The 142,388-nt window shown below is 50.8% G+C and overlaps 1 protein-coding gene across 2 annotated transcripts; it reads left to right on the top strand.

Moving 5' to 3' along the window:
* Positions 1-26,119: 26,119 nt before the first annotated feature.
* On the top strand, positions 26,120-106,723 carry FBLN1 (fibulin 1). Of its 2 annotated transcripts, XM_061204250.1 has the most exons (17): positions 26,120-26,344; positions 41,510-41,612; positions 47,933-48,068; positions 50,172-50,343; positions 55,091-55,150; positions 56,715-56,816; positions 57,429-57,566; positions 58,689-58,826; positions 63,405-63,548; positions 64,401-64,529; positions 65,315-65,440; positions 67,908-68,027; positions 68,910-69,041; positions 70,825-70,948; positions 85,414-85,556; positions 87,591-87,722; positions 105,918-106,723. In XM_061204250.1, the coding sequence occupies exons 1-17, from the start codon at positions 26,266-26,268 to the stop codon at positions 106,055-106,057; spliced, it is 2,118 nt and encodes a 705-aa protein (XP_061060233.1). In that variant the 5' UTR covers positions 26,120-26,265; the 3' UTR covers positions 106,058-106,723. The 2 variants fall into 2 exon arrangements, with proteins under 2 accessions (XP_061060233.1, XP_061060234.1); XM_061204251.1 differs by lacking the exons at positions 85,414-85,556; positions 87,591-87,722; positions 105,918-106,723 and adding an exon at positions 77,877-78,327 and having other exon boundaries at positions 26,142-26,344.
* The last annotated feature ends 35,665 nt before the right edge of the window (positions 106,724-142,388 follow it).

Genomic DNA, 142,388 nt, shown 5'->3' with positions numbered 1-142,388 from the left:
CAGGGGCTTAGTTTTGCTTTTATCCAAGGCCACTCCCACCCTCGACTCACCCCAGGGCCTGGTTCAGGAATAGAATAAAAATTGAAGTATGGAAATATTCATTTCCAGTTTTCCTTAGGCAGGTGTGAGTTTCTGTTTTCGTGAAATCAGTCTACTCCTGGGAGTTAAAGGTGGATAAACGTGTCCTCTAGTGGCAATAGGCTCGTGTACCCCCCCCAAGGCAATCTCGTGGCAGCAAATGACCGTGAGCTAAAATGAAACACCCAGATGTGCTCTTCGACTTGGAAGGGGGGAAAAAAACCCCGGCTGTGCTCACTGTGGCTTTGTTTGGTCTTTAAACATTGATTGGTCAAAGTGAATGATGTTTTCCAGATGCTCCAGTTTCCCCCAGCCAGGAGTCCGGCTGGCCAGCTGGGCCCCGCTGCGGGCCTCTCCTTCAGCCCAGCCTCCCGTGCAGCCAGACAGCCTTCCTCAGGCCCGGCTTCCACCCGCCTGGCTAGAGCTGTGGGGCTGTGGCCTCGCTTCCTGCTGCGGGGAGGGGGGGGGGGGCGGGGTCTGGGCAGATGGTCCCCAAGGACCCTTCCAGCTCTAACAGGCAACAGCTGTGTGCCTTCCGGGCCGGCAACTGCCTCGGAATCAAAGTCAGGCATCCGAGGACCCCCGCAGGGTGAGCGGTAATGAGGCCCTTTATTTGCAAAGGGCTTCGTGATCTTCTGAGACGCCACCCCACACGTCCGCCCGGAGCTGCCCGCCCAGCCCCAGCGCTCTGGGCACGGCTGCCTGGGCAACCCACTCCCGGTGACGTCAGCCCCGCGCCTGCCCCGCCTCTGAGCTGCTGTCCTTTGGAGTTTATCACACTTTGACGTGCATCCATGAACAGGCTTCTTCTCCTAGTGTAACTATTTGCCTCGGATTCTAATACTTGAACAAGCTGGTGAGACGCCTATGTTAGAATTTCTTTTAAACTTTTCATTTCAAAATAAATATAGATTCACAGGAAGTTGCAAAAGTAACACAGAGAGACATTTCTGCTTCTGGAGTAGATGTACTTTTCCCTATTCCTCCCACTAAGTACAACTAAAAACTCTGAATGTTTTATATAAAACAAATAGAACGGGCTTCCCTGGTGGCGCAGTGGTTGAGAATCTGCCTGCCAATGCAGGGGACACGGGTTCGAGCCCTGGTCCGGGAAGATCCCACATGCCGCGGAGCAACTAGGCCCATGAGCCACAGCTACTGAGCCTGCGCGTCTGGAGCCTGTGCTCCGCAACAAGAGAGGCCGCGACAGTGAGAGGCCTGCGCACTGCGATGAAGAGTGGCCCCCGCTCGCCGCAACTAGAGAAAGCCCTCGCACAGAAATGAAGACCCAACACAGCCAAAAAGAAATAAAGAAAGAAAGAAGCTTTCATTAAAAAAAAAACAAATAGAAGAAGATTCTGAAAGGTGGAGAGAAACAGGTGGGCTGACTAGGGACCTTAGGACCCAAGGAATTGCACAGTGGCAAGTTCCCTGGGTTTTCTTTTGCCTCGTACATCCTAGACTTGGAGGAGGAGAAGCTGGCATTTAAAAATGCCAAGAGGCACAGACAAACAAAAGCCTTCTCTCTCTGGCCAAAAGACCAGGAAAGGGAAGCCCAGCAAGACAGAAAACTTTTAGACGATAACTGCCCTACTTTAGCTAAACACACAGAAGAAAACACGGCCCCGCCCACACCCACACCGCACTGTAATGAGGTGTCCCAACATCCCCACTGGGCTGGTGTCAGAGGAGGCTGAGTGGGAAGCCAGGACTTTCATCCCTACCAGCTGGAAACGAGGCCCCACTCCCGTGGTGCCCGTAGAGACACATGGGGAGTCCAGACCTCTACCCCAGCCTGGCGGTAACAAGGCATCTCTCCTCCTCCCCACAGGGTTTTGTCAGAGGAGGACTGGTAGAGAGTCAGGTCTTTCACCTTGGCCCGATAACAAGGTCACCCCTCCCCCAACCCCATGTCTACAGGTGAGGAGAAGAAACAGCCCTTCTGTCCCTCCCAGCCAGGGAGTTTTCAGGGCAGGCTTAGTGGGGAGCCAGAACTCCCACTTCCACCCAGTGGTAATAGGGGCACCTCTACCATGGGTGCCAGTGAAGGCCAACTGGGAAACCAGGACTTCTATCTCCACCTGGCAAGAATGAGGCCCAGCCCACGCCACCCCTTCCAGAGCAGAGTGAGAGGAAACCAGCTGAAACAGAAGGTTTAAATAAGATCCCGAATCTCATCTGCAATATGAGAATGTCCAGGTTTCAAATGAAAATCACTCAGCATACCAAGAACCAGAGAGATCTAAAACTGAATGAAAAGAGATGATAAATAGAGACCAACCCTGAGATGACAGAGATGTTAGATTATCCGACAAAGATTTCAAAGCACCCATGATAAAAATGCTTCAACAAGCAATTATGAATATGCTGAAAACAAATGAAAAAATAGAAAGTCTCAGCAAAGAAATAGAAGCTATAAAAAGGAAAGCATCTGTGAGCTGGAAGACGACAATAAAAAGTACTCAGTATGAATAACTGAGAGACAACAGACAGGAAAAAAATGAACAGAGCCTTGGGGACCCGTGGGACTATAACAAAAGATCTAGTATTCGTTACGTCAAGTCCTGGGAAGAGAAGAGAGAGAGGGTGGAGCTGAAATAATAACTGAAAACTTCCCTAATTTGACAAGAGATGTCAACTTATACATTCAGGAAGCTGAGCAAATTCCAAATATGATAAACCCAAAGAAATCCACACCAAGACGCATCGTAGTCAAAACTCCGAAAACTAAAGACAAAGAAAAAAATCTTGAAAGCAACAAGAGAGAAATGACACTTTACCAATAGGAGAAACAATTCAAATTATAGCAGATTTCTCATCAGAAATCATGGAGGTCATTAGGAAGTAGCACGACTTTAACAAGGGCTGGAAGAAAAAATTCAGAATTCTATACTCAGAGAAAATATTCTTTAGAAATTAAAGGAAAACCAAGACATCGTCAGTTGAAGGAAAAGAGAACTTTTTGTCAGTAGACCTATCTTAAAAGAATTGCTAAAGAAATTTTTGTAAACAGAAAGGAAACAATAAAACGAGGAACCTTGGAACATCAGGAAAGCGAGCAAAAGTATAGGAAAATACAATAGGTTTTCATTCTCCTCTTGAGTTTTCTAAATTATGTTTGACATTGAAGAAAAGTTGTAACACTGTCTGATGTGGTTCTAAGTATATGTAGAGGAAATATTTAAGACAACCATAAACAGAAAGAGTAAAGGAACCTAAAGGGAGATGAGATTTCTATACTTCACTCCAAGTGGTAAAATAACACCAATAGATGGATAAGTTATGTATACATAATGCAATACCTAGAACAACTACTAAAATAGTTATATAAAGAAACACTATACATAAGTAAAAATGGAATTCTAAAAAAGTTCAGCTAACCCACAAAATGACAGGAAAAAGAAAACAGAAAAACAAAAAATAGAACAAATATAAAATAAAAAACAAATTGGCAGACTTAAGCCCTAACATATCGATAATCACATTAAATGTAAATGGTCATTTACCATTTAAGGACAATTAAAAGACAGAAATTGGCAATTAAAAAAGGGAAATAGGCAGAGTGAATTTTAAAGATGACCCAACTATGTGCCATCTACAAGAAACCCATGTACAATAGCACAGGCAGCTTAAAAACAAAAGGGTAGGAAAGATATATCATGCAAATATTAATTTAAAAAATCACATGGTTATATGAATATCAGATGAAGTAGACTTCAGAGCAAGGCAAATTGCTAGAGATAGAGATTATATAATGATAAAAGGGCAAATCCACTAACAAGACAGATACCAATCCTAAATGTGTATGCATCAAAGAACAGAGTTGCAAAATATGTGAAACAAAAACTGATAGAATTGAGAGGAAAAATAGATAACTCTACAGTTACATCTGGAGACTTCAACATTCCTCTCTCAACAATTGATAGAACAACTGGACAGAATGTCAACAAAGATATAGAAGAACTCAACAATACCATCAACTAACACGGTCTAAACAACATTTAGAGAACACCCCAGCCAGCAATAGCATAACACACATTTTTTTAACAGTCAGAGAACATATACCAAGATAGACCATATCCTATCTCAAACCTATCCTATCCTATCTCATAACACAACCTATCCTATCCTATCTCATAACACAAACCTCAAAAAAAATTAAAGAACTGAAATTATACAATGTGTTCTCTAATCACAGTGGAAGCCAACCAGAAATTCATAACAAAAAGATAACAGGAAAATCTCCAAACACTTGGAGACTAAACAACACACTTCTAAATAACCCATGGGTCAAAGAGGAAGTCTCAAGGGAAGTTAAAAAATTATATTGAGCTGAATTAAAATGAAAATACAATGTATCAAAATTTGTGAGAACAGCTAAAGCAGTGCTGAGAGGAAAGTTTATGGCACTAAGTTCGTACATTAGAAAAGAGGGGGGACTTCCCTGGTGGCGCAGTGGTTAAGAATCTGCCTGCCAGTGCAGGGGACACGGGTTCGAGCCCTGGTCCGGGAAGATCCCACATGCCGCAGAGCAACTAAGCCCGTGTGCCACAACTACTGAGCCTGTGCTCTAGAGCCCATGAGCCACAACTGCTGAGCCCGCGTGCCACAACTACTGAAGCGCACACGCCTGGAGCCCGTACTCCGCAACAAGAGAAGCCACCGCAATGAGAAGCCCAAGCACCGCAATGAAGAGTAGCTCCGGCTCACTGCAACTAGAGAAAGCCGCGCGCAGCAACGAAGACCCTAAGTAGCCAAAAATAAATAGATAAAATAAGTGAAAGAAAGAAAGAAAGAAAAGAGGGAAAGTGTTAAATCAATAATCTAAGAGTCCACCTGAAGATTCTATAAGAGGAAGAGCAAAAAAAAAAAAAAAAACCCAAAGCAAGTAGAATGAAGGAAATAATAAAGAGCAAAAATCAATGAAATTGAAAATAGAAGAAAGTAGAGAAACTCTACAAAACAAAGAGCTGGTTGTTTGAAAAGATAAAACTGACAAACCTAGCAAGACTGACAAATTAAAAAAAGGGAACCTACACAAGTTACCAAAATCTGGAATGAAATAGGGAATATCACTACAGACTCTGCAGACATCTAAAGGATAATAAGGGAATCTAGGAGCAACTCTACACACATAAACTTGGCACATTAGATGAAATGGGTCATCTTCTCAAAAAACTCATGCTATCACAACTCCCCCAATATGAAATAGATAATTTGAAGAGCCCTATAACTATTTAGGAAATTGCATTCATGAGTTTAAAACTCCTTAAAAAAGAAGCCTCCAGGCCCAGATGGTTTTACTGAAAAATTCTACCAAATATTTAAAGAAGAATTAATATTAATTCTACATAATCTTGTCCAGAAAATAGAAGGAGGAACACTTCCCAATTCATTTTATGAAGTTAATATTATTTTGATATCAAAACAAGATAAAAACAGTACAATAAAAAATGAAACAAAAAACTACAGACCAAAATCCCTCATGCAAAAATCCTTAACAAAATACTAGTAAGTAGAGTTTAACAACATATAAAAAGAATTATACCCCATATCCTGAGTCTCACACCTATGAAAAATTAATTCAAAATGAATAACAAACTTAAATGTAAAACATGAAACTTTTAGAAAAAAGCATAGGAGAAAATCTTTGGGATCTAGGACTAGGCAAAGAGTTCTCAGAGTTGACACCAAAAGCATCATTTAGAAAAGGAAAAATTCGTAAATTTGACTCAACAGAATTTAAAAATTTTCCTCTGTGAAAAACCCTGTTAAAAAGCTGAAAAGACAAGTTACAGACTGGAAGAAAAATTTGCACACCACATATCCAACAAAGGACTAGTATCTAGAATGTATCAAGAATTCTCAAAACTCAACAGTAAAAAAACCCAAACAATTCAATTAGAAAATGGAAAAAAGGGACTTCCCTGATGCCATAGTGGTTAAGAATCCGCCTGCCAGTTCAGGGACACAGGTTCAATCCCTGGTCCAGGAAGATCCCACATGCCGCTGAGCAACTAAGCCCGTGAGCCACAACTACTGAGCCCGTGTGCCGCAACTACTGAAGCCTGCTCACCTAGAGCCCATGCTCTGCAACGAGAAGCCACTGCAAATGAGAAGCCCGTGCAGTGCAACGAAGAGTAGCCCCCACTCGCCACAACTAGAGAAAGCCCCTGCACAGCCAAAAATAAAATAAAATAAAATAAATAAATTTATTTTAAAAAATGGAAAAACAACATGAGGAGACATTTCACAAGAAAATATACAGAAGACAAATAAGCACATGAAAAGATGTTCGACATCATTAGCCACTAGGAAAATGCAAATTAAAACCATAGTGGGATGGTTCACTACATACCTATAAAAATGGTTAAAATAAAAAAGAGCGACAACACCAAATGTTGGTGAGGATGAGGAGAAACTGGATCACTCACATATTGCTGATGGGAATGTAAAATGGTACAGCCACTCTGGAAAACAATTTGGCCGTTTTCTAAAAAATTAAATATTCAAATACCATATGCCCCAACAGTTGTCTTCCTGGATATTTATTCCAGAGAAATGAAGATTTCTGTTCACAGAAAAACCTGTACACCAATGTTTATTACACCTTTATTCTTAATGGCCAGAACCTAGAAACAGCCCAGATGTTCTTCAACCTTCTCTGAGCATGTTCACTGTCAGTCTATGTGGATGATCTTTATCAGGTTGAGAAGTTCCTTTTCCTTCCTGTTTAGATTGCTGGGATTTTTATCATAAGTGGATGCTGAATTTGTCAAATGCTTTTATATATATATATGTGTATATATATATACATATATATAAAAATGATTATATGGCTTATGTCAATGTAGTGAATTATATTGATTAATTTTTAAATGTTAAACATATCTTGTATTTCTGTGATAATTCCAACTTGGTCATGATGCATTATACTTTTTATATATTACTGGATTTGATTTGATAGTATATTGTTAAGAATTTTTGTGTCTATATACATGAGGGATATTGAGCTGCAATTTCCTTTTCTTGTAGTATCCTTGTCTGGTTTGGTAAGAGAGTAATGGGTTGAGAAGTATTCATTCCTTTTCTATTTCCTGAAAGAGTTTGTATAAAACTGATATTATTGTTTCCTTAAATGTTTGATATAATTCACTTATTAATCTTTGAATCTTCCCTCTAACCCTCAATCCCTCTGTCAATATGGTAGGTACTTAGTACATGTGGAATGAATAAATTTGTGCTTCTAGACCAAGGGTTGCAAGTTCAGATGGCTTCAAGACTGGGCCAGTAACAGAAATAGGTGAAACAGCTGAGTACTATAGGGAGTGGTGGGGTCTGTGGCTAAAAAGCAAAACATTCAAATTCAAACTTTATCTACAAATAACAAATGCTGGAAAAGTGTGTGGAGAAAAGGGAAGCCTCCTACACTGTTGGTGGGAATGTAAATTGGTGCAGCCACTATGGAAAACTGTATGGAGGTTCCTCAAAAAACTAAAAATAAAGTTGCCATATGATCCTGCAATCCCACTCCTGGGCATATATCTGGAGAAAACCATAATTAGAAAAGATACATGCACCCCAATGTTCATTGCAGCACTATTTACAACAGCCAGGTCATGGAAGCAACCTAAATGCCCATCAACAGACGAATGGATAAAGAAGATGTGGTACATATATACAATGGAATGCTACTTAGCCATAAAAAGAATGGAATAATGCCATTTGCAGTAACATGGATGGACCTAGAGATTATCATACTAAGTGAAGTAAGTTAGACAAAGGTAAGTATCATATGACATCACTTATATGTGGAATCTAAAATATGACACAAATGAACTTATCTATGAAACAGAAAGAGAGTCACAGACGTAGAGAGCAAACTTGTGGTTGCCAAGGGGGAGGGGGTTGGGAGAGGGACAGACTGGGAGTTTGGGATTAGCAGATGCAAACTATTATATATAGGATGGATAAACAACAAGGTCCTACTGTATAGCACAGGGAACTCTATTCAATATCCTGGATAAACCATCATGGAAAAGAATATGAAAAAGAATATATATATGTATAACAATCACTTTGCTGTCCAGCAGAAATGAACACAACATTGTAAATCAACTATACTTCAAAAATATAAATTTTTTAGAAAACAAATTCAAACTTTAAAAAACTTATCTGTGGATCTTGCCTGTAGACCTTTGGTTTGCAACCCGTATAAACACTTCTAATTCCATATTTCCTTAAGACATGGAGACGATGGTAGAGGACAGAGTATGAGCTGAATCATACTGAGAAATTTAAAATGTATAGATGTGGCTCTGTTTGGTGCTCTCCTCACATTGACTCACCCTCTTATCTTGCCTCATTTCTCGTCTCGCTCACTCTTACTACCCTGGGATTGCAGGCTTCCAATAAAGCATGAGCATGTTTAGAAAGAAAGTGGGGGAGGGGAGAGTTATGACACCATGCAGCCATTGCCCAGCAAAGTGTTAGGGACTTATCTAAAGGGATAGAGAGATTAGAAATGCCTGGTGATGTTCTTATCAATCCAGGCCCAGCTAGGATTCTTGCTGGCAGTGTAAAGTGTTGGGGCAGCATTTCCTGGCTAGCCAGCCACAAGTGCGCATGAGCTGGAATTCTCTCCCTTGGTGCCTTTGCTCACACACCCCCAGGGTTTGGGGGGCAGATTCATTGAGAAGAGGTCACAGTACTTGTAGTCATTCATTCCTAGGCTGCTGGAGCGACTCTCCCCTGTCTCTTCATCTTCTGAGTCTCACTCATAGAAAGGGTCAATCCACAAACTTTGGCTGCATGTCTGTCTCGGGCGGGGCCGTGTGCTGGGTGCTCAGAACGGAGCCAGACACAGCCCTGCCCAGGACAACTCAGGACTGGGCATCATCAACATAAAGACTAGAAACCATCAAAGAAAAACATGATGAAATAAACTCATGCTCTGTTTCTAAAGGGAAGGAAATGTGTTCTACATTTTGGAAATCTTTCCATTCAACACTGTCAAAATAAAGAAGCAAAGGCTTGTTGCTGGAAGGGATAAGCTTCAAAACTGGGGAAAAATAACTCATGTGGGGACTGGCTTTGTTCCAAACACACTTGATCAATGAGTGGTTACTGCGTGGTGTTTTTAAAGGGAGTTAAAATGTTGTCCTACTAGAGCACAGAGGGTCATAGGGCACCATGGCCCCTAGTTTTAAGTCTTGGTGGTGACTTCAGTGTTTCAAACAAAAATTTTTTTTTGGTGGGGCCGACCAGATCTAAAGTCTTACTAATTCTGTATAACTCTGAACAAATCCTTACCTGTCTCTCTAAAGTACATCTCCTATCTTTATGGGTTGTTTCATTTCTCCATCGCAGTTTAAAAATATATTTTGAATTTTCCCTGGCTTCAGAATGAAGTCATAAGACCTCAGAATTGCCAACAGATGCTCTCTTTCTAGAACGTGAGTGTGCGGGGAAGTTTTATTAAAGTGATTTTTGTGTGCAGAAAAAGATTAGACATGTATAAAACCTGCTGTAAAAAGTACACACATACTCCGGGGAATGTCTCAGATTTGATTTCAGGGTTCACTCTTGCACAGATAATGATACTCTTTAATTTATACACTTTTTTTTTTTTTTTTTTGGTTTGGGCTTGTTTTTTGTGTGTTTGGCCTATGTCCCCACTGTGATTCTAAATTGCCAAAACTTAAACATGGAAAACTGGTATTTGAGGTTAGGCATAAAATTATGAGATCATATACCTCCAAAGTTTTTCATGCATTTTGGATAGTCTCAGTTCCAGCGTTCTTTAACACCAGTAATGAACATGGGCTGGGAGCAGTGTAGGTTGTTAAAAGTACTTGCCAAACATACTTCTAAAGCTTAACCCCATTAAGGGGAAAAGGAAAAAAAGAAATAGCATGACAGCACATTGGCTTGAAAGCAATCTGCCCAATGACTGGCCTCTAAATGTTTCTCATTAAGTACCTTCCCCAAGGGCAGGACTAGGACTCATTCATTTCTTTTTCTTTTTTTTTTTTTAACTTTATTTTTAGATTTTTAAAAAAATTTATTTATTTATTTATTTATTTATTTTTGGCTGTGTTGGGTCTTCGTTTCTGTGTGAGGGCTTTCTCTAGTTGCGGCGAGCGGGGGCCACTCTTCATCGCCGTGCACGGGCCTCTCACTATCGTGGCCTCTCGTTGCGGAGCACAGGCTCCAGACGTGCAGGCTCAGTAGTTGTGGCTCACGGGCCTAGTTGCTCCGCGGCACGTGGGATCTTCCCAGACCAGGGCTCGAACCCGTGTCCCCTGCATTGGCAGGCAGATGCTCAACCACTGCGCCACCAGGGAAGCCCTCATTTCTTAATTTGAAGTCCCTAGCTCAGTATCAGACAACGTTAGATGCTCAGTAGATATCAGCTGAATGGATTATTTGAAAGCGTGTGACATTAAGACGCGTGTTAAAAGGATGGGTCCCCAAGAGTAGGATCCATACCCCAGGGCAAAGGATGCTACGCTGTCTTTCACTTCCAAGATGGACTTTTGGAACTCTGAGCAGAGGTGGTGCCTTGAAATCTAAGAAGCTGCCTTGCCTGGAGGAAGGCACTCCAGAAAAGCAAGAAGAGAGTCTGGTGCTACTGAGTTCCTGGGTGGGGCCTGGGCGCCACTCCCCGTTCCTCCCTCAGAACACGCTGGGGGCAGTGGAATCCCAAGAGAAGTTCTGGGGAATCCTGAAGTGGAGGGACCTTACCCTCTAGGAGGCCCTTCGCGGTGGGGTGGGGATTACTGCCTGGAGGTTGGTGCAGAGAGGACTTGCTGGTGGCTTCCGTCTGGAACAGGCTTCTCTCTTCCCCAGGTGGTTCTCACCTGTTCTTCAGGACTCCAGTCAGATGCTCCCTCTCTGGGAAGCAGTCTGGGTTACCTGTCTCCTCTCCTCTGGGTCTCCTGGTTCCCCATGTGTCCATCTACCATAAACAAATCACATGATATTGCAATCCTGTTGCATTCATAGCCTGTGAGCCCCTTTGGGAGGGACCATGTCTCCAGGCATCACTGTGTCTCTGTGATCAGAACAGGGTGTTCCTGGGTCCCCACTGCCCCTCCCTCTGCCCACCCCAATTTATCAAGGTTCTATTGAAGATAATGTATTTTCCCCCATCCCCACTCATACCCCCAGCTGCTTTAAATATTTTTCTTTGTGTTTGTTTTTCAACAGTTTGACTAGTCGGTATTTAGAATGTGGTTTTCTTTGTGTTTACCCTGTTTTGGATAAATTGAGCTCCCTGAATCTGTGGGTTGGCATCTTTCATTGCTTTGGGGAAATTCTTGACCATAATCTGAGTATTGTTTTTGCTGCCCACACCCACCCCTGTTTTTCTGGGGCTACAATTACATGTATGTTGGACCTTTTGACTATGTCCCATGGGTCTTCTATCCTCTTTTAAAATCCATTCTTCTATTTTTTTCTATGTTTCAATTTACGTATTTTTATTGATTTATATTTGATTTCATTTTTCTTGTGTTCTACTATGTCTAATCTGTTGTTGAACCTTTCCCTTGAGTTCTTTTTTTTTTTTTTCTTTTTTTTTTGGCTGTGTTGGGTCTTCGTTGCTGCGCACGGGCTTTTCTCTAGTTGCGGTGAGTGGGGGCTACTCTTTGTTGTGGTCCACTGGCTTCTCATTGCGGTGGCTTCTCTTGTAGCGGAGCACGGGCTCTAGGCACGCAGGCTTCAGTAGTTGTGGTGCACGGACTTAGTTGCTCCTTGGCATGTGGGATCGCCCCGACCAGGGATTGAACCCGTGTCCCCTGCATCGGCAGGCAGATTCTTAACCACTGCGCCACCAGGGAAGTCTCTCCCTTGAGTTCTTAATTTTCCAGTTCTAGAATGTCAGTTTGGTAATTTGGTTCTTTTTTCTCTAAAGAGTCCAATTTCCTATTGAAAATCTACCTTTCATTATTTTGCCTATGTTTTCCTTTAGTTTCCTTGACATATGCATAATTATTATTTTAAAGTTCTTGTCAGCTAACTTCCATATCTGGATCAACGGTGGTTATGTATCCTTTGCTTGTCTTTTCTGTTCATTCCTTGTCATATTTTCTTCACTCTTTTCAGGTATAGTAATTTTAATTGAAAGCTGAACATTGTGTATGGAAAACAAGGAGGCTCCAGGTGACTTTATTCTCCTCTAGGGATGGTTTCTCCTCACCTCTTAAAAATATTCCTGCTTATGTGATAAAAAGCTAAATACAAAACTGTCCCTGGGCTTCCCTGGTGACGCAGTGTTTAAGAATCCACCTGCCAATGCAGGGGACACGGGTTCAAGCCCTGGTCCGGGAAGATCCCACAAGCCTCGGAGCAACTAAGCCCGTGTGCCACAACTACTGAGCCTGCGCTCTAGAGCCCGCGAGCCACAACTACTGAGCCTGCGTGCCTAGAGCCCGTGCTCTGCAACAAGAGAAGCCACCACAATGAGAAGCCCACGCACCGCAACGAAGAGTAGCCCTCGCTCAACACGACTAAAAGAAAGCCCGTGCGCAGCAACGAAGACCCAACGCAGCCATAAATAAATAAATAAATAAATTTATTAAGAAAAGAAAAAACCAAAAAACTCTCCCTATTGGATAAATGGTATGAGAGCCTTTTCACCTCAATCCGACCAGCAACTGAGCAGGGAAGGGGCTGAGTTGCAGTTTGAGTCATACTCAGTTTGTCTCTGGGGCGTCCCTGTTCCTAGATCATGCCCTCCTGAACTTTCAACTGGCCACCTGCTGGGCTTTGTCTCCCAGCCCCGAGAGACTACTGGACAGTCAGCTCTCCTACATCCTGCCCAAGTAGCTTCAACATCCACTACTACATGGTACGTGGAGGCTGGCTGCATTTTGGACGTAGGTCTCCTCCCAGGCTGGGCTTTTGTGTCCTAAGCCTCACTCTGCCTGTCCAATTTCCTCCTGGTTCCCTGGACCCCTGCACAGCCTCAGAACTGAGCAAATGCGCCCCCCAGGAAAAATGGGCTGTGCATCCAAACCCCCTCAAGTTTCCTTGCCCCACTCTCCCGTGTGACCACCGGATACTAATGGGCTTCCCCTTCCTCTGGCCAAGCCTCCCAGCCAAGAGCAGCCCCATCCTCAGTCCTCAGAAAGAACAATGGTTAGAGATTGTCAGCTCCTCTCAGGGTCTCCCGGCGCTAGATTTTAATCTAATCTAAGCCTCATTGCTTCCATGACTCTCTGGTGCCTTTAAAAATATGATTGTTGCAATTTATCCAGCTTTTCGAATTGAGGCGATGGGAACATTGGCCTGTTACTCCAGTTTAAAAAGTAGAAAAAGAATGTCTCCTACATAGTTTATCCACATACTTGCTTTTTTAAAAAATACAAGTCATGCTTAAGTGAAAAAACTAAATACGCAATTGTATCGACACTGTGATTACAGCTGTAAAACTCCTTCGTGCAAGTGAACAAGAACTAGAGAGGAATGTAGAAAAATGAGCCTAATGGGATGGGGCAGTGGGGCTGTCCGTTTTTCTTGGCCTTCTGATTTCTGTTAATATGATTAAAATGTGGTTTATAGAATTTTCAAAAATATTATTTTGGAAATCCACGCTTGGCTGTGTAGCTCCGCCTGAGGTCTGCTTCCAAGATGGTGTCCCAGGTTCTTGGAAATGGGCCCCTTCCGGCACCTCCCATCCATTCCCTGCTCTTTCGGACACCTGTCTGGCCCCTTCTTCCTCCTCACTGAGACTCTTAAAGAAGTTGGGGAGAAGTCATCTCGTTGACCCAGTGGGTCTCCTGCCCATTCTCTGGTGCTTTAGTAGACGGAGCTCTAGGCTTGGAGCCAGGAAGAGCTGGGAGAGGGGAGCACGAGGCGCGGCTCTCAGGGGCTGCACAATGCCTGGCGAGCCCCTGGCCTTCCTGAGCCCCAGTTTCTCCATCTGTAAAGTGGCACAGTATCCCTATCTCACAGTGTTGGTGAGGACTCAGGGCCACGCTGTGTGCGGCTGGCCAGAGCTTGGCTGAGTCTGCATTCGAGCCCTGGGATCCACGGACGTCAGCAGATGGCAGCTGCGGAGGCTCAGGCCGCTGGTGGAGGGACGCACAGGTGGTCCGGGCCGTGCTGGGCTGATCTGATCAGATACATTCACAAGTCAGGCCCGTCTGTTCATGCCCCACGCTTGCGCGGGACACTACGTCTGGGTGATCGCAGGACAAACGTGCACTTTCTCCTGAGCTGGGGTCCCTGGGAGGAGCAGAGGGGGGCCCCACCCAGTGGTGAGAGAGATGGGCAAAGGGTCAGCGCCAGGACAGGCTGGCCAGTGGAGAGCCAGGGCAGAGGACCCGGGGACATCCCGAGGAGGGCCGGGGGAGAGGAGGCCTGCATCCCACCAGGCCCACAGACCACCCAACTTCGACCAATGTCAAACCCCCAAATCCCAGAGGGAGTGAGAGGTGTTTGGCGTCTGAAACACGAGAGCGTGTAAAGTGTGTTCATAAATGAAGTCAGCCTCGTAAATTGTGAAATCCAAGACACAGGCTGACTTTTTCCCATGTTGGGGTAAACACTGCGCTTTTCATGTTAAGACTGAAACTAAAACCCAAGATAAAGTCGGAGCCCCCTGCGGCGGTCACTTGGTGCCTTGTCAGATGTGTCTCTCAGATCCCGAAGCTTCTGTCTGTGGCCAGGGCGGGGGGGCCAGGAGGGGTGGTGCTGAGGTGGCCCACCCCCTCATTACACTGTTCCTGAGACAGGCGGGACACCTGGGATAGCTTTTGAAGGGTGAGAATGGGCTTGCCAGGAGGAGGAGGGCCTGCAGGGGAGGGAATGTCAGCTCAGGCAAAGGAGGGACATTTCATGTCTGAATGGAAACTCCCTCCCCCATAGCAGCCGCTTCACGAAGGCAGGATTTTGTCTGTTTGGTTCATGTCTGCATCTAGGACAGTGCCTGGCATGTAGTAGGTGCTCAATAAAATACTTGGCGAGTGAATGGATGAGTGAGCTGGGTGTGCAGAGAGAAGAGGCTGGAGAGGAAACTGAAGGAAACAGGGCAGGTTGTCCAGGGGCCTCATCTGGCAGTCTGAGGTCCTGGACGTGGTCCTGCAGACAGTGAGGAGCTAGCTGAGATGCAGCAAGGTCTCTTTGCTATTGCCCACTGCCCTGACACTGTGGGGGGGGGAGCAATTGCCCACTGTCCCGACACTGTGGCGGGGAGCAGCGGGCGTGGGGCTGACTGGACCCTGGGCAGTGCCATGGCCACAGCCGCAAACATCGCAGCCCTCCAGGACAGCCCAGGGGCCTGGCCTGGTTTCTTGCTGTAAAGTTTGTGGTACATGCAAGGCTTCTCCTGGCTACCCCTACCACATGGCCACACGGCAAGAGGAAGCGGGAAGCCATCCTGAGCAAAGCCAGGCTGCCCGAAGGAAGGTGAGGGGCCAGGCCCAGCAGCCAAGGTGGAGACATCGGAGGAGGCCACCTTGTGCCCTGAGCACGGCGTGCGCCTGGATGCCGGCGGTCATCCAACCCCCAGGGCCTCCCTCTGTAATAAAACGGCAGCTCCGCAGCGCACCGGCTTCTAGCAGGACCTGAGCTGATGATGTGCCAACACGCGGCACAGGACGTGGCCCTTGGTCAGGGCTCCATAAAGACACACCAGGATGTAGACATACAGAGACGCCAGGCCCACGTGCAGAGGCCAAGGCCTCTCTCCAAACCTTTGCTGTTCTTTCTGCCTTGGGCGTCTCTCCCCTCCCATCTCTGTCCATGGAATTCTTCATCCTCTCCCCAGCTCAAGTTTCCATGAAGTCTTCCAAGACCAGCTCTCCCTGCTACATCCTCCTCCCCCACCCCCTTCGTCTCCTCCTCCATCAGAGCTAACACTTATCAGATGGTTCCATGTGCAAAGCGCAGGTCTAGAAGCTTCACAATGGTATCCAAGTTAATCCTCCCAGCACCGGTATGAGGGTGATGTCAATATCCTTTTTTTATAAAGAAGCCTCTGCAGCTCAGAGCAGGTAAGTGACTTGCCTAAGGGCATCCAGCCAGTGAGGAGTGGAGGCAGTGGTTTTTTTTTGTTTTTTTTTTTTATTTATGGCTGCGTTGTGTCTTCGTTGCTGCGTGTGGGCTTTCTCTAGTTGCGGCGAGCGGGGGGCTACTCTTCGTTGCGGTGCGCGGGCTTCTCATTGCAGTGGCTTCTCTTGTTGCGGAGCACGGGCTCTAGGCACGCGGGTTCAGTAGTTGTGGCACGTGGGCTCAGTAGTTGTGGCTCGCGGGCTCTAGAGCGCAGGCTCAGTAGTTGTGGCGCACGGGCTTAGTTGCTCCGCGGCATGTGGGATCTTCCCGGACCAGGGCTCGAACCTGTGTCCCCTGCATTGGCAGGCGGGTTCATAACCACTGCGCCACCAGGGAAGTCCCAGAGGCAGTGTTTTAACAGAGGTCTGTGAGGTCAAAGCTTGCTCTTAGTCATCAGGAGACGCTGCCAGGAGTGAGACGGGGCTAGACAGGGCTGCGGTGTCCTCTAACCTTGTCCCTTGGCGCTCTATGTGTACAGGGGAATCCTGACCATCTTCCTTTAGCGTTTGCTTCACACACTGTCTCCATCCGGGAGACGTGGAGCTGAGTTTCTTGAAAGCCAGGCCCAGGGCCCACTTGCCCAAATGCACCACCCACTCTCCACCTTCTTTCCTTGCCCACCCGGCAAACTTCTGCTGGGCATGCCTGAGAGCCCTCCTGCTCCCTGCATCCTGCGTCTTCTCAGGGCACCTGTGGCCTCCCCCAGACCGTGAGCTCCTGGGAGCCGGGCCGGACACCTCCAGGCCTGGCACAGATTTGTGCTCAGTCTTTGTGAATGAACAAATCCAGTCCCACGTGGATTGATTCTGAAGTGGCCCTGGAGCTGGAGGGACGAGATTGAGCTTTGGTTTTGCTACTTAATTGCTGTATGCTCCCAAGTCCCTTCACCTATTTCGGCCTCAGTTTTCTCATCCATAGAACGGGGGCAATTTGTGGCAAAGAGAGATGGAAGCGCTTCATAAACTTTGAGTTGTAAGGAGGAATGATGGTGGCTTCAGGGAAGGCCTGGTGGGTCTGCTCCTTGTTAAGCAAAGCAGACACTTGGTAAGGCTCACAGCTATACAGATTGTCCTAAAATATGAATCCATACAATCAAAAGATTGTTGTGTTCCTTTAGAAAAACACTACCTACAGAGACACCCTGCCCCCACCTTTTAGTTTAACAAGTTTGCTCTGGTCACAAAGACCCTGGCGACTCCCCCGTACACGCAGCTGGAACCTATGAAGAAAGTTCAGGCCTTTATTTAATTAGAACCATTTGTCCTTCCAGCGAACGGCAGGTGTCTGGGCCAACTTAGAAAGAGATGCTCATTAGAGCAGCATGTGCCCTTTGACCTGTTCATCTGACTTCTGGGAATCTGTCCTAAAGAAATAACCCCAAATATGGAAAGGCTCGCGAACAAATAAACAGTCTTTGCAGTATTTCCTATAACAGCAAAGAAACTGGACTCAACCTGTCTGTCCAACAGGGGATGAGCTGATGATATTTCCCCAACTTGATGGCGTTTTATCGGCCACTGGCAAGGATGGCTGGGGAGGCTCTGCAGCAACGCGGAGCACGGCTACGAGAAGAGGTTAATTAAGGAAGTCAGGCTGCAAACTATGTGCCCCGAGACGAGCTATGTAAACTGTGCATATGAAACACTGGAACTCAATGTACCACCATTCTACTTGTGTCAAGAGGATGAGATTATGGGTCAATTTTTTCTCCGTCTTCCCAATCTTCTGCAATGTGGTTACAGTTAAAAGTATATTATAAACCTAAAAAACTCAAAACAAAGAAACAATGGCTGGTTTTCTTAGGGTAGAGATAGAACTTCCAACTTTGTAAAAACAAGTTCTACAGAACCACTCCTGTGGCCTGTCTTAGATTTTTTTCTTTAATGTAAAAGTAATACATGTACAGAGGAACAAATATGCAGGGCAGAAAGACCAGCAAATGCCACTGTCCTAATGACACTGCCTTTTTCTTCCAGTAGTCTTCATATTTATATACAATTTAACAAAGCCTGGGGCTTCCCTGGTGGCGCAGTGGTTAAGAATCCGCCTGCCAATGCAGGGGACACGGGTTTGAGCCCTGGTCCGGGAAGATCCCACATGCCACGGAGCAACTAAGCCCGTGCACCACAACTACTGAGCCTGAGTGCCACAGCTACTGAAGCCTGCGCACCTAGAGCCCGTGCTCTGCAACAAGAGAAGCCACCGCAATGAGAAGCCCGCGCACCCCAACGAAGAGTAGCCCCCGCTCGCCACAAGTAGAGAAAGCCCGTGTGCAGCAACGAAGACCCAACACAGCCAAAAATAAATAAATAAAATAAATTAATTAAAAAAAAAAAACAGAAAAACAAAGCCTGGTGTATATCCAATTTTAAGTTCTGCTTTTTTATTTTATTTAAAAAACAAGCACCTCTGTTGCAACAGTCTTCATAGTTTAAATTTAATAGTTCCCTGATAAATCAACTACACTCCAATAAAAATTTAAAAAAAAACAAAACAATTACATGATCTTCCATAGTGGGGATCTGTCATGTATTTACTTAACTATTCCTCTATATTACACACTAGCTATTATGTTTCCATTTGTGTTTATGTTTCTATTATAAATCTTATGGCAATAAATATAATTGTACATAATGTACACATGGTTGTCCATAATGAATATGTAAAAACTTACAGCTTTCCTTTCCATCAGCAGTAACAAATTAGAAAACGTGATGGGAAAAATATTCCATTCAGAATGACAATAAAAAATATAAAGTGCTCAGAACTAAAGAATTAAGATGTAAGATCTGCACTTTAAAAAAAAAACTGCAAAATTCTAATAAAAGCTGCAGCTCTCAGGGAGTTCCTTGGTGGTCTAGTGGTTAGGATTCAGTGCTTTCACTGCTGCGGCCTGGGTTCAATCCCTGGTCAGGGAACTGAGATACCACAAGTTGTACAGCATGGCCAAAAAAAAGTAAAAAAAAAAAAAAAGGTTAAAATAGTAAAGTTTATATTAAAAAAAGAGTTGCAGCTCTCAAAGAAGAGGGAGTCATGGGCTGGGCTTCATTTCTCAAAGGTGCCTACCACATTCCACCCCTTGGCTACTCAATACACCCATACCCCCTTGCTCTCTACATACAAACTTGTTTTTGCTTAACTCAACCCAACTGTCTCACATTCCACCACAAAGTTATTAACTTTCCCCCACCCAGAGGCAACCAACATCATGTCCAGATGTTACATCCAGATGCAATCAAATTAAGGCCCCTGTTCAGCGTCCACCATCCTTAGGGGACTGTCCTCCACTAATTCTGTAACAATGCCCGTATCAATCAGGACTGTTAGTTGCAAGCTGTGGAAACCAACTCTGGTTGAAATAAATAGAAAGAAATTTATCGAAATGGTATTGGGTAGCTTGTAGAATTATCAGAAATACTGCAGACCAAGCCTAAACCTGGGCTAGACCAGGGACATTTGGAGTAAAGCCAGAGCTATAGCCAAACTCAGGGCACAAAACCAGTCAGGTGATGTCACTGCCAGCTACTACCATGCCACTCAGCACTGGATGCCACGGCTTGCTCTGCTTCCAGCACTGACCCCAGAAATTCCATGTTCTTGCTGCTGCTGCTTTTAACTGTTAACAAAATGGATTCGCCACCAACCTTGTTTCCTTCCATCACCAGCTGCCTCTACAAAATCTGGGGCAGTTCCATGAGATTGGCTCGCCTTGGTCACAGGCCAGCACCCTAGCTTCAAGGGAGGCTGGTGTTGGGACGTGAGGGTTTAGTTTCTGCAGTGGGAAGAAAGCAGTGCCTCCCTGTGAGGCTCTAAAGTGGGGAATTTCTCAAACAAAGGTGGAAAACGGATAGATGCCTATTATAATCCCATTCACTTTTCTGGACTAGCAGGAAATTTAAAGATCATCATTCTTTTGTCTGCGGCCAACAACAAAAGAAATGCAAATCTGCCCTGGAACAAGCAAAAACCCCAACTCAAGTCTTCCCAGCCTCCACTGCTGCCCCCAGGGCATCCCGAGAGAGGTTTTCCAGAAACTCAGCAGTTAGAGTTTCATTTTGTGCAAACAAAATTACATGTGCTTCAGCCATGGAATGGCTTCTCCTCCTCCTCCTTCTTTTCTTCTTTGACCACAGGAGCTCCAATGGTTTTAATCTTTATAACAATCACCTTTCCCATTTCCACTTCCCTGCTCTCAGGACAGCCGCTTTTCATGCCCCTACCCCCAACGTCAGGCTCTCATCACGGGCTTTTCTGATTTCTGGGCTTTCGTTTGTGTGAGGCAGCAGCTTTATATAGTCTCCAAAGCAGAGTACAGCTCCTCGAGAACTATGTTTTCACAGAAAATTAAACGATGGCGGTTTTTATTTGAATTTGCCCTGATAATTCTTCTTCTGATCTACGGAGAGTTCCAGGACAGCTGAGGTAATAAAAGTCCCTCGGACCTTGTTGCGCCCCCACCTGCTTCCTTCCTTGGTCCCAATGCCTATTTACAGAGTCCCCGACCACAGACACAGAACACCTCTTCCGAACCCCTCTCTAACCGTATCAGCCTGCTAGTGCCGCATAACAAAGTACCACAGACCGGGGGACTTAAACGATAGAAAGGTATTTCCTCACAGTTCTGGAAGCCAGAAGTTCGAGATCCAGGTGTTGGTAGAGCTGGTCCCTTCTGAGGTTTCTCTCTTTGGCGTGTGGACGGCTCTCCTCACCCCGTGTCCTCACATGGTCTTTCCTCTGTGTGTGTCTGTGTCCTCACCTCCTCTTCTTCTAAGGACCCCAGTCCTACTGGATGGGGGACCACTCTAATGACCTCATTTAATGTGATCCCCTCTTCAATGGCCTGGTCTCCAAATACAGTCACATTCTGAAGTATGGGGGGTTAGGACTTGTGACTTTTGCGGGGGACTCAATTCAGCCCAGGACACTCACTCACCAACCACCTGCCACCGTGCTGGTGGGCACTGTGGGCTGGTGATGAATGCGTGGGCTCAGGACCCAGACATGCCTGGGAGCATTCTGGCCCTGCTGCTGGCCCACGTGAGGCTGGCAGTTTCCTCTACGGTCCTGCCCCCCCTGCTGTGAAAGAGGGTTCGTGCAGAGTGAAATGGGGTCAAAGGCGGAGACGTGCAAAGGTGCGGGACAGATGGCAACAACATCCTTCGCCGTCAGCGGGGAGGTGGACGAATGAGACGGGCCCAGGCAGGGACTTCCGGTCACTTCCCGGTCACCGGCGGCCCTGACGACGGGGGCTGCCGTGCTGCGTGGGGGGCACAGGTTCGAGGTGTAAGAGTCAGGAGAGAGAGGCATCTGTGGGAGGCCCGGGAGAGCCCAGGGCTTCTCCACAGCTTGTGTACTTGGCACAATTTGGAAGCTCTCATTTTGGGAGCCCACTTGAAGGGTTGGGACTTTTTGCACTCGTCCCCCTAGTCACACGATTCTCTGAGGAATACCTTCCGCATGAGGAAAGACGCTAGTGGAGTGGAGAAGGGACCCAGAGGGGGCGGTGAATGGGCTCAGGAGCAGAGGTGTTTGGATGGCAGCCCTGGGCCAGTTCCCAGGCTGGCAGAAGGCAGCGTCTGGGGCCACACTGGGCGCCAGCTCTGCCACCCCCCTGAGCCACAGTCTCCCCAGCCGTCACGTGGGGGGGAGGATGCCCATCTCAGTGGAGGTTGTGATGCTGGGCGTGGCTCTGACTCAGAGCCCTGCTTGCTCTCCGTGCTGCACTGCCAGCTGCTGGAAAGGCCGCTTCTCCATTCACACACTAGACAGGATTTGTTTTTTGGCTGTGCCCTGCGGCATGCAGGATCTTAGCTCCCCAGCCAGGGATCGAGCCCTTGCCCCCTGCAGTGGAAGCGCGGGGTCTTAACCACCGGACCGCCAGGGAAGTCCCTCGACAGGATTTATTGAGCACCCAAGGTGTGCAGACACAGTCCTTGCCCTCAGGGAGCTAGTGGGTTAGTGGGTGGAGAGAAAACCAACACTTTAACAAAGAAAGAAAGGAGTATGAAAGGGAGAAGTGTCATGAAGGGGGTGGCATCTCGGCTGAGACCTGAAGGACCGGACGGGGCTGGCCCAGCGGAGAGGCAGGAAGGGAGGGGAGGAGCTGGGGGGTTCTAGGAGCCATGCAAAGGCCAGGGGGCTGCCGCCAGGGTGTGAGGGGTGCAGGGCCAAGATGAGCCTGGAGCGGTGGGCAGGGGCCAGGGCAGCCACTGCCCTGAGAAAACCACCCGGCTGGGTAGCAGCACCTCACGCGAGAAACCATAGCGGTCCTGTCCTCCAGAGGCTGGGCAGCGTCAAAGACATTTGCTTTCTGACTTGGGGAAAAACAGTCCACGTGTGCCAACAATGATCTTTCAAACAAAATGGAGAATTATTTGTTATGGGGAGGAGGGCAAGCATTTGCTCTGCTCCTCAGAGATGGGAGAAAGCTGGACTGTCACAACGGGACATAACGGATGACTTCCTGCTTGGAGCAGAATCTGAGGGGTGTGTGTCATCTTGTCCTGGACTGGGGGCCAGGTGGCGGGGGGCCCCCTTGGTCCCTAATTCCCCCCGTGGAACCTCTCTGAAGACCATCCCATCTTCCACAAACTACAGGCAAATGTGCAGCTCAGCAAGTTTCCTGACTCTTACCTCAAGACCCAGAAAGAAAATGATTAGAATTTCGTGCCAGAAAGAAACTTGTCTCTCCAGATAAAATGATACATTTCCTTTGGTCAGAAAACAGGGACTGCATAAGTGATCATAATTTGATTTTTGCTTTGGTTGCCAAGAAACTCAGAGTCAAGTTTATGTGCAAGAGTTATATCACTCCAGGTTTCTGGTACAATTATTCCTTCCTGTCTCAATTGTATCCTAAAAAATAAAAATTAAAAATAACAACATTTTCACTAGTCAAACACAACATCCACTTTCATTTAGCTCCCTTTTGAGCTTTAGCTGCATGACTATAGCTTTTACAGAGTCATAACTGCAGTGTGAATCTATACATTCCCACTCAATCTTGTTTTTCTTTTTACATAATATTAGTTCACAAAGATCATATTTCTACTCAAGCATTGTATTTAGCCCTTTCAACTATGGCACAATATTCTGTTGAATCACTGACTATTGACATTGTTGAATTCAATCGTACATACCATAAATAAGCTATTGTCGGACATTGCATTTTTTCTAGATTTTCACTGGAATAAACAATTCTGCTATTATAAAAATAAATGAATAAAAGTTATGAAAGAGAAATACAAATATGAAAAATGTTCAACCTCTGTGATGATTAAAGACATACATTGAAACATCGAGACACCCGTCCTTTTGACTGTGGAAATAGCCCAGATTAAACAAAGATATTCGTGCTGGAGAGGAGGTGGAGACACCCACGGCTCAACTCCTGTCTCTCTCTGGGGATGTGAATTAGTCCATTCCTGGGTGTAGCATCTGCTTTTCTAGTGTATCCCTGCAGGGAGCTGAGCCCAGAGCACACAGGTTTCACTGCAGCATGATTTATAACCCCCAACGTTGAAATGATCTAAATGTCCAATAATAGGAGAGTGGTTAAGTAAATGTGTGTACAACTTTTATACTATTCACTCACTGGATGTATAATGTAGACTTCTAATAAGAGGGGGGATGTTTATGCTATAGTGTTCGGTGAAAAACAGAACCCTGGATACAGATGAGCCCAGGATTGGGAGTCAGATGGCCTGGATTCAGATCCCAGAGCTGCCAATCACTGGTCATGAGAATTTGACCAATGACCTCACCTTTCTGAGCCTTGGTTTCCTCATCTGCAGAATAGGGGTACTAAAGCCTCCTGGGGCTGTTGTATTAATGAAATAACATAAGAGCATATAATCTGCTACACACACTACACTTTCCCTGGTTCTCTAACCTCCTTCCATGGCACCCTGATTCTCCCGTGGCTTAAAAAACATCAAATTAATATTAAAGTACTAATGAGTCTCCAATCTGCCTCCAGCTTAGAGCTCCCCACTCACCCTTTATCCAACTGCCTTCAGGACCTTACCATAGCACATCTGTGGGCTTCAGGGACCCACATCGTCCAGTCAAAATGGACCAGATAATCTTCCTGAGCTGCCCAGGGTCTCTGGTGCCTCCACACTTTGCAGATGCTACTCCCTCTGCCCAGGAAACCCTTCTCCCTCTACTGCTTATCTTTCAAGGGCCGGTCCCACGTCCCTTTTCTGGGAAGCCTCCTTAACCCGGGAGGCCATTAGCAAGCGGGCCCCTTTCATGAGCTTTTCTGGGCTCTTTGCAAACCTCAAACTTAGAAGGTAACCTGTGGGGAGATGAGTGTTGTGTCTTTCTGTTGTTGTTGTTTTTTGGCTGCGTTGGGTCTTCGTTGCTGCGCACAGGCTTTCTCTAGTTGCGGTGCCCGGGCTTCTCATCGCAGTGGCTTCTCTTGTTGCGGAGCATGGGCTCTAGGCGCGCAGGCTTCAGTAGCTGTGGCTCGTGGGCTCAGTTGCTCCGCGGCATGTGGGATCTTCCCGGACCAGGGCTCGAACCCGTGTCCCCTGCATTGGCAGGTGGATTCTTAACCACTGCGCCACCAGGGAAGCCCTGTCTTTCTGTTTTTGATTTTTAAATCTATCATTCATTCAGAAAAGGGCACATGTCATAAGTGAGCAGCTTCATAAAATTTCACACACTGAACCCAACCTTGAAACCAATACACAGATTTTAAAAAACATCCTAACTGGCCCCGGAGAAAGCTGCCTCACGCCCCCTCCAGTGCCTAACCCATCCCTAGGGTCATCACTCTCCTGACTTCTAACTTGTTCCTGTCCTTCATAACAACAGAATCCTGCAGGAAGCGTTCTTCAGTGTCTGGCACGTGTCTGAGAGCCTCCCTGTAGCTGCCTGGGTTGTAGAGCTCTCACTTTTCAGGGCTGTGTAGTGCTCCAACCTGACTGCCCAGTGTTTTCATTATGCTGCTGGTGAGGTTGGGGCCTTCCTTGCTGGAAGCCGTTATGAACTGCGCTGCAGTGAACACTCTGGTACAGGACTTTCTGTCTCTTGGTGCACACTGCGCGACACGTATATGCCTTTCTGCTGGGTGTAAACCCAGAGTGGGACTGCTGGGTCGGGGACCCCTACACTTGGCTAATGGTGTTCCTGTGGGTCTCACCCCATTGCTCCCCATCTTCACCCGCACACGTTTTGTTTTTGTTTTCTTCTTCTTTTCAATAAATCTATTTATGGTCTCAACGGACTAATTCATCCTCAGTAACCACCAACTGGTTGCAGCCATGAATTCCTACACAGGCCCAGCGCAAAGGCTGCTTCCTCTCCGGCAAAAAGAATCTCTCTCTCCCCGCTGTTGGGTGTCCCGGGTTCATCACCCTCCACGGACGCTGGGATGTTGGTGGAGTCTGTCCGCTGCCCGCCCCACTGGCGGTCCCCTGAGGGCAGAGCCAGGTCGCAGCCCGGGACACACCTGGAGTTAGCCACCGACCTGCAGAGCCCCAGGCGACCCGCGCGCAGGGCTGGAGAAGGCGCGAAACCCGCAAACCGCGGGTTCGGGGCATTACTCGGGGGCCGGGTCCCACAGCGAGCCCCCCGAATGGTCACCACCCTTATTCCCCCTCAGAAGGCGCCTCCGACCCTGGGGACCCCTCGCCGCCTGACTTCCCTTTTGGCGGAGTCGAGCGGAGCTAACCTTTGCTACCCAGCCCGCCCCTGCGGCCGATGGGTGGGGAGGGGATCGGGTTTCACTGGCGCAGGGGGGGTGAGGGGTGAGGGGGGGGTGCCTCCCGCCCGACTGCGCCCCCCTTCCCCGGCCCCCACCAGGGAGAAGTCTGGGGTCCCTGCTCCCAGCCCGGCCGTGGGCCTGCGCGCCCCTCGGGCCTGGGGTGCCAGGAGGGAGGGCCCCGGAGGTGCCGGGCGGGGAGCGGCCGAGGGGGGAGGGGAGCGGGCGCCCCGCGGCCCCGCCTCCGCCGCGCCCTCCTCCGGGGCGGGATAATTGAACCGCGCGGCCGGGGCCCTGCGTTGGCTGCGGAGGCTCGGCTGGAGCTTGGAGCCCGCGCTGCCCGCGTGCCGCGCCCGGAGCCGAGAGCCGCGCCCCGCGCCCCGCGCCTTTGTCCGCCCGCCGCCCGCCGCCCGCTGCCCATGGAGCGCGCCGCCCCGTCGCGCCGGGTCCCGCTGCCGCTGCTGCTGCTCGGCGGCCTCTCGCTGCTGGCGGCCCAAGGTAGGGGCGCGGGGCCGCGCCGCGGGGGGAGGGAGCGCCCCGAGCCCACGGCCCCCGCGTTAGTGACTTCCCGACCCCCCGACCGCCCGGACCCGCGCTCCGTGCGACTTTCAGAGCTGCCGGCGCCCGGGAGCGTCGACCGGCGCTGCGCCCCTCCGCGGTCCTCGGGGTGTTTGTGCTGCGCTGCCGCCAGGCCCCGGCGACGCTCCCGCCACCCCCCCACCCGACTCCTGGCTTCGGTCCTGATCACCTCGCTGACGTGGGGATTTGTTTTAAAGACGGATCCCTCCAAACACATCCTCCTGCCGGCCCTCTCGCATCCACCCTGCCCACCCTAGCGCCCACCCACCCCCTGGGGCCAGGGTGCGGGCTGGGGGAGAGGAAGGCTGGCTGGTGGTTGCCAAGGACCCCCCCCCCTCACCTTGCACCACCCCGTGCCTGCTCCTTGCACCTGGAGCGCCCCTGGCATACCTGTTCCCACTGCCCCCACCTCCACCCCTGCGCAGGCGCTGTGGTACCCAGCTTGCTGGGCAGTGGGGACGGTAATTTGCCCAAGAGACAAAAGCAGTCATGGGGTAGGAGGCGGACATGAAGAAAGCAGAGAGGAAGGGAGTGGGCTGAAGGTGTTCAGGGCCATGGCTGTGTGTGCGGAGACCCCTGCCTGCCCACCTGAGACACCGAGGACCCCAAGACACGGGGTTCTGCCAGGCTCCAGACTCAGCTGTGGCTGGGGACAGGCCACCTCCAAACCCAGCCACCTGGTGGCAGAGGGTTGCCAGGGGGTCTCCACCAGCAGACCCGTGGCCCAGAGCTCCCAGCCCTGGGACTGACAGCGCTGGGGTGGCAAGCACCCGGCTCATCCTTTCTTCCTTCATCCTCAAGGCCTAGCTCCTCAGGGGTGACCACAAGGCCCTGCCGATCACAGCCATGACCTCTGACCTCTCTGCTGACCCGTGGCTCATCAGTCATTAGCCAGGCCAGCCTTCCTGGGGCCAGGCCCAGATAAGAGCCCCGACCACCCTTGGCATCCCAGATTCTTTATCTCTGGCTTAGTTGAGTTTCTTTTAAAACTCTCTGGGGACCACCCTCCTCCTCTGTCAAAGGTCACTGGTCGCAGCTAATGCTTTGCCAGGATTCAGGGATTCCCGGAGAGGCTGACGGGGGGCGGGGGGGGGGGGAGAGCTGGGCAGAGGTTTCTTGGCTCAGTGGCTCCCTGCAGCAGACCTTCACGGAGTTCTGGCTGCTCCAGGCATCGGCTCCATCCTGGGCATGTCTGGGGGGGACATCTCATGGTGGGGGGGGAGGTGCAGCCTCAGCATTGGCAGCAAGAGCCATCCCAGGCCCTGGGGCTTACGGGAGGCTTCCTGGAGGAGATGGCGTTTGGGCAGGAGCTGGTCAGGCAGGCAGGGAAAGAAGGGAATTCTGGTGTCCCCTGGCTGGAGTGAAAGCCCAGAGGGGCCTTAGACTGAGGGCCACACAAGACTCCTGTTGGAAATGGAAGGGGCCCCGGAACCTCCTGTATTTTACACCCAAGGAAACTGAGGCGCAGAGAGAAAGCTTAGTTGAACTTTCCTGAGCCCGAGTCCCCAGATACTCCATCGCTGTTCTTTTCTGCCTACTGTTTGAGAAGGGTCCCCTGCAGCCTGGCAGTGTCCAGCTTTGAAGGAGCACCGAGACTTGCTAGGTTGAAGCCTGACTGATGGTTTACAACCATCTTCTTCATAGAGAAGGTCCTAACTTGAAGTGTATAAAGGAAACCTTAATTGCACACTGATGAGAACGCTGTGGTCCTTTGTCTCTTTTGGGAGGTCCCTCTTTTGAGTTTCAACAAGTTTAGTATGGTTTGGGGAGAGAGAGTTAGAAAATTGCCTGGTTCCTTTCTGTGCCTGCAAACTCAGAAGCTGTAAGGTTCCCTGAAGCCTTGTAAGGCCGAGGGTGACACTGTCCCCACCCTCCGTAGAGCTGCGGGGTCCAAGAGGAAACATGCAGTTTAAAAGTGATCATGGAAAAGGTCTCGATGGTGAGCCTTTTAGCTAATCTGCTGAAACCCATTTGGTGACCTGGCCACAGAAACGCAGAAGGGGGCTGGACTTTCGTGCCAGGGGGCAGAGTTGGAACCACCGGTCTGTCCTGTATCCATCTGTCCAGTTGGGTTTTCCTGAGAGCCAGGGTGGGTGGGAGTAGAGAGAAGGACGGTGTTGAGAAAGACGGTTGTGTTTTCTCCAAGACTTCTTGGCCTCTGGCTCCAGCCGGGCAGCCTTCCTGACTGATTACAGAGAACATCGCTGGGAGGAGAACAAAGGGGAGAAGGGACTTGGCTTGGAAACACGTGGCGGCACCGCTGCCGCTCCTAGAAGTTTCCCAGTTGGGTGGCAGGGGCTGGACAGGCTGATGGGGCTGCTGGAGTGTGAGAGTGTGCCCTGGGGGTGCAGTGCCAGGGCCTCTCCTGCGGAGCCACAGCTCTGGGTCACGACCCCTCCTGGCACTGCCCAAGGCCACTCCCAACTTGGGTTCATTTGCTGCCTCTGATAGTGGCAGGGGAGTGTGACTCACCGTTGGGACCCAGCAGGCTGCCAGGAGCGTTTGTGGGACTAAAAACATCTTTGCCTGTCATCCCTCAGGAAAGAACCACGGGCTGATCTGGTGGTTTTCTCATTTGTAAAATGGAGATAACAGAGACCAACTTTTTAGTTTGGCTGGAGGATTGAGGGAGAGAACATGGGACGATGCCTGTTGTGGTAGCTGTATTATTATTATCTGTTATTTGTGATGTCCCCTTCCTAGAGTAGGATAGGACAGTACCCTTTTCCCCAAGATTGCACTACTAAAACTGCATTTCCCCAGCCAGGAGCTGGGAAGAAGGCCCAACAGGGCCACAGAACCTGCGGCAGCTGTCGAGTGTCAAAGCCGTGTTGGTAAAGGTCATGCAAAGTGGCCTCAGCTGGCCTCCTTAGGCGTTCAATCATCTGTACGTGAAATATCTGCTGAGGGCCAGCTCTGTGCCAGACACTGTTCTAGGTCTTGGGGATACGGCAAGGAGGAAGAGAGACCTGGCCCTTCTGCCCATGGGGCACATCTCCCGGGAGATCCAGAAAAGCGAACAATTACAAACCAACTCCAACTGGGAGTGAGTCAGGGAAGACTTCCCGGAGGAAGCAGCATGCAAACTGGGATGTGAAGGAACAGAAGGAGGGCTGGGAGGAGGGTGGGGAGGGTGTCCCAGGCAGAGAGAACAGCATGGACAAAGGTCCGGAAGGTGAGAGAGAACGTGGGACTTCTAGGAGTTCTGCCCCCTCCTCATGCTTGGGGAAGACCGCCGTGCCTAGCACCTTTTCCAGCAGCCCCTTCCCCAGCAGCCCCTTCCCCAACACCCTGCACACACCTCCCCCCCATTCCTCTGAAGGTGGAGCTCTGAGCAGTGGACACGGCGGGTGCAGCAGCTTTGCAGGAAAACAGTTCTAATAGGGAGTATGTTGCCAGTATGTTTTACATAATAGGAGGTTTTTCTTTTGCAAAACATCAAATTATAACAATTTCATTAATAATGCTTTTGCAGGCTTCATATGGTTCCAGTTATGTCAACTTTCCTGGGATCAGAGACCCTTGAGCCTGGAGGGGAGCTCAGAGCTCAGAGGGTGTGGCGCTGAGGCCAAGGCATCTGTCCCAAGTCATCCAGCTCGTAGCAGGCATGGCTGGACCGGAGGCTGTGCTTTGCGGCCAGCACTCTTTTCACTGGTCACCGCCTTTAAGTCCCAGGCTGGTCGTAACGAGAGGCTGGGACCGGAGGGTCCTACACCCACCCACCCATTGCCGGGGGTCAGCACTTGACCAGGGTTAGGAGACTGGTCCCAGCCCTGAAAGTGATTCGAGAGAGCTTGACCGACTCCCACACGCTCTCTGCTCTGTTTCCTTAAAAACAGAATGAAAACTCTCTGCCTTAGGAAATTATGATAATTACAGTCTTTTACATTTAGTCACTAACTTAGTCCTTCTCGACAGACCCATGAAGTAGGTGCTACTGTTATTTCCACTTTACAGGCATGTAAACTAAGGCCCAGAGCATATACTCTAGCGAGCGACAGGCTCCAAAAGGAAGAATAGGTTCAAGAAAAATACTGGCTCAGCCCATTAGCGTAAAAACACTGTGATCTTGGGCGTTTAAAATCCAGTCCTGGCAACCAGTCCTCGCTCAGGACGATGTGGTAGTAAATAGAGGACTCGGGATCCCGTGCTCCTAACCAGTCAGCTGGATGGGCACTTCAGTGCCAGAAACGAGTGCTGTGTGTACGAGGGGCTCCTTTGAAAGGACAGGCATTTTCCATGGGGGGTGACGGGGCGGGGGAGACAACAGAAGTGGGAGCCACAGCCTGGACCCTGGAGGGGCTCGCAGCTGGCTTGACGGGAGGTGGCCCCCCAGACGACAGCACCCGTCTTGGTTAGATCTGTGGACGAGCCTGTCCTGTGCTGGCTGGGCCGTCCAGCCCGGGGATCTGGCTTGGTCGCAGCTCTCCCTCAGGTATGGCCTGCGTCAGGGCCTCCTCCCTGCCATCTGGAGTGGCGCCGAGGAGCCCCCCAAAGAACCAGAGCCCGTAGTACTCATCCCCCTGCAGGGGTTGGCTGGCTGTGGCCTCAGGATGCTGGGAGCGGTCCAGAACCGTCCTCAGGATAGAGAGAGTCGCCCCTTTCCTGGCACCTCTGTAAAGGAGAGTACTTTTGGCTGGTCTTGGGTCCTGGACACAGCAGGGCAGGCCCGGCCTCTGAAGAGAACAGCCCTGGAAGTTGTTTAAGTCATGTTCCTGCTTAATCCATGGGGACACCGCTGCCGGCCTTGCCAAAGAAACTTGTGAGAGCGCTGGGCCGACACAGCCGGGGCCAGGAGTCTGGAAACTAGGTTCCCGCCCAGCTCTGTCCCCGACTTCCTGGGGGATCCAATGGGCAAGGGTGCCCGGTTATTCCTTCCCGAGGCCAGGGGCCCAGAGCCTTCTTTTCCCCCAGTGAAGGGTTCGTGATGTGTGCTGTTACATGCATGGCCAGCTTCGGGCCACTCAGAGGGAATACCAGAAGAGACAGGGGTCTGGATCCACTGGGATCTTACTCTTCGTGGTTTGTGTCAAAGGTGTAAGAACCAAAGAACCAGCCGTGGGTCCGATGGGGCCCAGGGCGGGTTTTGTGATGGGCACTTGAGCAGAATTTGGGGAGGACTGGTTTGTCTATCGGGATACGGAAATCGAAGATCAGCCGACCCACTCCCTTTACATAGGTGAGGAAACTGAGGCCCAGAAGGGGGAAGTGGCTCGTCTGAGGTCGCTTAGCTGCAAAGTGGTGTCATTTGTAGGCTGGTTTTCAGTTTTACTCAGCAGACACTTCCCAAGTGTCTCCTTTGAGCCTGGTGTGGCCCCCGAGGAGCTGCTTGTCACGCGGCTGTCGTGTGTCAGCTTGTGCATCCATTTATTCCGCAGACGCTCACTGAGGAGTCGGGTCGTGGAAGAGGCCCCAGGGACACAGGCCAGATAAGGTCCTTGCGTTCTGGAGCTTGTGTACTGTGTGAGCTTCCTGTGGCTCTGGGCTGAATTGCTGCAACCTAGTGGCTTAAAACAGCAGAAGTTTAACCCTCTTACTGTCCTGGAGGCCAGCAGTCAGATATCAAGGTGTCTGAGGGCTTCCCTTCCTCCACGGCTCTGGGGCACCCCTCCTTGGCTTGAGGCTGCATCCTGCAGTCTCTGCCTCCATCTTCACGTGGCCCCCTCCTGCATCTCCTCTGTGCATCTCTGAGGACACTTTCATGGGACTTAGGGCTCACCTGGATAATCCAGGATGATCTCATCTTGAGATACTTCATTCCATCTACAAAGATTCTTATTCCAAATAAGGTCACATGCACAGGTCCCAGGGGTCAGGACATGGACACATCTTTCTAGGGGCCACCGTTGAACCCACTACACACACTAAGAGTAAACACAGAAACAGATGCACTAACAAAAAATATCGTGGGCATCCGTGCCATAGTGACTGTAACACACTGTGATAGTGGGACACGGGTGGCTCTCAAGTGGGTGTCGGGGGAGGGGGGGAGCGAGTGAGAGCAAGTGATACTTGAGCTCAGATGTGAGTGGCGAGGAGCCGTCTGTGAAAAGACCTGGGGCAGAGCGTTTGGGCAAAGGGGACAGCCGGCACAAAGGCCCCCAGGTGGGACCAGGTGTATCAGAGGGACCGGAGAGGTGGTGTGAAGGGAGGGGAGTGGGGGGGTGCCCGAGAGGGTGGCCAAGGCGGGAGGGGCAAGGCAGTCGTGCAGGGCCTTAAAAATCAGGGTGTGGACTGTGGATTTTATCCTAGATGCTCGGGGAAGGCGCTGGAGGATCTTCAGCAGGGGAGTGACATTCCTTGACTCACACTTCTAGAAGTCCCTCTGTGCTGCATGGTGAATGGATTATGGGGAGACCAGAATGGAGGTGGAATAAGCTGGGCGGAGGCTCCTGCAGGGTCCAGGGCCAAAGATGCCCTGGTGGGGGGGGGGAAGGGATCTGCGGGCCGGAGGGAAGTGGGCAGATCTAGGGCGTTTGGGAGGTAGAGTGGACAGGACTCGCTGAGGGCTTGGATGTGGAGGGCGAGGGAGATGGAATAATTCAGCCTGGCCCAGTTATTTTGGCTCCAGCCTCTGGATGCATGATGACTGCTAATTACTGAGGCGGAGAAGCCGGACGGGTGGGGATCAGAGTCCTGTTTGGAAACCTTACGTTTCCTATTAGACGTCCCGGTGGAGCCTGGGCTCATGGGCGAGACCAGGCTGCAGACAGAAGTGTGGGAGTCTCGGCCGATAGGGGAGGCTGGATGAGGCCACCCAGGGAGGTGGGGGCAGTGGGGGGAGAGGACAAGGGGCCACGGCACTGAGCCCTCCCAGGCAGTTTGAGGGGGAGGAGCAGCAAAGTGGCACCCCCTCAGGGGAGTCCCCAGAGCCATGGGTGGTAGCTGGGACATGGCCAGGACTGGTTTTTAGATGCTAGCTATCAGTGTTGTTATGCTAATGGGCTGAGCTAGTATTTTTATTTCTTTTCTTTTTTTTTTTTTTTTGAGCCAGTATTTTTCTTGAACCTATTTTTTCTTTTGGATTGTGTTGCCTGCTGGAGTGAAATGTACTAGAAGTTTTGTTACCTACGTGCGCCACTCGTTCTGACATAAGACCGCTCTCTGAAACCCATCGCGCCACGCCTGTCATTATCCCCATTTTCCATTATTGGTGTGAGACCCACCCCACCCAGGCACAGAGAGGCCAGGCAGCACGCCTGTGGACACACAGCTGCGAAGTGGCAGCACCAGGATTCGAACACAGGCAGCTTGGCTCTCACATCGTAATCTTAAGCAGGACACTGAACTAACCGCCTCACTTTTTCTAAGTGAAAAGTCTCCGGTTTTTTAAGTCCAGCTTCAGGGGGAAGCCACTGTCTCCTTCGGTTTTACGGTGGGTGGGTGTGAGCTTTAGAGTCACAGCCAGATTCTAGTGCCGCCTCTGTGTTTGTCCCATGGCCTCGGGCAACCTGCTTCATCTCTTCCCGTCCCCTGTGTCACAGAGTTGCTAGGATCACATGAGATCATTCGTCCGTTCATTCCTTCACGGACATTTACTGTGTGCTGGCTCTGGACCGGCTGTGGGGCAGGGTGCGGAATGAGATGCCTCTCCAGCCCTCGTGGCACAAGTACACCCTCGGTTAATTATTTGTGCTAATTGCTGGGAAGTTCAGGGAGCAAGGAAACCATGAAAGAAAGGAAACATGTCTGCCCCATGTTCGCGTGTGTGCACGTGTGTGTGTTGGGGGGTGCAGTAAGGGAGGACTTCCCGGAGGAAAGGACCTTTGTACTGGTGTGGGTGTGAACGAGCTAGCCGGAGGAGAGGAGGGACCCGGGACCACCCAGCCTGGCAGAGCTTCAGTTTCCAAAAGCCGGGTGCAGGGGACACTGGACAGGTGTGCATACGTGGTCTGAGAGGTGAGAGGAGAACCAGGAGAGTTGGGTCCTGCAGGGGAGGATGCTGTAGAGATGCGGGCAGGGGGAGGACGGCCCACATGTCCACTGGGCTTAATCCAGGAGGTCACTGTGAGCTGCCTGGAGGGAGCAGTGTAGAAGCTGCTTCTTCTCGCCTTCCCAGAGATGTGTCTTCTGGTCCTTGTCTCCTGCTGCCTCCTTTTAGCTGGTGCTCTATCCGAGACCCCGTCTCTCTGTGCCAGGTGCTGGTGTCGGGGGTGGTGAGGGCACCAGCCGTTCTCGTGCTGAGGACAGGGCCTGGAGCCATAAGAGCAGGCTCAGCACGCCCTGCTTCCTCCTGGGGGGGTCGTGGGGCCTGGAGGAGGGGAAATGGGTCTGTCCTCATCCCAGTCATACAGAATGGTGCAGCAGTACTGGGACACACCAGGTGACAGTTGCTTGTCATCTCCCTGGGTTGTCATCTCCCTGAGAACGGGGTCCTGACTCTGGATCCCTCGCCCCAAGCTCAGAGCCTGGCGCATGGAAGGGTCCTAAGAGGGGCATCTGCTGGCTCCCCAGGCTCCTGCAGGGGCTGGGGGTGTGGGCTGAGTCTCGCGTGGTTCTGTTGGGTTGGAATTCCCTGTTGGCATCTCATTGCCTCTCAGGCTTCCCAGTCATGCGGGTCCTGGACACCACGGGGACCCCCTCCAACTTTCTGCTGCAGCTTTAGGCCGTGCCGTGGAGCAGATGGGGCATGAGCCTTGTGTCAACGCTTTATTTTTCCAAATGAGGGTATTAAAATAAAACCAAATAGAGAGCTAACCAACCACCATCTCGTATCTCAGCATTTCACATACATGGAGGGCATCTTAATGCCCCAGATTTTGGAAGGACAAGGAATTTTGTCTTTGTGGATCTCATCTAGTCAGATTAACGGGGACCAGAGATGAAAACTGTGCCCAAGTTTCTTCTCAGAGAGGGAAAGGATCTGAGGGAGAAGATTCCAGACTCGCCCAAAGCCCCACTTCTCGGGGCTTCCCTGGTGGCGCAGTGGTTGAGAGTCTGCCTGCCAATGCAGGGGACACGGGTTCGAGCCCTGGTCTGGGAAGATCCCACATGCCGCGGAGCAACTGGGCCCGTGAGCCACAACTACTGAGCCTGCGCGTCTGGAGCCTGTGCTCTGCAACAAGAGAGGCCGCGACAGTGAGAGGCCCGCGCACCGTGATGAAGAGTGGCCCCCGCTCGCCGCAACTGGAGAAAGCCCTCGCACAGAAACGAAGACCCAACACAGCCAAATATAAATAAATAAATAAATAAATAAATAAATAAAAACTTCTTTAAAAAAAAAAAAAGCCCCACTTCTCTGCTTCTGGTGCGAAGTGGCAGCACCAGGATTCGAACACAGGCAGCTTGGCTCTCACATCGTATTCTTAAGCAGGACCCTGAACTAACCGCCTCACTTTTCTAACTGAGGAGGCTAGAGCACCTACGGGCTCTTAAGGACGGGCGTTGAGTGACCAGTAAGCGTGTGGTGGGTGTGGGTAGGTGACAGCGTTCCCCGGGGTTGGGGACAGAAGAAACAGTGATGGCCTTGTCACTCCAGGTTGCTTTCGTGATGTGATTTAGGAGGGCCACTCAGACATGGCGGGGTCTGTGCCTGAGGTTTCCTCAATTTTACGCCCTTTGGGAGGTGCTGCCAGGGGGTCTGCTGGTGGGCCTGGCTGGTCTGATGCTGTCAGCTGCTGTGAAACCCTTGGTACCAGTGAGGTGTGGCATCAGGTGGGGTGACACCTTGGTTCTCTTCTTGCCCCCCGCGCAGCCCCGCCATGTGCCCTGTGCCAGAGACTGGGGCCACAGCCTGGAACCCCCGTCCCTCTTTCCCCTTCCATTGATGTTGCAGAGTTCCTGCTGTGAGCGTTTGGGGGAAGTGATGCTGGAAGAGGGGCCTCTCCATCACCTCCAGAAAGCCTTGCCTCCCATCTCCCCTGGGCTCAGGCAGTGAGCGGCCTCCTCTGCTCCGTGGCCCCATCTGCCAAAGGACTTGTCACACTCCCAGGTGACAATCACTTGACCCAGCCGCTCCCCCCCTAGTCTGGGAGTGGCGGACCGGCACTGAGAAGGTGCCGCATTGGGGTGTGACAGGATGCACAGGTTGAGGGTGGGCGTCAACAGACATGTCCACAAGTGGGGACAGGAGAGAGGCGCCTCTTTGGGCTTCAGGTCACCCCCGGTTTGGTGATGGGGCAGAACTGAGAGGCGACCTGACCCCCCAGGTACAATGAACAAGCCGCAGTGTCCGCAGTGATGCAGGAGGTCAAAGCCAGGGCAAGTCTGAACTTTAGGTCTTTCTGCCTCTCCTCCACCTGTCCCACCCTCCGCTGGCCACTGCCCCAGATGCGTGGGGGAGAGACGATCCCTGGGGATTTTTGTTTTGTTTTTAAACTTTTAAATCATCTTTATTTTGGTTGCAAAGTTACAATTTACTTTTTTTTTAAATACATTTATTTATTGGCTGCGTTGGGTCTTCGTTGCTGCGCGTGGGCTTTCTCCAGTTGCGGGAGCAGGGGCTACTCTTCGTTGCGGTGCACGGGCTTCTCATTGTCGTGGCTTCTCTTGTTGTGGAGCACGGGCTCTAGGCGTGCAAGCTTCAGTAGTTGTGGCACGTGGGCTCAGTAGTTGTGGCTCGTGGGCTCTAGAGCTCAGGCTCAGTAATTGTGGCGCACGGGCTTAGTTGCTCCGCGGCATGTGGGATCTTCCTGGGCCAGGGCTCGAACCCGTGTCCCCTGCACTGGCAGGCAGATTCTTAACCACTGTGCCATCAGGGAAGCCCAGGCGGATTCTTAACCGCTACGCCACCAGGAAAGTCCCACAATTTACTTTTTAATTAACATTTTCACCATTCCCATTTGAGGTCTCATAGCTTGCCTTGGAAAACATTGCATTCTCTACCAAACAGCTTTACAAGGATGTTGTAAAATACAGTTTCCCAAATTAATCCTCTTTGCCGGTGTTCAGATTAGTGCATGAAAACAACATCGATTGAAAATGGCAAGTGACTTAATCGGCAGAACGTACAATTCCTTTCCTAATGAAGGGTGCTACAAAATGGTACACAAAAGCTCAATTTTTAAAATGCATTTTAAAAATACGCATAACAATGTGAGCTATTATATATAGAATGGATACACAACAAGGTCCTACTGTATAGCACAGAGAACTATATTCAATATCCTATGATAAACCATAATGGAAAAGAATATATTAAAAAAGAGTGTATATATATGTATAACTGAATCACTTTGCTGTACAGCAGAAATTAACACAACATTGTAAATCAATTATACTTCAATTAAAAAATCTAAAAATATGCAAAACATACAGTTGACCATTTCAGCTCTTTTTAAGTGTTCAGCTCAGTGGCATTAAGTACATCCACATTGTTGTGCAGCCATCACCACCGTCCATCTCCAGAACTTTTCATCTCCCCAAATGGAAACTCCGTCCGCATTAAACACTAACTCCCCCTCCCCCTCCCCCAGCCCCTGGCGCCCACCATTCTACTTTCTGTCTCCATGGATTTGACTGTTCTCAGGACCTCATATAAGTGGCATCATACAGTCCTTTTGTTTGCCCTTTTGTGGCTGGTTTCACTTAGTATAATGTCATCAACAATAAAAAAAAATTAAAAGTAGGATTCCTTTCAATGTTGGGTATTCAGCTTCCAAAAACAACAATCAGAAAGCCTTCCCTCCAGAAGGAAGTTAGTTCCCCAAAGTAATTTTAACCCGAGGCTGCATGTACAACCATTGTTCTACAGGACATAAGGAAAGATAAATAATGGCCCATAGAACCAGACTGTCATACTCAACATGGTTTCAATAGAATAGCCAAGTTGGAATCGTTAGAATCTGAAGACAAGGTTGACAGATGAAGACGCTCAGCCCAGAGCTGTTCGTTCGCATAGTGAAATATCGGAAGTAACGTAGATGCCCAGAGAGGGGGGAGTGGGTTGGAGACGATGCTACTTCTATACAACAGTGTGACGCCTTGTGCCTGGCACAGTGGCATAAAAAAGGAATTTAAGGGGGTGAGAGGTGGTGAATGGAAGGGCTGTCTCTGCGGGGATCCTCATGTGTCCAGCTGTTGCAGTGAGGACGGTGATGTCCTGTCTGCTCTGACCTCTGCTGCGTCACCGTCCAGCCTGGCCGTGGGTGCCCCGTGGCCCCTCGGATTGGGAGAGCAGGAACTTCCCCCCGGCTGGGGAGGGGGCGCATCCTGCCCAAGGAGGGTGTGCTGACCCCGGCCACTGGGAGTTCCAGCTTTATGGCTGCTTGGGGCATTTCGGGGATGTTCCACGTTTCTGGATTGAGCGAAGGATGTCACATTGCATTGTCCTTCTGAGAATAAGGTCCAAAGTGCTCAAGGCTCCCCAGTGGGAATCATTTCCAAACGTTTCTACAGCTTGGGCACAAAGTTCTCGCCCCACTGAGCCAGCTCCAGGAGTCTGAGCTTCACCTGTGCTTGCCTTTCTCAGAGTTGAGGGAGGCCGAGGGGCCGCCACTCATCCCTGGGCCATTCTGCACCCCGAGACGGGGCCTTGGTTCCCCCATTCTTCACGGGCAACGGCAAGCAAATTCCCTTTGTTCCTTCCACGTGTAATCCAGCCACTGTTTACTGGAGCTCCCTGTGTGCTCGGAACTTTATAAGCTTTATCCATCTCCTCAGCCACCTTCAGAAGGTATTGTGAGCGCCGTTTTGCCGTCCAGGAAGCTGTGGCTTAGAGAGGTGAAGTGTCCTGCCTAGGTTCACAGAGCAAGAAGGCGTTGGAGCTGGGATTGGAGCCCAAGCCTGTTCGACTCCAAAGCAGACACTCCTCCTACTCACCCCTGTAGCTGCTGAGGGCTGGCTGTGGGCTGAGGGCTGAGCAGGAGAGGGAGGCCTAGCTCTGCGCGGGTGGGAGGGAGGGAGGGCGAGGCAGACAGATGTTGTCAATTGTGAGTTTGCTCCAGGCCGGGCTGGTGGGCGGGCGGGCTGCAGGAGCGGGGAAGAGACTGGATGGGGGTTGGGCCGGGACCAGAGGGGCTGTGAGAGCCACGAGGGGTGAGACTGTGGGCGGGAGAGCTAGGCGGGCCCGGCTGGGATTGGGGTGGAGGAGTACAGCACAGGGGACATCGGCCTCTGTCAGGCCACATGGCTGGGTCACAGTCATCTTGGGGGTGAACCACAGGGCATGTTTTATCTGTGACAGGTCAGGTCCTGCGTTTCGTGAATGCTTCCCTTAGAATCAATTGGAGCAAGAACGAAGGAAGGAACGAATGAATGAGTGGGACCCCTGGGGGTCACCCCGGTAACCAAGAGGCTCTCCCTCATGAGGGACCTCGCTGTTTGGTGCTGGAAAGCCAGTGATGCCAATTATATCTGAGCCCCAGCCCACGGTGCCCCCCAGGTTCACCAGATGGCATCGTCGGGAAGTGTGGAGGGGGACAGCTGAGGTCGGGATGGGCCGAGCGGCCGGTTGGCAGTGGGCCGGCAGACTTTGCTCAGGGGTGGACTGTCATCCTTAACCAGACCCCCTTGCCAGCCTGGGGGGACCCGAGAGAGCGCGGATGCGGCAGCGCATCTTCCGCTCCGAGCTCCCCCGGCTGCGGGTGGGGCTGAGGCTGTCATCGTCGGGGGACCTGGCAAGGCCCTTCCTCCTCCTGGTTCAAGAAATGCCCGGCCCAGCCTCGGCTCTTCACCCAGGCAAGGGCCACGCCCATCGGGGTCTCCCCGGAGGTGAGCCCAGAGCTCAAGGGCACCGTGTTCCAGGCGCAGTTTGTCGGCAGAGGTGCTCGAGGTGGCCGCGGGCGAGCCGTCGCAGCCGGTGTTTCTGGACGCATCGGCCTCGTGCTGAGCCCTGGAGTGACCCTCTCTTTTGGGACCACCCCGAGGGCCGGGCCTTGGAAGAATGAGCTCAAACAGAACACCCAAGGCCCTTGGTGCCAGGAAACGTTGCCAAGCCCGGCGGGATTTACCCCGTGGGGAGCGGGAAGGCCAGCCATGAGAAACCGTGGCGTTTCTTAGAGCCCAATTTTGAAATGTCCTGCCGAGAGGTGACCTTCTGCCCGGGAGCAGAGGCTGTTGCCGCTAACGCCCCCTCCTGGCTGCGGGTGGAACTGACGCTGGGGGCGCCTCGGTACCCGGTTGCTCCTCCGTTGGGGAACCGTGGGGTCCCCTCCTTCCTGTGAGCCGAGGGGCCCAGCGGGGCAGCAGCCTGGGTGGGGCTGAGCACCGGGCTGGGCGCTGGAGGGCGTGGGTGCCCCAGCTGCTGGACCCACCTGAGCCTTCCATCTTTCCCTTTTGTGAGCAAAGAGGCAACCTTGTGACAAATCAAGGGCAGAGACCGTCACCGGCCTCAGTTTCCCGACCCGTACAGTGAGGACTGATGCTCTCCTAGCAAGTGGCTCCGACGATGAAGTGAGAACACAGAGTGGGTCCCGGAAACATTGGCTCTTTGCTTCTCCCCAGAGCCGGCTGGTTGCGTTTGAGGCCCCGCATGACTGTTCTCTCCCCTGTGCTCTGCTCATGCTGTACCTCTTCCCTGGTGTTCGCTCCCCACTCTCGAGAGAAGCCTTCCTTGGTTGTCGCAGTTTGGGGGACACCTCTAGGCCTCCCCAATTCTGCACTGTTCATTTTTAGTGATGCAAACCATCTGTGACCCCATAGGAGTGGGATCGGCCGCGTCCTGGATACCCACCCGCTGGGCTGGACGGCCGCTCGGCCGTGCCTTGGTCAGTAACACCTGTCTTTCTTCCCTCTGGACTGTGAAGGCAGGGACCCCGTCTGGGCAGGTTCCCGTCCCAGTTTCCGGCATCTGGCTGGGGCGGGGATGCCGGTGCTGAGCTGCAGCCCCGTCAGAATTGGATTTGGAAGGTAGTAGTTAAGGTTTCAGGCCTTTCTAGGAGGAGCGGAGTGTGTGCTCCCAGCCCGCGACTCAGCGGAGTTTCCAGTACACGTTTGTCGAGTGACTGAAGGACCGGATGTGCCGCGGCCCTTTCGGCCCCGTCCTAATGCTGTAGAGGAGACAGAAGGAAGGGGTGTCCAGATGGTGCGGCCGGGAGGGGGCGCCCTCGGCCACCCAAGGGAGGCCGCCTGTATAAGGGGACCTTGGGCGGGGTCCGAGGTGAGTCACCTGTCGCCAGTCACCCCGTTCTCTTCCCTGCACGGCAGGCGCAGACGTCCCCATGGAGGCTTGCTGTGCAGACGGACATCGAATGGCCACTCAGCACAGGGACTGCTCACTGCCGTACGCCTCAGAATCCAAGGAATGCAGGTATGTTTGCCAGTGCCGCTGTTCTACCAGAATAGTGTTCTTCTAGCCAAAAGCAGGGGAGGAAGGGACAGTGGGTACCAGGCCCCTGGGAGAGGCTGGACCCCCAAGGCCAGGCTGCGGGAGGTGTGGGGGGCTGGTGACCCCCGTGTCCCTCCTCTGTACTCCCACGGGCCTTGTACGGGACTCCGCTTACCCTTGCTGTGCCACCCTGGCATTGCCGGGGCATCCCGTCATTTCACCGGGCTGCAAGCAAGAGGATTTGGGTTTGTAGCCCTCGCTGCCGCACCTGGGCAGTGTGGCCAAGTCACCCAGAGAGGGGGTGGTTGTTGGGGGGGGGCAGATGAGATCATGTGACTGGAAGTGCTTTGCAGATAAAAGCATGGGCCACCTTCAGACCCCAAAAACGCAGACGAGCGAGTCCCAGAGCAAAAGTTCTGCCAGACCATTGTCTACTTCATACAGTAGCCAGCATCTGGATCAACTATTTTTAGTCCTCTCTTCCTAAATTGACTCAAGCTCCCTCAAAGTTTTGGAAGAATGTAAGCTTAGAATAAATGATAAAGATATGTAATGTTGATCATCACCGTAAAAATAATAGCAAGCCTTTATGAAGCAGACTTTGTGCTGGGCGTTTGCTGCCCTTCATCTCATTTCACCCTGTTACTGATCCCATTTTACAGATGAGGAAACTGAGCTTTCCCCAGTACGCACAGCTGGTAGGTGATGGCGTTAGGACTTGAACCCAGATCTGCTTGCCTGGGGAGCAGAGGTTGAGGGGGAGGCGAGGGTATGAACGCATTCCATTACACTTGACATCCGTTCATTTTCTCTGCCTCTAATCCAAGTCTAAGCTGCTTGGACGCTTGGAGCTGTGGGATGCTAGGTGGAGAGCTGCCATGGAAGGAATGTGCAGGGGAGGCTTGTCTGCCTCACTCTGGAGTTTGGCATTTGTGTTGGCATCGAGCAGAGACTGCTGCCTGCCAGCAGTGACAGAGGATGTAAATCTCGATTTAGGAAATTCTTGAAAAGTCGAAAGCATTATAGACCAAACAAAGGAAGAGAAGACAGGGCACTCGAATTGTTGAATTGACTGGGAGACCACGCCGTTAGGATTTACGGCGCGTCTGATGAGTGAGAGCGGGGATCTTGGCTCCTGAGCATGGCTTCGAGCTAGAAACGTCAGAGGGCGGCTGGCAGTTGCGGAGCGAAGCTGGGTGGTGAGCGCCAAGCGTTCTGTTTGCAGACTGGGCTCTGAGAGGCAGCCAGGCCCCGGGGACCCACCTGGGCCGGCTTTCAGGCTGTGTGACTTGAGCCGACTTGGAACCTCAGTTTCCCCAAATGTAAAAGGAGGACAGCGATAGCTTCCTTTCAGGGTTGTGATAATGACCGAGGCGAGGGAAGCAGCCGGGACCACCAGGCCAGGCTGTGGGGCTGTATGTGTCTGCTCGGGCCGCCGGCACAGATACCTCTGCCCGGGCGGCTTAAACCACAGACATTTACTGTCTCACAGCCTGGCGGACAGAAGTCTGAGATCAAGGTCTCAACAGGGCTGGTTCCTCCTGAGGCGTCTCTCCTGGCCTGGGGATGCCACCTTCTCCCTATGTCCTCACGTGGTCTACCCTCTCTGTGTGTCTGTGTCCTAATCTCTTATCCTATAAGGACGCCAGGCAGATTGCACTAGGGCCACCCTAACCTTAATTACCTCTTTAATGATCATTTAACCTTAATTACCTCTTTAAAGACTCAATCTCCAAATAAGTCACATTCGGAAGTCATGGGGTTAGAACTTCAACATAGAATTGTGGGAGGCAGGGATACAATTCAACCCAAAACGGGGAGCCCTGTTTGTAAATCAAAGGCTTACAAAGTGAGGCATCAGCCAGCTGACCCCTCAACGGACAGAAGGAGGAACTGAGGTCAGCGACTCAGTGGCCTCTGGGCCCTACTTGTGAATTTGGATTTTAGTCACAACTGGATTTGTTACTGACTTCTACTCACCAATGTCTTGACTGAGTTTTGGAGGTATCTTGAATCCCCAGTGGGCTCCAGACTCTAGAGAAACTACCTTCTTGGCTATGCAGCAGGAATTCGTGTTATGATCTACATTTTTTTTTTTTTTTTTGAGAGTTATGTTTTATTTGGTGGACTTTCTGAGGACTTCGAGCCTGGGACACAGCATCTCAGATAATGCTGAGAAAACTGTTCCAAAGAGGCAAGGGGGGAGCCAGGATATATAGGAGTTTTTGCAACAAAAGACCAGGTAGTCGGAACATCAAGATTACGGTTCATGATCTACATTTTGGGCAGGGGTAAATTTCAAACACGCATTCAGAGATTTCCTGAAATGTAAGTCATATCACCTGAATGGCCGAGAGGGAAGGTCTTCTCTCTTGGGGGCAGATATGGGTGCAAGTCCAGGTTCCCCCTGACCCCCGACATGTTTCCAGTAGGGCCCGCTCACTTCGTCACGTGGGACCCAAGGGAACTCTGGCTGGATAGTGCGAGTTTCCATATGACAGGGTCCTCAAGACGCGTTATTCAACTCCCAGGACGCTGACTGCCAGCGATTGGCCTTTTGTTTCCCCGAGGCCCAGGGAGGCCAGTGGACTTGTCCCTGAACTCACGGGCAGGGGCTGCGTCTGTGTCCAAGGCCTCTTAGTGAGTTAGCTGCTGGGCTGCTGGGCTCTGACCGCACCCCGGTCCTGTTTCCCCAGGTGCTGCCTGCTGCCCCTCCAGCCTGCCCTGCACCCTTTCCTCTTTGTCACTTAATGTCGGAGTCTGAACCCCATACCATCTGCAGAGGTCAGAGGTCAAGCCTGGGGTCTTGGGCTCAAAGTCAGATGCAGCTCATCTAAGAACACAACTGGGTTTTAATTCCAGGGACAGCACTGGGTGCCACCGTAGGGGATGCTCAGGAGAACAAGAACCGCCCCCCACCCCGCCCCAGCCCTCCATGCTTTCCTCGCCCAGTGGATGGGGACGGCACACGACAGATGACTCTGAGCCCCAGGTCAGAGCCGCGGTGCTAGGATGAGCGGGGCCGTGTGCAGTGGGGAGTGACAAGCAGCGCAGCAATGCTGATAGCAGGGATTTTCTAACAAGTTCAGGGGTATCGTTTTTAATGAAGGCAGAGAAGGGAGAGAGCAGGTCAGAAATCCAATCTGCTTTAAGAGGGTCCTCTTACTAGTAATAGTTAAAAGATACAAGAAACAGAGATGACCGGCCACTTGATAACTCAGTAGTCCTGGTATCATTTTTCTTCTTTTGAAGTGGTATTCTGCCGGGATCTCCAGTTTTAAGTTCTCATTAATTCGGCAAATCTTTATTGATCCTATGTGCTGTTCTAAGCTCAGGATGAGGAGAATGGGGTCACACAGGTGGGCGAGCCCCAGGCCGAGCCTCCAGGGTAGAGGTGAGGAAGGAAGGCACTGAGGGTTCTGTGGGGCCCAAGAAGCCCGGGGTTGGTGCCACTGGCAGACGAGGGGATTGGCAAGGACCGCAGAGGGGCCGGCCCCTCTCTGCACACATGGACTCCAGCTGGGCACGTTTGGCCTCTGCCTGAGCCTCTAACACATGGCACGTTTGGGGGCGATTCGGAGACGGCAGCTGGCGTTTCCTCAACTCATGCATTGCCCTGCATTCTGGCCTCGACCAAGGGCCAATATGCCTTAGGACCCAAACAGAAATTTGCCTCAAACCTTGGGTTGAATGAAGCCCACGAGTCTCTCGGAGGAATTTGGATACACACGGAGCCAAAACCCAAAGCAGATCCTCAGATGCTGTTTTTCAGTCTACCCGTCACTCTCTGAACCCCTTCGTTTATTTATTTCACAAATCGTATTGAGGGCATTCTGGACAAGATGGAGATAAATCAGTGAACAAAATAGGCAAAATCTCTTCTACGGAGGATACAGATGACGACGACATGGTAAAGTCTATGGTTTGTAAGAAGGCACGAGGTGTCGTGGGAAAGGAAAACCCAGGGACAGGAGGCAGGGTTTCCTGATCAGGGCAGGTTTACAATTTTAAATAGAGCTGTCTGGGGACGCCTCGCTGAGAACAGGCGTCTGAGCCAGGAGGACCTGAGGGAGGCGAGCAAGGCAGCCAGGTGAATGCTTGTCCAAGTTGAAGGGCAGCAAGGGGAGAGCAGCTCTCTGGACGCCTAGCACCAGCCCAGCCCCACCAGGGTAGAGCTTAGTAACTGCTGCCCCATAAGCCCCCTGGGTGTGGGAGGCTGAGCTTCCCCACCAGGCCATCCCTCTCCCCGTCCCTGAAGCCTCTGTACAGGCCTGGCACACAGTAGGGCCACAGCCACATTTTTTTAAAAATTGCAGTAAAATATACATAACACAAATTGTACCATCGTAACCATGTGTAGGTGTACAGTTCCGTATATTCACATCACTCTATCGCCATCACCACCGTCCACCTCCAGAGCTTTTTCATCTTCCTAGTGAAACTCGTACCCATGAAACAAAACCTCCTTGTTACCCCCCCTTCCCCAGCCCACCCCTTCTATTTTCCGTCTTTATGAATTTGACTCCGCTGGGTCCCTCATAAAAGGGCAGTCACAGTATTCATCCTTTTGTGTCTGGCTTATTTCACTTAGCTTACTGTCCTCAAGGTTTATCCGTGTTGTAACATGTGTCAAGGTTTCCTTCCTTATTAAGGCCAAATCCAGCTCCATCATATGTACAGACCACATTTAGCTCATCTATTCCTTGATGGACACTTGGGTTGCTCCCGTCTTTTGGCGATTATGAATCATGCTGCTGGGAATGTGGGTGTGCAAGTATCTGTGTGAGTCACTGCTTTCGATTCTTTTGGGTTTATGCGCAGAAGTGGGATGGCTGGATCCTATGGTCACTCTATTTAAAATTTTTGGAGGACCTGCCATACTGCACCATCTTACCTTCCCACCCACAGTGCATGAGGGGTCCCATTTTTCCACACCCCTTTTTTCTGTTCAACCAAGAAATATCTTTGAGTGAATGGATCAATGGATGCAGATCTGCTTGCTCTCCCTGATAATGCAGTGAAATGCCTGTCATTTACAAATCCACTGAGAGCATGAGTGGATGTGTGGTAGCAGAGTACAGGCATATCTCATTTTATTGTGCTTTGAAGGTTGCGTTTTTTTTTTTTTTTTTTTTACAAATTGAAGGTTTGTGGCAACTCCGCGTTGTCAGATGATGGTTAGCATTTTTTAGCAAGGAAGGTTTTTTTTTTATTAAGGTATGTATTGCTTTTTTAGACATAATGCTATTGTACACTTACTGGACTACAGTACAGTGTGAACATAATTTTTATATGCACCAAGAAACCAAAAAATTCACGTGACTAACTTTATTGTGGTTGCCTGGAACCAAACCTGCAGTATCTCGGAGGTCTATCTGTCCAGACAGATCCATCCCGGAGCCTGAGGGCAGTTCTAGAAGTGCATGGGAAGCCGGGTGCAGAGCTCCGGCCCCATAGGGTGGAGGCTGGGGAGGGCTGGCTGGGGGCCGAGGCAGCCTGGCTGGCAGCACACAGAGCCCAGCGGGGCCCCTCCCTCTCCGGACCGGTGCAGGTCTGGCGGCTCCTCCTGCCCTTGTTGGCTCTGGCCAAAACCAGGGTTATTTGGGGTTTGGTGGGAGCCACACCTGTGATCACACACCTCCTGCTCCCTCACCACCTGGAGGTGTGTCTGAGGGACCAAGTCTGGGAGGTGATGGTCCTTCTGTCGACATAAGCTTTTGTGCACGTGTGTCCTCGGGTTTCCGAGGACCTTCCTCCCAGAGCCCCCAACGGGGCTGGGAGACGTGGATGCCACGGCCCGGTGTCACCATTGCCACCATCCCTCACTCCGTGGCCTTGGGCAGGCTACTCCCTTCTCTGGAGCTGTTTACCCCGATTCCGGAAACTGGAGATGAGTGTTGGGAAGAATTCAACTTGATAAAGGATCAGAAGATCTGGCCCAGAGTCAGCAATCAGCTGTTTTTGTTTTTTAAAATAGGTGGGAACTTTCTGTGGCTGAGGCTTAGAGGTCAGAGAGGTGAACTGGGGCTCTGGCCACACAACTGGGTCTCTCGACTCCACTCCCAGACACCACCCTGCATCCAGTCTTTCTAATTAAACACTGTTGAGCACCTTCCGTATGCAGGTGTTGTGTGCGTGTCTCTGTGTGTCTGTGGATGAGTGGAGGGGATGGGGAAGGAGGGGCACCCAAAGATGACAGAACTCCCATCCCCGAGGGGCTACTGCTTCCAGGCCCTGAGTACCACCTGGTGGGCCCCCCGCCCCCCAGAGCCCTTGGGCCAGCCTGCCCCCTCTGCCCACAGGATGGTCCAGGAGCAGTGCTGCCACAGCCAGCTAGAGGAGTTGCACTGTGCCACGGGCATCAACCTGGCCAACGAGCAGGACAGCTGCACCATGCCGCATGGTGACAACGCCAGCCTCAAGGCCATGTTCGTGAAGGTGAGGACCTGGGCCCCTCCCAGCTCAGCAGCCACTTCTTCAGCAGGAGGCCTGGGGCGCTCTCCTCCCTGCACCCCCGACCTCAGATGCCTTTCCTTATGAGCAGCGCATTGTGCTCAACTCAGAGGGGGAGGAGGGACACTCAAGTCTCCCCACCTCCTCCAGTTTATTCAGTACACCCTGGACAACACCCCGGGCCCTGTCCAACACCGGGGAAGCAGGGATGGAGTGACCCAGCCTTACCCTGAAGACTGCCAGTCCCAGGGCTTCAAACAGGAATGCAGAGGTCAGAGCAGGGGTTATCTGGGCTCAGGGCCTTCTGAACACTCTTCTCAATTCAGATAGGCATTCCCCACCCCACTCCGGAGGCCCTCCAGCTTCCTTGCTCTCCCGAACTAGTCAGAGCTCAGAATGGGCCCCCACCGACGCCTCTGATAACACATGACCTCCATAACTGCCCTAGAAGAGGAAACTGAGGTTCAGAGAGGCCCACACTCCAAAGTGGCCTCTCAGCAGGGGTCCTTTCAGGAACAGCAAGGGAGGGATCTGGTGAGGCAGGGCTGGGAGTGTGATCCATCTGGCCCAGAGGGAACCCTGCCCAAGGGTCGGCTATGAATGAATGACGTAATCCAGCCTGGGACTCCAAGTCCAGGTCAGGTCACTCAGGACCTCTGTCACTGTGGAAGGCCTGCATCTTTGCACGGATGTGGAAAGGTTACTGAGAGCGTTCCCAGGTCTGAAGACTGCAAATAAACTAGGCTGTCCCTCTCTTGCCACCTACTGAGGGAGAAAAACTGCCCGACCAGAAGGGGCTCAAGTTTGGAAAGTTAATTAACCTGGTCATCTGGGTTTCTGTTGGAGGTGCCAGGTGACAAAAATGAATCCCCTGGAAGAAAGATGCCCCCGTTCCCAGTTAGGAAGGCCATGAAGTAGTTTCAAGGAGCAAGCATTGGAATGAAGTCTGGATCCCGAGAGGGGGTGTGTGGGTTCCTTTCTGGGGATTCTCTTTCCACGCAGGTGGGAATGTGGAGGGAGATTCCACGTAGAGGAGCTGGGGGTCCAGAGCCCCTCTGCCCACCCTCAGCCTTTGTGGGCTTTCATGGGAGGAGGCTTCTGGTGTGAGAGAGCTGGGGGGGGGCGAGGGGGGGTGATCTGGTCAAGGGGGCCCGGGAACCAGGGCCTCATGTGTTCAGTGACTGCCTCCCAGGAAGGGCTGGGGCTCTGCAGACGCTGTCTGCCCCGCAGACACTTGCGCCAGTGTCCCCCGACTTGAGAGAAAGGCATGGAACTTTCTAAGGGGAGTGGAAACAGATCGCTTTGGCTGATGCGTGGTCTGTGTTTCCGGGAAGGGGGCTCATGACCTAAAGGTGGAGGAGGTAACTGAGGTTCCTGCTCCTTCCGGCAGCAGAGGCTGGGGACCCGTCAACCTCTACGAAACTCAGGCAAAGCCACCCCTCCTCTGCTCCTGCTGTGGACCTTTTGGAAAGCTCTATGCTTTTCTTAGAATGATAAGGACTGAAATGGGGCTTTTCATGGGCCAGGGTGAATGTTGTCCCTGGGATTCAGCTGTGACTTTTGGAAACACTGGGGTCCAGGGGACAGGCAGCAACTCTGTTCCTCACTTGATGACCAGGCTTGAGGTTCCCTTCCTGCTGCTTGAACCACCCTCGCTCGGTGCGGGAAGAGACAAGGTGCATATTCATCCTTCCGGGTGTGGTAGAGAAATCTCAGACCACGCAGAAGTCATGGACCCTTAGGGAGCTCTTGTGTGAGCCCCAGAAGGCCCTCTCCTAACCCCCTCTTCCTGGAGGTGGAAGCTGGGCCGGCAGGGATATTGAGGGGCAGTCGGGTATCATGGAGCACGTGCTGGGATAAGGCCCTTTAAGGTTCCTTTCAAAATTAGGACCTGCGAGATTTGGGGGCAGCAGGCTTCGGGCTCGGATTGCTTTGCTGTTTCCTGCCAACGTGTAGAAGATTCAGCCCAAGTCAGGCACATGTCATCACCGTCCAGGGAGCATTAGCACGGGGGGCTGAGAGGCCCGTGGGGATCCGCTGTGTCCTGTGTCTGGCTTCCCCAACGGGAGTCTCCTCCTGTGTTTGCAGAGGTGCTGCCATTGCTGCCTGCTGGGAAGGGCGGCCCAGGCCCAGGGCCAGAGCTGCGAGTACAGCCTCATGGTCGGCTACCAGTGTGGGCTGGTCTTCCGGGCATGCTGCGTCAAGGGCCAGGAGACAGCAGACTTTGCCCCGGGGGACGTTGGGGACCTTCAAGAAGCAGGTAATTCCCCCATTTCTTCCCTCTTGGGCAGTGCAATTAGTTAAGGTCACCCAGAGAAACAGAGCCAATAGGACCTGGAGAGAGAGAGAGACGTTTTAAGAAATTGGCTCACACAGTTGTGAGGGCTGCCAGATCTGAAATCTGCAGGGTGGGCCCACAGGCCAGGGACCCAGGGGAGAGCTGATGTTGCAGCTCGAGTCCAAAGGCCGTCTGCTAGCAGAGTTCCTTCTTACTTGGGGGAGGTCAGTCTTTCTCTTAAGGCCTTCACCTGACTGGACGAGGCCCACCCACATAATGGAGGGCAATCTGCTTTATTCAAAGTCTGCTGATTTCAATGTCAATCTCATCTAAAAAATACCGTCACAGCCATATCCAGACTAGTGCTGGACCAAATATCTGAGTACCGTGGCCCAACCAAGTTGACACATAAAATTGACCATCACAGGCGGTGTGGGCACGCACATTTACCATTGCCTTAAATCAGCACAGACTGGTTCTAGTTGTCAGAGCAGTTTCACATTTGTCACTGTCCTGGAGTGAAACTGAGGGCTTGGGATCTGGGATCTGACAAATCTGTGTTCATGTCCCTGTCCTGACATGTATTTGGGGGGCAAACTGGTGCATCCAGGCCTCAGTTCCCTCATCTGTGAAAAGGGGATAATTAGAGTCCTACTTTCTCAGGTTGCTGGGATTAAATGGGAGAAGGGGTATAAAGTGTTTGCCATCACAGTTCGTCCCGTCCCTCCAACCGCCTTGGGCAGCGTGGGTGGCTGGCTGTGCTCTTGTTTCACAGATGAGCACCTGGCACTCAAGATCACATGGCCAGGGGACTTCCCTGGTGGTCCAATGGTTAAGACTTCACCTTCCAATGCAGGGGGTGCAGGTTCGATCCCTGGTCGGGGAGCTAAGATCCCACATGCCTCGGGGCCAAAAAACCAAAACATAAAACAGAAGCAATAGTGTAACAAATTCGATGGAGACTTTAAAAATGGTCCACATCAAAAAAAAAAATCTTAAAAAAAAAATCACAATTATTAAAAAAAAAAAAAACGATCACATGGCTGACGTACAGAGGAGGGAGAGCACTGGCCTTCCGATGCCTGGCCAGTGCCATCTCTCCATCTGGAGCTGAGGCAGGGAGCACCACTCGTTAATAGCAGGGGCAACACTCATTAACAGCAGGCTGTGAGCATTCAAACACTAGATATTTATTCAGCAAAAGGGCGAATGACCCCAAGAGCAGCCTCAAGAGGGCTCCCAGCTGTGTGTCCACCAGTTCAGTCTCCACCCTCCATTTGTCTGAAGCCACATAAATCCTGAAACCTTGGGGCTTCATGATTTCAGTTACATGGTTCAGGAAACTTCTCGGTTGTCTAATCATCTCTTCCACTTATGCAATGGTTTCCTGTGCCATAATGGAAAGAGCCCTGGAAAATTTCAAGCATCTGCTCTGCCCCAAGCTTGCTGCGTGACTGGGACCTTTGCCTTCTCACTCTGAGCTCCGTCTGCCCTCTGTTAAAAATGGGAAAGGGGCAGGAAGGGGCTCGGAAGGACGAGCTCACAGACCAGTGGTCCCTAAGTCAGGCCATCCATTCATGTGGCTTTGGGGTCCTCGGTCAAACGACCAGTCTTTCATTCTTTGTTTTGATTTCTCAAGTCCAGGGCCCCATGGCCGCCGTGGGGCTGATTTCAGATATTTTAGTCATAAAGGGGGATTGGAACCACGTTCTGGCTCCTTCCTTGACTTTTGAAATCATGGATGACATTTTCACTTTAAACAAACTCAAATTCTTCATACTGGTGGAGAATTTCTCCTGTGTCTCCAGGGAGGACTTTTGTTGATTTACGTCTTATTTCATTAATGATCTCTGAGCTTTTCTGTTGCTCCAGATGTCTTATTTCTCCCTTGTCTTTTATCTGCTTTGTTTCTTGCCTCAGACTTTCCTCAATGTCTCTATGAGGACTTCCCTGTGTTTCCTCCTCACCCAGACACAGACCTGCCTTCCTCTCTTCCACTGACATTTATTGTGGGCCTACTGTGTGCTACCATAGGGGGCCCACAGACCAGTGCTGGCCTGCAACAAAATAAGTACAGAAATTGGGAGTAAGCTCTTAGAAACTTCTATAAGCATTTGATAGAGTAACATGTCTATTTAAATATAAAATTGGGACTTACATGTCTGTTTTCTTATCTTAGTTCTTCTAATAATCTGTATTATAAGTGATCAAAGTATTGGTCTAAGATGGGGGAAAGAACCCTGTTCCTTTGGGACGAACTGTGCTAGGGCGTATCTTGGTTATGTCCAGTCTACAGATTGGGAGACTGAGGCTGTGGAAGCTTGGTTCAAGATTCCTTTTCTAGCATTCTTTGCCAGGCTTGCTGGCTCCTGAAAAATACTGTGGAAATCTTGATGACCTCATCACCTGAGTGATAAATAGTTTCTCATGAGTCCTCCTGGCCTTGTTACCATGAGTCCTTCGGAGGATGGGGTCTGGACACCCTGGCCTGTGCCTGGCACATGGCAGGGACTTGGGCTTTGCTGGGATGGAATGCACCAAGTGAATGAAGAGTCCCCAAATTAAACATTCTTTTTTTTTTTCTTTTTTTCTCTCTTTTTAAAAAATTGAAGTATAGTTGATTTACAATGTTGTATTAATTTCTGCTGCACAGAAAAGTGATTCAGTTATACATATATATATATATATATATACATATATATATATATATATACACACACACACACACACATTTATATACACACACACACATTCTTTTTCATATTCTTTTCCATTATGGTTTATCCCAGGATATTGAATATAGTTCCCTGTGCTCTACAGTAGGACCTTGTTGTTTATTCATTCTCTATATAATAGCTTACATCTGCTAACCCCAAACTCCCACTCCATCCCTCCCCCACCCCCCTCCCCCTTGGCAACCATAAGTCTGTTCTCTATGTCCGAGAGTCTGTGTCTGTTTCATAGATAGGTTCATTTGTGTCATATTTTAAACTTCACATATAAGTGATATCATATGGTATTTGTCTTTCTCTTTCTGACTTACTTCACTTAGTATGATCATCTCTAGTTGCACCCACATTAAACATTCTGAGCAAAGGTGCTCCCAGCCTCCTAACCTAGAGATGACTCACACCCTAAGGGTCTCTGGCTTAGTTCCTCCCTAGCTGAAAAGTTCTTTGAATTATTTAGGAACCCTTACCATATCTTAATAACCCCTAAAAAATAACACCTTATGCATAGTTAGTGTCTATAAATTACGTTATGCTGAAACTTACAGGAGAATTACTAATATGTGTCTTTCTACTGATGTCTGCTTTTCCAGTGTGTGTGTATCGTGCACTCACTGTAGGCATTTTAGAAGACACGGGAAGGTAGAAGGAAGAGGAAATCAACACGGAGATTAGTATGGTTTCCATTAGGTCATGTTTCCTTCCAGTCTTTTTTCTGTCTCTCTTGGCTTCTCTTGTGTAGGTGTGGCTGTGCTGGGGATACCTTTGACTTATGCTTTCCCACCCAGCGTTGTAATGTAATGGCTGTTGGATTGTGATTGAATTGTGATTACTGTCATTCCATCTTGCGGAAGGTCTTCATCAGCAGAGCACTTGGTGTTTCAAGTATTCTAGGAATTCTTGGGTCTACCCACCCAGGTTAAAAGGACTAATCCATTTCTTCTATTGCCAGAATTGCCAATGGAATACAACCCTTTAAAATGAGGGCCCAGGTCTCCCACTGGGTCCCTCTCTATCCTATTGCCCTGTTGAATCTTAATTATTGAGAGGAGGGGCCTTGTCTGTGCCGAGTGCTTGACCCTCAGAGCAGATACTCAGATACCTTTGTTGAATGAATTGTGTGAGTGACTGTTGATGCCCGGCACTACATTGATCTTTGTAGGCAAAGTGTATAAAATAAGTGAATTCATTTCCTGGGGCTGCTGTAATAAAGCACCACAGACTGGGGAGCTTAAACCGCAGAAATGTGTTGTCTCACAGTCTGGAGGCCAGAAGTCCGAGACCAAGGTGTCGGCAGGGCCGGCTGCTTCTGAGGCCTCTGGGAGCATCTGCTCCGGGCTTCTCTCCCAGCTTCTGGGAGCATCAGGTATGCCTTGGCTTGTAGATGGCTGTCTTCTCCCTGTTTCTTCACACCGCTTTTCCTCTGCGTATCTGTCACTGAGTCCCAATTTCCCCGTTTTGTAAGGACACTCATCATTGGATTAGGGCCCACCCTAATGACCTCATCTTAACTTGATTGTCCGCAATGACTCTTCTCCAAACTAAGGTCACATTTCCAGGTACTGGGGGTTAGGGCTGCAACATCTTCTGGGGTTTGGGGGGTGGGGGGACACAATTCAACCTGTAACCATAAGCTTTTACCAGGTGCATTGTTTTCGGTTTGGAAGATGTGACTCAGTTTATAGTACGGCCATGACTGCATTTGCAGAAATATTTGAGTAATGTGAACAATGTAACCACACTCAGCATTAAGTTGATGACTACAGACAGGCCCTTGTGCCAGTGCTGTTTCTGTTATAATAGATCTTTTAGAGATTTAGCTACATTTATAAGTGTGACCCTGTTTTTAAAAAGGATAAAATGAATACTGAGCTTTTTATAAGATGTACCAACAGGCATTACTGCCTGATATTTACAAGAAGAGAAGATGCTCGGCGTCGCCTCTGCGTTAACGTGGGCACTGCGTGTGGACAAACCTGTGTTTGCCTCTTCCCCCTCAGCTAAGGTCTCTGAGATCGAGGAGGGACAAGAGGACCCCTACCTGAATGACCGCTGCCGAGGTGAGACTGGCCCTCCCCAGGGCTAGCTGGTGGTTAATGAAGCCCGAGGGAAAGTCAGTGCTAATCTCGCTGGGAGCCTGACCGCAGCCCTTTGGCTGGGAGTCAGCTGTAAGTCCCTGTCGTCTGTACTCCCGGGCTCCTTCCCTTCCTCTCCTCCTAGCTGGGGCCTGATGGGCGAGCGAGGGAGAGGGTGGGCTTGTAGAGAACGGGCCGCTTGAGGAGCTGGTGGGCAAAGCTCTCCCACCACAGCCCCCAGACTCTGTGAACGGTGACCCCCAAGGCTGGGAGCCCCTTAGGGGACGGGGGTGAGTGATACTTCATTTTGCGGCTGGAGCGCCAGCTGTACCATCTGTAATAGTCATTTGTCTCATAAGAGAGGTGTTTGCAAATTTAGTCAGTAGGGCCTTGGGACTTCCCTGGTGGCGCAGTGGTTAAGACTCCGTGCTCCCAGTGAGGCAGGGGGCCCGGGTTCAATCCCTGGTCAGGGAACTAGATCCCACATGCATGCCGCAACTAAGGAGCCCACCAGCCACAACTAAGACCTGGCACAACCAAATAAATAAATAAATAAATAAATATATGTGTATGTGTATATATATATATATATATATTTTAAAAAAGACTTTAAAAATGGTCCACATCAAAAAAAAAAATCTTAAAAAAAAAAAGTCACTAAGGCCTTGCACCTTTGTTTTCCATATGCTAAGACTTTATTTCTCTTTATGGAACATTCCCGCATGTCTGGACTGGCAAGTCTGCTCCCTGAGTGCATTCAGTGGCTTGCCTTGTGGTTGGGCTTTCATTAGGGAGCCAGTTTAATCACAAAATGATGTGGTGGATGTACAGTGACACTCGGCACAGAGGGCTGGGGGTAGGCGGAAGGGAGGGCAGAGAACCCCAGAAAGACTCGTAATCCTCTCTGGGGGGCGTGGGAGGGTCTTCCTGGGGGAGGGGATAGCTGGTTTGCAATGGCTGAGGATGGGTTAGCCAGGGAGATGACACTGGCAGGGGGTTTGTGGCAGTGGGAGCGGGGACTTGCAGACCTGCAGCAGCTGGGCACTGGTGGGCCGTGGGGTGGGGTGCAGGGAAAAAGGAAGAGGATGGAGAAGTGGGCAGGGCCCTGCAGGCCCTGGGCAGCAGTCAGAATTTTATTTCCTGGAATCTTTGCCTGGTAGAGGTTTTGTTCCCATGGGATTTGCTCTTTGAGCATCACGCTGGCTGCCCTGCAGGAAGCATGGTTGGAGGGGTGGTACCAGGGATGCTCAGAGAGCCAGGTGAGCGGGCGGCCGGAGCTGAGGCAGTGGCGGTGGAAATGGGGTATCGGGGCCCCGCACACCCCCCGATCTGTCAGGTCAGGGCTGGGACCTGAAGCCGCAGTCCCGGGGGGTCTCCCATGGGAAGGGAGGGCGCTGTGAAGGCTGCAGTGGGCTCCAGCCTGGGGAGCCTGCCCTTCCGTGTCAGCCTACCCTGAGGGTGCTTTCTCTGACCCCATCCAAACACCTGGAAAAAACCAGGAGGTCTCCAGGGTGCACCTGGCCTCCGCTCACATTTGCTCTGACTCCAGGCGGCGGGCCCTGCAAACAGCAGTGCCGAGACACGGGGGAGGAGGTCGTCTGCTCCTGCTTTGTGGGCTACCAGCTGCTCCCCGACGGCGTCTCCTGTGAAGGTAAACGTCGTCCTGCCCTGGGAGCCTCTGCCTCTGCTTGACAGCCAGGCAGGGCCCGCTTTGCACAACTTGGGGCCCCATTCATAGTTGAAGAATAGTCCTGGACCGGCTTTCCAGCATTTCCTGGAGTTTGCAGCGCCTGGCTTCCAGCCACGGCTGTCCTCCAGGAGGATGTAAACACCGTGCTGTGAAAAGGGGTGGGGTTTGGGGTCTGACCGGATTCTGAATCCAGGATCTGCTGAGTGGCCCTGGGCACGTCCCTCAGCCTCTCTTGGCCTCTGATCTGTGAGATGGGGGAGATGGAGGGAGGTGATAGCCCCAAATAGGGGGTTCCCTAGGATCACATGACTCCAGTTCAGGGCCTGGTGCTTGCTTAGCAGACGCTCAGAAAGAGCAGTAGATCTGAAATAGATCAGCAGGGCAGAGAGCCCGTTGCTTTTGCTTTTGCTCTGGTGGTGAGTGCCCAGGGCTCCATTCCGGTGCACGGCCTGAATACGCACATGCCCGGGGAACTTGGTGGATGTGGGGGATCGATCCCACCGTGCCTTCTGGTAGAGCGTGCGGATCGGTTGTTCTTGCTGGTTACTCCTGCGTCACCTGTGTCTCTCCTAGATATCAATGAATGTATCATGGGCGGCCAAAACTGCCGGCTTGGAGAATCCTGCATCAATACAGTGGGCTCTTTCCGCTGCCAGCGTGACAGCAGCTGTGGGACTGGCTATGAGCTCACAGAGGACAATGATTGCAAAGGTAGGATAAGCTCCGAGTCTCAAAACCTCACGCCCCAGAAGTACATATGATGCGATGGGGAAGTGGCACTGGGCTCCCTGGGGTCTGGGCTCCGTGGTGCTGTGTCCCCCCTTTGGCTGCCTGGGGCACCGGCCAACCCTGTGATTAGTGAAGATTTACCTCCTTTACCGTAATGCTGAGTTAATGACAGTGGAGAGTTTGCATTTCTGAAAAGGCTTAGAACACGCTCATTTAAAAACAAGACCAGAGATGAATTTCAGGTGCCCACATGTGCTCTCTAGTCCCCCCCACCCCCAAGCTGTTTTTTTGCACAACAGCTGCCTTCCATCTGATTCCAGGCTTCCTTGAAGTTCAAAGCATATTCCCTTCCGCTGCATAAAAAAACATGACATTTCTGGCTGCTGGCTTTCCCCCGCCAAACCATAGATGTTATTTGGCAGATAAGCCTTTGATGAGGATCTGTTAGAACATAGTTTTCTGCTGAGGGTTTCCAGCCCTTCAGAACGACAAGACCACTTGTGTAAAAACGTCGTTTGAATTATGAGGGCCTTTGGATGAGCTCAGTCCTCCCCACCCCTGCAGACTCCCTGGGCGGCGTGGACCTCGAGAACCCAGGGGCCCAGCCAGCTGAGTATACACTTTTGAACATTTGACGCCATGAACTTCAAGGGGAGGGCAGCCAACACGTCCAGTCACGACAATCACCATTGTTAATATTTGGAATATTGCGAGGACTGCAGAGTGAATAAGTTTATAGGGACAGTGTTTATTGCCACTTAAGATCATCATCGCTTTATAATCTAAACTAAACACGCCTGAAATGAAAACCAAATCAAACCAAACCACATATTGCCAGGAAAATGCCTGGGTTATTTATTACATAACAGAAAATTTGCATCATAAGAACCTTGGGGGAAAAGTCAGAGTTTTGAATCTTTAGAAACACGAGCACCGTTTGGCTAAGGCCCTTTTGGAATGTGACCTCTCTATTGGAATGTTTTGGGTTATAGTCTGAGTAATGAGCATTAACAAAAAAAAAAAAAATTCTTGTGATTGTAAAGTGTTGAAAGATGCTTCTGGCAGGACTCTTGCTAACAATTTCCTTTTTTTATGATGTACCAGATATTGACGAGTGTGAGAGTGGTATTCATAACTGCCTCCCCGATTTTATCTGTCAGAATACTCTGGGATCCTTCCGCTGCAGACCCAAGCTACAGTGCAAGAGCGGCTTTATACAAGATGCTCTAGGCAACTGTATTGGTAAGATGCTGCCGCCAGGGCTAACGGGTCCGCCAGGCGGGGGAACCGTCCAGTGATGGGGCACTGCATAGTGTATAGAATGGAGGTCAGCAAGCTTTTTCTATAAAGGACTGGATAATAAGGTATTCACTGTGGGCTGTGTGGTCTCCGCTGCAACTACTTAGCTCTGCGGTTGGAGCTGGAAAGCAGCCATGGCTGTGTGAACAAGTGGGTGGGTCTGTGTCCCAATAAAACTTTATTTACAAACACAGGCGGCAGCTGGGTTTGGCCCCAGGGCTATAGTTTAGCAATCTCTGGTTTAGATGAAAGCGCTTGTGTTTTGAGGTCAGAGACACCTGGTGTTGAACTGAGTGACCTAAGGTCATTTACTTCCTCGGAGCCTCAACTTCCTCCTCTATAAAATGGGAATAATCATCATATCTGGCCTGTAGGCTTGAGGCAAGGATTTAACAAGGTGGTTGTGAAGTGCCCTGTGTATTAAAAAATGGTTTTAGAAGATACTCTGTGTTAGGAGTCAAGTTCATAGAGACAAGAGAGTAGAATGGTGGTTGCCAGGGGCTGGGAGACAGGGGTGGGGAGTTATGGCTTAACAGGTGGAATTCTGCTTGGGATGATGAAAGAGGTCTGTGGCTGGACAGTGCTGATGGTCTCACAACATTGTGAACGTGCTTGATGCCACTCACCTGTACGCTTAAAAATGGTTAAAATGGCAAAATACTGTGTTGATATCAGAGGAAGATCAATGTGAAATGAAAGCAGATCCCATGGAATTTAGTAAAAAGAGGAGGTCTGGGTGAGACTGCTTAAGTTGCAGAGGCAGCGTGGGGCAGGGGCAAGCGCGGGAGTAGTGGCCAGAGTGACCTGCTCTGCAGACGGGAGGTGGCCCCTGCTTTCTCCTGCAGTTGCCCAAGACTAGCCATCTGGCCAGATCACTGCATGCTGTTGGCGTTTGAGTCCAGATCTGCCGGGCTGCCCTTGCCCTCTGCTCAGCAGAAGCTTCTGGGTCCTCCCTTTGAGGTCAGAGAGTCGTCTCCCTTGTTCTGCGCTGCAGGCGCCACTAGTCAGAACCCACCCTTCCTGGGGCTGCCCCGTCACCCCCCTGGAAAGGCTGGTACCGCCACGAGCAAGGGGCTGAGAATTTCTTGCTTCTGCCTCACCCTCTTGCAGATAAATCTGTATTGATCTTTGTTTGAAACGGCAGTTTGGACTGAAAGTCCTTCCCCGCTTTTGTTACCATCCCAGGATATCTAAAGACAAATAGAACATCAGCTCCTTAGGACAGGGGCCTCGTCTGAAGGCCAACCCTTCAAAGACTGGCCAACCCCAGTCTTTGTTCCTAAAGCTCCCCTTTCAAGGGGAGGCGAGGCGTCTGAGCCACGGGGGCCTCAGCTTGGCTGCATTGGCCCCTTGCCAGCCTCCTGCCAGCAGGGGGGCTGTCCTCACTCCCAGAAGGAAGCCGGTGAGCCGGAGGCTGACGGCTCTCCCAGGGCCAGGAGGGAGGAGGGGCCTGCCTAGACTTGCAGCGTGGCTTGCAGGGGGCTCCGCGGAGGATGGCATCTGCTGGGGATGGAAACCCTGACGCATGGCAAAATCAGCCCGATTTCCACAAAGAAGGAACCTTTGCAAGTCTCGACTTAGCCTCGGTTCCCACCCGCCCCCCACCCCCGATTGCAGGGGTGCAGCTCTACAGGGGGAGGCTCCAGAGCAGGAGCCCGGGGGCCCAGGACTGGCCGCAGCCCAGCACCCACCCCCGAACTTGGGTCTTCAGAGGTCCTAGAGGCGCCCCTCGTCTCAGCACTCTGGGAGGGTGGGGCGGTCCTGCTTTTTGTGTGCCCACAATCAAGTTCACAGCCTAGTTCACAATCAAGTGCCACAACCAAGTTCAGGAGTCTTTCTTTTTAAAAATTATCTTCTTTATTTCAAAAGTTATGTCCATCTTTATTTGCAAAAAAGAAAGCAAAAGCCAAGTGCAGAAAGGGAAAGCTTCTACCCTGCTTGGCAGTGTCTGTGTGCCCTAGACTTTTTGGTTTTTTTAATTAAAAATGGGACCAGACCGTTCTGCCACTTGCTTTTTTTAACTTACTAATGTATTTTGACATCATTTCATGTCAGTACCTTTATGTCATCTTTTTAAAAAAATGACTGCGTCGTCCAAAATAAATCTTCACAAGGAGAAAGTGTGTCAAAATAGGAGAGTGTCAGGATAGTTTCAGGGTGAGGACAGTGGCCCCCATCCTCGCCCCATGTGCGTCCTGGGTCTTCTGCTTGTATACCTCCATGGATGGCACCCTCACTCCCACAAGACAGTGTGGTCTCTGGGGGGAAGCTCTGACCTCATGTGTAGCCGGAACCATCTTCGCGGAGCTCCTGGAACCAGCCCTGGGGCCCCGGGAGCCTGTCTGTTTCCCCTCCGGCCACGCAGCAGGCGGCCCTGTAGCTGCAGGGCTCCACCCGGGGGACCAGAGCAAAGGGCAGGAAAGGGTCTTACAAAGCAGAGGCCTCTTTCCCTGTTACAAAACATAGAATGTTCTAGGACCTTGAGGTTTGGTCACCGAGGGCCTTGCGACTATCATATCTTCTCTAGGTTTTCTTTCTTCTTCTTCTTCTTCTTCTACTTCTTCTTCTTCTTCTTCTAATTCCCTCCCCTGGCCCATCTTCCTTTCTGCTTTAGTGAGGATGAGAGAAGAGGCCGGCACAGGGCTTCCCACACGCTGATCCCTTCTGGTCTCAGGATGTTTGGGGGTCCTGGGTTCTGTGGTCATTGGGTTAAACCAAGTGAGCGGGGCCCTTGACAGCTGGGATCATCCAGGCTTTTCCCATGTGAGCCCCAAAGAGGAGAGATTGTACAATGCGTTCCCAAACTCCTCGGACCTTTTCTATTTATTTGTTCTGTTTGTTCATTCTGCCATTCATTCATTCACTCATTGATCACCGGCTCCTTACCGCGTGGAGCTCACAGGCTGGGGGGCTCCCCTCTCTGTGGAGCACGTGACATCTCAAGGGGTACCAGTGTTCCACGGCACAGGGTTTGGGAACTGTGGATCCGATAGTAGCGAATGAGCCTTGGGGGAAGGCAGTGGTAAAAGTTCTAAACACTGCATTAATTCTTGACACAGGGCCAAGCTTTTTCTGAGAAGGGCTAGAGAGTAAATATCAACCTCATCGACCGTAGGGTCTCTGTCACAGCCACATGGAAGCAGCCGTGGACACTACATAAAGGAATGGGCCTGGCTGTGCTCCAGTAGAACTGAATTTACAAAAACAGGCAGTGGGTGGGATTTGGCTGGCGGGTTGTGGTTCGCCCACGCCAGATTTAGGGGCCCTCGTCCCGGCCGGGAGGCGGGAGACGCTGATTCTAGACCTGAGTGGGTCCCAGCCTTGGGCTCGGGGAGTTTCCTGTTTATAAAATGCAGATAATAATCCCCGTCCTGCCTAACTTGCAGGGCAGTACTGGAGGTGAAAGCTTTTGTAAACTGTAAAGTGCTGCACTGCAAGACCGGCAGGACAAAGGCCGGCACCAGGATGAGGAGGGAGTCGGGCTGCCCATTTGTCCGAAGAGGGTGGGGCTTGGCTGCGAGGGGAGAAGTACAGCTGGTCCTCTACCATCACCCCCTTCTCTTGGCCCCCCTAGATGTTTATAAGTGATTCTTGAAACCTGAGGTCCTTTTGGGAGAATACTCCTGGTAGGAAGTTCAATCTGTGCGGTTTGGCATTGAATCTGAGTGTGAGCAGCGAACAGATGTGTAACCCAGTTTTCCTTCTTGGTTTACTGGTTCACACTCGCCGGGCGTGTGTTCATCAAAGGGGAATGCACACCCCACGGTCCTCCATCAGAGGTGTGTCCAGTCGGGGAGGGAGCCACTGTGCGGAGAGCTTAGAGCAGCCCTTTCCCGGGGGCGCGAGTCCGCACAGGCCCCGTGGAGCCCGGAATGGGGGTGGGGATGTGGGAGAAGGTCGCGCTCAAGCTGTAAGAAAGGCGTGTTCACCAGGCAGACAGGGGCGCTGGCTTCCCAGGGAGGAACTGTGTGCCCCGTGGCACAGAGGTGGGATCTGAGTGGCCGCTGGAGGCTAGGGCTGGAGCCTGGGCTGCAGGAGAGACGGACCCGAGTGAGGCTGGGGAGTGGGGTACGGGGGCCAGCCAGTCACTGGAGGAGCGCAGAGCACGAGTGCCGGCACCGAGGGGGCGGCCACCTCAGTGTCCCTCCGCCACTGCTCAGCTCAGGGAAGACACTCATTAACCGTGTGGAGTATGTGGACACAGGACGGCACCTGAATTGCCAAGTTCACCGTGTGGGACTCACAGGCAGGCAGCTTCGGATTCGGTGCAGTGGAAGATGGAAGTGTTGAGGGTTTAGGGGCAGGAAGATGGACCGGGGAGGGGTTGTTACATTGTGGTATGTTGCTGAAACCTGGGAGCCAGTTGGGAGGCTGCTGTGTGGTCCAGGGCGAGGGCATCGTCGTAACTGCATTTGTGGTTTTATAAAGAGGAGGGAAATGGGATTTCTTTGGAGATCCAGGGGTTGGGTTTTGGGAAGCCCTCCGGGTTTAACCCCGTTGTCTCCATCTTTCCCCCTGTAGATATCAATGAGTGTTTGAGTATCAGTGCCCCATGCCCTGTCGGGCAGACATGCATCAACACGGAGGGCTCCTACACATGCCAGAAGAACGTGCCCAACTGTGGCCGTGGCTACCATCTCAATGAGGAGGGGACCCGCTGTGTTGGTTGGTATTAAAAAAAGAAAACCTATTTGAAATGGACTTTCGGTCTGCTCCCAGCACAACTCTCCCTTCCCTGGAAGGAGAGAGCAGATCCCCAAAGGAAGCTGTTTGCACCTGTCCGTCCATCCCATTGCTGATCTCCAAGCATAGGTCTTTACTGGCTATTGCTTGGACCATTGCAGTAGAATGCCAACCCACCCACTGCCACCAGCTTTGCCCCTTCAGTCTGTCCGGTTCATCCTGAGCTGAAAGCTCTCTCGTGCCTCCCTGCTCACAGCCCCCATCGGTGATGGCTCCCCATTGGCGGCAGACAGAGGACAGATGCCCTCTGCTTACAAGTCAGTCCTCCTGAGTTGGCCCCAACCTCACAAACTTTATGATGCAGGTGAAATAGGTCTTGCTGCTCCTGCAACAAGCCCTGCCCTTTCCTCTCTGTGTGGTTTTTGCTCTTACATGCTTCCCTCTTCACCTACATTCCTTTGGATTCAGGCAAAGGCATTGTGCGCCCAGCCTGCCCAGATCCCTGCCACACAGAGGAGTCTCCTCCCTGTAACGCCCAGAGCACTTCCTCAGCCTCTCCCCAGTCACTGGGCACTTCCTGCCTTAACTAGGGTCACTGCTGGCCCACAGGAGCAGGAGTCCCCCAAGGGTAGAGGCTGCGTCTGGGTCAGCTATCTTGCCAGCATGGAGTTGGCACATAGTAGGTGCTCTATGAAAACGGGTTAAGAATTAAACGATGCCACTTTGTCAATTACGTTTTAGTTGGCTCCTTCCTTGCCTTCCTTTCTGATCATCTTAGGGCAAAAAATCCCCGACACACTAAAGGTTTTTCACCATGTCTTTCTCTTTTGCAAGATGTGGATGAGTGCTCGCCTCCCTCTGAGCCCTGTGGGCCGGGGCATCTCTGTGTGAACTCCCCTGGAAGTTTCCGCTGCGAGTGCAAGGCCGGCTACTACTTTGACGGCATCAGCAGAACGTGTGTGGGTACGTGGGTGTCCCTGCAGGGGGCCCTGCCAGATGACATCAAGGAGAACCCAGTCTGGGGCACCCTGGAGTGACCGTGTTCTACTCCTCACCTCTGAAAATCCCAAGTGCAGGCAGCCCCAGAGAAGAGACCCCGATCGGGAGACCCCCATTCTAGTTCCGGCTCTGCTGCTGCCAGTCATGTGGCTCCTGGGGAGGCCCTCCTGGGCATGAGCCAGATTCCTTACCTGTAGAACAGGTGCTCTGCTTGCCCTAGGACCTCTGAGTGTTTATGAGGCTCCAGCCAGCTCTACAAATGCCCCAAAGTCTTAGTGATTTCCCAGAGATTCCTGCTGACCTGCAGGGCTGCAGGGCCCAGAGCCGTGTGCTCGCCCAGGGCAGTGAGAACCCAAGACGGCATGGTGGCCCGAACACCAGGGGCTAGGACAGGTCCTGCTGGTGGACGCCAGCCATCCCCAAACCAGGGTGCTCAGGGGAGCCTGGCACCTGCCCCGCCCAGCCCCACGGCACCTTTGTCAGATCCTGGAGGGCACTCTCTCGGGCTCTGGAGTGGAGGACTGGCGGGTGGGAACGTGCCCAGGTGTGCCTTCGTGGAAGGAGCACAGGGCAGACAGGCGGGGGCCATCCCAGCTCCCCTGCTGACTTCCCGTGTGTTTGGGACAAGTCACTGTTCTTTCTCTTGGAGAGGAAGCCAGGGGAAGTGGGGGACAAAGGTCGTGAGCTGCCACCACGGGCAGCACTGCCCAGGGAGGACGCTGCCTGAGCCACCTCCTGCTCTGTTTCAGACATTAACGAGTGCCGGCGCTACCCTGGGCGCCTGTGTGGCCACAAGTGCGAGAACACGCCTGGTTCCTACTACTGCAGCTGCACCACGGGCTTCCGGCTCTCCTCTGACGGCCGGTCCTGTGAAGGTGAGGGCAGGGCAGGGCGGGGCAGGGTCAGGAGCTCTGTGACTGCATCCGCGCCCCTTCCCTCAAGTTGCCCACCTCCTGGGGAAACCACCACTCTCCCTGCAGCTCCGCACGGGACCGACTCACAATTGTGCCCTAGAGCATATCAAACAACGTATTAGCAGGGGAAGGGCCTCTAAAAGCTTGCTTGTCAGAGATGACTGCCCTCCCCAGTTTCTCCTGGGCCCTGGAGGGGGTGATAACACCTGTGCACATGTGGGGATGGACAAGTTGGCTGCAGAAGCCGTGTGGGAGGTGGCTGAGAGTGTGGGGTTTGGGGGCGTCTGACCCACTGCCTACTCACATGACCCTGGGGAGTGGCTGACCTCACCTGCCTCATTGTCCTCACAGGGGAAATGGGGTTGTTTATGCCAGAGAGAAACAAAAGCTGGACACTTGTTAAAAGTGATAAGACAGATTTTATTTAGACTACTGCAATAGGGGAGAGAGACTTCAGCATAAATTGGTCTCAACTCCACCAAAAAAAAAGGTGCGGGTTTTTTAAATGCTGGGGCCTGCTAAGGAATAGTTCTGAAGGATATTAAGGGTGCTGGTCAGTGGGATTAGGCCAGCTGTGTCTTCTCACTGGCTCTGAGCCTCCTGCAGAGTCTGGGAGACGGGTGCGGGTGGGGCCTCCCCTTGATGACCGCATTTCAAAGACCTGGTTCCCACCTTAAAAGGACCTGGGTTGCAGAAGATACATCTCAAAGGGACAGAAAGAATTTACATCTGCAGGTTTTCTAAAGTAAATGCTTCTAAGAAAAAGGGAGGTCAGGGCCTGTATTCTGGTGTTGGCTGGAATACACAGGAAATTCTTTGGCAGCATCAAGCTTTCCCAGGCAGGCATTTCAAGGGTCATGGTCTTGGGCTAAAGTTTGGTCAGGTCTCTGGGTTGGGGGGCGGGTTGGACCGAGTCATTAGTGTCAAGAGTTTTGGGGTTGTCAGATAACACTGACCCCCTCTGATGGGATGGACTGAAATGAGGAGAGGGCCTGGCACATAGTAGGTGCTCAGTGGATGTCACATCTTCGACGGGAATTAGGTGATGAGGTCAGCAGAAATTGAGAGCTTCTGACCCCCCTCGGCAATCCCTCACATTGCCCATCGAGCTCCCTTCTTTGCAGCGCAGTGCCCAGGGGCAACCTGTAGAGCCACACTCAAGACATGGCAGGTCTTAAATTTCTGGATTAAGAAGGATGATCACAAAAGTCAGATATGCCAGGATGCACCCCAGTGTGTAATTCTCAACCTGGAGCATGGACAGTGTGATGGACTCCTGGGTCCGAAGCTTCTCCTGAGATTCTGGGATTTGTCCCCAAAAACCAGACCCAACACACACATGTAATGGCAAGGAGCAAGATTCATGCATGGTGGTTCCTCGGGCCTGGGTTCGCATCCCAGCTCTGTCACATTTACGGCCTTGAAGGAGTAACTCAGCATTTCTGGGCCTCAGTGTCCTCATCTGTAAAAGGGGGATAGTAGGACCCACCTTGTAGGGGGTCGTGAGGGTGAATCAAGATGAAGCCTGTCAAGGGTTTGTCACGGTGCCCAGCGTGAGATGACACACTTGTGATATGGAGACTGCTTGTATCATTGTTATTATCATTCGTGGCTAGTGCTGTCCCTGGTCACTCCTAAACGGCTGAATAGTAGGTATTCATATCTATGTTAGCGGACAGTATTGTGGACACAAAACCAGGGCCTGGCCAGCCTTGCAGTATTATTCCACTAAGCACTTATAAAGCACCCGCCGCCCCAGATGTGTAGCAATAACATGGTTCCTGCCTTCAGGGAGTGTCTCTAGGATGTAAGAAACCACACTGAGCAGAGGTGAGCAAGTGAACAGGTGGCAGCCAGGCCAGGCGTGTGGGGCTGCAGGGATGAGACTCGGGGTGAGAGGCTAACGGACATTCTCGGCTGCTCACCCCTCCTGCCCTGCTAAGAATTAGCAGTAAACAAAAATGAGGAGGGACTTCTAGGTCAGAGGTTGGCAAACTGTTTTCTAAAAGCCACGTAGTAAATATTTTAGGCTTTGCCAGCTACATCTCTTTTGCGACTATTCAACTCTGCCCTTGTAATGCACAAGCAGCCATGGACCATAGTAAATGAATAAGCGGGGCCACGTACCAATAAAACTTTATTTGCAAACACAAGTGGTGGGCCAGAAGTTCACTGATCTCTGCTCTAGGCAAAGGGAACAGAGGAGCAAGAGCCCAGAGTCAGTCTGGCTTGAAGCAGGCGGTGGGTGTGGGGAGATGCCAGATCCTCCAGCCGTGAGGGGCTGGAGTGGGACCTCTCTCCCTTGGGGCAACTCCAGGCAGGTCCCTGGCCCTACACGTGGTAACCTCTGCCTCTGTGTGTGTGTTAACTTGAGGGAGGTCATGGCCCCGCCAGCACTGAGCGGCGACCCGGGGACCCTCTCTTTCAGACGTGAATGAGTGTAGCAGCAGCCCCTGCAGCCAGGAGTGCGCCAACGTCTACGGTTCCTACCAGTGTTACTGCCGGCGAGGCTACCAGCTCAGTGACGTGGACGGGGTCACCTGCGAAGGTGAGGGCTCCCCCCTCGGCTGAGGGCAAAAGCACCCCTCCCCTGATCCCCGTCCCCCATCTCCTTCTGGCTGCCGGGTGGTTTTTTTTTTTCCCTCTAACTGAGATTTATTTGGATGCACTGTACCCATCCCATCGTTGAGAGTGAAGTTTGTAAAGGTGCAAAGCCACTCACAGATTTTTCTTTAGTAAAATGAAACATGACAGTGGGGATCGCCATGTGTGCCGGGACCTTGAGCAGGGCAGTGGTGGGTGAGGAATGGGTGAGGAGGGGGCTCAGGGGCCGCCCACGTCCCTGACTCGCAGCTCTGCCTCTGGCCTTTTAAAAGCCCCTCCCTGGGCCTGGACCATCCTCTCTGTAACATGGGGGTTAAACCCACACACACCAGGTTGTCAAAGGATGAATCCAAATGATGACTCAAAAGCACTTCATATGTGCCTGGCACAATGTAGGTGCTCAAAGGACGACTCTTGTTAAGATTATTACTGTTTCTATATAAGGTGTGTTTGTTATTAGCACATTTATAATAATCAGCATTAGGATATAGCCAGCCAGGGCACCACTACGTGTGTCATTCTGAAGCCTTGGGCACCGCCCCCCGCCACCGGTTCCTCAGTCTCCCTCCTCCCCTTCCACGTGCACACTTCACACCATGAACTTGCTGTGTGGCCCTAGGCTAGGCTCTTACCCTCTCTGGGCTTCAGTTTCCCCTTCTGGCGTGATGGTCTCTGAGGCCGCCCCAGCCGCAGCACTTTGAGGCCCCCCGCGCCGTGTCCGGCTTGTCCCGTGCGGCTGCCCTCCAGGCCGCAGCTCAGCCCACCACGGGGGGTGTAGCCCAGCCGGGGTCCGCACAGACGCTGAGGGTGGGCTTTGCCGTCGCAGACATCGACGAGTGCGCCCTGCCCACCGGGGGCCACATCTGCTCCTACCGCTGCCTCAACACCCCTGGAAGCTTCCAGTGCAGCTGCCCCTCGACCGGATACAGGCTGGCTCCCAACGGCCGCAACTGCCAAGGTGAGCGGGGTGGCACTCCGGGGTGTCTCAGGCCGGCTTGGGACTCTGCGGTGTTGGGGGGCTGAGGCCTGGCAGCCACACCACAGACGGGGTGCGTTCGGAGAGGGAACAGCTCTGCATCCTGGGTGTGTCCTGGGTTCCACGGGCACCCTGGTCTCCCATACCCGGGCACACTTGTCCGCCGGGGGTTCTGAGCCTCCCACCCTGCCCTGGGCAGCCCCAAGAGGGCCCGAAGTGGGACTGACAGCCTTTAGGAAGATGCCCACCATGGAGGACACAGGACGTCAGTGCCCGGAAGACCCCATAGCATAGCACTGCCGTTTAGTCTTTCGTTCAGTCACTCGACAAACCCAGGCCCTGCTGGGTGTTAAGGGCAGAGCAGTGGGCAGATGGCACAGGCCTCTGTCCCGGGGTGCCGACCCCCACTTGGCGAGAGGATGGGCCTGGTCAGGGTGTGTGACGACCCAGAGGTCTCTGTATTTAGGGACACTATGGCTGGAGGGTGCCGCGGGGGCCCGGGGGGTCGGCTAAACGAGGGGCGAGCGGCGTCCATCCTGTTGTACTAGGCTCCCATTTCTAAGAACGCTCCAGGGGTCATCAGCGTCCTGTAACCGTCCGTTTGGTTCCTGAGGGGGGTGCTAAGTAGATGTTTGTGAAGGAGCGACCCTGGAACGGGCGCGTGGGCCTCACCTCCGGGAATGGCCGCAGAAGCTGAGTCAGAAGTTGGCCCTGTCCGGCCCCTCCTGATGAGTCCCCACGTGGGGCTGGTGGCCCAGAGGCTCTGGGGGGCCCGGGTCCTGCAGATGTCCTTTCTGGTCATGAAGAAGGGTTTGAAGACTTTGATCAGAGGCGGGCAGGAGCTGTGGCGTTTCCTGGGAGGGACCCGCTCAGCGCGTCCAGAGCTCCGGATGGAAGTTGCTCTGTTTTCACATTTCTGACGAAGCAGATGACCTGGCCAGGCGCCCTCACCGCAGGCTGGGGTCCTGCCAGACACAGTGAAAACACATTCCTGAGCCTCAGCCTTTGGGGAGTGCTGTTTTTGCCACCAATGGTCAGGATTTGGCATCTCTTAACAGATGCCTCTGGCACGGTGACATCCCCTGGGCCCACCATTTGGCTGCTCCGGTCAGTTGTGGGAAGGGGACGGCTCCCCATGTCCAGGGTGACCTCGTGACATGCCCCAGGCCGGGTTCCGGTCCAGTCCAGATAGTCACTGACTTTGGACCCTGGGCCCAGCATAGAATCCCTTTAAGCCTCAGTTTCCTCGTCTGTAATGTGGGGGCTAGCGGCTTCTGCTCATTCCCTCCTAGGATGTTACTAGTGGCACGTGAGGTAAGGCTGATGCAACTCGGGAGCCTCAGAGAGGCACTGGCTGCCTGGGTTCAAAGCTCGACTCCGCCACTTACAAAATGTGTGACCTTAGCCCAGTCACTTAACCCCTATGACTCTTCCCTAAAATGAGGATAATAACAGTACTTGCCTCATTTAATTATAATGAGAAGCAGGTGTTTGCTGCAAAACACTTTAAGGGCTGTCATATAGTGTTTGCCATTATCATTATTATGCTTACTCCTGGGATTGTGAATAATAGGTATGTTAAATATAATCTCCTATAAGTAAAAACACTGGCACAGGGCTCTGCTCCAGAGAGCAGCCAATGGAGGGCAAGGATGGCCTGATCCCCCCTGACCCTGGTTGATGGGAGGCCTGGGCACCCCTGTCTGTGGATGGGGACGGCTGGGGGGCCTTGGCCTTCACCGTGCTGCCTTGGGATCTCCTGCAGACATTGATGAGTGTGTGACCGGCATCCACAACTGCTCCATCAACGAGACCTGCTTCAACATCCAGGGCGGCTTCCGCTGCCTGGCCTTCGAGTGTCCCGAGAACTACCGCCGCTCCGCAGACACGTAAGTCCCTCGGTCCCCGCGATTGTCTGTCTGTGTTGGCTTTCCTGGGGGCCCGGCTCCCGGCCTGGGCGGGTAGTTAATGAGCCGTGCCCTCCCACGTGGGTCTTGGGAAACTCAAGGATCCCTGGTTCTCAGGCACCTAAATGCCAATGAGACTGGTTGCAGAAAGTGATGGTAGTGACCTCATATGGGCTCAAGGTCGGCAGGCCTGCTCCCAGACTCGCCTGTGCGTGGAGCCAGGGAGAAACCCCGGCCCTCTCGGTCCCCAGGGTGAAGGCTTGGGCAAGGGACATTTCTCTGGGCCTCAGTTTCCTCATCTGTGACATGCAGATGGCAGAACCTGCTGACTCAGATAAAGGTAGCAATGACTCTGGGTGAGCCGACGTGACTTGTTGGGGTGTCATTGTTAGATGACCCCACCTGAAAGCCAGACTCTCTTCAGCCCAGTGACGGCGTGGGAACAGCACGAAAGGTTCTGTGTCCTCAGCTTGAAGCTGTGTGTCCATATGTCACTGTACGCTCACTCACTCTCAGGCCACCGGGATATATCCTGCTGGGGTGTCCAGGAGCCCTGTTCTTCAGGGAGCAGTGAGGACCCTCTGATCTCGCCGCACATGACCCCATCCCTTATTTTATCAGATGGGACTCCTTTCGTGCCCCTGGCAGTTGTTTAAGGAAAAGCTCCACAGTGCGAGCCAATCTCAGGAGCGTGGATGCGTGACCCCTTCCCTCCAGCCCCGGGAGGTGCTCAAAGCCAGCACACAGCCAGGCTGCCTGGGAGACTCGGCCTCTTGGCCTTGGCCCTGGTCAGTGCCATCTTGGGTGGGGTCCCAGGCCCCAGCGTCCACTTGCTGTTCTGGCCCCGCCTCCTGCTGGCCAAATGCCAGAGCAGGAGACGCTCAGACGGCTCCAGTGTTCTCCCCAGTGTTCTTCCCGGCATTGGGGGTGTTCATCCCCCGGCCTTGCCGCTCCTGCCCCCCGCAGGTCCTCTCAGTTTCCCCAGCGGGCGTGCTTGCCAGGTAGGGAGAAGCCACTCCAGAACTGGGTTTGCCAGCATTCCAAAGAGCCTGTGGGTTATGCAACAGCTAAGTGGGCAGTGTCGGTGCTCCCCTGAGCCGTGAAGAAAGATCCGTATCCTTAATTTGAGGCTGCACTGCTGTCTGTCTGCATTCCCTCACTCCCAGGCCCTTGTCTGTGTCTGGGTCTGAGGATTCTGGAAGACTGGCTGATTGCTCTCCATGTATAACTCACACACGATCACGAAAGCAAAAGGGGCGGAGGCTGCCCTGTGCAGGGTCTTCACGCCTCCTAAGCTGCGGGTGGGCAGGCCGGCAGGCTAGCGTCGTGTCCTGAGGTTGTGGCTGAAGTTGCCCCCTGCCCCCCACCGCGCTGATGCTTGTTGTGGAATCCTTTGCCGCCCCACAGTGCCGGCGAAAGTCATTTACTTGTTTGGGGAATGTTCTCCGTGAGCCTGTGCAGGCACCTGGGCAGACAGTGGGCCCACAAAGGCCCCCCATCCCCTGCTCTGAGCCCCCGAGGAGCACATGCAGAACGGCAGTGGGCAGAGTGCAGGGGTACTGAGACCAAGGAGGGCCCCCCGGCTCCGGCGGGGAGCACGGTAGGCAGGGGGGCCTGGAGTTGGCGATGCTTGAGTGAAGGGGGAAGGAGGGGCCGAGTTAGGCAGAGGGAGAGGGAGCGAAGGGTGGGATTGGAGCGGGGCTGCATTAAAGGGGAACAGAGGAGTCCTGGCCGTGAATATGGGGTATTCAGCGAGGAAGCACGTTCTGCTGACCGAGGGACTGATGCTCCAGGGCCTGGTCTGTCTCCATCCCATGGGTTCCTCAGCCTGCCCCCCAGGGGATGATAAAGAGGGGGCTCCGTCATTCTCTGTATTAAAAGGGCAGGAAGTGAGCCCCTACCCGCAGTCAAGGTGAGAGGGGGAGGATGAGGCACCAGGCAGCCCCTCCAGGGAAGACTGTGGCCCCATTGACCAGCATGCCGCTCACCAGCGCCACCCAGCGGCCGGAGCAGAGGCTGGGAGGCGAGTGGAGCTGGGAAAAGGTGTGGTCCCCGCCCTGAGGGTCCTGACTGAGCCCCTGTGGCTGTTCTCGGGCCTCATGGAGATGCTGTCTGGCATTGAGATGAACGATCTGGCTTTGGTGTCCGGCTCGCTCAGGTTTGCCTCCTAAGCTCAGTCCGTTCCAGGCCCCTTGACCTTGACCATGACCAGGTCCCGTGAGCTTCTTGCTGTAAAGGAGGCGGTGATATCGCCCTCCTGGGTTCCTGTAGGGTGACCTGCGATTGTGGGGCTGAGCCACCTCCATACCGCTTGCCCTGAGTTCAGCCCTGGGGGGTGTGGATAGGCGCCCCAAGGCGTGTTTTACTGCCAGTATTTATGGATGGAGGGAAGGTGGGCCCTGGTGTCCAGGTTGGGGCATGGCCTGGGAGGCTGCCCGGAGGAAGAAGGAACCAGGGCTGGGTCCCATCCTGGCTTCCCGGCCTGGCTTTCCTGTTCCTTGGTGCCATGACCTTGGGTCTTGGTCACCCAAGGGCCCTTTTTGCCTCTGTAACACAGTGCTGACAATCCCTGCTTGTCAGTGCCTGGAGGATTAATGAGGATTGGCAGTAACGCTCCACGTGCCCAGCCCACGGCCCGCATTGGTGCCCAGACAACAGTGGTGGTGAGGAGGATGACAAATAGCCACCCTGTTCCCGTCCTCAGAATCCAGAGGTTCCTCAGAGCAACTCTGCAGCCCTTGCTCGGCTGCTGCCTGTGTGCCTGTGGGCTGACTGTGTGCCTATGGGCTGACTGTGTGCCTATGGGCTGACTGTGTGACTGGCGGGTCTAGGGTCGCTCAGCCCTTAGATGGGAAAACGAGACATGGGCTCCTGAAGGGCTCTGTGGTCCTGGGGCCCTGCCTGCTGCACATGCGAATCTGTCTAGTTACAATTTCTCCTTTGTTAACCCTGTTGAGGAATCATGGACCAGCCAGGAGCCCAGCGTCAGGCACAGGAAGTGAGGGCCGGGCCTGGAATCCCAGGTTGAGGGGCCATAGGGGGTCTCATCCTGGTTGCCTCGTCCCAGTTGGGGGGGTTACTCTGGGACCACAGGAGCACCGCTAGCTTAGGGTAAGCACGGTGACAGGGCACTGACACGTCATGTAGACCGACGTGGGCAGGACACAGGCCAGAGCTCAAGGTGAGGAGGGGCCGACCCTCTCTCAGCACTGCAGACCCCTCAGACTGGAGTTTTCTACAGCCCTTTTCCTTCTCCACAAAAATCCTCTTAAAGAATTTACTATCTGACCTTCTGAAAGCAATTTGTAAAATTTTAAAAAGCTGCATTAGGAAGGACCCAGTAACTGGCACTTCTGTGGTTAACATTAAGGGAGCTTTTACAGGCAAGATTTGAGTCTCTCTCTCTCTCTGTGTCTCTTTGTCTTTCTGTCTCTGGGCCTCAGCCTTCCCTCTCTCCACACAGCCTCCTTCTGGCCAGTGGTAACTGGAACATGGCCCAGCAGGCTGGGCCGCAAACCACAGGGCTGGGCCTCACGGACTGACCGGGCTGTTAAGATCCCGAGCACACAATTCCCTCCTCCCCACGGGAGGAACGTTCAGTGTCCCAGAGCCTGGGGTGGGGCCGAAAACATCCTCTTTACCCCCTCGGCGGGGCAGACCCCTGAGACCTGGGGTCTCGGAAGCCAGAGCGAGGCTGGGCAGCCTTGGTTGGCACAGCTGTTCGGCCCCAGGCGGTAATGCGGGTGGACAGAGCGGGTGGAGCCCTGCCCCGGCCGGTTCCTGGGGCTTGTGTCCAGAATGACAGGAGCCTGAAAGTCAGGGAAGTGCCAGCAGGGATGGCTGCATCAGACAGCCTGGGGGGCGGCCAGAATGGCCGTGCCTCCCAAGAGAAGGGACTGGCCTTGAGGACCTTTTTTCTCTGGTGTGTGGTGGCCTTCAGTAATTGCATTTTCATGGAACTTGGGGTGTCCTGATCAAATTCGTTGAACTGAAAAATCGGGGCACATTGTTCTCTCATGCGGGTCGAGATGGAAACCAAGGTGCGTGGTCCCGGGGGTCCGGGCCTCCTCTGCTCCGTAATAGATGCAGTGGCGACGGCCCCTCCTCTGTCTAGACACACCGGCTAACAAAGACTTTGCTGCCGTCCCCAGGCTGACAGGCAGTTTGCCAGAGGCAGTTGTTATGCTTTCTGAGATGTTTCGACAAGTATGGGGGAGAGCAGGATAGGATAATTGATGTTGGAACTGACCAGGAAAATCAGGCCCGTATTTACTCGTGTGCAGGTAGAAAGCATGTAGGTGTCGAGTTGGTACTGGAGATGAAGCCAGAGAGCCACAGCCCCACCCTTGGGAAGCAAGCGGTCTGAAATGAGCCAGGCCCAGAAAGGCCCAGAGTGAGGAAGGGCTTGGGGGCTCCGCTTGGTGACCCTGTGGGGTTGGGGGTGGGTGGAGACCACTGAGGAGGAAGGAGTATCCAGCTCTCTGGTGTGTGATGCCAGAACTTCATGCACACCTCATGTTCCCTGCCTTCCACCCATGCCGGCTTAATCCTCTGGCGAATCAAAATCCTGGCCTTGGATGTGGGAAACGTGGGAAAACTTAACGCACATGAAGGAGACCCTGGCGCCACCTGCTGGCCAGATCCACCAGGCCCTTCCTGAAACAGCTGGGGCGTGTGTGTGTGTTTGTGTGTGTGTATGTGTGTGTGTGTGTGTGTGTGTGTACACACAGGCTTTGAAGTGAGACAGGCCCACTTTGCTTCTGGCATTTAGTAGAGACTGTGGAGTCGTGGACAAATTACATGTCCTCACTGAGCTTCGTCAGTAGAGTAAGGAGAACCGAGTGGGACAGTGAGGTGAGCTTGGGGAAGCAGAAACCCCAGTGTACCCAGCACGAGGCCAGGCCCCGTCCCTCGGTTTCTCCACAGTCACCTGGCGCACTCCCATCTGGCCTGGACCTGGGTGTCTCTGGCGGGGGGGCTGCCCCTCAGCAGCACGCATGCCCGCCTTCTTTCCTGCCTCTCCCCTCTGCCTCTGAGCCCCCTCCCATGCAGGACCGTCCTCTTCAGTGTTCCTGATCCTCACCCACCTTTACTAGCCTGGAGCTCATTCCCAGGGCTGCCCTTTCTAAGAGCTCAGAGTGGTAAATGGCCAACTGAAAGAAAGGATTTTACATCCTGGACATAGGATGTAAAAAGAGACAGCGCTCACAATAAATGCCAAGTCTAAATAAGTCCTAGTCACCTAACGAGAGGCATGAAAACTAAAAAAGTTGAAATGGAGGCATGATAGAAGACTAGGACAGTAGATGCTCGTGGTTGGAGAATCCAGACACAGTCAAGATGGCAGAACTTCCTGGGACATGCTCTGTCAAGTCCCGTAGGGCTCTGCACCTTGGCTCTGCTTCTAAGGCAGTTGCCTTCAGAGTGTGATGGGCCTGGAGTTCAGGAGGCAGAAGATAGGCCCTGTTCTTATCATCTCACAGGAAGTTAGAACCTGTCCCCGTCTTGTCACAGGAAGTTAAAACCTATCCTGATAATCCTGTCATAGGAAGTTAGAACCTGTCCCCATCCTGTCACAGGACGTTAGAACCTGTCCCCGTCCTGTCACAGGACGTTAGAACCTGTCCCCATCCTTGTACAGGAAGTTAGAACCTGTCCCTATGCTGTCACAGGGAGTTAGAACCTGTCCCCATGCTGTCACAGGAAGTTAGATCCTGTCCGCATCCTGTCACAGGACGGTAGAACCTGTCCCCATCCTGTCACAGGAAGTTAGAACCTGTCCCTGTCCTGTCACAGGACGTTAGAACCTGTCTCCATCCTTGTACAGGAAGTTAGAACCTGTCCCCATGCTGTCACAGGAAGTTAGAACCTGTCCCCATCCTGTCACAGGACATTAGAACCTGTCCCCGTCCTATCACAGGACGTTAGAACCTGTCCCCATCCTGTCACAGGACGTTAGAACCTGTCTCCATCCTTGTACAGGAAGTTAGAACCTGTCCCCATGCTGTCACAGGAAGTTAGAACCTGTCCCCATCCTGTCACAGGACGTTAGAACCTGTCCCCATCCTGTCACAGGAAGTTAGAACCTGTCCCCGTCCTGTCACAGGACGTTAGAACCTGTCCCTGTCCTGTCACAGGAAGTTAGATCCTGTCCCCGTCCTGTCACAGGACGTTAGAACATCTCTCCATCTCCGTCTCAAGCCCTGGTTGGCCCTGTGGACACAGACGGGGAACTGGGCGTAGAGCACAGGGCTTAGCGAGGGAAGACGGGGAACAGACCTCACTGCCTGAGTGCAGATCTAGCTTCCTCACACACTCTGTGACCTCAGGAAGGCCACTGACCCTTTCAGCCTCAGTTTCCCCATCTGAAAAGTGGCCCTCAGCCCCCATCCCCACGCGGGTGTGATCACACTAGCGAAGGCGTGATGACCAATAGCCGAGCGCTCTGTAGACGGCAGCAGCCGGGCTTGCCGGCGTGCAGACACTCACTTCGGGGGTCGTCTCCGAAACCCACTCAGGAGCGCTGTGTCGCCTTGACCACTGTCTGGGCGAGGAGCCAGGAGCCTGGACGACACTCAGAGGGCAGGGTGTGCCTGGTGAGGACAGCCCGGGGTGGGGCTCTGCCAGTGAGAAGGGGACACACCTCGCTCCAGGCACGACCCTTGACCCCAGCCGCCCAGCGCCCCCTGAGGGTGTTGGAAGAGGCTAGTGCCTGAGCCCGCGGCCCGGAGGTCCCCGGCACCTCCCACAGGTGAGTGAGGGGTGCTCTTCCCGTTGGCTGATTGGCCAGAGGGGCGGCGGGAGGCCCCGCCCAGCGAGCCCCCGCTTCCCCGCCCCCATGCTCTGTTGTTTCTCCGCTTGCTGAATGGGCCCTAACCCTCTTCTTTCTCTCTGTCCACTTTTCTTGCAGCCGCTGCGAGCGCTTGCCTTGCCATGAGAATCAGGAGTGCCCCAAGCTGCCTCTGAGAATAACCTACTACCACCTCTCTTTCCCCACCAACATCCAAGTGCCCGCCGTGGTTTTCCGCATGGGCCCCTCCAGTGCCGTCCCCGGGGACAGCATGCAGCTGGCCATCACCGGCGGCAACGAGGAGGGCTTTTTCACCACCCAGAAGGTGAGCCACCACAGTGGGGTGGTGGCCCTCACCAAGCCCGTCCCCGAGCCCAGGGACTTGCTCCTGACCGTCAGGATGGACCTCTCGCGCCACGGCACCGTCAGCTCCTTTGTGGCCAAGCTTTACATCTTTGTGTCCGCAGAGCTCTGAGCACACGCTTTGGGCCGTGGGGGGCCCCCTCTTGTTGCTTTCCTCACCCTCCCCTCGGGATCCGAATAAAGGTTCAGCGGGCGATCCCACACAGCATGGCTGGCGTGCCTTGGTTTTATTTGGCGCGGTCGGGTGTCTCTGTGCTGCTTGTCCCTGGTGGGGAGGGGGCAGCCGAGCACCGCCTGGCGCCCCCAAGGGTGACCAAGGAGTGTTTTCCGTGAGGAGTGTGCGCCCAGGGGCCCCCGTTGGTGGGGGTCACATTCCACACCGCTGGACCCCAGGCCCGGAGAGAACGAGGCTCGGGTGTTTCATCTGACACGATTCTCTCTCCTCCGCTTGTGTTTATTAGCCCAGAGGACGAGGTGACGAGGTCCCCCAGGGATGATTGACCTCCGTCCCCTCTCACTTCACAGATGTGGAAACTGAGGCCCAGAGAAGGGGAGGGGATTGGCCGAGGTGACGTGGGCCATTTGTGGTAGACCCGGGCCTAGGAGCCAGGTCTACTGGCCCCAGCTTCATTTCCTTACTGTGTCACCAGGAGCTGAGCCTTTAACTGAGGCAAAAAAGCTCTATCATGAGACTCAAACCTCCCTTTCTGTTTGTCTTGATGGGAAGCCCGAACTTGTGGAAAAACACTGAACGCAATCGCAGCGTCTTGGATGCAGCCCTTACCTAAGTGAGGTCGGTTCCCTCCACTAAGGTTCTCAGCTTCGTACCAGGAAGAGGCAAAGGACGGCACGATGAATGTGCTGCTCGTGGGAACCCCTAAGCCAGCGTCAGGTCCTTCATATGCGTTACTTCCCATCCTGTGGGGCAGGTGTTTCATCCCAAGAGAGACTCAGAGGGGGCGAGTGATTTGCCCAAGATCACACAGTGGGTATTGGAACCTCAGTTTGCTGACTACACAGCTTTGACTCTTCCACCATGATCCCAGCCAAGTCCCCAACGTGCCTCTCAAGGCCCTGCATCATTTAGTGCTAATGTCCATCTCCAGCCTGACCTCAAATTGTTCTCCCCTCACTCACCTCCCTGGAGCCACACTGCCCAGCTCTTTGCTGCCTCAGGCCCTTTGCACATGCTTTTGCACCCTTGGCCTGAATGTTGGTTAAACCTCAGCCTATATGTTCCTATCTCAGCTGGGCCTCCCTTGACATCCTTTGGTTATATTCTTCTGTCAGTCTTTCTCATAGACAGAAGAGAATGCTCATCACAGTTTGCAGTTCCTATTTATCTGTTTTACTTTTGTCTTCCCCACCATCCAGAAGTCTCCGTGAAGGCAGGGACCAAGTCTGTCTCATTCAGTGCCGTGTCGCTAGCTCCTGGCAGGGCCTAGCACACAGTAGGTGCTCTACCCCTGTCTGTTGAGGGAATGGATGACTTCCTGCCAACATTGCTTTACATGTCTAGCATTTCTGTGGCTGCTGGCGCTGTTTTCAAACAGAAATGTGAAGGGAAGGCAGAATGTCAAGAGGAATCAAGTAAAGGTTACTGGAGGATCCTAAGGTCCTTCCTACAAGTACATGGAAGGAAAGTGGGGAAGGGGCCCACCTTGCTGTCTAGTGGAGAGGACGGGTATACAGTTAACACTATGCCCAGTGCCCTATGACAGAGGCAGCGGTTAACTCGCCATGGGAACACACGCATGCTCCTAGCCATTCATCTCCAAGCCCCCACTGTCTCCCAGACCCCTCTCTGAGCATCTCTGGTCTGGACTGACTTCCAGTCTCCTATCTTCCAAGCTGAAGCCAGAGGACCTCTCTGAAGGACCAGTCTGGTTATGTCCCTCCCCTCTTTAGAAACTTCTATGATTCTTTCACTAGCAGATGAAGCCCAACTCCCTTGGAATGGCATTCGAGGCCCTGCCTGCTCCAGCCTCTGCCCATCTTTTCAGCTACATCTCCCTCCTGCTCCCCGCTCTAGCTCACCCCCTTGCTTGTGTTCCAGTCACGCAGGGCTCTGGTCCTTCTCTGCATGCACTTTCTCTTGGCTTTAGCATGTGCCATGCCATCCTCCTGCAAACTGCCATTCTCCCTGAAGTCACCTCAGTGAAACCTTTCCTGAATCTGAGCTCTTCTAGCGCTGGCCGTACTCCATCAGAGCAGTTACCCTATAGTTACTTTTTATCGTCCCCACTTCTCTGGGCCTTTTTGAAGGCAGGGATTGTATCTGTGTTCTCTACACTTTCAGAATGTCTGGCCTGTGGAAGGAACTCAGTAAACATCCGAATAAACATATGGATGGATGGATGGATGGATGGATGGATGGATGGATGGATGGATGGATGATGGATGGGTGGATAGTATTTTCAAGGCTTAGTTCAAATATCACCTCTTCTGTGAAATCAGCAAGACACAGCAGGGATTCATCATGTATTCAGTTATTCTTTTATCATGGTCCAGATTATTCAGGCCAGAGAAGCACTTTTCCCATAGGAGTGTTAAGATGGGGGGAAAATTCTCGGGGGCTTTAGAAGCCAGAATCCCCTCTACAACATTCCCACCAACTGACTCTCCAGCTTTGTTTGCACTCGCCCTTGTTTGTGGAACTCCCTGCCTCTTAAGGTGGCCTGTTCCATTTTAGGACACCTCTGATGTTTCTCTGTGTGTACCTGAGTGCACATGTGGGGGATGATATCTGAATTACCTGACTGCTCACCTCCCTGCAGTTCCTTGAGGCAACTTAGCAGTATTCCTGGATCATCCTGCTGAGATCACACAGTGCAGAAAAAACAAACCAAGCCAACCAACCAAACAAACAAAAACACAAGAGTTTTAATGTCCTCCTTGCCATTTACTAGTTCTGTGACCTCGGATAAGTCATTTGCCTTTCAGAGCTTCAAGGCCCACTTCCTGGATTATTTTGAACATTACGTGAAGTTACTTACACACGAGGCAGCGTCTGGCATGTGGTAGGCAGTTAATAAGTGTTGGTTTCTCCACTCATTGGAAGGTACTTGAGTGTTCATTTGGATCTTGATTTAAATGGGGAAAAAAAGTTCAGAGGGTTTGTAGAGCTGCCATCACTTCCGACTCCTGGACCTGCGTGTGCACTTTTTTTGGGGGGGGGCTGTGCCAAAAAGCACAGTGTGCTTTGTGGCTTGTGGGATCTTAGTTCCCCGACCAGGGATTGAACCTGCACCCTTGGCAGTGAAAGTGCAGAGTCCTAAACACTGGACCGCCAGGGAATTCCCATGTGTGTGCCCTTCTGACTGTCACTGTACTAAGTCAAGCTCCCAAGGGTGGAGGATAATAATTATGATTATCATTATTATGCTGATGAAAATAATAACAACGATGACAGCTAACACCTGGACACTGCTTTCTGTGAGCCAGGTGCTGTACCAAGCACTTAACTAACCCTCACGGAGCCTTGTGAGGAAAGTGCTGTTATGATCCTCATTTCACAATGAAGACATCGGGGAGAGAGAGGTTAAGTAACTTGCCCAAAGTCCCAATGCTGATGTAAGGTGGGCCCGGGGTTCAAACCCAGGCAGCCTGGCTCTGGAGTCTGCTCTCAGAAGTGCAGCCCCATGCTGTGAAGGGGACAGGGCTACCGGGATGAGTCAGTGCTCCTCAGCTTGCTACTCTAGCCTCTTCTCAGAAAGTCTTGCATACCAGCCCCGTTCTAAAATTCCCAAGTGAAAAACAAAGCATTTTATTAGCTGAGGAAGGAGGCAGTGTGGTGTAGAGGAAAAAGCTGTGAAGGTTAAATGAAGTGATGTGTGCAACTGTCCAGCACAGACATCAGTGAGGTCTGTCTGAAAAACCACTGTGAACCACGCCTCTTTCTCAAATTTCAGGAAAACTAATTTCACATAAAAATGATCAACTCAAAAGTATCCAGGTTAAATCTCATAAAAGATATTGTAGGAAAAAAGAGAATAAAGAACAGAATGATATCCTTCTGGGTAATGAAAGTACACCAGGAAGATATGCTCACAGACTAGATCAAAACTGTAGCCTATATCAAAACAAACTAAAAGGATTGAGAAAATTACCAAAAATGAAGGAATAATGTAAGCCAGAATTAGGAAAAAACCAAGAAATGAAGTGATGGAACTCAAGAAATAATTTAAAATTAAAGCAGAAAGCAATTTCAGAAATAAATACTTAAGGAGAAGTTGAAAAGAAAAAATTTATAAATTGAAAAATGAATAACAAAAGAGATGAAAAGGCTTGAAGAGAAAGTGACAGATGTTGAAGATAGGCAAAGAAGATCCAACATACATACAGATAATAGAAATCCCCGAAGAACTAACCCAAAACAAGGGAGGGGAACAATAAATACTAAAAATGATAAGTCAAGAAACTTTACAGAAATTTTAAGAAAAAGATTTGAAATTCCATATTGAAAGAACACCCAACATACCTGAAGATATTGACTCAGACCAACCAACACCAAGACAAAGAGAAAACAAAAAAATCCCTGTGCATTTGGGCAAAAACGGCAAGTGATTTATATGGGAAAAAATTATATTATCATCAGACTTCTTCACAGCAACACTTATGCCAGAAGGAAATGAATACTTAGGATATTCAAGAAAATGTAAGCCAAGGATTTTATACTCAACAAAACAGACTTTCCTGTACAAAGGGCACCAACTATTATCAACATGCGAAATTGTCAACATGCAAGCACTAAACATAGTTACTCATAGAACTACAACTAAATGAGTGCAATAAGAAAAAAGGGAAGTATGGGGACTTCCCTGGCGGTCTAGTTAAGACTCCGTGCTTCCACCGTAGGGGGCGCGGTTTCGATCCTTGGTCAGGGAACTAAGATCCTGCATGCCACGCGGTGTGGCAAAAAAAGAAAAAAACAAAAGAAAGAAATGGCTCAGACAATGTAGAAATAGCACATCTATTTAAAAATTGTAGGTAGAATAGAGAGAACATATCCAAAAAAAAAATTATTCTAATTAATTATGTTAGTGGTAGTAATTTTAGTATTGTTATTCTGAGACTACTGGGTCAAATATGAAATATACTAAATAAATAAGTATGGAATATTCTGTTATCTCCTGTGTTCTTAAGAACGAGGATTTTGATATGGAAAAAAGGAGATTCCTTTGGTATATAGAAGAGATTAAGTAAAAAACTATGTGGTTCTTGTTTTGAATTGTAAATATCAGTATGAATTCATGATGTAGTTTATCTTTAAAAATGTCCACTGAAGAAGCCTAGAAACAATGACCAACTCAGTAGGACTGAGCATTCCTAGTATCCAGATTGTGGTCTTGAAATACCATTTTCTACTAAAAAACAAAACAAAACAAAAAACAAGCCCAACACTTCTTGGAGAAATAGCTGGGGCAGTAAAAGTGTAAGATGAGGCTGGACCGCCTTGTCAAGCCAGACAGCAAGAGAACCATCAGAGATTCCTGGGGCCAGGTCAAAAGGACTTGGGAGCTAACCCGATTTACCCTCTGGCCAAAGATGGGAAAACTTGAGCTCCAGTAAAGGATAATAATTGCAATGGGTTGAAGTCCATCAAATAGTTTAAATCTGAGTTCATACTGATATTTTTAAAAAATCAACTGATAACCTCTGGATGCTGATCACTAGTTCATGATCCTGAAAACAGGTCAACACAAAGAAAGAATCAAGCCTTAATCTTGCTTTTCCTCTATGAACTATACCCCCTGGTAACCAGATAGTGTATGAGGGGAAGCATCTCTTTACAGCAGTATTCAAACTAACAAGTGAAAAAGAAATTATAGACTCGGACCACAGCATTGTGCCGTCCCCGATGAGTCACTGGATCTGGACCCTGAGCATCGGCAGCTGCTGACGTCACAGAAAGGAGATGACCAGACACCACGTGCCTCCGATGGAAGACACACGACCACCTGTCATTTCGCTGAAGGGCCTGGGTCTGCATCTGATCAGGCGTCTGGATCCGGCTGCCAATGGGCAGGGAATGCAGAGGTCAGGGGAACACGCTGGGCTGCACCGTGAGGATGCAGTCAGCAAGTCCAGAAGCTATGGAAGCTATGGAAGCTCAGATGCTTTGCTTCCCTAACAGGTAAACTGTATGGAAAATGAAGGAGTGGAGAGGAAACCTGTAGGTTAAAAAGGGCTTTAGAAAGCTATAACAGGGACTTCCCTGGTGGTCCAGTGGGTAAGGCTCCACGTTCCCCATGCAGGGGGCCCGGGTTCGATCCCTGGTCAGGGAACTAGGTCCAGCATGCCACAACTAAGAGCCCGCATGCTGCAGCTAAGAGCCCACGTGCCGCAACAAAGATCCCACGTGCTGCAACTAAGACCCGGCGCAGCCAAATAAATAAAAAAAAGAAAGATATAACAAAAATTTTTTAATGGACAAGTTTAAATGATAGTGTCTCGAGATGCACACTTATGTGACACAGATGTAAAGGAACCCAGGTAGGTGATTGCTAGGATAGTCAGGACAGGAATTACTTTGGGGGTGCACAAGGGGGTTGAGACGGGTCTGGGGCCCACGAAGGGGCCTCAGGTGGCAGGTGAAGCTCTCTTTCTTGACCTGGGTGCTGATTATAAAGTGGTTTGCCTTATAATACTCATTCAACGGTACCTTTGTTTTGTGTAGCTCTTGCATTTGTGTTTTATTTTATGATAAAGAGGTTTTAAACATATGGCCAGACCTGTAACAAACTTGGGCCCCTTTTCCTTCCTCCCCGTCCATCGTGTGACACTGGAGATTTGACCGCTTTGTGCTGGGCACCAAGCTGGGTGCTTTACATACGCTCCCTCATTTATTACCCCTGCAACCCCCCGACCCGGGGCCCCAGGAGAGCCGGACCCTGTCTCCCTTGTTTGCTTTGGTGTCCCTGGTGCCTGACACTCAGCAGATGCTCAAAACACACTTGTTGAGCAAGTGAATGAATGAATGTGATTTGCAGTTGTAGAAACTGAAGCTCAGTTCGTATAGTTGGCAAATAGCAAAGCTTTGCTTATCCCAGCTGGGACAGACGGAACCCGGGGCATGTCTCGGGGGTTTGGGTTCTGGTCCAGTTTGCAGCAAGGGCAGAGAAGCATCCCCTTGGAGCAGCCGGGCTGCGGAGGCCAGTGCGGGTCTCCGACGGAGCCATCTCTGGGACAGGTGGTCCCGCCCGGCCACCTGCTTCTCCTCCCCGGACCCCAGTCTCTGTGGGAGTGCTGGTTCCACCTTTCCCATCGCTTCTTGTGCTGTGGTTCCCCTCAGGCTCCGCCAAGAGAAGACAGACACTGTCCGCTGCATCAAGTCCTGCCGCCCCAATGACGTCACCTGCGTGCTGGACCCAGTGCACACCATCTCCCACACTGTCGTGTCGCTGCCCACCTTCCGCGAGTTCACCCGCCCTGAAGGTGAGTGGCCGCTCCCACGGCTTGGAACCGGCGTAGGGGTCCTGCGGGAGGCCATCGTCTGGAGGAGCTTCCTTGCCAGGCAGCCCCCTTGCTGGAGTTGAGAGCTTGGCCTGCAGGAGCCACTCCTTGGTGGGATGTGGGTTTGGGGTTTGGAATGTAGACCCCTCCCTGCCTCTGCATCTCCTCCGTGTCCCCAGACTACGTGGCGGTACCGTTCCAGCCCATTCCCAGCTCTCAGTTCGGGGGTCTATTCTTAGGGGTTACAGTTGTTCAACAAATAGCTATTAAGTGTTGATTCTGTGCCAAGCGTGGGGCTATGGGGGCCTCCAGGAGGCAGTGACTCCACTCTGGGTCCTGAGGGGTCAGTAGGAGGCAACTTAGTGAAAGTGGGGAGCACGGAGAGAGGAGGGCAGAGCAGAACCTCCGGAAACGTCTGGAGGTGAGTGGGGAGTGTAGACCTTTGAGGAACAAAGCCAAGTTTTTCTGGCTGGAGTGGTGGACGGCTTGGCAAGAGAGGGGCTGAAAGGGTGGGAGCAGGAGCCTGTACTTGGAGTTGGGGCTTCAACTCCTAGGCTTTGGGAGCCAGTAGAGGGTTGGGACTGATGCTATTTGCGTACAGAAGCATCATCCTGGAGACTGAGGGGCAGATGGGCTGGTGCGCCCAGACCAGCTCCAGGGAGCCCAGCAGTAAAGCATTCAGTGTGCCCTGCCCCCAGGCAGCTCCTGGCCTGCAGTGCAGACCTGCCATCACAGCTCCCTTTTCACACGGGTAGGTCCAGGGCAGCGGGCGCCCGGCGCCCGGCAGAGGGCTGTGGACGGGGTGCTGCTCCGTATGCCTTGCTTCGTGCAGCCCACGTGCCAGGGCTGGTGTGGTCTCCAGACACCGCCTCCCTCCGTGGAGGCCTTCAGAGGAGCTCGCCATGAGGATTCACTCAGTGAATGTCGACTGAGCCTCTGATGTGTCAGGCTCGGGCCAGGCTCTGGGACACAGTGATAAGAAAGAGCCCTCTGACCGTCTCAGGGAAGACGGACAGTTTGCCCTGTGTTTACACACGGCAACGGGGTCCTGGGGGGTAATGCAGGTGCACATGCCGGAACGTAGAGCCTGGCCATGGGGGTGGGAGGGCACCAGAGGCACCCCAGGGATGTGCTTGCCTGCGGGAGCCGGTGGCCCTTGCCCCACCTGCCCACTCGTTCCTCTAGAAAAGGGGAGGCACAGAATCTTCCAGGGTGTGCGGACTTGGGTCGGAGAAAATCACTGACTGCTGTTTGCCTTGTGCAGAATGACGGGTTCCACCAAACCACAAATCCTTCCCAAATCCCTAATGGCCGGTTTTGTGGCCTCCTGGCCAGTGCTGATCCATAATTTTGTTCTAGCGGGAGCTGGGTGTGGTTAGAGATACCTGTCAGCGTCTTGGGCCCAGGCAGTCCAGACCTTGACCATTAACGTTGAGAGGACCCTTGATGGGCACTGGCGGGCTGCCTCATTCACTTTACAGATGAGGAAACTGAGGCCCAGAGAGAGGACATCCCCCCCCCCACCGAGATAACACAGAGCGGGGGTAAATCGGGGCCTCGCGCTTCCCACCCAGGGTAGGCTGCCGGCTTCGTGTCAGGTGGCCTGGGAGATGGATACAGCCACCAAACTGCCCGGCCCAGCCTGAGAAGTGGCTTCTGACCCACATCACTGTGGGGCAGGGGACCAGCCTGCCCCCTTGCCCTTTCTGACCTCTCGCCCATATCCCATCATCCAGCCCCCTTCCCCATCATCCCAGCTTCAGGGAGACTCCTGAATCATCACCAGTTACTTCCTAGCACCGGCCCTGCTGCCGATCAGCTCCATGACTTCAGGGCAGACTCGCAGTCTCTCCAGGCCTCGGCTTCCCCGTTGATGAGAAGGGGGGACAGGCTATGATCTAGGGCCCCTCAGGGCCCCTCCACCTTCTCCATGCAGGGGGTCCCTCTTGTTGGGTCCTCATTGCCTGGGGGGGCATTTCCGGGGTCACGGGGCCCATGCCATGCTTCTCTCTGCAGAGATCATCTTCCTCCGGGCCATCACGCCCGCGTATCCTGCCAACCACGCTGACATCATCTTCGACATAACAGACGGGAACCTCCGCGACTCCTTCGATATCATCAAGCGCTACATGGACGGCATGACTGTGGGTGAGTGGCCGGAGACGGCAGGTCCACCTAGACGCCCCCTCGTCTTCCCAGCCAGTGGCTTAGCCGAGGCCTGTTGGGAACCAGCCCGGCTCCCATCTGAGTCCCCTGGTCCTTCAGGGCCCAGTTGGAACCCCCCCGTACCCCCCCCAGCCAATCACAGTGTGAGAAGCATCCAGGGTGGTGGCGCCGCCAGCTCTTGGGGAGACCCCTGTGGGCTCAGTCTCCCCACCTACAAAGGGTGGATTAACTAGGTCTCTGCGTCTCACAAACGTGGATTTCAGACAAGGTCACACGGGTAAAGAGCTGGTCCGGGGGCTCGGCACAGCTGCCCCATCGTGGGAGCTGATACGATCTTTATTCTTATGGTGCAACAGAGGAATAGCTAACGGGCGTCAGGGCCTGGCTCGCCTTGCAGGGTGTCCAGTCTTGTCCCCTCCCGCGTGTCATTGGGTAGGAGGACCGAGGTCGCATCAAGGCGCACGTACAGCCCCCCACACACACCCCTGCCGAGATTCAGCGCCGAAGGAGGGCTGGGGTGGAGGAGGACTTGGAGAAGGGGGAGGGGACGGGCACTGGCAAGGCCCGGAAGGGGAGAAACAGAAGGCGAGTGCGTCTGGGAAGCTGTTCACGGTGCCTCTCCTGAACTGTCCCGCTTTAGAGACTTCAAATTCATGGAGAATGAAAACCATCACATCTGCCACTTTGGACTTAAATTTTAGACTCCCATTTTCAAACCAGCTGAGCAACTGAGGGCCAGGCCTGTCCTCGCCTAGGCCTCCGTTTCCTCGTCGTGAAGGGGGTGGGCAGGAGTGGGCCTCGTGATCTCTTAGGCCCTGGATTTTGTGAGGTCTTGAGCGCCCACTCGGCTGATCCCGGAGCCGAGCATTTTGGAATATGGTCTGTAGGTGGCGCTGTTGGATCTCAGAACCCCGGTCCCCGAGGCCCCCAGCCCCGACCGTTGTCGAGCTGAAGACAGGGAATGGTTATTCCCCTGTTGCCAAAGAGCCATCTATAGCGACTTTATAAGCTCTTAAATGGGTCTGCATGTTGTAAACATGACTGAGTCATCTGGGGGGCCCCCACCCCCGGCTCCTCCTCCGCTAGTTGGCAGCAGGAATAATTAGTTAATTACAATTAATGGTACATTAGCTCTCACTGGGATTCCGAGGGGAGGGCGTGCAGTTTGGTTGTCAGCAGGCTTAAACCTTGCCGCTTGCGCTTCAGTCACTGACCACCCTGGGCCTCAGTTTCCCCCATCGTTAGGTGAAGAGACACTTAAGGGACCTTCGGGCGCCTGGGGATGAGGGCAGACAGGAGGAAGTAGGGTCAACTCGCCCACAGAAGCCCACCTTGGGCCTGTGCTTGACGCTGGGCCTGCAGGTGTGGCTGCAACACAGCCCACCCCGGGGCAGTTCACAGCTCTTGGAACCACAGGAGTTGGAATCAGAACCTTCCGAGGCACTCATTCATTCTTTGCGTTTCTGCATTCTTCCCCAGCCCGCCCTGTACCAGGCCCTGGGCCCGGCCTTGTGGGTACAGAGATGGGTCAATACCACGCAGCCCCTGCCCCTAAGGGCTTTGCATTCCACCGGGGTGGGAGGGGGTGTGCGGCGCATAAACAGATCATCAAAACGCGGTGGTGGAGAGACAGTGACAAGCCTCTCCAGCTGAGGCCTCTCTGGGGGCGGGCTCTGTACAGTGTGTCTGTGCCTTCAGTTCCCAGCTAAAGCCTTCCTGCAGTGACCCAAGCCAGGGGCTGGGCAGTGGCCGGGCCCACAGCCAGTGCTCAGCAGCACATTTTTCTAGCCGCATCTATACTCCAAACAGAACCAACCTGGGAGTCTCGATTTCTTGGCTTCCCATCCGCTGGGGCAGAAAATCCTGGCATCTCAGAGCCTGGAGGCTCCTGGAGGCCACCTCTTCCAACTTCTTCTTTTGCAGAGGGGGACACCAGAGCAGCGAGGGGGCTGGCCGGTCTTCCCAGGGTGACTCGGGGTAGGGTGGGGAACAGGACAGACCCCTGGTGTGAGAGGCGACCCCCAGGCCGCAGAGACAGAGCAGCCTCTCCTCACTGTGCTTCGTCACATGGGCCCCGGTCTTTGGATTCTGGTGCTGGGGGAGGGCCCAGGCCGGCCCTTGGGAATTCATCCTTCCTGTGGTCCGGTCTCCTGGGTAGGCCCGGCCTCTTCAACTTCTCAGGACGTTTGCAGGACGTCCCGTCCGGTTGGGCCCCTGGAGTTTACCGATGCCCTCTCCCAGGTGGAGGACCAAGGCCAGAGGGGGCAGGGTCTCGCTGAGGTGGGACCCAGGCTGTGCTGGGCTCTGGTCTCTATACTCGCCAGTCGCTGCCTTGTTTCTCTGCTTGGGCTCTCTTCCCTGGGCTTCCTTATCCCCACCTCCTTCCTGCTCCTCTAATGCACCAAATAGCTTCTGTGCCCCCCAGGAGCTTCTGGGCTCTGGGGGTAGCCACCCTGGCACACGCTGGCCCTGGACACAGGCCTGTCCACCTGCGATGGACTTGAGACCAGTCTGAGCAGCCCTGGGAACCACCGCTGGGCATGCTTACCCCCGCATCCCTGCTCGGTCCTTACAGATACCTCGGGGGATGTGATCGTCTCCCTTGGGCAAAGGAGGGAGCAGAGTAAATGACCGCCTGAGACTGAGCGATGGAAAAACCACAGGGCCCGGGTTGTTTGCAGACTTGTTAACGGATGAGGGAGCGATGGCCAGAAAGGGCAGGAGGCTTGTCCTAGGCCCCCTGGTGCTGGGGGGCAGAGCAGGCCCAGAGCCCAGTCTGACCCAGACGCCCAGAGTTGGAGCCTGTGGACGGCTGGTGTTGACTTGGGCAAAGTTACCGAGAGTTCGTTTCCCAGAAAATTACCCAGTGTACAAGCCACCGTTGAGTTCATTCCTCCCCCAAATAACAGAAGAAGAAGAAAGTACCCCAAGTCGATTAAGAACCGAAAAAGGCCAGACTTTCCCCTAATGTATCCTTTAAAAACCAGTTCTTCGCAGGGATAAAGGCGGCTCTGAAGCAGGGCTGAGCTGCTGTCTCTGTAAAGCCCCTTGCAGCCACCCTATTGCATTCCTCTTTCACCAGCTGTCAATGAAAAATGAAGAATGCATTTTCGACCTGTGCGAAAATGCTCTATTAATGCCTGAGGTATTCTCGGGCCACTACAAAGCCTTCCTTATCCAGCCCCGGTTTCATTCTTCGCTCAGCAGAGTACCGGCTGTAATCGGGGGCTGCTCCAGAGGGGGTCTTTCAGGTACTAGCTCCTGAGAGATGACTCATGGGGACCCTGGCGAGGTGGGCGCGGGCCGTGTAGCATCAGCCGCCAGCAACTGGAGGCCACCCCTGGGCTCCCCAGGCCTCTGGGTGGCAGCTGGGGTCTGAGCCTCAGCCTTTCCCAACCCCTCCCTGCTCACTACTTCTTTTTAACTGTTTTTCTAAGGAGGGGAAGAAAAAGTCCGTCTATATTGAGGGTCAACTTGGCCAAAATTTCTGCTAAAACCTCCCCAAAGCCAATAGGAACTAGGCAGGGCTCAGCGGAAGCTGCTTTTTAGACCCACTGGTTGATTTTGTGAACAGCCCTCCTGATCCTTGGCTGGCATCACTGTTTCTATAAGAAAAAACTGAAGTGCTGGCCCGGGGTCCCACGGGCTGCAGTTGACAAGCAGGTGTGCTGCATGTTGAGTCTGTACTGGGTTGTTCCCTGAGCTCCTCTTCCTCCGCTGGGTCCCCTGAGAAACAGAAGCGCGCCTGTCCTCAGCTCCTGGCGAGGCACCATGGCAGCCAATCCTGCTCCCAGTAAAGTCTGAATGAATGGAGATCGGCTGGCTCACCTTAGAGATGCTTACCTGTATTAGGTTGAGGAGTGATATTCCCTAATTACAGACACCATTACTGTCATTAGATGAAATGATTACGTGACACATCCTAGCAGCGCCTGGTACACAATAGGTGTGCTGGAAATCAATATTAATGGAACCCAAACCTTTTCCCAATGCCGATGCTGTCTGTACTGAAGCAAGATGTGGGGCCTCTAAGTTTGCCCGGTATGTACCACCCTCGTAACAATATCCTCACTCCCCTTCCTAAAGGGAACCAAAAACTTTTACATTTTGAAACAGCATTCTAAGTTTCATCTGTGAGCATATAAGGGTTATTACCCTATTTCAAGTTAAGTTTGAAAATATCAGTGGCTGGGGTGGCCCTTTTCTGGCAAAACACAGTGGAGTCTCTGCTGCCACAGAGGGAGCACTGAGCTTGGGGTCAGATGTTCTGGGCATAATTCTTGCTTGATTCTCTGTTTCTAGCTGTGTGACCTCAGGCAGGTCTCATAACCTCTCTGAGCCTCAGTTTTCTGCTCAGCAAGATTGCCATAATAATACTTGCCTTGCCGGGTTATGAGGACTGGAGGGAGTTGTGTGTATTTTAACATAACTGGGTAGGTTGTTAGGGTGATAAATGAGCCACTGTGAGGAAGCCGTTTGGAGCGGGAGAGCTGGTGAGAGCTTGGAGCCCCCTGAGAGGACAGGACAGCAGGCCAGAGGGAGGCACATGGGACAGTGCCAGGACTGTTCGCCCCAAAGTGGCCCCAGCTACCTGGGAGCTATGTAATAGGCACATATCGTGGCCTGGGCTCACCAGTCGGGCCCACCCTGAAGCAGAATGGTGGAGGCTGTGCCTCCCAAGTTCTGTCATCCTTGAATTATCTCACTCATTCAACAAGAGCATCCTGAGTTCCTACTCCATGCCAAGCCCTGGGCTGGGTGCTGAGGAACAAATTTACACCCAAGCCACAGGTCCTGCTTTCAAGAAACTGCCTCCTGGCTTCGCTAGCCTCCTGCCATCTGAATTCCTATAGTGGAAAGTGCTTGTTTTTCAGCAGTAGGCTCTGTGCCTGTTAATGTGTCAGTGGGAGAGACAAGTGGTGTGTGGCAGGGCTGCCACGTGCAGTTGAATATGTTGTGCACTGCAAAACCCTAGGGGGTACCATTCGCAGCTGCTTCTATGTACAGTGCACAACCTAGTCAGCTGTACACAGCAGCCCCGGTACAAGAGCTTGTGAGTGAAGATACCAACCTAGCTGTGCCTCTGCCCCTGGCCAGGCGAGGCCTCATGCAAAGCAAAGAGCTTGCTTGCCCGGCCATCTGGCTTCAAGTCACCCTCAGTGGTCCCAGCTACCAGGGCCCAGATCACCTCTGCAAAATCATTACCTCTTAAGGGGTTAAACATGCGCTGCTGACCCCGTCCGGCAGCCTGATTCGGAAAGCTTGGCCCGGGATCAGTACACATTACGAATGAGATTCAGAAATTCCACCTAAAAACAACAGCGCAGCCATCCCTGCCAGTGATGAGTGACTCGCCCTGTCCCGGCTTTCACGGCAAATCCCAGGGATTAGGCGCTTTCTCTTCTCCGGGAGGCACAGCCCCGTCACCGGGGGCCACACCCTGGCCAACAGCCAAGTCGTTTCCCGGGTGACGCGCAGGAACGGGCCTCGGCCCGACTTCACCTGGAGGCTGGCCGTGCGGGGAGGGCAGGCGGGGGTCTCTCAGAGGGGTGAGATGGGGCACGAGAGGGGGACAAACTTTGACACTTTTTGTGCTTCCTGTGCTGGGACCCCGCGGAGCAGAGATGGGTTTGTAGGCGTCAGGCCCAGCGCCGTCCTGACTCGTAGAAATGCAGCTATTCCGCCTGCAAAGCCCTGTGAGGAGGGCTCCCGACACCCAGTTTCACAGGTGCAGAAGCTCTCAGAGGCCACCCCCCAGGCAGCCCCCTGGCTCAGGCAGGACTCTCAGGGCTCAGAGGGGTCCATTGGGGCACAGCCCCTGCTTTTGCGCCCCCCACCCCGAGGGGGGCACACAGGGGCCACAGGGATCCTCGCTGGACACCTCCCTGCTCCTGCCTCTGGACCCATGCACCACGTGGGCTGCTTCTCACACCTGCCTCCGATGTCTCCGCCTGGCTGTGAGGTCCCACGAGCCTGGCCAGGGCATCCTGCTCTCTTAGCAGTGCACTTCCATGTCACGGAGAAAGATGCTCCAGCTACTCGGTTCCTGAAGCTGGAAGCCGGGGACCCTCTGCTCCCCTCCTCCCACCCCCACAGCCAGTAGCTGCTGGCTCTGTCAGTTTTTAAACCCCACCTTTCACGTGCAAACCTGCTGCCCGGCTGGAGAGACGTCCTCAGCCTCAGCCTGCTTTTCTCCTCCCCAGCGTCCAGCACTCTCATCCCTTCCTGTCCCCTCCACTCTGCTCCAGCCACCCCAGCCCGTGCCCCAGACCCGAGACATTTTATGGCCTCTCTCTTCTCCTGAACTTTAGCCATAGCATTCACCTGCTTCTCCTCTTGGTAAGCTCCTATTCATCCCTCAAAGCCCAAGTCAGCCATCACCTCCTCTCACATGTCCTCCATGCCCCCCACAGGCAGAGTGTGCAGCTCCTTCCTTTGTGCTCCCAGGGCACCCTGGATGAGCTTCTTATAGGGCTCCTGTCATACTCATTCTTCTAGCAAATAACGTGTGTGTCCAACGGGCGCAGACCCTGCTCTAGGGGATGTAGCAACGACCAAGACAGACAGACAGACATGAATCCTTACCTCATACATGTTTTATTCCAGAGGGTAGCAGCAGACAAGAAACAAGTATAGTATCCACACCGTCAGGCGGTGGCAAGTGTTATGCAGAGGGCAGGAGAGGAGGGGGGCAGGGTGTGGGGAGGAGCAACTGTACATCTGGTGGTGGAGACATTCGCCTAAGACCCGAGGAGCTGAGGGAATGATCTGGAGGAAGAGCTCCAGGCAGCAGGAACAGCAGACGCAAAGTCCCTGAGGCAGAGGCAAGCCTGGTGTGTTTGAATCACGGCAAGGAGGCTGCAGCTAGAGAGAGGCATGGTCTTGAGGCTGTCGTAATGGCTCTGGCTTTTCTGCTGAGCGAGGTGGGAGCCACCTGAGGGTTTTGGGACGAGGAGGGAGATGACCTAATGTTATAAAGGCTCCGTCTGGGCTCCGGGGTGAGGCTGGGCTCAGGAAGACACTGTGGCTAGCTCAGTGATCCAGGCTGGAGATGACGGTAGTTTTGACCACGTGGCCCCGGCAGGAGGGGTGAACAGTAGACAGATACCAGATGTGTTGGGAGGTGGTGCCAGGTTTTGCGGACAAATTAGGTGCAGAGGCAGGGATGACTCCATGGATTTCATCCAAAGAACAAGGAGACTAGGGTTGTCATCAGGTGAGCCAGGGAAGCTGTGACATGGCAGCTTTGGGGAGGTCGGAAGTTCCCTTTGACATAAAGATTGAGGGGCTTGTTGGACACCCGTGGCCACGCGGGGTAGAATAAGTGAGTCTGGGAGGCATTAGCAGGTGGATGGTAGTTGGAACCCCAAGGCCAGACAAGCTTGCTAAGGAATTGAGTGTAGACAGAGGAGAGAGGAGGCCAGAGACCAGGCTCTGCGGCCTCCTGTGCTCAGAGGCTGGGGAGATCAGGAGAGGAGGCCAGCCTGGAGGAGGAGGCTCAGCGAGCCGTGTCAACGATGGTGAGTCTGGTCAGATGAGGACCAAGGATTCACCATCGGATTCAGTATCGCCCCAGCTGATGGTGACCTTGACAAGGCTGTCTCAGTGCAGCGGGGTCAAGGGGAGACACCGGAGTGGGAGTGCTGGAGGTGGTGCTGGGGACTCCTTCTAGAAGATCTGCCGTGCGTGGGAGCAGAGAAACGCTGGTGCCAGCGGGAAGGGTGTGGTGGGCATGACATTGTGAGTTTCTGCTTGACTCTTCTCTTCCACCGATTGTGAATTCCTAGAGGCAAGAGCCTACGAGGGGATCATTTGTGCCATGCCCCCGTCACCCTGTTTGTCTTTCTTTCTCGCACACGCACGCATGTACACACACAACACACCCACTAGGAGGTAACCCGGGCCCGGCACCCAGCAGGCTGCAGGATCACACTCGCCTGCTCACTTCCAGAGTAACCAAGGGGTTAAAGTGAGTCCAGAGCAGCCTCTTAGCATTTCCCGAGGTTCTCCTGGGGATCGGCTGCATCCAGAATGATTTGTGACCCTCTTACTGCTGCTGTCATGCACCTTTTGAAAAGCCTTTGATATCACCATCACATTCATAAATTATTCTTTTTTTTTAAGAAAATGAAGTGTTTTTAGCCAAACAGCAGTAGAGGCATGTTGTGCAAAATTAGAAAAAAAGAGTCTGATGATGATATGAATCTTCCGACGGCCTCACCTGACAACCGTATATACACAGAGGACCCAGACACCCACCGTCAACCACTGTCACAGAGAGTGCTTCCTGTGGCCTCGGAGTTGGGTGTTTCCAGATGGAACGTCCAATCCGTGCCTGCGGCTTGAGAACCCCAAGTATTGGGTCGCGATTATCACAGTTTTGTCTTAACAGCAAGCCCTCCTGGGCCCCTGCTGTGTGCCAGGCACTCTTCCAGCATGTTGTACACACGTATTGTGTCACTTAAGCCTGTGGGTGATGGTCCCATTCTCCAGGTGAGGAAACTGAGGCACGGAGGGAGTTCCAGGCTCAGGGGGCGTGACTGAGGCATGCACACAGCGTGTTGGGACTCGGTGTGGGGTTCCTGCTGCCATGACCATCCTCTGTGACCTTGAACCAACAGGCAGAGTCCTCCTCTTTGAGGTCTACCCCAGTCCTGAAATTTCTCTGCATCCCTGGTAGCCGTGAACACAGTACATAGAGTCGGTGCATAACAAATGTTCAGTCACTGGCTGGTCAGATGATTCTCTTTCTGAGGATCCAGTGCCAGAAGAGCCTCTGTGGAGCCTTGGCCAGGGATAAAGGGAATTGAAGGCTTGGGGGTTTCAGGCTGCCGCCCTGCCAGCAGGAAGCCCTCTCTGTCCTGAACTGGCTCATTCTCAGTGCCTCTTGGGAAGGAAAGGAGAACAAGTGATGGTTCTCACCAAACCTCAGCATGTCCCCTCCTTCTGAGATCTGGCAGTGACCCCATCACTCCAGGAAAGGGTCTCAGCTCCTCGGGGCCATCAAGCCGCTGCCCACCTGCTGGCCTCCTTGCTCGCCCCTCCCCCCTAATTCTCACCCACTTGGGAAACTGAGAGCAGAAATCCTCCACCTGAGCCCCTCCCCGAGGCCTGTTTCTGGCCAGGCCACACTGTCCTTCAGAATCCAGCTCCAGGTCAAGTCCTTGGTGATGCGCGCATGGGCGCCGTACCGGCTCCCGGCGGAGTGCTTCCCTTTAGCGCTGCCAGAGCACCTTTGCTGACCTTTACCAGCCTCTATGCCCCATCATCTGTGTCTGCCTCTCCGGGGGCCCAGAGCTCCGTGAGGAGGCAGACCAGCGCTGCTCACTGTCTGTCACCCCAGCACCCGTGCAGCTCAGCAGCAGGCGGGACTTGGGGCGCCCGGGCTGCACTCACCAGCCAGGCGGGCCTCTTAATCCCTCGGGGCCTAATCGCCTCTGGAGAAGGAGGTAGCACAGCCTCAATGCCTGCAAAGCAGAGGGAGGACCCGTCTCTGCAGTTTCCCGTCTTTGAGTCTAAGTCAGGCCGAGCTGGCCAGACTCCCGCTCATCCTGCCCTCTCGTGGCTTTTGCTCATCTTGGGGGTCTGCGAGGGGTCTGGCGTGGCCGGAGTACGGCCAGTGCTGAGAAATCAGGCTGGACAGGGAGGCGGGGCCTAATCAAGGGGTGCCTCACCTGCTGTGGGCCGGGGGCTGGGCGGCGGGTCGAGAAGAGTTCTGGCCTTGGAGCGGGAGGGCCGGAAGCAAGAGGCCTGCGGACTCCAAGTGCCCGGCCCAGGGGCCTGGGAGAAGGGCATCGGGTTTGGGGGAAGGGAGAGAGTTCCAGTTGCCCATCTGGGGGCATCTGGAGAAATGTGAGTGAGCTGATGAGTTTGGGTCTGGGCCAGGGAGGGACCCCAGCGGGCACGTGGGTAGGGGCTGGTCCAGGCGGGAGGACACACAGAGGAAGAGGAACGGATTTCTCCTCCTTCCATCACAGTCACATTTTTGGCCAAGTTGGTAAAAGCAGGTGCATCAGACGGTAGATCCCTTCTGGAAAACCGCCCAGGCCTTCTCTTCCTCTGGCGAGGGCATGTGGCTTGGTGGAAAGGGCAGCAGGCAGGGATCTGGGTTCGGGATCCGCTTTGCTGTTGCTGGTACCCTGAGGTTCAGAACTCACTTCACCACCGGAACCTCCTTTGCTTTTCCTGGAACCTTGGACCACGAGGCCCCGGCGAGTGTGGCCGAGATGAGGGGGAGGAGATAGTGGATGGGCGTGGGGACCATAGCGACCACGCGCCCTGGAAGCGTTTGGACCCGCGTCCCGGAAGGAGTCTGAAAAGCTGAGTGCAGAGCTGACATTTCTTCTGGTGTTTCTGCCCGAGGGAAAGGTGGACCCTGGGGGTTGACTCTTAGCTCGTTGCAGCTGCCCACGCTGCCCGGTTTAGCTCACAGGAGACCCGTGGAGAAAGCGCGTTTGTAATCATCAAGAAATCGGGGGGACAAGTTCTGCTGAGGCACGTTGGGTGCCATTTGGTGTTCGAATATGTGGCCCAGACACCTGTCCCCCTCCTTCTAAGCTCCTACTTGGGCGTTTTTCAGGGCAAGAAGAGAAGACAGGGTGTCAGGAACTCCATTCCTTCCCTGTCAATGAGTGATGTGATTACCCTCTAGTTCCTTTCCGCCATTTTTGCCCTATAGCGATGACTCAGCCAAGGGCAGTAAAGTTTCTTCCCTACCACGTCGCACCGTGAGGAGAGAGCAGGTGCCGTGGGGTGGAGAGAGCTGGGCTCGGGGTCAGTCCTGGCTGGAGGGACGCCGTGCCCTGAGGGCTGTGTGATCCGGGACATACAGCCCCCAGAACCTCATTCTCGTCCCCAGTGGAAGGAAGGCGATGATCCTTCCCCCCCCAGCAGTGTGGGGAGAACAAGATGAAGCAGTGGACACGTGGGGCCCCTCCGTTTCTATTTCCCTCCCCTGCTGTGGGCCTCTTTCCAAGCCCATCAGTACTCTAGATTGTTTGCTTTAAAAGTATGGACCGCATTTCTTTGTGTTCCTGATTTTTCCTCTTTGCCTTTGGTCTGTGCTATTAATGCTAGCCTGCAGAGATCGTTATTCCTATCAAGGCACATTTCCCAAGATCTGGGTGATGGTCTGCTCCTTTCCAGTCGCCCATCGTGTTAGTGTTTGGCGAGACCACGTGGGCCTCCTCTGAGCTCCTGCGTTCTCTGTTCCAGCACCTTCCCCCTGCTCGTGGCTCTGTGTGGTGGCCACCAGGGCCAGACAGTGAGACCTGGCTCTCATGTGTCGCCTTTCTCCTGCCATGCGGTCAACGCCTGAAAAGCCAGTGACTTTTGGCTATTGTTCATTCCTTCCCGACACTTTCATTTCTGGGTGGTAACTTTCAACTTTATAAATTGTGCTTAGCACTTTGATCTTTAGTTCATTCATTCATTTAGCAATTCAGGTACTGAGTGCCTCCTGTGTGTCCGGTCCATAGTAGGACCAAGGACCTACTGTGTTCAAGAACGAGAGATACAAGAGTGACCAGGAAAGACAGTGCCATTGGCCTCTGGCCTCACATTGCAGTGGGGAGACTGTGATAACCAAGAAGACAAATGACTCTATAACCTGATTTCAGGTAGTGATCACTTCTTATTCTTTTATGATGTGGACATGTGGCTTTCTTTTTTTTTTTTTTAATAAATTTATTTATTTATTTATTTATTGGCTGCTTTGGGTCTTCGTTGCTGCACGCGGGCTTTCTCTAGTTGGGGCGAGAGGGGGCTACTCTTTGTTGCGGTGCATGGGCTTCTCATTGCGGTGGTTTCTCTTGTTGCGGAGCACGGGCTCTAGGCGCGGGGGCTTCAGTAGTCGTGGCACGCGGGCTCCAGTAGTTGTGGCTCACGGGCTCTAGGGCACAGGCTCAGGAGTTGTGGTGCACGGGCTTAGTTGCTCCGTGGCATGTGGGATCTTCCCGGACCAGGGCTCAAACCCGTGTCGCCTGCATTGGCAGGTGGATTCTTAACCACTGCGCCACCAGGAAAGTCCTGACATGTGGCTTTCTTACCTCTTCCTTTTCTAACTTGAATCTCTGTCTTTTGAAAAGCACAATTTCTACTGGCATGAGATATCATGCAGTCTCTAGATTGATCATCTTTTTTGTTAAGATACTCTTTGACAACTCTGTTCACGCCATTTCACTTGGTCGGTTGGAATCACAGGACTTGTGAGTTGGAGGCTGAACTTCAGAAAGACGGTGACTCGTACAAGGTCACACGGCTGGTCGCTAAGGGACCAGCATAGGAACCTAAGCTGTGACTCCAGGTCTCTTTATAGATCAGTGTCTCATGCAGTCGGCCTCGTGGCTGGTCTTCCTCCTTATAAACAACCGAGAGACAATCAGTTGCAACCTCAGTCAAGCAGCAGAAGCTTGGAGATGGCTTCAGGGGCCTGGAATCCAGACCACAGTCCCCAGGAGGTGACGGAGGTCTCCCATTGGACTCTCGTGCTCCGTGTTCAGGCTCCTGCATCCCCGGCACATCAGCTGCAATTTACAAAGCAGAGACGAGACATGAAGATGAAGTGCCTGAGGGGACCTACATTTTTCAAAGGGAAAAAAAGGCTTAATTATATCTTTAAGAGGCACAGACACGCCGAGGAATACCAGCAGTGTCTGAGACCTGAAGCAGAAATGCCAAGGATGAGGATTTGGAAGATTAACACAGTTGAACTCAGCATCGTGGCCTTTTTTTTTTTCCTGGGGCTCTTGAAAGGTAGGGAGGTAAACACTCCAGCAGGTAAGATGGACAAGGCAGGCGTGATGGAAATGCACCTCTCCCTTTGTCCTGCATTTTGCTGCTGGAATGGTCATTCCACATAAAGCGTCTCTCACTCGGAGCCTTCAGTGGCCCCCTTTCCTTCAGGACAAAGTTTTGAGGGGCCCTCAAGGACTGGTGTCCCTTCTTTCCTCTCTCCTTCTCTTTTCTCTCTCCTTTCTTCCTCTGCCTTCATCTCACTCAGTAATCTTAATGGTGCTCCTGCTGTGTCCTGCCCCAGGCCCTGGGCTGGGGACAGTGGGATAGAGATGAGCATGATGCGGACCCTGCCCGTGAAGGGGGAGCCAACTGTGAATATTCCCTGCACTGGGCAGATGCAGTGGTACAGCCGAGGGAGACACAGAGTGGGGCTGGGGAGGCTTCATGAAAGAGGACATAGGCAGTCTAGCTGGTCCCCAGTGCCTGGCACATAGCAGATGCCAACTATACCTCTGTAGGATCAAGTGGATGATGGAATCGGACCCCTGGTGGAGGTCCAGTTTCTAATGTTTGTGATGCCACATATGGGCAGCAAGGGTTTCTCTTCTTCCCTCTCTGTTTCCCTGCACTGGGAATGTTGTTGGTAGTTCTGAAAGAACGCTGGTCTAGAATCAGCGTTGGGGAGGAAGCCAGGAAACTGCTGACCTGGGTTCCGGGTTCTGTGAGCCTGACGACGTGTGAGGTCCCTGGAGAAGCCCTTTACCACCTTCTCAGCCTCATCCATCTGTCTTCCCCAAGATTAACACTGTTCCCAGAGCTGACCCGAACCTTCATACTTTTGGCCTTTGCACATGTCCTACTTGCCTCCTTACCTCCTACTTAGTCTTCAAAATCCGATTTGAAGTCAGCTCCTCTGTAGAATCTTCCTTAAACCTCCCCTGTGCAGAATGGCCTCTATTGAATGGATGTGTGGATGGATGGATGGATGGATGGATGGATGGATGGATGGATGGATGGATGGATGGGTGGGTGGATGGATGATGGATGGATGGATGGATGGATGGATGGATGGATGGATGATTGGATGGGTGGATGGATGGGTGGATGGATGGATGGGTAGGAAAGCTGTGAAGAAAGAAGTGATATCAGGAGAAAGTCTAGGTTCAGTGAAGGTGAGGACAAGGAGGTGTAACTCAGGCTTGAAGTAACCTGGGAATGAAGGGAGCATGTTCACCCAAATCAGAGCCCCCAGGAAGTGTGGCTAGGCTGAAGAAGAAGTGGTCAGGTCTACTGAGTGGGCGTGGGTAGCCTGGGAAAGGAGCCCTGGGCTGACTAGGGTTATAGATAGAGTTGGAGATTCAATGTGGACCTCAGGTCAGAGGAGAGGGACAGAGAAGCTGATTCTGGAGGGGTGGGAAGGGAGGCACAGCCCTCAGCACCTGCTGTGTGCGCTCCTACGACGATTTCTTCAGCCCTTGCGGCACACCTACTTCTTCCACCTTAAACATTTTTTTTGTTAAATGCAAAGATCCTGAGAAAATCCAGGCCCTGAATGTGACCTGTATCTGAAATTCAGCCCCTTCTCAACAAGCTTTTCATTAAAGCAGCCCTTTGCTTCCTTCAGTGTTTCATTTGTCTCTTAGCTGTTTACAGTCGGAACAATCAGCCAACAGCATGCAGTTCTGGTCTTTGGCCATCGTAGAAACTAAACCTCGTGAAGTGCCCTAACACGACACATTTAGGTACATTCTCTACACATTCAGAGCTTTCCTTTCTCATAAATTTTTAAGTCAATCCAATAAAAATATTCAAGTCTTGCTGTATTGTTCAATCATGTAAGAATTCAGCTCTATTTTAACTGAAAATCAGATCACATTTGAACGTTGGGAAGCTTTGTGACATCCAGCAGTCACTTCTGAGGGAGAGGGAAGGAGCAGGATGGCCTTGGGATGGTTTTGTTTCTGATTCTGAAGTTTGCTCTTGTTTTTTGTTTTTTGGCCCTACCACCCAGCATGGGGGATCTTAGTTCCCCAACCAGGGATCGAACCCGCGGCCCCTGCAGTGGAAGTGCGGAGTCCTAACCACTGGACTGCCGGGGAAGTCCCTGAAGGTTGCTGTGTTTAATCCTTGTTTCACAGGAGAGGAAATGAGGACTGAGAAAGGGTGGATACCTAACCTGGGGTCATGCTACTGACCGAGGTCGGTTGGACTCCAACACTTTGTCCTGAAGAACTGTAGTCTCCTGGTCCAGCTAGAATGACCCTGTCCTCGAGCCCAGCTCCCTGCATCAGCACCTTCTCTTTCCTCTCTGTCCCCAGGCTCAGCCCACCAAGGACAGCCCCTCATTTTCTCTACACTAGTTCCTTAGCCCGGTGCCCGGCACACACAGGTGGGCCCAGAAACTTCTGTGGGTCTGAACTGTTGATGCTACCAAAGCTCCCACGTGCAGCCAGGAATCTTTATTTAAATGTGCATGTGTGTGATGTAATTATTTTGTAATATTTACATTTTATATATATATTTATAATACATATTTATATATTAATATATAAATTATATTTTATATAATAGTAATATAAATTATATAAACATCTATATAAAATATATGGATATATGCAAAAGTTTATATAAATGTAAAATAAATACTATACATTGTAATAGTATTTATATATAAATTAGATTTTGATCTATTTTAAATAAGCTCACTTATATTTTTTATACATGGTTATAATATATATTTTGTATTTATAATAATCAAACTATATATTTCTATATCATATATTAATTATATGATATTTAATATAATAATAATATATAGAAATAAATATATATCTGATCGTAGCTTGCAGAAGCGTTCCCTCCACCTCCGTTGCTCTCTGTCCTAAAATAGTTGTCAGGCTCACGTAGCCTCTCACCCCTCTCCTTCAAGCCCCCCGAGCCCCTCTGAGCACCGCCCCTGGGATGGGTGCCGTCGGCAGGTAACCCAGGCCACTGAGGCTGGTGGGCGCCCGTGGTGGTCTCAGGCCTGGGGAGAGGAGAGGGTGACGCTGATGGGGGTACTGAGGAGGCAGGAGAGCTTGGGGCCGTGCCCCCCACGGGGGCCATGCCGACCCCGGCCCAGACAGTGCCCAGGGAGGGGCAAATGGGAGTGGCCCGGTCATACTGAGGGTGGTGACAAGCCCGCATCTTTAGCCGGGAGTTGAAGATGTTCATGGGCGTTCAAACAGGACAGAGCTGCCATGTCATCGCCAAGTAGGGGCAGAGAAAGGGTGCTGACAGCCCGCAGAAGCCTGTGCTTATCTCTCCATCAGAGCTAAAGCCCTTGTTTGCTTAGAATAGCCTGGAATTCCGCTCTGCTGCTGGGCATTTCACTTTTGAAACTCAAGCTCAGGGAGTGAAAGGGGGGATGGTGTGCCCGAATTCCCCTCCTGAGCATGAACTTGGTGGTCCTGACTGGGAACTGACCGCTGGTGCAAAAGGCCTTCGGGACCCTTCAGTCTCCCTGGAGCCTTCGCTCCTCGTGGGACGGGTGGCAGGGGCCTGACTGCTCTGCCCCGTGTGCACATTTCCCAAGTCTGTGGCAGGGCTGTTTGTAGAGACCAGCTTGGAATCAGTGGTTGGATGCAGCAAACAATCAGTGGCTGTTTCTCAGCATGTGGTTGAGGAGCGGCAGGCTCCAGGGTGTTCCTTGCGGGCATCCCTGCAGTGGCGTACGGGCACTGAGCGCTCTTTCCCACCCTGCCTTCTGTGACGTCATGTCGGTAGCTTGAGATCGGCCATGGAGATTGTCACGTGGCACAAGCAGAGAGCCGGCCGCTCTAGCACACCCCTGCACCACATGACTTTGGGGAAGTCCTAATATCAGAGCAGGTATGATGGAGGAGTGACCTTTCCTAAATGTCAACAGCTATGGGTGGCACCTGCTCTGTGCCAGGCACTGGAGATCTGCAGGGAGGGCCACCTCCTCCAGGAAGCCTTTCCTGATCCCCTAGCCTTCCTCACCTCCATCCTTGCCCCTGCTGGACAATGTGCAGACTTCTATCAGAGCACGGCACTCATCTAGATCTGCCACCGGCTTTGAAACCAGGATCCTATTCGTTTTCTCGGTGTCACCGAGAACAGTGTCTGGTACCAGTTGAGGAAATGCATGAACTCAAGTGGAAATGAAGCACTGAGCCCGCTGGTCTGGCGGGGAGGTAGCCCTGCACACCTGGAGCTCACACCTTGGCAGACGCTGTGCTGGGGTGTCTGGATCACACAGTGCAGAAGCACTGGGTCAGGTGGCATCATATGCTCGCTGAGGAATCTGAGGCCCAGAGAGAACAGTGGTCTCTCCAAGTCCATCCAGGTGGATAACACTCACCTTAGCCCCATCTGTCTGGTCCCAGAGCGCAGGAGCATTCTCTCCGTGAGCCTTGGGGTTGCCCTGCATGGCCAGGCAGTGGCAGCAGGGTCCGGCCTGGAGACGTGGAGCTTCCAGGCACAGGTCTGGGGAGAGTTACGGAATCCACTCTTAACACCCAACCCCGCTCCCCTGCAAGTCTGCAGAACGCCTGGGGTTGTTCCTTCTTCCACCGTGACTGAGCTGAGCTTGTCTGCCCTGTACTCTGAGCCTCGGCAGGGGAGGCCTCGGATCATGACCTTTGCCTGGTCCCTATCTGGTCCAGGAAGAACTCCCCGCCACCCCCAGCAGCTTCACACAGGTTTCTGCTTCCCCAGAACGGACACCTGTCTCCACTCTGCCACCTGTCCCATTTCTGCTTGCCCTGCTTGGGCTGGGCCTGAGCTGCCTCTTGCTTACCTGTTACCATGAACACGGAACAATGAACTTAGGTGTCACCCTCCAGAAAAGAAGTGTGGAGAGCGAGGGAGCCAGGAGTATGTCCCATGGGGAATCGGGACTTCTCTGCTCAGATAAAGCGTTTCTGGGACCCCACTACCATCCTCAATGGGAGGGATTGAGGGAAGAGGATCATACCTGCTTTGTTTCTTCCCAAGGGTCACAACTGGGCACAGTGGGTAGAAGGGAGTGGGACAGGTGTCTACTGGGCATCTACTCCATTCCAGGCCCTTTATCTAGACTCTTAAATCCTCGGTCACGTAGATGGTGGTAGAGGAGGGAACCTGGGCTCAGAGAGAACAGGAGCTGGTGTTGACCCTAAGGCATCCGACTCCAAAGCCCACACGCACAGATTCCCTCACACTCTGAGCCGCACACAATGGAGAGGTTGTAGCGAGCTCACTGTCACTCGTCCCTAGAGGTGGCAGCAGAGCCCGGGAGTGACCACTTGGAGGGAGATGCTAAGCATCTGGTTCAGGTGGGACTTGATGAGGCCTAGGGCCTCCTCTAGCTGTGAAATTCCTGGAGGGAAATCACTTCCCAGATCTCTGCGTTGCTTCGGTCCCTGCTAACTCCCAGAACACCTTCTGCTCTCTCCCCAGGTGTTGTGCGCCAGGTGCGGCCTGTTGTGGGCCCATTTCACGCTGTCCTGAAGCTAGAGATGAACTACGTGGTCGGGGGCGTGGTGTCCCACCGAAATGTCGTCAACGTCCATATCTTCGTCTCTGAGTACTGGTTCTGAGGGCCAGCTCACAGCGCAGCCAAGCCTGTGCCTCCAGGCCAAGTCATTGCTGACGATGACAACGCCCTGTCCCTGTTTGTACCACCCAGACATATCTTGATTTTATGTATTTGTTTGTAGTGTTAGGCCGACATGTATTAAGCTGGGCCAGATGAATAAGTCCATCCGTTGTATTTTGGTGTTTAAATAATGACTCCAATTACCTAACTATTTGGTTGAAAACCTGCTTATTTTTTAATGCGAAAGTTAAATTTTGCTCCCTTTCTCTGCCTCTGGGCTGGGCATTGCTAAGGACCAAGGGAAAGCAAGACATTTTTCAGGGGGCAGCTAGTCCAAATGCTAAGAGAAGACCAGTTCTTGCCCTGATTTTATGAAATTTGACATTTGGTACTTTTTTCGCCAGATTTTGTATGTCCAATTCTAAGGACGCAGCTGCCAAAGAATAGCAGGTATGATAAATTCTGCCCAGAAGCAGCATGCCACAATGCCTTGGGGAGCACTTCTAAGGTAAATTACAGTTCTGTGGAAACAGAAAAATCCCTGAGTAAAGACAGAGCCAGTTAGGTTTGTGTGTGGCTCCAGTATGTTCACCAAAGGAATCTCTGGGTTTTCTGCACCCTGCATCCATCATAGGTGGGAAAATAAATGGCTTTGTGATCCTCCTGATGGCCTGGGCTGGGGAGTCTTTCAAGAGGGGGGATCCCGACTAGCAAAGAGCCTGCGAATATTCCCCAAGGCCTTCTCAAAACCCTCCTGCCTCCCAAGGTTCTGGGGTGGGGTCCAGCACGTGTGTTGGAAAAGCTTCCAACTCACATCATTTCTGACGGCTTGCCCGCCCCCTAGGAAGCGGGGCTCAAGCACCCCTGACGCCCCACGCCCCACGCTCAGCCCAGCGGGCACGTCCCGGAGCTCTGCTGATGGTGTCCCTCGTGGGCATTCTGATCCCCTCTAGAAGTTGCTGGGGAGAAATAAGGATTCTCTTCAGTGGGAAGGAGAGACCACCAGAGGCACTGACGCCCCATGCATTCTGAAGCTGGTGCTTCATTTATTCCTCCTGGGAACCCAGCCGGGGGTGTGATCTTGCCTGATTTAGAGACACACAAACTGGGCTCAGAGAGGGGAACTCAACTGCCAAAAGTCACACAACTTTTTAGAGACAAAGAAGGGATTCAAATTCAGTCTATCAGACTCCAAACTCCATTCCTCTGTAAAACCCTGGGTCAGGGTTTTACGAAGAGACGTGGACAGACTGGATTTATGGGGTATCCTGACACCACCTTCAGCATGGATGGTGGAGCCAAGAGCAGCCTACGCCCAGAGGCCCGCTGGGACCCGCAGGAATTCAGCATCCACGCCCTTCGTTTCCACACACGTGTGTTCTCCGAATCCTGCCCTGGGTTTATCCCATCTTTTTAGGCATCCCATTCGTGCCCAGCTCATCTCAGCAGCCTGGTCCCTGGCACCAGCTGAGCTCTCAGCCCCGCATGGGATTTCAGCCTGGCGGTGTCTGGTCATTCAAGCCTGTCCTGCTCCAACTCTGTAGAAACTTTGGGAACTCCCAGCATTTCTGAGGTCACTCATTTGGGGCACTTGTCCATCAAAGCCAGACCTGGGCCAGCCTGTCACATCTTGAGCTGATGGGGAGGGGAAGAGTCAATGTGGGGCTCGACTGTCCTGGGAGTCAGGTCCAGGGATGAGGCGAGTGCAGGGGACATCTGAGCAGCTCTCAGTGCCAGTGAATTGGGGTCTTGGCAGGGAAGGGGAGGGTGCCTGGGGTCTGATCACAGGAATGGAAGCCTCAGTAAAGGGGCAGGAAGTGCGGAGGCCACATAGGGTTCTGGTTTTCCACCTGCAGCCTGTGGGGCAAGTCTGCAGAAGCCAGGCAGTTCTGAGCGCAGGCCCTTGGAGAGGAAGGTTTCTGGGAGCCTCTTCCTTCCTGAGGCCTGGGTGGAGTGGGGTGGGAAGACAGAGGCGCTGGCTCCTCCTGGGAAACGGCCTTTCCCACACTCTCAACAAGAGTTAAGGTGAGAGGTGCCATTGGTGGACAGGGCCAAGCCTCCCGCCATTGATTGGCTCACAGATGAGCACATGACCCAAGCTGGCCAATCAGACCTTCCTGACGAAGGGCGGCGGGGCATAGGAGAGGTGGTGAGGTCAGGGAGCTGCGGGGTAGAAAAGCAGAGAGGAAAAGGGAACGGAGTCCTATTCCTGCCTGATTCAGAGAGCCAGAGGGGCCGGGTCCGAACCTCACCTTGGCAGGAGCTAGCCACGTGAGTCACTGCCATCCGCCAAGCCTCAGTTTCTGCATCTGCAAAATGGAGCCAGGAATCCCTGCTCAGCTGCCTTGCTTCCCGATGGCAGTGAGCAGCACTGGAGGTGATGAGGGCAAAAGGGCTTTGCAACTGTAAAGTGCTGTGTACTTGCGTGAGATCTTATCATTGTTCATTGTTAAAGGTAACGATGGTGACGATGATAACGGTTGCCACTGTCAAGCCACACGAATGTCCTCCGGAAGCCAGGCATCTTTTTAATTCTGCATTTCCTTTTCTTAATCATCTGTGAGAGATTCGGGACAGACAGTCGTGTATATTACACACGAGCCTAATTTTTCATATTTCACATCACACTCCGGGTTGGGCACCTGATGGACAGTACATATCCCATTATTCTTGCAGAGTAATTACTGTCAGTGCTCAGTGTCAGCTGCATTAGGTTCCAGAAGGTCTTGTGCTGTAATATTCTACCAGAAAGCCATGTCTGCTTTGAAAGAAGGGAACCTACTCTAATGTTCAGAGCAGCGCCGTAGCACTGTGGCGGGAGGGCCTGGGTCACCTGGCATCCTGGAGTGACCAGGGTTAAGGTTGATCCTCTTCATCCTGGAAGTGGAGTGAGATGGAAACTGACTCTTGGATGACTTTTGAAGTCTCCAGGGAGAAATAGAGCCATTGCAGAACTTTTATAATATGGCCTAGGGAAGTATGGTGACAGTCATTGTGACTCCTAATAATCACATTACACTTTGTTGAAGATCTATTATGGACCAGGAACACCTCTGTAATGGTTCCCCAATACACACACACATGCGCGCGCGCGCGCGCACACACACACACACACACACACACACACACACACACTTTCTCAACCCCTCTGCGGGGCCAGCTCAGGGCCATCTTCTCCCAAGAGGCCTCCTGCCTGTCTCACCCACTGGGCTGGTCCTCTGCTCCCATCACTGCAGAACTTACAGTGTGGTCTCCTGTCCTGTTCTCTTTCTACATCCACAACATGTATCCACAACTCTGCATGAAAAGCTTTCTTCCCCCAACATACTAGATCTGTGACTTTCACTTTTTAAAAAACTTGTCATTATATAATTTTAAAAAATGCATTAGAATATAGAAAAGAGTATATAAAGCCTCTCATCCCCGTTACTCAGTCTCAACAATTATCAACTCTCTGCCCATCTTTTTTCATCTCCACCGCCCACCCCCACCCCCCGCCGACTCCTTTTATTTTGCAGGAGTATTTTTTTAAAATAAACTTTATTTTTTAGAGCAGTTTTAGATTGACAGAAAAATTGTGAAGATAGTACAGAGTTACTGTATACCCAGCCACCAGTTTCTCCATTTTAATATTTTACATTAGTATGGTACATTTGTTGCAATTAATGAACCCATACTGATACATTATTATTAACTAAAATACATACGTTATTCCGGTTTTCTTAGTTTGTACCTAACACCCTTTTGCTGTCCCAGGACCCCACCCAGGATCCCAGCTCCTCTGGGCTGTGACGGTTTCTCATTTTCCTTGTTTCTGATGACCTTGGCAGTTTTGAGGGGGAGTGGGAAGGTGTTTTGTCGGATGCCCCTCCATTAGGTTTTGTATGATGTTTTTCTCGTGATTAGACTGGGGTTATGGGTTTGAGGCAGGAGACCACAGAGGTGAAGTGCCCTCATCCCATCACACCAGAGCACGTGCCGTCAACATGACTGATCACTGTGATATTGACCTTGGTCACCTGGCAGACCTGTGTTTGTCGCGCTTCCCCACGGTAAGGTCACTCTCCCCGCCCCACCACCTCACCCCCATCAATTCTGGACTCTTTGGGAGGAAGTCACTGGGCCAGCCCATCCTTAAGCAGTTACTCTTCAGCATCCTGAGGGCAGAGTGCAGGAATATTGTAAAGCAAATCCCAGACATCTTGTCACTTCATATTTCAAAACCTTAAATACTTTTTAAATATACATTTCTAATGATAAGGATGTCTTAAAACACAACCACCACACCCGTTACACCTAACCATATTAACAATGATTCCTTCATATTTTCTAATAAGTGGCTTATATTTCTAATCCAGCTCAACAAGCATTTAGTAAGATGGGTATAAGGACCCCAGGAGAGATACAAAGATAAAGAAGAAGCAGTCCCTGCTCCCTGGGATGGGGGGCAAAATAGAAGGCAGTTATTTCCCTAACAAAAGGAACTTTTCCTTACCAAAGGGTTCACCTTGGGACTGTTTTCCAAGACCGGCCTCCAGTTTGTGTTCATGGCTTATCCAGAATGGACTTGTCCCTCCTCATCCTTCAAGTCTCAGCCCAAACATGCCTCCCAGAGTCGAGGCTTCTCCTGGACTCCTACCGCCCAGGGCGCAGACCTCTCTCCTACAACACGTGTTTCAAGTGCACACCCTAAATGATCCCAGGGCCGCCTGACCTGGGGCTGCGGATGTGGTGAGCTGGTTCCAGTCAGGGCTCTGGGCCACTCCTAGGCCAAGTGGTCAGAGCCGGGAATGAGAGGCCGGGCAGGACGAGGGAAGGGGAATGGCATGAGCGAGAGCCCCTGTGCACCGGCCCCAAGGCTGGTTGGAGTGGGGCAGGGAGGGGGCTGAGCAAAGGCGAGCTGGCAGGAAAGACAACTCCCCACCTCCACCCCGACTCTGGTGAATGAAATAAAGTTTAAAGTTAGAAGGTACCATTTATCTATGCGTAGGCAATTGAATAGTGTCCCCCACAAAGATATGTCCAAGTCCTAACCCCAGGTCCCTGTGAATGTGAACTTATTTGGAAATAGAGTCTGCAGGTGTGTCAAGTTGAGGCTCTTGGGATAAGATCATCCTGGATTTGGGGCGGGCTTTAAATCCAACAACTGGTGATTAGGAAAGGAAAGTGAGACCCGCAGGGAAGGCCATGTGAAAATGGGGGCGGAGATTGGAGCGAGGTGTCCCCAGGCCAGAAACTGTCGACGACCACCAAAGCTGGGGAAGAAGTGTCCCTCAGAACCTCCAGAAGAACCCAGCCCTGCCCACACCTTGATTTCTGACTGTTGGCCTCCAGGCTGTGAGACGATAGATATTTGCTGTTTTTAGCCACTGTTTATGGTAATGTGTTACAGCAGCCCTAGGAAACTGATATTGTGTGTGTGTGTGTGTGTGTGTGTGTGTGTGTATACATATATGTATATGTATATATTTTTAAAATTCCCACTCAATAATATATCTCTTGGTTTATCGATTTCTTGGAGAGCATAGATAGTGGATGAATGCTGTTATTTTCTCACTTTTAAAAAAAATTTTATTGGAGTACAGTTTATTTACAATGTTGTATTAGTTTCAGGTGTACAGCTTTTCTCAAGTTTTTCAAAAATACGGCCCGCTTGAGTGTGGATGCGTGTGCCTTATGTGTCCCCTTGGTCTCAGTCTTGAGCAGAGCAGTTCCGTCCAGGCCACCTGCTTCCCTGGGAACTGCTGCCAGGAGGGAGACACAGAGCACAGGGAATCACCCACCTCGACACGACCGGTCCGGTGAAACCAAGCATCCTAAGAGACAGCAAGTGGCACAGAAGACTGAAGTGCAGCTGCATTCCATTTGGACAATTCAACTGTGATTCACTGTGAATTGTGTCCACTGCAAGTTCGAGGTGTCACCTTTCAATTACTAACATTATGGGGCATTCAGAGGCTTTGGCACACGGTGATGAGTGATCCGTCTTTAACACAGCTGGTTTATTAATGTTTGTGGCAGCTCCTGCATGAATCAGTGTCATGTAACTAAGCAATGGTATTATGTAGTTACGCGTGAAATTATGCATGGGAAGCAGTCAACAGCACAAGTCAGACTGGAGTAATTACTTTGAATCCTTAAAAATCTCCTGTACTTGGTCTCCCTGCAGATAAATATCACTCTGGCTTGTTCCCTGTTGATTTTCTGCAGACACTCAGGAGTCCAGTGCTACGATTCTATGAGCTGCCTTCTGGGTGGTGTATTTGGTGCCACATGAAATGAACACAGGTCTCTTCCTAGTTGGAGCTGGTCGACGGGCCATCCTAACTGCTCTCACTCCAACTTTCCTGACCTCCAGGTCCTGCTTCTTCCTGGTAATTTGCTGCTTTAGAATAAGACACACTTGACCCCAACTCCTCCACCTCCTTTGCAAGACCCTGGATCATCTGGTCCCATTCCTTGCATCTACTCTCTTTAGTTTACTTATTCATTCATTCCATTACCTCCTTTCAGCCCGTCCCACTGGTGAATTATTTCACCTGAGTCTACTGCCCTCTATATTCAAGCCTCCCCACAGCTGCCAAGTCATCTTTCCAAAACCCAAATTGGATGGAGCTCCTCCTGGTTTCAGATCCTTCAGGCCCTCCACACCAACCTGATGGTGTGGCTACAGGACCCTCCACGTTTGGGCCAGAACCTTACTGCCCATCACTTCCACCATCCACTCTACACAGGGTTCAGACACGCAGAACTCATTAGCCTCGGACAAGCAGGCTTCTGAGCCTTTGCACACAGGGATCCATCCACCTGGAATGATACCACTTCCACCTTCTCTGCCTGGTGAACTTCTCCTGACCCTACACGACCCAGCATAAGATGCCAGCTGCCCTAGGTATGTATCCAGAAGAATCGAAAGCAGGGACACAAACAGATACTTGTACACACATGTTCAGAGCAGCATTGCTCATAGTCGCCAAAAGATGGAAACAACCCAAGTGTGCATTAACAGCTGAATGGGTAAACAAAATGTGTTCTATCCATACAGTGGAATATTATTTATCCATGACAAAGAATGAAATTTTGATATATGCTACAACATGGATGGACCTCATAAACAGTATGCTTAATGAAATAAGCCAGACATGGGACAAATATTATATGATTCTACTTATAAGAGGTACCTAGAATAGGCAAATTCATAGAGAAAGAAAGTAAAATAGAGGTTTCCAGGGGCTGGGGGAGGCGAGTCAGTGTTTAATGGGCACAGGGTTTTTGCTGGAGAGGATGAAAAATTTTGGGTAAAGATAGTATAGATACAACACACTGCGAGTATGTTTAGTGTCACTGAATTGTACACTTACCAATGGTTAAAATGATAAATATTATGCTATGAATATTTTACCATAATTTTTTTTAAACTCTAAAAAAGAAATGCCAATTGCTCTGAGACATCTCCCTTAATTTCCCAGCTATGATCAGTTCTTCCCTTCTCTGCTGTACTTTTGGAATCTTTCTATGGTACTTGCTTGCTGAACTGTACTTTATTTATTTTTTTATTTTTAATTTTTTGGCTGCACCACGCAGCTTGCGGGATCTTAGTTCCCTGACCAGGGATGGAACTTGTGCCCCCCTGCAGTGGAAGTGCAGAGTCCTAACCACTGGACCTCCAGGGAAGTCCCTGAACTGTACTTTAAATGGGAAGGGGTGTCCATTTATGTGTCTGTCCCCTGCCAGATGTGGAGCACCTGGAGGGCAGGTCACAGAATAGGCTCTCAGGAAATGTTTATTAGGTGGAAAATATAAAAACACTGTGTTCTGGACTGAATTGTATTCCCCCCAGATTCATATGTTGAAGCCTTAACCTCCAATGTGACTGTATTTGGAGACGGGTCCTTTATGGAAGTAATTAAGGTTAAAGGAGGTCATAAGGGTGGGGCCCTGATCCAATAGGGTCAGCGTCCTTGCAGGAATAGGAAGAGACCCCAGAGCTTTGTCTCTCTCCAACATGTGAGGACACAGCGAGAAGGTAGCTGTTCAGAAGCCAGGAAGAGGGCTCTCCCCATGACCTGATTTTCCTGCACCTTGATCTTGGACTGCCCAGACTCCAGAACTGTGAGAAATAGATGTCTGTTATTTAAGCCCCCCAGTCTTTGGTATTTTGTGATGGTGGCCCAAGCTGACGAATGTGGCAAACAGACAGGAATGGACGTAATTCTCACTGACACAGGACCATCAAGCCATTTGATGACCGGTAATATCAGTGTGGAGCCTGTGTGAGCAGGTGGCAGTGAAGGGAGCTGAAGAAGGGCAAAGGGTTCTAGGGGGCTTCTCCATTTCTCTAGAATTCAGGTATAATAGGGTCTCATGGTGTGAGAAGTTCTTTCTGAGATCTAATCTAAATCCACCCCTCCTCATCCTCCTCTTCTCTCCCAAAATAGAACTTTAGCCTTTCCAGAAAAGAGTCCATTGAAAAGGCCCAAGACTCAACCTCAAATCTGCCCCAAACCAGGCCTGAAGCACTGGTCTCCCCTCCCCAGGATCCTTGTGCCCTTAACCGTTGTCCTCTCCAGGTAAAGTCTGTTCAGCAGGCAGGGCTGGAAAAGACCAGGAACCATCTCAGCTTCCTCCACCTGCCCCGCTTCCTGATCTCTGAACTCCAGCCTGACCCAAGGACCACCACGTCCCCTTCAAATTCCACGCTGCCATATCGTGTTAATACTGCCAACTCTTGGGTGGGGGGGGGGGGAGGCAGCATAGCAGTGCTTGCATGACCGATACCTCTGTAGCTACAGTTTAGGTTTTCAAAATGATAAATACATGCGTAAGCCGGGCTAACCCCAAAGTGCTGGGTGTTGCTTTAAGTGCAGCTGGCCTTGTGGGACTCAGAAATCAGAAAGGAATGTTTTCCGCTCTGCGGAGGGAAACACTCTTACCCCACGGCCCAGCTTGACAACTTGATGGTTGCTCTTCTCAGCCCAGCCTAGATAATTGCATAATTAATTGCAGGCAGGTAACTCACCCAGAGAAGGTGGTTATTAGGAGCGGGGAGCCCGACGCCCACTCCCATGGAAAGTGGCCAGGCTCGCCCCCGCGCCAGGTCCTGGGTGGGGGGAGTGCCTGCCCGTGTATGGGGCTGCTGTGCTTCGTCTGATGCAAGGAGCAGCTTGGCCCCAGAACCCGGCAGCCCTGCCGCTGCCTGTTGGCTCGGTCGGGTCAAGTCAGAGGCCGTTCCTGGAACCGAGGCCTGGCCAGGATGGTTGAGGTGGAGCAGTCTCCCCTCCTTGAGGTTGGAAAGAGTCAGGGGTTTCCCTGGGGGTTTGGCCCATTGCCCCTTGGAGTTTTCTGAGAGGCTCTGGAAAGCCAACCCTTACTTTCTTCCCCCTACACCACGCCCACACCATGATCCACATAGCCATGCATTCACCCAGGGGTCTGATGCCTCCACGCCCAGACTGGCTCCCTGAGTCCCAGCCAAGCCACGATGCTGGGGAACCACTGCAGCCCCACCCTGCAGGCTCTCAGCCTTCGGGGAGCCCGACCATTGCTCAGAGGGCTGTCACCTGGCGAGTGTGCCCTGGCCCCGCTGGACCAAATGCTTTGGGTGCCGGGGTCAGGGAAATGGTCCCCAGACAGACTCGATTCTTTAAATTAGCCCCCATCCCCCCCATTCTTGGCTTCTGCTGCCTCATCTGCCAGTCACACGTTTCCAAAGGCCTCTCCCCACTCTGCTGTCCCATGGCCTGGGCAGACACAGCTGCCGGTGCTGGAGGGGCAGGGGTGGTGCAGGGGTAAAGGGGGTCGGCCTGGAGTTGTTGTCAAGGGGCCGGTGGAATAACTACATCACATCATTGCCCTGCAGACCTCCATTCTCCCTCCCTCTTACTTTCTCTCTCCCTCTGCAGAAAATCTGGGGACCAAGCACACGGTCTCTGTATATGGTCAGCTTGTGACCATTTGCCCATGAGCCTGAGATAACCATAGCATGCAGTGCAGAAGCCCAAGATGTAGGGAACCCTGAAGACCCCTTCCAGCACCTCTCCCTCCACACAGGCCCCTACATGGACCTGGAACCCTAGCTTTGGGCAAGACTATTAAGAAGAGGGACAGTCAGGGGTGGAAGGTAGGGAGAGAGGTGGGTGCCCCTTGTAGAACTGAGAAAGGGGGGGGGGGTCACCTGGAGGGTAGGACCCAAAAGCTATTGAAATGTCACAGAGCAGAGATGGCCATCTAACACCCTGCTTGCAGACGTCTTGGGGAAGTGGCCAAGTTCCAACATCCTCAGTGGAAAATCTAAGTAGTTACTGGAGCCAACCAGTTGCCATGCTTGGCAACATCAAGCAACAGCTTTGACCTGGACATTGTATTACTGCATGAGACCCTCACCTGCAGCACCTTGCCCTACTTCCTGCACATTTCAGGGTAAATTATTCCAGTTGGTCTGTGGAGTGGCCAGTGATACGGGATCATTCCGAAGAGGCGAAAGCCTATTCTGCATTTCTTTTTTTTTTTTTTTCAATAAATCATTCCTTCATTTATTTAGTAATTATTGAACTAAGCACTGTGCTAAGCACTAGTATAAAAACAAAATGCAGCCAGAAAAAGTGAAAAGCAGAGGCTCCAATATTTTTACACCAAAGGTTCATAGCAGTGTTCACAATAGCCAAAAGGTAGAAGCAACCCAAACGTCCATTGATGAACGAATAGACAAACAAAATGCAGTGTATCCATACAATGGAACATTAATCCTGCTAATCCGTGCTACCACATGGATGAAACTTAAACATTAGACTAAGTGAAATAAGGCAGACAAAAAAGACCAAATACTGTATGATTCCATATGAGATACCTGGCACAGGCAAATTCGTAGAAACAGAAAGCAGAATCGATTTCTATTCTGCATTTCTTGTGGTCAAAATCAGGTAGATCCCAGGAAACATCTTCAGATTGCCAAGAAAGCACTCTCCCCGACATCCTTTCCTCTCTGACTAGTGGGCTGCTGTGCACACAGCAGATGCTTACTTCTTGCTCTAGACCGCAGAGCCTGCCTGCCCCAGCATGAAGAGTGTGGGTTTGCACAAAAGAGCTATTTCCACATTGTCTCCCTAGATTAGCAAATTTCCCTGGTTAAAATCACTTGTCCCGAGCCTTTACTGTTAGGAACTAACAGAACCCTTCCAGCAGCATTGCCCTGGAAACGTGAGCACATCTGCCCCCAAACCCAAATCGCAACAGAGGAAGTTTTGGCATCCCTGGACTGCCTGCTAGTGGCACTGAGGTCACAGGAGAACCCCCTCTGTCCTGTGCTGCTGGTGACTTACTGCTGATAACATTCGTGTTTTTGGTGAACAAGAAGAAATCCATTCCAGCATAATTAATCCAATCGGGATTTAGGAGCATTTTCCACATTCCAGACTTCTTAGGTTCCATGGGGGAAAAAAGGGTTATATTTTTTTCTTTCTGTGCCACAAAAATTTGGCAGAACATACTAACCTAGGGTAACATGAGAAAGCTTATTTGGTCAGTCTGTGGCTTTTCTGCCAACCTTTCTGTTTATTATACGACAGGAGACGGATGCAGCTGGAGGTAAGGCCGGCTTGGTGGGTGAGCACCCTGGGTCCTCAGTGCTACCAGAGTGTCTAGGGAGAGGCGGGTTGGATGTGACGGGAGACAGGCAGGCAGAGCTCAGAGATGGAAGCCATCTAGTGTTCAGTCTGTTTCTAATAGAGGTTGGAAAAGAAAAGTCAAAGACACCCCCAGCTGGACCAGGATGACTTCCTCTAGAGAAATATCACTAGCTCGGCATATGTCACCTCCAGACAACACCGGGAGGTCTTTATCATGATTACCATTTTGCGGAAGACAAACCTGAGCCTCAGAAATTGAGGGACTCACCCAGACTAGCACTCGATCAAGCTGCTTCTTCCGCTGGAGCCCTCCGACGTTCTTCCCACAGAAAGGAGAGGCTACCTTCCATCTTGATAAACTTTGGAGCCAATCTTTCCTCCTTGTAAACAACATTCCTTTCAATTTGATGAATATCGATTGTTTATTATGTGCAAATCCTTGTGTCCAAATACGCCTGAAATTAAAACAACAGCACAGTCATAACCAAGCCAGCAGGCATGGACACAGGGTCCAGGACAAGCTCCTCCGTGGCACATGTGCCCTGAATCAGCTTAGCTGGTGAGGCTGCTCCAGGGCATCCAAAGGGGGCAGGTCTGGCATTAAATCACGGGAAAAGGAGTCCTTCCCTCACTTCTCCCTGTAGGACTAAACCCAATGTCCAGTGCTTTTCTCCAACTCATTTCAAGATCCTTCTAAGGGTTTTCTTCAACTGTATCAGTTTTCTCATCTGAAAAATGGGCCTACTAATTACTACCTGGCAGAGCTTTTGGTAGAAGAAAGCAAGATTGTGGATGTAAAACACAGTGCACAGAGCCTGGCCTGGAGGAGAAGCTCAGAAAATACCTGTTCCTGGGGACTTGCTTTCATGGGCTCTTGGTAAACAGCACTTCACTCTTCATCCTTTTTTTTTTTTTTTTAAGCAAATTTTTACTGCACATCTTCTGTATCACAGGTATGAAGCAAGGCCCAGAGATATAGTGGACAAGACACAGTGGCCAGCGGATAATGTGGAGAATGGTGGGCAGGGGGGTGGTCTTTTAGGTCCGAAAGAAGTCGGTGTCTTTAATTGTCTCTTGCAAACATGCTGGGCTAAGTTTTGTTTTCAGTACTTTTTTTTTTTAACATCTTTATTGGAGTATAATTGCTTTACAGTGGTGTATTAGTTTCTGCTTTATAACAAAGTGAATCAGCTATACATATACATATATCCCCATATCTCAGCACTTTTATTTTATTAGTTTTCTCTCTATGCAGCAAGATGTTTAAGACAAACTCATTTCATTTTCAAAAATATTTAGAGAAATAAAGTCTCAAAGAAAGAGGCAATGAATTAGTCATAATTTAACTTAACTAACTTTGCTAATAAAAGTACCATATGCTTTTAGAATCCTAAGAACCAACATATCCCTTTTTACTTTGGCTACTGGGAAGCTCAAATCTAAATGTGATATCCAATTGAATAATACCCTATCTGACATTTAAAATTTAATTTTACCTTCCACTTTGTTTCTGATCTCCATTTTCTTCCTCTATTCTGTGATAAAGCATGGTGTTTACAGGAAGTCATCTCATATTCTTTTTTTTTAATGAGGCATAAATTATAAATAATTTTATAAAAAATGAAGAGAGTGTTATAACAGAAATCACCTGACACAGTAATCAAAATGTGGAAACAACCCAAGTGTCCATCAGTAGATAAATGGGTAAACAAAATGTGGTCTATGCGTACAATGGAATATTATTCAGCCTTAAAAAAGGAAGGCAATTCTGACATGTGCTACTCCACAAATGAACCTTGAGGACATTATGTTGAGTGAAATAAGTCAGTCACAAAAAGACAAATACTGTGTGATTCCACTTTTCTGAAGGACGTGGAGGAGTCAAATTCATAGAGACAGAAGGTAGGATGGTGGGTGCCGGGGGCTGGGGGAGGGGAGATGCAGGGTTGGTGTTTGATGGGGACAGAGTTTCAGTTTCGCAAGATGAACAAGTTCTGGAAATGGACACTGGTGAAGGTGGTACAACAATGTGAATGTACTTAATGCCACTGAATGGTACACTTAAAAAGGATTAAAATGGTAAATTTTATATTATGTGTATTTTACCACACACAAAAAAAAAACCAGCTTAAAAATAAGAAATCACCCGAAAATGAACACTATAAAATTTTGTCGTACAGAAAATGTCCTAGGCCAATTTCTGCTAGTTTTTTCTTAGGAGAAGGATAATACAGTAGCTTCCACATAGATGTATCTATCCTCCTACCAAAGTTGATTTGTTCTAGGCCTCTCCAAGGAGGCATCTGTGGTACAAATGCTGACTTGCCACCAGCGCAGCTAATACAGTCTGGCTGTAATTTGATGCAACTCCCTGTCCCCAGAGCAGGTGGGGGTCTGTTAGGCAGCGGGACACAGGCCATGCCTAGAGCAGCAGATCAACGCTGCCTCCCACTCCCCCCAACCCCCATCCCCCGCCGGTCAGCCCACAGGCCTCGTCAGGAAGGAACACGGTAAATGTGGCCTTTCAGCAGCAGCCGCGACTGTCATCACCGTTTTATTTTATCTCTGGCCTCCGGGGATTCACACTGCTTCCCGGTTATTAGTCCTATTATATCATCATCTACAATTTTGCTTGTCAACCAGTTGGGGGAGGGAGGTACCATTATAACACGGGAGCACTGAGCAAAGAAAAAGAAGCTGTCTCTCTCTGGGAAAAGAGGAAGCCAGGCGGGGGTGACCGTATGCCTGGTGCTTCAACGGTGGTTGGTGACAGATGGGGGCCCAGGGAAAGGCTGTCGTCTTCGGGAGCCCTCGAGGCCAGTTCTACTAGAGGTGGACAGAGGCCAGGCCACCTTGTTGGCTGGTGCCCTTGGAGGCCTGGCGGTGCTTGTGCCTGACTTGGGTCTTGCTGCCATCTTTTTTTTTTTTTTTTGCATTTTATTTACTTATTTTATTTTTTATTTTTGGCCACACTGCGTGGCATATGGGATCTTAGTTCCCCGACCAGGGAACGAACCTGCGACCCCTGCAGTGGGAGCTCAGAGTCTTAACCACTGGACGGCCAGGGAAGTCCCAGGTCTTGCTGCCTTCTGAGCCAAAGGTGACCTAGGCCAGGAGGAGGCACGGCAGGGACACAGTTTCCTTGGCAACCGACTCTTAACAATAGCCAAACTGCAGTGGGGAAGAGCTCAGACTGTGGCGCTGGATGGCCTGGCTGTGAGTCCTGGCTCTGCCACTGACAAGCTGTGTGATGTGGGCAAGTTGCTAAACCTCTCTGAGGCTGATATGGGGACCATGATGCTACTTGTGAAAGCTCCTAGTGCGGTCCCTGACACCCGGTCCCCTTCCCCCATCCTCCTCCCCATCAGCACATGGTGAGAAATACGGTCCTGTTGGTTTTGGTAACAAGACCCCAGACACCACCCTCATCCTGTGTGCTCAGGCTGTCCCCACACTTCCTTCCGTTCGTGGAGAGGGCAGCCTCTAAGGGACGGTGATCACGGTCCCCTTCTCAGAACTGCTCTGGCTGGTGTCCTGCAGAGTCAGAAGGGCTAATTATAAGGGCTTGACTTGGATAGTTTGCAGCTATATCCTGAGGGGGAGAGACAGAAAGTCTCAGAGCTCATCAGAGCCCAGGAGGTGGTGGAAAACTGAATATCCAGTTGCTTCACAAACTGTCTCACGACAGCCTCCTTGGCGGTCACGGAAGAGAATGAGAAATGGTCTTGTAGCAGCTCCTCACAAGCCTCCCACGATCCCATGGCCCAGGAGGACCACAAGACTGAGACTCAGACCAGCTGTGTTTCAAACCTTGCCCGTGAGACCTCTGTTGGGTACAAGCAGGGGCCAGAACATAGCTGCTTCCCTACAAGAATATAAGCAATATTGCTAATAAAATTCTTGATTGGGCTCATAGAAGACCTTTTTTCAACCACAATAATTTCTTAAAAAGGTGGGTCTACAGTTTGTTGGCTCTCAGTTTGTTGTTTTTTTTAAAGTGAGGTTTAACATATATACAATGAAGTGCATAGATCTTAAGTTTACAGCTTAAAGAACATTTATATTTGAATACACCCACGTAATCACCACCCAGATATAGAATATTTCCAGTACCCAGAAAACTCCCGCGTGACCCTTCCCTGTCAGTGCTCAGCCCACCAGAGGTAACCACTATCTTGACCCCTGTCATAATTTTGCTTACTCTTGAGCTTCATATAAATGGAATTATGTTTTATGTACTCTTCTGTGTCTGGCTTTTTTTTTTTTTTTTTTTTAGTATTTTAAACAAATACATTTAATGATTGTATACATACTTACAAAAACATACATACATAAAAATTCATTTAAGATTTATTATAGACCTAAGTGGAAAAGGTATAACTATGAAACTTTTGGAAGAAAACGTAGAAGAAAATCTTCTTAAACTTGAATTATGCAAAAAGTTCTTAGATATGATGCCAAAAGCATATTACAGTTAGAAAAAAAATCTTCCTCATCCCAATAAATAAAGTTATTGAATATGCCTATTCTTTCTATCATGCTTTAAAAAAGTTACTTAGACGTTCCCTCTAAGATAGTGATTAAGCTATGCATTTCCACTCTATTCACTTCTATTCAACATTTTGTGGAATTCTTTGCCATTGCAATAAGACAAAAACAACAAATAAAGCGTATATAGATTGGAAAGGAGAATATGTTTTAATTCACAGGTCATATAATTATGGGTAAAGGAAAAATCCAAAAAGACTTCAAGAAAACTCCATCAACTAATATTTTAAATTAGCATCATCACAGGATACAAGGCCAATTTACCAAAATTAATTAAATCTATAAATAAGCAATAGATGCTTGGAATATGAAGTTCTAAAAATAATAATGTTTAAATTTAAGGATAAGTTGAACAAAATATGTTTAAGAGCTGAATACTAAAACTACAACATTCAGGTTGAAATTACAGAGGATCCAAATAAATAGAGATACGTAATTTTCAAAGAACAGAAAACTCAATATGACTAAGATACCAATTTTTTACACTTGATTTGTTGATTCAACATATTCCCAATCAAATTCCACCAGGGACATGTAGAAATAGATAACTGACTCAAAAATATTTAGGAAAATGTAAGTAACCTATAATAGTTGAAACAACATTGATAAAGAAGAAAAAGATGTAAGATTTCACTATCTGATTTCAAGGCTTACTTTAAGAACATATAAAAATCAATGAAATAATAAGAGTTTAAAATCAAATCATGCATATATGATAGATTGACTTTGACAAAGTTACTGATGTAATGCAGTGAGGAATAAAAGTCTTTTCAAGAAATGGCTCTGAAACAACTGTAGTTTTTAACAGAGAGAAATACCTTGATCCTTAACAGAGGCTATGCACAGAAATTAACTAAATCTTGATAAAATATCTACATGTAATGGCTGAAACTCTAAAATACCTAGGGGAAAATCTTGGTAAACTTGGGGTGGGCATAAGTTCCTTTGATGGAATACAAAAAATATGAACAACAATAGAAAAGAAATAATTAACACATCAGACTTTTGGTCATTGAAAGGGATCATTAATAAGATGAAAATCCAAGTCCTGGAGAACAATATAACAACAATTATAAAAAATAGAAAACAGCAGATTATATATGTTCACATTAAAATGGAGCATAAGATTGATATTTTTATAAAAGTCACCATCTGCCATTTCCTCAGAATAAGTATGATTATGATAAACATCGCCTGCCTTTTTGCAACAGTAGCAGTAGCGTAATACAGATCACTTTCTACTTTTTAATTCTTCTGGGTTTATTTTTACTACCTGTTGTAATAGAGGGGATAGAACTGTGGAATCCAAGCTCTGGAATCTTATTGGTGAGAGTCAAGCAGGACAAAGGATTTTAAAATTAGACGTAAATACACTACCATGTGCAAAATAGATAGCTAGTGGGCACCTGCTGTATAGCACAGGGAGCTCAGCTCGGCACTCCGCGATGACCTAGATGGGTGGGATGTGGGGGAGGGAAGTCCAAGAGGGAGAGGATATATGTATACATATAGCTGATCTACTTCACTGTACAGCAGAAACTAACGCAACACTGTAAAGCAACCACACTACAATAAAAAAAATTAGCACTATGAAAATGGAAAGCAGAAAAATTTTTGTTTATCTTAAAAAAATGAATATAGGACATGTACTTTTTTTTTACTATAGAATAAATAACATTTATTTTATTTTATTTTGCCATAAAAAAATTTAGAAAAATTTTATTTTATATTGGAGTATAGTTGATTTACAATGTTGTGTTAGTTTCAGGTGTACAGCAAAGTGATTTAGTTATACATGCACATATATCTATTCTTTTTGAAGATTTTATTTCCCATATAGGTTATTACAAAGTATTTTTTTAACATCTTTATCGGAGTATAATTGCTTTACAATGGTGTGTTAGTTTCTGCTTCACCACAAAGCGAATCAGCTATACATATACATACATCCCCATATCTCCTCCCTCTTGCGTCTCCCTCCCACCCTCCCTATCCCACCCCTCTAGGTGGTCACAAAGCACCGAGCTGATCTCCCTGTGCTATGCAGCTGCTTCCCACCAGCTATCTATTTTACATCTGGCAGTGTATATATGTCCATGCCACTCTCTCGCTTCGTCCCAGCTTACCCTCCCCCCTCCCCGTGTCCTCAAGTCCATTCTCTGCATCTGCATTTTTATTCCTGTCCTGTATCTGGCTTCTTTTACTCAATATTATTTCTGTGAGATTCATCCATATTACCGGTATATCAGGAATTCATCTTTTTTATCGCTGTGTAGTGTTCCATTGTATGAATAAACTACAATTTCTTGATCATCTAGCAGCTACGTGCTTCCCTGTCCATGTCTTTGGTGGACACATGCACTCATTTCTGTTGGGAATAAATTTAGGAGGGGGATTGTTGGTTCACGGTGTGGGCCAAAATGGTTGTACCAGTTCTCAGTTCTGTACAAGAGTTCATTTATTCTACATCCTTACAAACACTGGTATTGTGGTCATTTTCATTTTAGTCATTCTAGTTGGCTATATCATTTTGAGTACTTTCTTAACTTCAATGAGTTGTATCTCATTGTGGTTTTAACTTGAATTTTTTTTTTTTTTTTTGATGTCTCATGGTGCTGAGCTCCTTTTATTATACTTTCTGGTAATTTGGATATTCTCTTTTGTGAGCTGCCTCTTCAAGTCTTTTGTTCATTTTTAATGCAGTTACTTGTCTTTTTTTATTGATTTGTAACGTTTCTTTATATATTCTGGATATGAGTCCTTTATTGGATATAGGTAATGTAAACATCTTCTCCCAGTCTGGAGCTTATATTTTTACTCACTTATTAGTTTCTTTTGGTAAACAGAAGTTCTTAGTATTAGTAAAGTCCAATTTCTCAACCTGTTCTTTTACAGTTAATGGCTTTTATGTCCTTTTTAAGAAATCTTTGCTTATCTGAAAATCGTGAAGATATTCTTCTGATTTCTTCTGGAAGCTTTATTGCTTTACCTTTCTCATTAGGAATATAGTTCATCTTGAATTGATATTTGTGCATGCTATGAGGTAGGGGTCAAGATTCACTTTTTTCCAAATGAATATCCAATTCAGCATCATTGATTGATGAGAGCATCTTTTCCTCTATTGTCTTGCTTAAGTGCTGTATTGTAAATTAAGTGGCCATGTATGTGTGGGTCTATTTCTATTCCATTGGTATGTCTATTCTAATAGCAATATCTCACTGTTTAATTGCCATTGATTAATTATGTTTGCTTTATAATGGGTCTCAATATTTACTAGAGTAAGTCTCCCAACTTTGTTTTTCTTCTTCAAAATTTTCCTGGCTTTCTACGTTCTTTGAAATTTCGTTTAAATCAGATTGTCATGATCCATTACAAAACCACTGCTGGAATTTTGATTGAGGTTACATTGAATCTATAAATCTGTTTGGGAGACTTGACAGTATAACAATATTGAACTTTCCAATTCATGAATGTGGTATATTGCTCTATTTATTTAGATCTTCTTTAATCTCTCTTTAAAATGTTCCATAGTTTTCAGTGTAGGTCTTACACATCTTTCAAAAGATTTATTCCTAATTATTTTATGTTTTTATGCTAGTATAAATTGTTTTAAATTTCATTTTCTAGTTGTTTGTTGCTAGTATATAGAAATAAACTTAATTTCATATACTGACATTTTATCCAGTGATCTTGCTAAATTCATTTATTAATTCTAAAAGTTGTACATTCTTTTGGATTTTCTATGTACATAATTATGTCATCTGAAAATAAAAACAGTTATACTTTCGTCCTTTCCAATCTTTATTTCTTTTTCTTGCTTTATTGCACTGGCTTGGATTTCCAGTACCATACTCAACAGAAGTGGTGACAGTGGACAAGAGGAAAGTGCTTAATAGTTTTATTTACATTAACAGTAGGGTCTTAAATATACAGCCTTTATTAGATTAAGAAAGTTTTTTAAAATTCTTAATTGATGGACAGTTTTTATCATGAATAAGTGTTGAATTTTATCAAATATTTTTCTGCATCAATGGGCATGATCGTATGTTTTCTCTCCTTATTCTGTTACTATGGCAAATGACATTGACTGATTTTCAAATGTTAAACCAACCTTACATTTCTGGAATAAACTCTACTTGTCATGAAGTATTAACCTTTTAATAGATCTCTGAATTTGATTTACTAATGTTTTGTTTAGGATTTTTCATCTGTGTTCATGAGAGATATAAGCCTGTACATTTCTTTTATTGTAATATGCTTGTCAAGTCTTAATATCAGGGTTTTGCTGGCCTCATAAAATGAGTTGGGAGGTGTTCCCTTTTTCTGTTCACTATAAGATTTTGTGTAAGATTAGTATTATTTCTTCCTTAAATGTTTGGAAAATTAATAGTGAAACCACCTGAGTCTAAAGTTTTCCTTGTGAGAGGTTTTAAATTATAGACTTTATTGTTTTTAACAGTATAGGATTCTTTGGATTTTCTATTTTTTCTTGTATTAGTTTTGCTAAATTGTGATTTTTAAAGAATGTGTCCTTTTCATCCAGGTTGTCACTTTTATTGGCATGAAGTTGTTCATAATATCCTGTTATTACATTTAACATGTCATTGGGATCTGCAGTGACAGCCCCTTCTAATTTCTGTTACTGGGATGAAAAAAAAAGGGGTGTTTTTTTTTTCCTATTTTTTCCTTGATCTGTCTTGATGGAATTGTCAAACTGTATACATCTTTTCAAACACCTAACTTGGTTTTGTTAATTTTTTCTATTGCATTTTGTTCTCTAGTTAATTGATTCCTACTCTTATCTTGTTTACAGTCTTCCTTCCACTTTCCTTGTATTTAACTTACTAATTTTTTTTCTAGTTTCATGAGACAGAAGCTTAGATCATTCTTTTTCAACCTTCTTATTCTCTAATTGATGCATTTAAAACTAAAAATTTCCACTCGGGTATTTCTTTAGCTGCTTCCCACAAGTTTCAATGTGTTTGTTTTCATTATCATTAGGTTAAAAGTTAAAAGTATTTTCTAATTTCCATTGTGATTTCTTTCCTGACCCATGAGTTATTCAGAAATGTGTTGTTTAATTTCCAAACACTTGGGAATTCTCCAATTATCTTTCTGTTATTAATTTCTTGTTTAATTGCACTGTGGTCACAGAACACACTCTGTGTGATTTCAGCGCTTTGAAATCTGTTAAGACTTGCTCTAGGGCCCAGCATATGGTCTATTTTGGTAAATGTTCCATGGCTGCATTTATTCCTTCCCCACCCCAGTGCCATTAATATTATGTCTTTTAGCATTTAATAATTTATTATTACTTTAAATAGTTAATGTTTTTGTATCTTTACCGTTTCTAGTGTTCCTCATTCCTTCCTGAAGTTCAGTGCTCCATTCTGGGGTCCCTTTCCTTCAGCCTGAAGAACTTCCTGTGGAGGTTCTTGTAGTGCCGATTTGCTGGTAAATACTTCTCGTAGCTGTTGTTTGAAGGCATTTTTGTTTGGCCTGCACCTCTGCGGAGTATCTTTCTTCAAAAAGATTGGCAGGTTTTGGGGTTCTTTTTCTTTCAGCAATTTAAAGATGTTAATCCACCATCTCCTGGATTCCAAAAATGTGAAATGCTTCACGAACCTGCATGTCACCCTTGGGGGCCATGCTATCTTCCACGAGTCAGTCTAAAATTAGTGTAGGCGCTGCCAACACAAGCACATAACATAGTTTTTCAAATATTTATACCTGTCCTTAAAAAAAAAACTTTCCTTCCAGCTTCTCTGCTGGTTCCCTCCTCTCACTGAGGAAGCAGACAGAGTCTCCCACACCCTCTGGGTGTGTTTTTTTGGGGGGGGGGATCCAAAAGAGCCTTTATGAATAATACCCTCTTCCTTCACTCAGGTTCTGAGGAAGCTAAGAAGAAAAACAAGGAGTGGCCGTTGCAGAGCTAAATATCCCTTTTATTTTGGACACAGGATCCCAAGTCCAGGGCGGAGGTCGGTATTTAGGACAGGGACAGTAGTTCCCATTGTATGAGGGCCACCATATGCCCAAAACCTCAATGGACATGCCCCACACATTTTCTCAGCCCACTCAGAGGCCCATCCTCTGAAGCAAGTGTTAATAATTCCACCAAATAGACAGGAGACCAAAGTTCTAAGAATTAAGCAAACTTCCCACCAGTCTTGTAAGCAGGATTCAAATCCTTGCTAGTCACAACTGAATAAGGCTTTAAAAGTGGAATGGGGTCTCAGTTTCCAGCATAGTGCCTCACATGGCAGATTTATTAAACAGAGTAGAATATGTTATACACTTCTGTTTATGAAATAATGGCATCAAGCCACCCTCTCCCTTGTTCACAGCACTCTGGCTACATTGGCCTTTTCAGTTCCCTAAACACTCCAAACTCTTTCCCACCTTGGAGTCCTGCATGCTGTTCCCTTGGTTAATATGCTTGTCCTGGCCCCCTTCACCTGGCTAAGTCCCACTCCTGCGGGTCTTCATTTAAATGTTCCTTTTAAAGTTGTCTGTTTTGGGAATTCCCTGGCTGTCCAGTGGTTAGGACTCAGTGCTTTCACTGCCAGGGCCCAGGTTCCATCCCTGGTCGGGGGAACTAGGATCCTGCAGGCCGTGCAGGTGGCCAAAAAAAGAAAAAGAAAAAAAAAAAAAAAGTTGTCCATTTTAACCCCTCCCCCGATTTAAATCAGGTGCCCTTTATAACCTTTTATCACCTCCTTTCAGTTTTTTCTTTCTAGAACTTGCCACAGTTTGTAATCGTATGAGTCTTGTTATTTATGTAATTTTGTCGTTGATAGATGTTGCCTCCTTTAGACCCGAAGCTCCTCGAAGGCAGGGGCCCTTCTCCTTGGTTGCTGGCCATCCTCCCAGCCTGCAGCCCAGCACCAGGCGCGGGTATTTGCCCCCATCCTCCTCCTCCTGCGTCCTCTTCACAACTTTCCTCTTTCTACTCCCACTTGTTTCCCTCCTTCTCTTGGTCCTGATTCTAGTGGAGACAAGCCAGCGAGTTTTCTGGGAGCCGCACAGGTGAGCGGAGGTGATCCCTGGCGTGACTGTACTGGCTGGAGCGCAGCAGGGCGGCGGGCGGCTTGTTGGCATGTTTACCTGAGTCATCGTTGGCAGAGGTTGCCGGCTCCAGGATGGAACATGTGTGTGAGGAACGCCTTTTCTGTGGGACGCCCACCCCTCTTTAGACAAGGGCGGGCGTGGTCACCAGGTAAAGAAGTCTTGAGGTTACTAGGGATGAGGAATTTATGCGCCAAATAAGGAATAGGTTTCATTTTCAAGAAGCTGGGACAAAAACCCCTTCAGGTTAGAATACCTTAGCCACCTTTGGTCCTGTTTTATTTGTATGAGGCCATGTCATCACAACTGGATTCGGCTCCCTCGGAGCAAGGATTCTGTTACCTTTTTCTTTTGTCCCCCACAAACCCCCAGCCCAGTCCCGGGCCAGCAAGCGCCCAGCAGACAGGCCTTTAGCACACCCTGAGCGCTTCCAGTGAGGGTGATCGTAGGAGCAATGGCAGCCGCTTTGAGCCAGGCATTGCTAATATCACGTACGTGATCTCTCATCCCCACGGCAAAGTCCTGATTTCTTTATTTCTCTTTGATAAATGAGAAAACTGAGGCCCAGGCCTTGTTGCATTCACACGTTTAGTAAGAAAAGGATTCCAGATGCTGACCTGGCCTCTTGACTTTGGGTAGAGGTATAAATAGGGAAAAAACAAAATAAAATAAAGAAACCCCCCAAACCTCTAATGGCATTGAAAACAAGTACTGAAGACATTGAAATGTAAAATTTTTAAATTCTGTACTCTTCCTTGCAAAACCCCAGGCTTGCTGGTAGGATGAGTTGGCAGCCGAGTTTGCACTGTGTTTTACCACTGTGTGGGCCGCCCAGCCCAGCAGTCAGGCCGCCCTTGCTTATCTGCAGGTGCATCACCGGCCCTGGTTTCGTGGGGAGGGAGGGGCATCCAGGCTTTGCTTACCCAGGTGGGTCTCACCCTTGAATTCCTTTCCAGGGACTGGGTAAAACAAAACAAACCCCCAAACCTCAAATGAAATGGGATATAACAAATCAATGAAGATACTGCAGTCAGGGATGTTTGCTTCTGTAAAATATTTCCAGAAACCCAGGCAGTGCCTGACCCGAATGATGGTGTGCTGCATGGCGGGGCACTAAGGATTTGTCTCCTCGCCAGAGTCAGCCTGACAATCACTCGGAAGACACGCGAGAAAGATGCAAAGGTGAATGAACTCACGTCAGCAAAACAGATTTGTGGCGATTATGTTGTGGCTGCTTCAATTCGGTAATCATCCTTTACGGCAGGAGTAATAGCCTAAGCAAAAAAAGAACGAGAAAAACAGAATTTGTGGCGGTATTAACTGCTGCAGCAACAGCATTCTGGGCTCCACTCAGCACACCCTGATGGGGACTTCTTTGTGCATCCTTAAAAGATTCCTTTCTTTTTTTTTTTTTTGGAGACGCTAGTATAGCTGTTAGAGGCACGTGAGAAAAAATTCACAACCTCTCTTTAGGGAGATAGAGCATCTGTCATTTAAAAATGACTCCAAGCACGTAACCTACCAGAGGGAAGTGGCCACTGACTTGATGGCCCTGTGGGTCTGGATAAGTCATTCCAACTCCCTGAGTCCATTTCCTGGTCGAGGAAGTGGGAATAATAATGGGGTAGGAGCGTGCCTTACATTGTGGACAGTACCTAGCCTAGCACCGAGTCGGGGCTTCCTAAATGTGAGCTGGCTGTCTTTATGTGCAACCACAGCTGTTGTTACACTTTAGTCTACACTCCCCCTGTTTGAACTATGGATGTGGGTCTGAATGTAATTTTACAGAGAACCTATAGATTCTGGGCAACGTGTGAGAACATGACATTATAGGGAAGTCAAATGACTTGACTGAGGTCACAAAGCTAGTAAGAAGCTGAGCTGGAATTAAAGGTAGACATTCTTTTTTCTTTCTTTTTTTGTTGTTTAAATCCCCCACCCCCACCCCACAAAAGTGTCAATGAGTTCAGCCTCTTGGGTTTTTTTGGCCACGCGGCTTGCAGGATCTTATTTTCCTGACCAGGGATCGAACCTGGGCCCCCAGCAATGAAAGTGCCGAGTCCTAACCACTGGACCGCCAGGGAAGTCCCGAGTTCAGCTTTTTGAAATGCGACCTTTTCCACTCAAATTGTCAAATGAAAAATTATTGTAAGGGCTTTTCTCCCCATTCTCCCCTCCCCTCACTTCTCCTCTGTCAGGGGTCAGGATGATGCAGAAATTCTGGAGACGTCCACATGTCCACACTCTATGGCCAGGCAGGCCACATCAAACGAGTCTGGCCAGGTAAGGGTGCGTTTGAGTTTATACACTTAACCTCAAATTACCCCCTCATAGAGTGATCTCCTCTGTCCACACTCTGTTAGTTTCATAACATTCTCACCCTTTCTCCGAGGGTCTCCGGGGAAAGTTAAGCCATTTGGGCTACTTAATAACTACAGGGAAAAGTGTGACACTCTCGGCTCAAAGAGGACAGAGGTTCATTTGTGGGCTTGTTAACCGCGTTTTGTCCTTGCCTGCCCTTCATCACTGGTTTTCCCAATTAAGCTGTGAAATAGCTGAAAAATTCACATCTCTGGCATAGATTGCAGGGGGGTGAGCGTGGTGGGTTCATTCAACCGTGCATGTCATGTCACAAGCCAAGGGCTGTGACTGAGCCACGGCTCAATGAGATTCACCGGAGTTTCCCATTTAAAAGATGTTTTAAAGAGAGGAAGCAAAGGGATGGCATGAGAAGCACAGGAGGCTGGTGAGAGCGGGATGGAGAGACAATCTGAGAAGCACCTGCCTGAGACCCACGCAGGAGGTGGAGACCACAGGGCTCGTGATTCAGCAAATGCGTGTTGAGGGTCTGGTGTGGAACAGGGCCCCCAGAGCATAAAGACGGGTGACTGATGTACCTGGTCCTGGGGATTACACTTGCTCAGTGCTTGCTATTCATCATCTCATTTAGCATCGCCAGAACCCAGAGGCCAGCACAGCTGGTGGGGGGAGGTTAATAAGGACAGGGTTCACTGTGTCGGAGGGAGGGATGCCCATCTCCAAGGTCAACAGGAGGGATCGAGGGAGCCTGGGGCAGGGGTAAAGGTCACCAAGACCCTGGGGGGAAACAGGAGGAATCTGCAGACGGTGTCTTCTCAGGGGGCCGAGAGCCCAGCTGGAGCCGGACCAAGAAATGCCAGGGTCTCCCTGACAGCCCATGAGTGAGAGAGTGAAACCAGCTGTCTCTCAGTTGTCCTGGCAACACGGGGGTTTAGGATCAGGGAATTATTATGAAAAAGTCACATGCAAATGAGGTAAATTGTCGTGAGGAGGAACCATGTGAGGTCTGTCCTTGAGGAAGTACTGGGGGGAAGGCGGGGATGTCTGGGAGGGATTTGTGCTGCAGACAAAGAACAAGACCGAGAAAGGAAGAACTCGGCATTGTGTAAGAGCCACACACCAGGCCTGGGGTGCCCTGCAGTCCTGCTGTAACTCCCCTTAACTTTGCGGCAGTCAGATGAATGGTGCACATCACGTTGTGGGACCCTGTGATGCTCCATGGACCAGAGGGGCGGGGTCAGCAACTCAGCAACTAGAATTCTCTCCTTCTCCCAGATGACAAACAAAGAGGCTTAGAAAGATAGAGCGCCTTACCCAAGCTATCCGAGGTGGCAGCAGATTGGAACGCTAGGTCTCCCCGAGATAAATTCAAAAGTGGGTTTCTAGAGCAGTCAGCCACCTATTCCTGAAAACCCCGGGGGTTAAGCCATATCCTCCCCCACCAAAATCCTTCTCTAAAGACCAACCTCCTGTATTCGGACATTTAGGGAGCCGCTACCCACCTGGTCAGTCCAAACTGAAACCCACCAGCGTGGCCTGTCTCCCTGTCCAGGGCTCTGATCCGCTCATTTCCTGCCTCAGACGAGGAACACAGACTTCAAGGAAAGCCTCTGACACTGGAGACCAAAGTCAACAGAGAATTAAGGGAATGGGCAAGAGCAAAAACAACAACAGAAAGCACCACAAAAACCTCTAATTAGGATCCTTAGAGAGATTGGAGAAGATGCTGCGTTCGTCAAACTAGAAGAGAAAACATTGAGAAAGGACTGTCCAAGCACAGGAGAATGTCTCCGGAAATTAAGAGAGCAAGAAATGAAGCAAAAAGGAGGCAGAAGAGGGAGAGGAGAAGGGAGGCGCGGGGAGAAGTTTGTTCCCAGCAGAGGAAGGCACCGCGAGCCAGGGTTTCTGCGTGCTGCCACTAGGTCCTTGGCCACCTACCGGCCAAGGGTGCCTCAGACCAGACCTGACCCAGTCCTGCAGCATCACCTCGCCGACCCTCCAAAAAGTGCCCAACCTGTCCTCTTCCGCACGGGTCAAGGGACAAGTTGTCTCATTTTCCTCCAGCTAACCCCCACCTGGAAAGTGATTCTTTATCCCCCAGAACAGGTGATGGAAAAAGAAGGACATTGTATTCAAGTTTGTAGCCTGCCCTCCCTTCCAGCGGGGCAAGGGGTGGGGTGGACGGGGTCGCCAGTGTTTATTTTCCTACCTGATAGCCTGGGATTATGACCTAACTTCAAACCACCCAAGCAAGAACGCGCTTCCATTGTTCTGCCTCAAGAAGCCACCTTAGCGTGTGTAGTTCAGGGTCGACCCTGGGAAATGTTAGTCATGGAAACTAAGACTCGATGAGGGACTGGGATGATTAAAAGCCTCGGACCCAAGAAGAAGCCAGCTAGTCACTGCTTCCCAGGAGTGAGGCCCCTGACCCCCAATGCGTCAGGCTATCCTGCAGAAGTGCTCACGGTAGGACCAGCCTGGCCCAACCTGGCCCAGGTCACTGGTGTGAAGTTGGGGAGAGCCGGGCGGAAAGCGGAAATCCTACAACACAGATAGCTGATGGGGAAACTGAGGAACAGAGAGGTTGCGTAGTGGACCTGAGGTCACACAGCAGCAGCAGCAGCAGCAGCGGCCCCAGCATGTGTCTGGGATGGACCAGGGCCAGACTCTGCCCTATGCTCTAGGGCCTCTCAAAACTTTAAAAAATATATGTTTGCAGATGGGGTTTAATCAAGACAGTATATTCTCAACCCACTTGCTTCGTTTGCATTGGCTCTTTCTTTCTTTTAATGTCTGGTTGAAGTTTGCATAATTGGGTCTTTAAGAAAAAAAAGACAGACTCCCCAAGGAAAACCACCGGTAGAAGACGGTGGAACTCACAAAGGTTGGCAGGGGACTGGGCAGAGATCTCCAAGCCAGACTTCCACTGTGCTTTCAAGAAAACTCTGGAGCTAGGTCCCAAGTGGCACTGAGGCCAGTGCAAGAGACAATCGTAAGCTGCAAAGAAGACCAGGGACCCCCGCCTCGTGCAAGTGTCACTGTAGCTAGGTGGAAATGTTGAAGATCCCTTCTCTGCGTGAATTTAACCCAATCAGATGAACAGCAGCAGGGCAAGGACTATTCCATTTACTGAGGGATTTTAAGCAGCTGATTTTGACTCTCCTTTATAAGCCCTTAGGAGTATGATCGAGTTAACCCAGCCACTTCAGAGATGACACAGAGGTGGGAGGAAAATTCTGCAGAGTCACAAAGTCCAGTTAGAAGCCAAGACAGTAGTTGCCTGCAGGAGCTTCCAGAGCCTCCCAAGGCCTCGCTTCTTTGCGTCGTGGCTGCAGGTCAGATGGGGAAGTCTGGGTAAGTTTGGTAAGAGTGGATGGTGGTATTCCAGCTTCCCTGCTTCTGTAGAATAATAGCCAATGATCACCCACTGCTCACTTGCCAGGCACCTCACTGCAGGAAGGCGGCTCTGGCATGGGAACAGTTTATAAGAAGTGTCGGTCTCATTTTTACTGGAAAACCTGAGCTGGCAGGAGACAGAACAAGTTAGTCGCAGGTTCCCCTACTAACATTCAAGCAAGCTGGCCTCACTCGCTCGAAACTAGGGTCAGGTGGTAGAGAAGCAAGGGCCAAGTTTGGGGAAAACAGTGGAAAATTTTAGTGGTTTCTCATGGCTTGGGCCGCGGGCCAACCGGCTTCCACTCCGAAGGTTCTAACATTCCCAGCCTAAAACTTCAGATGCCCCGTTTGTTTCAGAGAAAACAGGACACTTGGTTGTCAGCGAAATGGGTCATTTCAAAGTTAGCTTTCCTTTCTCCCACTGTGTGACTCCAACGATATTAAACCTGTGAGTCGTGAGGACTGGGGCCACTCACCCTAAGTTTACATTCCAAATAGTTAGGACTAGCTGACGGATGCGTATTGAAGAAGTGAAACCTCATTGGCTGTTACAACATCAGGAGCAAACGGGCTGGTGTGGCAGAGGAGTTAACACTGGCCGGTTGTCTGCTCCTGGTGGATTTTGCTCACGTGGGAAGGGAAGTGATAGCTTTGGAATCTGAAATTTGCCATTAAATAATGTCTTCTCCCCTGACCTGTGCACCTGCCAAGGCCTCACTCAACCTGGGTCCAGGTAATGCTTTTCCAGCCCCTTCAGGCCAAATGAACCCTGCCCCTTGGCGCTCCCTTGTCTATCACGGCACCCATTCCAGTCAACTAGACCGAGGGCTTCCCAAGGTCATCCCCTAGGACACCCTCAGTTGGTTGAAGGACTAGACAAGCGGCCCCCTGCTTGAGCCACCCTCACCGCTAAGGCTCACCTTGACTGTGACCTGTGCTTCTCAGACCCAAGATAAGGCAGCTACTGCAGAAAAGGGGAAACCTATAAGAATGCAAAGCCGTTCATTGATATGAGGGGAGACTGTCCTGAGCTCCTAGGTTTCTGCTCGCTGGAAAACATCGACTTTCCCCTTTCGTTTTTCCCTAGCAAGCAGATTTCCCTTCCCATCTCTTCCATTTCTTGTATAACTTGTCCCTCAAAAGGAAAATTACAAAATCCTCTTATAAGAATATTCTCAGCAGCAGTGGCAGATCAAAAAAAAATGTTATTGTGTTGGGTGTGAATCTGAATCTATATTCATTCAGTTCTTAGCCGTCTGTATCCGTCCATCTGACCAAATTCCTTTACAAGTATTTGCACCAAGGAAATCTGACTTGCTGCCTTTTGAGCTATTGTGGCTAACTGGGCTTTTTACTCGGCGAATCCAGAACCTTCCATCCTCATCCACAAAGTCTTTGTGAGCACGTATTAAGGCCTGATGGTCCTGAACACAAGCAATGAGATTAGTAAAGCCTTTAAAGTCAACAAAGAAAATAAATCAACATTTTTGTTTGTCAGTAAGAAGTTGATGGCATATATGTATGTATATGTGTGTGCATGTGTGCGTGCACATACGCGTATCTAAATAAATGACACACATCGGTGAAAGCAACGTTATTTGGTTAAGACTGAAGGCTTTGTTGGGAAGGAAAGTGGTGGAATTAGATGTTGATACAGTAGGTGTTTCAAATGTCAGATTTCAATGGTAATGGGAAGGAAAGGAAAGAAGAAAAATGGCTCCTTTAGAACATATCAATTCATCATTTCCCCCTTTGCAAACATTGAAAAAAGCAAGAGAAGCTGTATGCCTTTCCTTGAGAGGTGCCCTTTAGTTCTCAGAGAGATGGAGTTTGGGCTGATGTCAAGGTTACTAAGGAAACGATGTAGGCTTATGAACAGCAAAGCAAATAGACATGTAACACTTGAGTAAATCATTAATTCATTAATATTATTATTGATGGGATCTGGAGAGACTGACATATTCCTTCTTTATTCCAAGTTCTCAAAAGTTTTCTTTCATCACAAGACAAACACTCGGATGGCCACTTTATGGATCATTATTCCCTCTTGGCCTCACTCTTGAGTCGAAGGAGGACTCACTCTCGGATTTTAATGGATCAAAGAGAACGGTAAACCAGTCAAGAAAAGTGTGCTTCGTAGTTTTTTTCTTTTCTTAATTGGCGGCTCTGGGTTTTGTAGAGAATGGAAAAATGCATTAAGGATAGTTTGACTTAAACACAAAGCACCTTTTGGTTTGACAAACAGATGTGAGTAGCGGCAAAGTCACACTATTTCACCCACGATTAGGTCCGTTTTCATGGTGACTTTTTCGTGGCCAGATTTCGTGGCACGGGGAGGGGTGCTGGCAGGAGGCCGTGAGGGGCCCCAGCTGCAGGGATGGAACGGTCTCTGTGCGTTGATGCAAACCCGGGAAGAATGCGGGGCCTGGCGGCCGGGCAAGGCCAGAACCCCTGTGAGGCTGAGGTTACAACAAGAAGGAGTGTCCTGGCTTCCTATTATTTCCGGTGGTCGAGTGAGTCAGCATTTTCTCCCCTGGCGCCCACCAGGCCTGGGGGTCACGGCAGAGGAGAGCGAGAGGTGAACCGTCCCAGCTGGGCTTTGCCTCCGGCCCTCCTCACCCCTCATCCATCCAGACCACCTTCATAGAAACCCTCCCTTCACTACTGCATCCTCGTTCTCTCAGGAGTACAGGTGCCCAGCCTGAAATGTCATGATCACTGCCACCAGGGAGCGTGAGGTTGGGGCCGGGCCCTTTACCGCAGGGCCAAGCCTGGGGTGCCAGCCAAGAGCACGTGTGTGGGGGGGGGCTCCTGCGCCTTCGGAGCTGTGTGACCTGAGCAAGTTGCTTCACCTCTCTGTGCCTTGGTTTCCTCCTCTGTAAACCAGGCTCGGTCAGAGCACTTACCTCGAAGGGCGGTTGAAAGCGTCACCTGGGGGGTTTGTGTGCATTGCCAGCGTTACAACAGCGAGGGGAGCAGGAGCCCACAGAATTTCAGCTCGGTTGGCACTCATCCACCTCCTGGTCCCGCTCTAGGTCCTGGGCGCCTGCAGAGCTTCCGCGGAACGTTAAATGAGGAGGTGCCTCGGGCCTCCCGTCCACCCCTTCACTTTAGGCCAAGGAGGAGAAACGGTCTCATGTCACCCAGCAGGTTGGAGGGACGCCTCACAGTGCAGTTCCTGGGCTCTGGGGGCCGAGCCTGCACAGCCAAGCTGGGGACAGTGAAACGCGGGCCAGGAGGAGAGCGGCACGAGTGTTTATCAGTCGAATAAACACACTCCACGCAGGAAGGTGCTGCCGTGAAGGCAGACGGGAAAGCCACAGCCCCCGGCACGTGTGAGCCAGAGGTAGCTGGAGCCCCCGGGGGGGAGCAGAGGCGCAGGCAGTTCACGCTGATGGGACACAAGGGGGGTGGGACCCGGGAAAGCTTCCTGGAGGAGGTGGCTTTTGAGGTGGGTCTTGAAGAATGAAGAAAAACTTGCAGAGGCTCAAGAAGCCAGGGAGCAACTCATGGAGGCGCGGTGTGCAGGGAGCTGGTTGTCCTTGGTCGGGGGGGGGGGGGGGCGGGGAGGGGGAGCTTGGCAGGCGAGAAGGAAGCTCCCTGTCAGATCCTGAGGTCTCTGAAGGCAAAGCCACCCTAACTCTCCTTAAACCCCAGGGGCTGGGGGCAGCAGTGCCCGCCCCTCAGGGTCAGTCGGTGATGCAGACTCGCAGACCGGGCAGCCCCTGGTCAGGAGGCCGCATTGGGGCTACGTAGGGGTCTGTCCCAGGCCAGCGGTTCGCCTCGGTGGGGGGTGGGTCCTGGGGGCTGCAGCGGGGCAGGGGGGACTTTGGGAGGATTCCCTGCATCCCAGAGGAAGGGGGTCCGGGGGTGCTGGTTGAAAGTAGTGCCCGAATTTCCTCCTGAGCTCGCTGGCTCTGGTTCTGCGCACACGCGGGAAGGCAGGGGGCTGCAGCCGGGGAGTCCCAGAGTGCGGACAGCAAGTGGCCCGGGGGTCTGCTGGGCGCTTTGTCTTCATGGCAGCCACGCTCAGCTTTGAGGGCAACCAAGGGCTGGGGACCAAATACTAGAATAGCGTCCACCCTCTCCCCCTGCTCAGAGGATGGGGGCGGAAGAGGAGAGAGGGGGCAGCCCCTTCCCCGCCCATGGCCCTGCACGTTCAGAGCACCTTCTCCCCTGAGAAGGGGCAGAGGAGCTCCATTTCCCTGCTGTGTAGATGGAGCGGCTGAGTTTCAGAGAGGCTAGCTGACATTCCAGAAGCTGCACTGCCAGGGAGCAGCCCGGTGGGCCCAGAACCAAGCTCCTCCGATGCCCTGTGCTCCTCTCCCTTTTGCTCCCAGCTTAGCTCATGTACAGTCCTGCCGACCTCCTCCCCAAGAGGCAGAAAAGTCTGAAGCGCCTCTGTGCTGGGCACTGGGTGAGGCCGAGGGATGGGGCCCTGGAATCCTGGCTCCAATAAGTAAGAGCTTTGACTCGAGCTGGAGCCTCCGGGCCCGTCTGTAACATGATGCTGCCAGCCTGTGGGGTTTAACCAGACACACAGGGTGGGTGTGCAAAGCTCCTTGCAAACATGGCAGGGGGTGGGGTAGGACCTTGGCACAGGTGGCATTTTAGATTCAATATTTCCATCATCCTGTTCATATCGGTTACAGATTCCAATCTGTTTTCTAATTTTGCATAGCAGTGGGTGGAGCCTCACAGTGTGAGGCACGGCCGTGTTGGATGTCCACCCCTGGGCAAAGCCAAGGCACGGGAGGAAAGACTGGACCTTCCACCAGCGCTTGCTCTGTGGGTTTTGATTTAATGAGTGGCCAAATCTCAGAGATGACGGAGATCCAGACTCAGAAGGACCAGTATGGGGTCCTGTAAGGTGTGGTTTTAGCCAACCCCTGTCAGTGATGGATGGCTCCTGAAGCAGGTGGTCTGCAGGTGGCACTCCAGGCCTTCGTCCGGGAATGGTACCGGGCCCGGTGGTGGCTGGGTTGGCTGAGAGCTGAGAAGCCCTGGGAGCACAGGGCTGATGGGACTGGACTTGCCCTGGGTTTGGGTGTGGAGACCACATGAGGGAACAAAGCATTTGGTAGTCATTATCAAGAATAAAGTCCCCTTTCATTGACTCCCTACTAGGCCCTTTGTTGAATCTGTCCACGGCGCATTCCTGGAGCTATAGACGCTTCAGAATCATCAAATAATAGGGTTCAAAATCAAACCCCACTCCTTCCTCCTGTCCCAGAAAGGCCTGTCTAGTCTAGACCCAACTGTGGGTGGAAATGGGTCTGTCTTCACCCTCTCCTTTCAGTGAAGCACTTTTACTTCGGCTATTGTGTTTAGATTTGATATTTCCATTGTCCTGTTCAGATCAGTTACAGATTCCAATCTGTGTTCTAATTTTTCAGAGCAAAAACTCCCCTGTATGGGAGCCCCGAGTTTTCAGAGGCTCATCCAAGTGCCGCTTTGGGGCCTGAGAAAGGCCCCGATGGGTGAGAGATTGAGGGGCAGGGTGCTGAACTGATGAAGCAGCACAAAGCTTTCCGCAGGGGTCCCTACATTCCACTCTGTGTCCCTACCGCTCCCAACAGATTCTTTCCGTGGGGAATCAGCCCTCACACGACATGAACGGGCTCGTTTTATATCAGAAGGCTGAATTTTAACTGACAAATTGGACAGTTCCCTAAGGCAAGGGTTACTAAGCTTTGTCATTCTCACTAAAAATGTGATTTATAATATATTCCTATTTGCTAGACACTCATGTTCCCAGGAATGAAGGCCTAGCGCAAAAACAGGAGGTCTACTTACTATCTTGACTCCACATAAAAATATACTCCACCAGTGTCTCCGTGAGCATGTAAACAGATGTGCATAAATCAAGATCCCACAGCGCCGAGTAAGCTTAATTTCATTAAGTTTTCATGATAGTTTAAGCAGTCACTTAAAATTCAGGACCCAGCAGAAGTAACCCACAATTTGCTTTCGAATTTTACATACTGAAGAAAAGATCTAAGGGTCTGGTGAAAGAAATTTTATTTCCTCTGCTTCCAGTTTATAAAGATAAAAACAGTATTTGTTTTTCCCTAAATACTCTGATATTTATGAATACAGGTGTGTCAGATACCAGAGATCAATCCCCACCTTCAGCCAAGCTACCTCAGAGATTCTTTGTAAAAACCACACACACAAAAGCAGCGTAAACCATCTGACTTCTTAAAAGTCGAAGTTAAAGTTGCAAACTCATTTTGCCCAAGATAACCAGAACTTCCCTAAGTTGTCTAAGTGGGCAGAAATGGATTTGATCTCTGTATCTGATTGCTTAGCAGAAGTCATCCAGCCAATTTTTCAACAGTCTCCATATCATGAAACTTCCTAAAAAACTTCAAGGGGGTAACCTGAGCTTGTGAAAAATGATCCCGAATGTCAATAGGACAAAGCTTCCCTTCCAAGAGGTAATTAGGGGAGCTCCGAGCGCCTTTCATATTATACTTGACAAGCATCTTCTGCCTTTGTTCCGCCTGCTCTGGAGACCTTCAGTAAGGCTTTGCCATTTCTTTGTTAAGAGGAATGGTTTAAAAAGACACATTTGTATAATAGCAATTGTTTAAAGTTGAATGCATCTGATAGGAATGTGCGTTTTACTCAATATTTTTGTGTGTGAAGAGAATACTACTTTTTCTAGATAATCTTTTATTTAATTGTAGGCACATTTGGGTTTGTAAGTTCTTTGTTGGAAACATTGACTAAGGACATACTGACCATATGAGCAAAGGATTGCTAAGGGGGTGATGTAATCTTTAGGCTCCACTGAGAGACGTCCAGTGTGCAGACCAGACCCCAAGATGCCCAGGCTGGTTGGAGCTGGTCTGGAGTTCTGTACCACATCGCGGTATGAAGAGTGTCCCTTGAAGGGAATGGGATGTTGAGATGTCTCGGCACTCGGAAGCAGGGTTCCACAACCGCAGCACTAAAGCCTCTCCGGCTGGATAATTCTTTGTGTGTGTGGTGGGTCAGGGGGGCGCGGTCCTGTACCCCGCAGGAGGTTGCAGCATCTCGGCCTCTGACCACTAGATGTCAGTAGCAGCCTCCCTCCTCCAGGTGTTCCAGCCTAGAGGTCTCCAGGACCCTGCCAAATGCTGCCTGAGGGGCAAAGTCGTCTGTGGTTGAGACTCCCTGCTCTAAAGAATGAAGGAAGTTGGGCATATCTAGCCCCAGATGACAATGTTTACAGGGAACGTGAAAGCTGTTTGCAGGCATCGCATAAAAACCAAACGACTTGGAATGGCTTCAGAAGCCTGTATAAGAATAAATGGGGTACAATTACAGAGGCCAATGTTGACTAAGGAACAGGGAGAACCTTCTAGAAGAACTGCTCAGCTCCCATTCCCG

This window comes from Eubalaena glacialis, chromosome 11, assembly GCF_028564815.1.
Source record: "Eubalaena glacialis isolate mEubGla1 chromosome 11, mEubGla1.1.hap2.+ XY, whole genome shotgun sequence".
Taxonomy (NCBI): domain Eukaryota; kingdom Metazoa; phylum Chordata; class Mammalia; order Artiodactyla; family Balaenidae; genus Eubalaena; species Eubalaena glacialis.
This window is presented reverse-complemented; position numbering and strand designations above follow the sequence as displayed.

Bases quoted from the DNA above. Each gene is read 5' to 3' on its own strand.
- FBLN1 (XM_061204250.1), top strand. From the start codon at position 26,266: ATGGAGCGCGCCGCCCCGTCGCGCCGGGTCCCGCTGCCGCTGCTGCTG. The intron at 68,028-68,909 runs GTGAGGGCTCCC...TTGCCGTCGCAG, and splicing joins GGACGGGGTCACCTGCGAAG to ACATCGACGAGTGCGCCCTG. The intron at 87,723-105,917 runs GTGAGTGGCCGG...CTCTCTCCCCAG, and splicing joins CATGGACGGCATGACTGTGG to GTGTTGTGCGCCAGGTGCGG.